Source organism: Oncorhynchus nerka, linkage group LG9a, assembly GCF_034236695.1.
Source record: "Oncorhynchus nerka isolate Pitt River linkage group LG9a, Oner_Uvic_2.0, whole genome shotgun sequence".
Lineage (NCBI taxonomy): Eukaryota > Metazoa > Chordata > Actinopteri > Salmoniformes > Salmonidae > Oncorhynchus > Oncorhynchus nerka.
In genome coordinates, this window is record NC_088404.1 from 12,052,660 (window position 1) to 12,196,838 (window position 144,179).

The 144,179-nt window shown below is 42.4% G+C and overlaps 5 protein-coding genes across 11 annotated transcripts; 2 read left to right on the forward strand and 3 right to left on the reverse strand.

The window, feature by feature from the left end:
• Positions 1 to 8,016: 8,016 nt before the first annotated feature.
• LOC115133929 (transcription initiation factor TFIID subunit 3-like) lies at positions 8,017 to 26,407 on the reverse strand. 2 transcript variants are annotated; one of them, XM_029667369.2, is made up of 7 exons: positions 26,055 to 26,403; positions 25,073 to 25,324; positions 22,992 to 24,829; positions 22,788 to 22,870; positions 12,861 to 13,128; positions 11,222 to 11,328; positions 8,017 to 10,706 (listed from the first exon to the last, which is right to left on the reverse strand). In XM_029667369.2, exons 1-7 carry the CDS (start codon positions 26,218 to 26,220, stop codon positions 10,592 to 10,594), a joined length of 2,829 nt encoding a protein of 942 aa, XP_029523229.2. In that variant the 5' UTR covers positions 26,221 to 26,403; the 3' UTR covers positions 8,017 to 10,591. The 2 variants fall into 2 exon arrangements, with proteins under 2 accessions (XP_029523229.2, XP_064878391.1); XM_065022319.1 differs by lacking the exons at positions 8,017 to 10,706; positions 11,222 to 11,328; positions 12,861 to 13,128 and adding an exon at positions 20,069 to 22,126 and having other exon boundaries at positions 26,055 to 26,407.
• A 60-nt stretch (positions 26,408 to 26,467) lies between these two features.
• Positions 26,468 to 50,838, forward strand: LOC115133930 (rab GDP dissociation inhibitor beta-like). Its single transcript, XM_029667371.2, has 11 exons — positions 26,468 to 26,616; positions 27,605 to 27,712; positions 29,272 to 29,371; positions 29,548 to 29,682; positions 30,762 to 30,960; positions 32,402 to 32,533; positions 32,808 to 32,907; positions 37,833 to 38,004; positions 38,352 to 38,496; positions 50,124 to 50,178; positions 50,278 to 50,838. Exons 1-11 carry the CDS (start codon positions 26,572 to 26,574, stop codon positions 50,431 to 50,433), a joined length of 1,347 nt encoding a protein of 448 aa, XP_029523231.1. The 5' UTR covers positions 26,468 to 26,571; the 3' UTR covers positions 50,434 to 50,838.
• A 58-nt stretch (positions 50,839 to 50,896) lies between these two features.
• Positions 50,897 to 78,886, reverse strand: LOC115133927 (uncharacterized). Of its 5 annotated transcripts, none has more exons than XM_029667367.2 (24): positions 78,833 to 78,850; positions 78,405 to 78,621; positions 77,673 to 77,821; positions 75,813 to 75,908; positions 75,515 to 75,587; positions 73,063 to 73,154; positions 72,411 to 72,548; positions 72,013 to 72,137; positions 71,865 to 71,881; positions 71,622 to 71,721; positions 71,280 to 71,374; positions 70,080 to 70,183; positions 69,893 to 69,965; positions 69,733 to 69,804; positions 66,620 to 69,592; positions 65,643 to 65,954; positions 65,150 to 65,462; positions 64,517 to 64,982; positions 59,464 to 64,395; positions 59,197 to 59,322; positions 58,897 to 59,050; positions 58,544 to 58,649; positions 52,734 to 52,915; positions 50,897 to 51,569 (listed from the first exon to the last, which is right to left on the reverse strand). In XM_029667367.2, exons 2-24 carry the CDS (start codon positions 78,433 to 78,435, stop codon positions 51,469 to 51,471), a joined length of 10,830 nt encoding a protein of 3,609 aa, XP_029523227.2. In that variant the 5' UTR covers positions 78,436 to 78,621; positions 78,833 to 78,850; the 3' UTR covers positions 50,897 to 51,468. The 5 variants fall into 5 exon arrangements, 4 of the variants coding, with proteins under 4 accessions (XP_029523227.2, XP_029523223.2, XP_029523228.2 ...); XR_010464661.1 differs by adding an exon at positions 52,288 to 52,464 and having other exon boundaries at positions 51,482 to 51,569; positions 65,150 to 65,954; positions 78,833 to 78,880; XM_029667363.2 differs by having other exon boundaries at positions 65,150 to 65,954; positions 78,833 to 78,851.
• Positions 78,887 to 105,294: 26,408 nt separating this feature from the next.
• Positions 105,295 to 112,529, forward strand: LOC115133931 (ankyrin repeat and SOCS box protein 13-like). Its single transcript, XM_029667372.2, has 6 exons — positions 105,295 to 105,475; positions 108,147 to 108,346; positions 108,902 to 109,052; positions 109,318 to 109,452; positions 109,747 to 109,938; positions 111,193 to 112,529. Exons 1-6 carry the CDS (start codon positions 105,433 to 105,435, stop codon positions 111,354 to 111,356), a joined length of 885 nt encoding a protein of 294 aa, XP_029523232.1. The 5' UTR covers positions 105,295 to 105,432; the 3' UTR covers positions 111,357 to 112,529.
• Positions 112,530 to 114,087: 1,558 nt separating this feature from the next.
• Positions 114,088 to 125,354, reverse strand: LOC115133932 (neuroepithelial cell-transforming gene 1 protein-like). 2 transcript variants are annotated; one of them, XM_029667373.2, is made up of 13 exons: positions 125,076 to 125,354; positions 123,764 to 123,830; positions 122,323 to 122,388; positions 121,964 to 122,029; positions 121,535 to 121,642; positions 121,154 to 121,321; positions 120,001 to 120,063; positions 119,820 to 119,916; positions 117,730 to 117,806; positions 116,962 to 117,219; positions 116,635 to 116,805; positions 116,263 to 116,449; positions 114,088 to 115,845 (listed from the first exon to the last, which is right to left on the reverse strand). In XM_029667373.2, exons 1-13 carry the CDS (start codon positions 125,198 to 125,200, stop codon positions 115,463 to 115,465), a joined length of 1,836 nt encoding a protein of 611 aa, XP_029523233.1. In that variant the 5' UTR covers positions 125,201 to 125,354; the 3' UTR covers positions 114,088 to 115,462. The 2 variants fall into 2 exon arrangements, with proteins under 2 accessions (XP_029523233.1, XP_029523234.1); XM_029667374.2 differs by lacking the exon at positions 122,323 to 122,388.
• Positions 125,355 to 144,179: the final 18,825 nt, after the last annotated feature.

Below are 144,179 nucleotides of genomic sequence, written 5' to 3' on the forward strand. Positions count from 1 at the left end.
CTGTCTGTCTCCCTACCTGTGACTCTGTCTGTGCTAGGGGCAATTGCACATTCATATTCTGCACATCTACCATTCCAGTGTTTAATTGCTATATTGTAATTATTTCGCCACCATGGCCTATTTATTGCCTTACCTCCATTATCCTACCTCATCTGCACACTGTATATAGACTTTTTCTACTGTATTATTGACTGTATGTTTGTTTTACTCCATGTGTAACTCTGTGTTGTTGTATGTGTCGAACTGCTTTGCTTTATCTTGGCTAGGTCGCAGTTGTAAATGAGAACTTGTTCTCAACTAGCCTACCTGGTTAAATAAAGGTGAAATAAAAAAAATACATTTTAAAAACGTATGAAGCAGAGAGCTAAAGTTCCTGGATTCTTAGCCTGCACTAAGTTAACTTTCATTAGTATTTCCTGAAATACCTCTGATCCAAATGTTACATTCTAACATTGTAGTATCTATAGTCTCATCCAAGTGTCACGTTCAACAGAAGGCTTGATTCTGAAAGTAAAACCATATCTATTACAGAAACAGTGAAATTATATAATTCAGGAAATAACATAAATTATAAAAGGTAACACTTTTTTCAGAAGGTCAATATAATCTGAAAGGAAAGTCAACCACATCCGTGAGTCAACCTCATCCGTTAGTCAACCACCACATCCGTTAGTCAACCTCATCCGTTAGTCAAGCACATCCATTAGTCAAGCACATCCGTTAGTCAACCTCATCCGTTAGTCAACCTCATCCGTTAGTCAAGCACATCCGTTAGTCAACCTCGTCCATTAGTCAAGCACATCCGTTAGTCAACCACCACATCCGTTAGTCAAGCACATCCGTTAGTCAACCTCATCCGTTAGTCAACCTCATCCGTTAGTCAAGCACATCCGTTAGTCAACTTCATCCATTAGTCAACCACCTCATCCGTTAGTCAACCACCTCATCCGTTCGTCAACCACCTCATCCGTTAGTCAACCACCACATCCGTTAGTCAACCACCACATCCGTTAGTCAACCTCATCCGTTAGTCAACCACCTCATCCGTTAGTCAACCACCACATCCGTTAGTCAACCACCACATCCATTAGTCAACCACATCCGTTAGTCATCATCCATTAGTCAACCACCTCATCCGTTAGTCAACCACCACATCCGTTAGTCAACCTCATCCATTAGTCAAGCACATCCGTTAGTCATCATCCATTAGTCAACCACCACATCTGTTAGTCAACCACATCCGTTAGTCAACCTCATCCGTTAGTCAACCTCATCCGTTAGTCAACCACCACATCCGTTAGTCAACTTCATCCGTTAGTCAACCTCATCCGTTAGTCAACCACCTCATCCGTTAGTCAACCACCTCATCCGTTAGTCAACCACCACATTCGTTAGTCAACCACCACATCCGTTAGTCAACCACATCCGTTAGTCATCATCCATTAGTCAACCACCTCATCCGTTAGTCAACCACCACATCCGTTAGTCAACCACCACATCCGTTAGTCAACCACCTCATCCGTTAGTTAACCACCTCATCCGTTAGTCAACCACCACATCCGTTAGTCATCATCCGTTAGTCAACCACCACATCCGTTAGTCAACCACCTCATCAGTTAGTCAACCACCACATCCGTTAGTCAACCACCTCATCCGTTAGTCAACCACCACATCCATTAGTCAACCTCATCCGTTAGTCAAGCACATCCGTTAGTCAACTTCATCCGTTAGTCAACCTCATCCGTTAGTCAACCACCTCATCCGTTAGTCAACCACCACATCCGTTAGTCAACCACCACATCCATTAGTCAACCATATCCGTTAGTCATCATCCATTAGTCAACCACCTCATCCGTTAGTCAACCACCACATCCGTTAGTCAACCACCACATCCTTTAGTCAACCACCACATCCGTTAGTCAACCACCACATCCATTAGTCAACCACATCCGTTAGTCATCATCCATTAGTCAACCACCTCATCCGTTAGTCAACCACCACATCCGTTAGTCAACCACCACATCCTTTAGTCAACCACCTCATCCGTTAGTCAACCACATCCGTTAGTCATCATCCATTAGTCAACCACCTCATCCGTTAGTCAACCACCACATCCGTTAGTCAACCACCACATCCTTTAGTCAACCACCTCATCCGTTAGTCAACCACCTCATCCGTTAGTCAACCACCACATCCGTTAGTCATCATCCGTTAGTCAACCACCACATCCGTTAGTCAACCACCTCATCAGTTAGTCAACCACCACATCCGTTAGTCAACCACCTCATCCGTTAGTCAACCACCACATCCGTTAGTCATCATCCGTTAGTCAACCACCACATCCGTTAGTCAACCACCTCATCCGTTAGTCAACCACCACATCCGTTAGTCAACCACCACATCCGTTAGTCAACCACCTCATCCGTTAGTCAACCACCACATCCGTTAGTCAACCACCTCATCCGTTAGTCAACCACCACATCCGTTAGTCATCATCCGTTAGTCAACCACCTCATCAGTTAGTCAACCACCACATCCGTTAGTCAACCACCACATCCGTTAGTCAACCACCTCATCCGTTAGTCAACCACCACATCCGTTAGTCAACCACCTCATCCGTTAGTCAACCCCCACATCCGTTAGTCATCATCCGTTAGTCAACCACCACATCCGTTAGTCACCACCTCATCAGTTAGTCAACCACCACATCCGTTAGTCAACCACCACATCCGTTAGTCATCATCCGTTAGTCAACCACCACATCCGTTAGTCATCATCCGTTAGTCAACCACCACATCCGTTAGTCAACCACATCCGTAGTACGACTGTGTTAAGCTACTGAAAGACATGTTTCAGTCTCTCTCTACCCTCTCTTTCTCTCTCTCTCTTTCTCGCAATTCAATTTAAGGAGCTTTATTGGCATGGGGGAAACGTGTTAACATTGCCAAAGCAAGTGAAATAGATAATAAAGAAACGAGGAAATAAGCAATAAAAAATGTACAGTAAACATTACACTCACAGAAGTTTTTTGTTAATTCTTTCCAATGTGTCAAGTAATTTTCTTTTTGTTTTCTCATTATTTGGTTGGGTCGAATTGTGTTGCTGTCCTGGGGCTCTGTGGGGTCTGTTTGTGTTTCTGAACAGAGCCCCAAGAACAGCTTGCTTAAAGGACTCTTCTCCAGGTTCATCTCGCTGTAGGTTATGGCTTTGTTATAGGTTTCCTTTTAGATGGTTGTAGAATTTAACGGCTCTTTTCTGGATTTTGATAATTAGTGGGTATCGGCCTAATTCTGCTCTACATTCATTATTTGGTGTTTTACATTGTACACAGAGGATATTTTTTGCAGAATTCTGCATGCAGAGTCCCATTTTGTGAATTCTTGGTTGGTGAGCGGACCTCAGACCTCACAACAATAAAGGGCAATGGGTTCTTTAACTGATTCAAGTGTGTTTAGCCACATCCTAATTGGTATGTCAAATTTGATATTCCTTTTGATGGCATAGGCCTTTCATGCCTTGTCTCTCAGATCGTTCACAGCTTTGTGGAAGTTACCTGTGACGCTGATGTTTAGGCCAAGGTATGTATAGTTTTTTTGTGTCCAGGGCAACGGTGTCTAGATGGAATTTGTATTTATGGTCCTGGCAACTGGACCTTTTTTGGAACACCATTATTTTGGTGTTACTGATATTTACTATCAGGGCCCAGGTCTGGCAGAATATGTGCAGAATATCTAGGTGCTGCTGTAGGCCCTCCTTGGTTGGTGACAGAAGTACCAGATCATCAGCAAACAGTAGACATTTGACTTCAGATTCTAGTAGGGGGAGGCCGGATGCTGCAGACTGTTCTAGAACCCCTTTCCCTTTCTATTAGTGGATGCACTTTCACATGGGTCTGATTGTGAAAACAGATTCTGAAACTTCTGTCAGTCTGTGTCTTGTTATCCATTATTTTGTAGAAATGAAAGCTCCATCCGTAGGTATTGGTTCAGGGTATTGGTAGTTTCTGGCCAGTGACTATGTCTATGAGAACCTCCAGTTCAGGCCCTGTGATGACCAGCTTTAATTGGGTCATATAAACACCCTCAGATAAACAATTTATGATGCAACAGATGACCCGGCAACAGATGACCCGGCAACAAGACCCGGCAACAGATGACCAGGCAACAGATGACCCGGCAACAAGACCCGGCAACAAGACCAGGCAACAAGACCAGGCAACAAGCTGTGAATGTATGAGACTTGACACCCAACAGTATGTTGAGGGGGTGGGGGGGGGACATCTTAACTACCCAACACCATAAGATGCGTTTGGCTAAGATGATCAACAGGACTAGACAGTCATGGTATTCACGAGAGGTGACAAGCATTCCTATAACCTTGTTTCTCCTGACGTCGCCATCTCCCTGTAGGTCTCACACATCTCCAATATATCTCCCTGTAGGTCTCACACATCTCCAATACATCTCCCTGTAGGTCTCACACATCTCCCTGTAGGTCTCACACATCTCCAATACATCTCCCTGTAGGTCTCACACATCTCCCTGTAGGTCTCACACATCTCCAATATATCTCCCTGTAGGTCTCACACATCTCCAATACATCTCCCTGTAGGTCTCACACATCTCCCTGTAGGTCTCACACATCTCCAATACATCTCCCTGTAGGTCTCACACATCTCCCTGTAGGTCTCACACATCTCCAATACATCTCCTAAGGTCTCACACATCTCCAATACATCTCCCTGTAGGTCTCACACATCTCCAATACATCTCCTAAGGTCTCACACATCTCCAATACATCTCCTAAGGTCTCACACATCTCCAATATATCTCCCTGTAGGTCTCACACATCTCCAATACATCTCCTAAGGTATCACACATCTCCAATACATCTCCCTGTAGGTCTCACACATCTCCAATACATCTCCCTGTAGGTCTCACACATCTCCAATACATCTCCTAAGGTCTCACACATCTCCCTGTAGGTCTCACAGATCTCCAATACATCTCCCTGTAGGTCTCACACATCTCCAATATATCTCCCTGTAGGTCTCACACATCTCCAATACATCTCCCTGTAGGTCTCACACATCTCCCTGTAGGTCTCACACATCTCCAATACATCTCCTAAGGTCTCACACATCTCCAATACATCTCCTAAGGTCTCACATGTCACATGGGAGAGGAAACGGTTTGCTTGTAAGAAAGGATATGCTCGACATTGATATGACTCTTACATTAGCAGGGAAGAGCTTGTAAAAAGTCCAGTTCAATTTCAAATGCCAAACTTGTTTACACCACTTACTCTCTGTCTCTCTCTCCCTCTGTTTACACTTTCTGTAACAGTGACTTGACTTAAACCCTGCACACACTGTATAACATTTAACATTTAAATGTTTACATTTTACATTTACATTTAAACATTTAAATGTTAAATGTATAATGCTTCCTGGCTTTTTATAAGTACATCTGAGCATACCACACTTTCTATAAAGAAAGGCATTTGAGGGAACTGTTTACACATTCAATGATCTATGTATTGTTCATTGAATGCATGGTGTTGTATAACCTGATGAAGCTGGCAGAGAGCCGCCATTAAAACACGTTTTTAGTTATCTGTACAAAGCACAGAGCTTATCTTGCAAGAGAACACTTTTCACTTCTCTTTTTCTAAGGTCCTGTTTCACTTCCTCTCAGACTTCTTCACATCAGAAGACTGTATCTTTCTCATCGAGAGCCAGCTGTGGCACACACACACACACACTTTCACTCTTTATCTCATAACACTCTCTATACGCCATTACATTTTTAGCACTCACCTACACTATCCACCCACCCACCCAGCCACCACCCATACAACACAACACAGCCCAAGCATGACAGTATAGTGCATCAGTTCTGCTTTCTGCCTGGCCAAATATTTCAATTTACTGTGAAGATTTCAACAAGATTTGGAGCCCAAATCATCTGACCCAAGCAGTCTAAAATAGACCAAAATGAAACCCCCAGCATGAGATGTACCGGGTTGTGACAGACATGCAGGCATACAGACTGACAGAGAGACAGACACGACAGGCAGTGAGGCAGGCATACAGACGGACAGAGAGACAGACAGGCAGGCATGCATACAGACTGACAGAGAGAGAGACAGACAGACAGACAGAGACAGACAGGCAGAGAAAATGACAGATAGGCAGAGAGACAGTCAGGCAGAGAGATAGACAGACAGGCAGACAAGCAGAGAGATAGACAGTCAGAGAGAGACAGACAGGCAGAGAGAGATAGACAGGCAGAGAGAGACACAGCCATACAGGCAGAGAGAGACACAGCCAGACAGGCAGAGATAGACAGAAGAAAGGAATAGTGTAGGTATCTCCTTAAAGGTGCAATCAATTAATAATATATTATAGACACATTGGAGTACAGATGACAGATTCTGGTTTTAAATGTCATCACGATGCAAGTTACAAACCAATTGCCTCCTAACTCATGGAGAGACGCGAGGTAAAAAAAAATACTGCCTGTTACTATGGTGATGATTTCGCTGCTTGCATGGTGTTGCTATTCCTATTATTGTCACAGGAACGGTTATATACTGTATATAAAAGGATGAGAGATCTGGAGAGCAAATGTAACATTAACACGTATCCTATTAACGACGGCAAAACAAAAACCCAGTCCCTATTCACTGGGTGGCCGTATATAGTTATTTGACCTCTGAAGTGAAGGGCCATAGGATTTGGCAAGATAGCACAAAAATATTTTTGAAAAGTTTTTTTTCTTTCCCTTCTTCAAAATCAAACATTGCCAACAGCACATGCCATTTTTACCTAGACAGATGGGTAGCAACAAAATAGTTCCCTGCATCATATAGGCCTCATTATGGTCCAATCAGAAAATCTATTTACTCCCCCGAGCTGACAAGGTATAAATCTGTCGTTCTGCCCCTGAACAGGCTGAACCCACTGTTCCTAGGCCGTCATTGAAAATAAGAATTTGTTCTTAACTGACTTGCCTAGTTAAATAAAGGTAAAATAAATTTGAAAAATATTGCAATCCCATGGCACCTGTGGTTTGTTGCATCATGTGGGCTTGAAGACAGACACTACAAAAGCTACTGGGACTTTAAACAGTTCAAATTGCAGAAAGTGAAAGGGGGATACCTAGTCAGTTGTACAACTGAATGCATTCAACTGAAATGTCTATTCCACATTTAACCCAACCCGTCTGAATCAGAGAGGAAGCTGCCTTAAATCGACATCCACGGCGCCCGGGGAACAGTGGGTAGAACGACAGAATTTTACCTTGTCAGCTCGGGGCCAAACTATTCCTCATAGACGTTCCACATGGTTCTAGAGTATTCTGTGCACAAAATGAATTCCACTTCTTCACACCCCAGAATCCAACATTGGATAAGAGCTCCACACTCAATGTCGGGGCATGTGAAGAAGCCTGCCAGTACCTGCATTAAGAATGACACCATGTGGTCATATGGAGAAATTCAAAATTTGAAGAATTGCTGCGTAATGGAACATATAACTGTGCTGCTGCATAGTGCCCGACAGACCTTTTAAATTGGCTAAATACTGTGTATTACCACACCAGGAAGACATTACTTCTTAAACATTCTACCTACCCTTAGATTTTTAAGTCTTATAAAGACATTATGAAGGATCATATATGTCTTCAGCAAATAATAAAGTATTTTACCTGTCAGCTTTAAGTAAAGTGTTACTGGAAAGTTTACACTAGGCTTTAGACTCTACGTAAACGCTCTGCGCTAGATTCTACTACTTGAACATTCTAGTAGGCTCCACTTGAACACTCTACATGAGGTGTTTCTTGTATATTATCCACTAGACTTCTGGGTGCCAGTCTGTTTAATCTCTTGCCAACTCCTTATGGAAGGGGACTGTGGACAAGGGAGAGGAAACTACTTATTTTGGGCTGTATGACTCCATACTCCTCAGACAAATTTAAATGCAAATGACAGTAACAAAAAAAAATGACACACTGCTTCCTTATCCAAACATTTCAGATTCATTTAACAAATTCAACTTCAGTTTTGTTAAAATATTTCCACTGAATTTTCATGAATTAAATGCATCAAAACAAACTAAGAAAAACGTATCTTAAGGCAAAAAGGGTGAGGATTGCACAGAGAACAATCAATGTAAAAAAAAATGCACAATGTTAGATAGAAGTGGGATCTCAACCTGAATCATGGAAACAAGGACAGATGCCTACAGAGAACTTGGGTACAGATGAAGATGACCAACTACTCTTTCCATTTTTTAGGATGGCAATGAGATTTATGTGTAGTTAACAGAGACTGTTAGGCTTTAATATATGAAATATCAGTAAAATTAGATACCTTCACAATGAGCACAGCTACTGTAGAACTGATTTGGAGACAATTTATATGAAAAATAAAAAATACAAAACTTTCATTAAAAATAAATATATACAGAAATTACAGAAAATTATTCAAGTTAAAAACCAATCATCTGGAAATGGATTTAACAAATTAGAATAAAAGTCCTAATAACAAAATGCATGTGGCTTCATATACTATCCTCTTCGTATTTATTTGGACAGGGAAGCTAAAACTTTTACATTTGGCCCTATAACCAGCATTTTGGATTTGAGATCAAATGTTTTATATGAGGTAACAGTAGAGAATGTCACTTTTTATTTGAGGGTATTTTCATAAATCTGTTTTCCTGTTTAGAAATATAAGCACTTTATGCATTTAGTCCCCCCCCCCCCCCTCCTATTTGAAGTTGTCATGACAAATACAGTATTTGGACAAATTAACTTATAGTGTGTTACATTTAGTCAAAAGTTTAGTATTTAGTCCCATTATTCCTAGCACACAATGACTACATCAAGTTTGTGACCGTACAAACTTGTTGGATGCATTTGCAGTTTGTTTAGTTTGTGATTATGTTTATGTTGTGTTCCAATAGAAATTAAATTAATGGTAAACAATGTTGTGTAATTTCGAGTCTCTTTTATTGTAAATAAGAATAGAATGTTTTCTTAACACAACTACATGAATGTGGATGCTACCATGGTTACAGATAGTCCTGAATGAATCCTGAATAATGATGAGCGAGAAAGTTACAGGCATAAATATCATAACACCTGTTTTTGTTAATGGTTAAGAGGTTAGCGTGTTTTGGGGGCATGATCTTTGTGAATATAACTTTCTCACTCATTATTATTCACGACTCAAGTCATGATTATCCCTAATCATGGTAGCATCCACATGAATGTAAAATATTCTATTCTTATTTCAAATAAAAGTGACTCCAAATTGACACAATACATTATTTACCATAGCTTTCTATTGGACACAACATAAATCAGAAACAGCCAAAACAAACTGCAAATGCATCCGACCCGCTTGTAGAGTCACAAGCTTTATGTAGTCATTGTGTGCTAGAAATATGGAAACAAATAGTCAACTTTTGACTAAATGTAATACACTATAAGTGAATTTGTCGAAATTCAAATGGGTGGACTAGATACGTAAAGTGCATTCATTTCTCAACGGTATAACAGATATGTATGAAAATACCCTCAAATAAAATGTCATCACCACATAAAATATTTGATCTCAAATCCAAAATGCTGGAGCATAGAGCCACATTAAAAGTTTTAGCTTCACTTTCTCAATAAATACGTAGGGGACAGACAATACATGACATATTTTAGGATACTGCAGCAGAAAACCGAGAGGGGGGATTTTAAACAGGATCTGAATCTGTCATTCAGTTTGATATTATTGACCTCCTTTTATGTGACAATACTAGCCTGGTTGCCAGATGTGTTTGTGTTGTCTTGCTGTCTCCAACTCAAGACAATAGCCATCAGAATTGGCAAGAGAGCACACACAGATCTGGGACCAGGCTATGACATTACTAAGGTAAACAACAACAAGATGAATGTAGACTTCTCTCTATACCCTGTTCTCTTTGACAACATTGAACTCAACAATTATCTGTTTGAAGCCATGATGATTGAAAAGCATGATCTCCGTGACGACATTAGAGCACCTGAACATTCCTTCCTGAACGCTGGGCTCTCACATCAACAGGAGCCTGCGTCCTGATTATCTACCCAAGTGTGCAAGTGCACACTCTAAGAGATTGTTCAATCCATGAAAGGGACTGTGCAAGTGCACACTTGGGTAGATATCCATGATGTGGAGTGCTAGTGCCCACAGACAGAAGGGTAAAAAACCAGGACGCAGACTTAAAAGCACCCCCCTCCCCAAAACACTTTACAGAAGGGAGGGGAAGGAAGCGTCGTAACCATGGAACCCACAGAACGGCGGTTGGACATGTGCTGGTTAAAGAGTCTGTATTTCTTGGTTTCCTACAGTCATACACGGGCGCTATCATATCATTGGCTTATCATGTCATTAACTAAAGTCATCAGGAGGTGTGAATGTCTCATCGGTCACGTTTTTCCTCTTTTCTTTCTTCGTTTACAGCAGTGCCTGGAGTGTTCCAAGAGGATGGCTTGAAGAAGCAGTCAGTCCAGCGAATGAACAGTCCTAAGTCCTATGTTTTGCATAGTCTCTCTCAATGCACTTTGTGTTTCCTCTTCTTGTGTTTTTTGTCCTTTTTCTTGCCGGCACACTTCACACAAAACCACTGTTGGTCCTCGGGAGGTGCAGAGACCATCCCGACACAAGGCCTGGGGGGGAGAAAGATGGAATCAGTGAGTGAGTGATTAAAAGGAGGGAAGACGGAATGATCAAAAAGAGATGCATAGTAAGAGTAGATCAGCTTCCCACAGCGTAGCATAAGTTGTATTCTTTAGGTTACAACCAGTCAATGTTCCAACTAGTCAACAGCATCAATTAGTCAATGTTCCTCACTATGGTTTTACAGTAATAACTAGTCAATGTTCCACCTAGTCAACAGCATCAATTAGTCAATGTTCCTCACTATGGTTTTACAGTAATAACTAGTCAATGTTCCACCTAGTCAACAGCATCAACTAGTCAATGTTCCTCACTATGGTTCTACAGCAACAACTAGTCAATGTTCCTCACTATGGGTCTACAGTAATAACTAGTCAATGTTCCGCACTATGGTTCTACAGTAAATGGATGAATTAATCAATGGATGGATGAACAAACAAATTAACAAATTAATACAAATAAATGAATTAATGGCTGGATAAATGAATCCAAACCTCTCTCTTACCAGTGGTACCAGTCATCACAGTCATCACAGCCAATCATGGGACTGCCGTCGTCAGGCTTGTTACAGCCAGGACAGATCCAGACCTTATTTCCCCACTCATCACGGACCTACAGGGGAAACAACATTAGCAACAAGACACTCAGGAGTACAATAGGAATCGGCATCACAGAAAATAAAAGGTGTTTATTATGTATGCCTATGTACACTGAGTGTACAAAACATTAGGAACATCTGCTCTTTCATAGGTGAATCCAGGTGAAAGTAATGATCACTTTTTGATGTCTCTTGTTAAATACACTTCAATCTGTGTAGATGAAGGGGAGGAGACAAGTTAAGAATGATTTTTAAGCCTAGAGACAATTGAGACATGGATTGTCTGTGTGTGCTATTCAGAGGGTGAATGGGCAAGACAAACGATTTAAGTGCCTTTGAACGGGGTATGGTAGTAAGAGCCAGGCAATTTGTGTCAAGAACTGCAACACTGCTCAACAATTTCCAGTGTGTATCAAGAATGGTCCATCACCCAAAGGACATCCAGCCAACTTGACACAACTGTGGGAAGCATTGGGAAGCCAGCATTGACGTGGAATGCTTTTGACACCTTGTAGAGCCCTGTACTGAGGGCTGAAGGGGGTTCAACTCGATATTAGTGAGGTGTTCCTAATGTTTGGTATACGCAGCGTATATCCATTACCTGTTACTATCCGGAGCAATGGAGAACATGCTCAAGACTATGTATACTGCAGTTGTGCTTCTTCAATAAAAAACATATTTCAAAACACATAGGAGTAGAAAGACATATGTTTCCAGCCACATGTCCCTCACTAACTTTAAGCATCAGCTGTCAGAGCAGCTTACCGATCATTGCACCTGTACATAGCCCATCTGTAAATAGCCCACCCAACTACCTCATCCTAGTATTGTTTTTTTATTTTCTTCTTTTTTTTTCTCTCCTTTGCACCCTGGTATCTCTACTTGCACATTCATCTTCTACACATCTATCACTCCAGTGTTTAATTGCTAAGTTTAAATTATTTCGCCACTATGACCTATTTATTGCCTTATCCTCCCTAATCTTATTACATTTGCACTCACTGCATGTATATTTTTCTATTGCGTTTTTGACTGTATGTTTGTTTTACTCCATGTGTAACTCTGTGTTGTTGTTTGTGTCGCACTGCTTTGCTTTATCTTGGCCAGGGCGCAGTTGTAAATGAGAACTTGTTCTCAACTAGCCTACCTGGTTAAATAAAGGTGTTCTCAACTGGCCTACCTGGTTAAATAAAGGTGTTCTCAACTGGCCTACCTGGTTAAATAAAGGTGATCTGAACTGGCCTACCTGGTTAAATAAAGGTGATCTGAACTGGCCTACCTGGTTAAATAAAGGTGATCTCAACTGGCCTACCTGGTTAAATAAAGGTGATCTCAACTGGCCTACCTGGTTAAATAAAGGTGATCTGAACTGGCCTACCTGGTTAAATAAAGGTGATCTCAACTGGCCTACCTGGTTAAATAAAGGTGAAATACATGTTTTAAAATGTTTTTAAAAATGAGCCGTATATGAGTGATTAAGGGGGTCCCACAGGAAGACAGAATAGTCAGGAGAAATACATGAGTAATATAGTGGCATGGCACTCACCACATATGTCTTGACAGTTTCAGTGACCACGCTGCGTACACATGTTTTGCCGGAGGATGCGGGGGAGAGCATGGCAGGGGGAGGGCTGTCAGGGGGAAGATGGGATGCAGGGGGTGCCAACGAGGGTATTGGAGGGAGGATTGGAGGAGGTGGCGGCAGCTGAAGGCGATTGCCGGGTCCAGATTTGGCGGCGGGGGTCTTAGGAGCTGGCATCTTAGGCGGTGGCGGCGGCGGCGGCTCGGAATTCAAGACCACCTTGCTGATAACTCTGGAGATAGGCAGAAAGAGAGAGAGAAAAAGAGGGAAGGCGAGAGAGAGAGACTTCACTTTATATACTCACTTTATATATTATCTACCTCACTTGCTTTGGCAATGTTAATACATGTTTCCCATGCCAATAAAGCCCTTGAATTGAATTGAGAGAAGAAGAGAAAGAGACATCAGAACAGAGCCAATGAGAAATGACTTCATGGGGGTCAAAATTATAGGCCCTGAACCACATAGGACCAGCAACAGCACTTGCTTTGTACATCTATGTATAATTACTCCTGTGTCAGTGTGTGCTATACATGTTTGATGCAGCTGAATGCCTCAGCCAAATTAAGTTAAAAGGTGCAATATGTAGAAATTGCTCAGCATTTCCTGGTTACTAAAAATCTAAAAGTTCGCTTAATTTTAATTTGTGACAAAAAACAAGCCATGTATAGTGTAGATGATCATTGTACCATCTGAACCGCTGTGAAATCTATTTTCAATAACCAAAAATATTGTATTTTCAAATGTTTGAAGCTGGTGTACAAAATCAAAAGTAAAAAAACACAAAAATGTAACTTAAGAACGGGAAGCATAGAAATAGTGCCACATAAAACAGATTTACCTACATACACCAGTCAATAGTTTGGACACACCTACTCATTCCAGGGTTTTTCTTTAATTTGACCCTTTTTTTTTTTTTTACATTGTAGAATAATAGTGAAGACATCAAAGCTATGAAATAACACATATGGAATCACGTAATAACCAAAAGTGTTAAATCAAAATAAATTTGAGATTTTTCAAAGTTTTCAACCTTTGCCTTGATGACAACTTTGCACACTCTTGGCATTCTCTCAAACAACTTCATTAGGTAGTCACCTGGAATACATTTCAATTACCATGCGTTCCTTCTTAAAAAGTTCATTTGTGGAATTTCTTTCCTTCTAAATTAGTTTGAGCTTATCAGTTGTGTTGTGACAAGGTGGGGGTGGTATACAGAAGACAACCCTATTTGGTAAAAGACCAAGTCCATATTATGGCAATAACAGCTCAAATAAGCAAAGAGAAACGACAGTCCCTCATTACTTTAAGACATGAAGGTCAGTCAATATGGAAAATGTCAAGAACTTTGGAAGTTTCTTCAAGTGCAGTCGCAAAAGCCATCAAGCGCTATGATGAAACTGTCTCTCATGAGGACCGCCACAGGAAAGGAAGACCCAGAGTTACCTCTACTGCAGAGGATACGTTCATTAGAGTTAACTGGCTCTCATGAGGACCGCCACAGGAAAGGAAGACCCAGAGTTACCTCTGCTGCAGAGGATACGTTCATTAGCTACCAGCCTCAGAAATTTCACACCAAATAAATGCTTCACAGAGTTCAAGTAAGAGACGCATCTCAATATTAACTGTTCAGAGGAGACTGTGTGAATCAGGCCTTTATGGTCAAATTGCTGCAAAGAAACCACTACTAAAGGACACCATTAAGAAGAGGAGACTTGCTTGGGCCAAGAAACACGAGCAATGGACATTAGACCGGTGGAAATTTGTCCTTTGTTCTGGAGTCCAAGTTAGAGATGTTTGGTTCCAACCACCGTGTCTTTGCGAGACGCCGAGTAGGTGAAGGCACGATCTCGAATGTATGGTTGCCACCGTGAAGCATGGAGGAGGCTTTGCTGGTAACACAGTCTGTGATTTATTTAGAATTCAAGGCACACATAACCAGCATGGCTACCACATAATTGCAGCATCTAAACCTGGCATCCACAATCACCTGACTTTAACTCAATTGAGATGGTTTAGGATAAGTTGGACCGCAGAGTAAAGGAAAAGCAGTCAACAAGTCCATGCGCCGAATACAACAGGTGGAGACCTTACCGCAAAAAACGTACTTACAAGCCCTTAACCAACAATCCAGTTCAAGAAACAGAGTTAAGAAAATATTTACTAAATTAACTAAAAGTATTTCTGTAACAAAACTTAAAAGTAAAAAAGTAACAAGAAAATAACATAACAATAATGAGGCTATATACTGGGGGTACCGGTATCGAGTCAATGTGCGGGTGTACAGGTTAGTCGAGGTAATTTCTAAAGTGACTATGCATAGATAATAAACAGCGAGTAGCAGCAGTGTAAAAACAAAGGGGGAGAAAAAGAGAAACTATTTACATTGATTTACAATGTAAATAGTCTGGGTGGCCATTTAATTAATTGTTCATCAGTCTTACGGCTTGGGGGTAGAAGCTGTTAAGGAGCCTTTTGGTCCTAGACTTGGCGATCCGGTACCGCTTGCCGTGCGGTAGCAGAGAGAACAGTCCACGACTTGGATGACTGGAGTCTTAGACAATTTTTGGGGTCTTTCTCTGACGCCGCCTATTATATAGGTCCTGGATGTTAGGAAGCTTGGCCCCAGTGATGTACTGGGCCGTACACACTACCCTCTGTTGCGCCTTACGGTCAGATGGTGAGCAGTTGCCATACCATTGATGCCGTCAGGATGCTCTCGATGGTGCAGCTGTAGAACCTTTTGAGGATCTGAGGACCCATGTCAAATCTTTTCAGTCTCCTGAGTGGGAAAAGGCGTTGTCGTGCCCTCTTCACAACTGTCTTGGTGTGTTTGGACCATGATAGTTTGTTGGTGATGTGGACACCAAGGAACTTGAAACTCTCGACCCGCTCCACTTCAGCCCAGTTGATATTAATGGGGGCCTGTTCGGCCCTCCTTTTCCTGTAGTCCACGAACAGCTCCTTTGTCTTGCTCACATTGAGGGAGAGGTTTTGTCTTGGCACCACACTGCCAGGTCTCTGACCACCTCCCTATAGGCTGTCTCATCGTTGTCGGTCACTGTTGTGTCGTCAGAAAACTTAATGATGTTGTTGGAGTTGTGTTTGGCCACAGTCGTGGCCACTAACGCAGTCTACACTGCCCTGCAGCTAGCCAGCTAGCTAACGTCCACCGTTAGCTAGTCCACCGTCTACCGATTAGCAGCACAACTATTACACTCAACTGAACGACTTGATTAGTGTAGTGTTAGCTAGCTACATAGGTGTCTTTGCTGTCTTCGTACCCAAGATAATTGTGTAGTTTAGAGTGTGTAGTTTTATGTCGTCCTTAACATAGGAGACTCTGCTAGCTAGCCAACAGCTAGCCAACGTCTACCGAACAGAACTTCTGCACTCAACAATCCGGTCGCATTTCGCTTCGCTCCACAGGTAGTATCACATTTTTCATTTAATTTCATTACAGTACAACGGCTTGATTTGTTTGATCGTAGCTAGCTACATAGCTAGCTACATAGCCGTCTTTGTATCAAAGATAATTGTGTAGTCTAGAGCGATTTCCTAGGTTAGCTAGCCAGCTATTGTCGTTCTTTTAACGCAACGTAACGTAATCAACACTGCTAGCTAGCCAGCTAGCCCCGAATAGCAGCACAGTAGAAACTATTACACTCAACGGAACGACTTGATTAGTGTAGTGTCAACAACGCAGCCAATGCCAACTAGCCTACTTAGTCAACAACGCAGCCTCTGCCAGCTAGCCTACTTCAGCAGTACTGTATCATTTTAATCATTTTAGTCAATAAGATTCTTGCTACGTAAGCTTAACTCTCTGAACACTCGTGACGTGTAGTCCACTTGTCATTCCAATCTCCTTTGCATTAGCGTAGCCTCTTGTGTAGCCTGTCAACTATGTGTCTGTCTATCCCTGTTCTCTCCTCTCTGCACAGACCATACAAACGCTCCACACCGCGTGGCCGCGGCCACCTAATCTGGTGGTCCCAGCGCGCACGACCCACGTGGAGTTCCAGGTCTCCGGTAGCCTCTGGAACTGCCGATCTGCGGCCAACAAGGCAGAGTTCATCTCCGCCTATGTCTCCCTCCAGTCCCTCGACTTCTTGGCACTGACGGAAACATGGATCACCACAGACAACACTGCTACTCCTACTGCTCTCTCTTCGTCTGCCCACGTGTTCTCGCACACCCCGAGAGCTTCTGGTCAGCGGGGTGGTGGCACCGGGATCCTCATCTCTCCCAAGTGGTCATTCTCTCTTTCTCCCCTTACCCATCTGTCTATCGCCTCCTTTGAATTCCATGCTGTCACAGTTACCAGCCCTTTCAAGCTTAACATCCTTATCATTTATCGCCCTCCAGGTTCCCTCGGAGAGTTCATCAATGAGCTTGATGCCTTGATAAGCTCCTTTCCTGAGGACGGCTCACCTCTCACAGTTCTGGGCGACTTTAACCTCCCCACGCCTACCTTTGACTCATTCCTCTCTGCCTCCTTCTTTCCACTCCTCTCCTCTTTTGACCTCACCCTCTCACCTTCCCCCCTACTCACAAGGCAGGAAATACGCTCGACCTCATCTTTACTAGATGCTGTTCTTCCACTAACCTCGTTGCAACTCCCCTCCAAGTCTCCGACCACTACCTTGTATCCTTTTCCCTCTCGCTCTCATCCAACACTTCCCACACTGCCCCTACTCGGATGGTATCGCGCCGTCCCAACCTTCGCTCTCTCTCCCCCCGCTACTCTCTCCTCTTCCATCCTATCATCTCTTCCCTCTGCTCAAACCTTCTCCAACCTATCTCCTGATTCTGCCTCCTCAACCCTCCTCTCCTCCCTTTCTGCATCCTTTGACTCTCTATGTCCCCTATCCTCCAGGCCGGCTCGGTCCTCCCCTCCCGCTCCGTGGCTCGACGACTCATTGCGAGCTCACAGAACAGGGCTCCGGGCAGCCGAGCGGAAATGGAGGAAAACTCGCCTCCCCTGCGGACCTGACATCCTTTCACTCCCTCCTCTCTACATTTTCCTCTTCTCTCTCTGCTGCTAAAGCCACTTTCTACCACTCTAAATTCCAAGCATCTGCCTCTAACCCTAGGAAGCTCTTTGCAACCTTCTCCTCCCTCCTGAATCCTCCTCCCCCCCCCCCTCCTCCCTCTCTGCAGATGACTTCGTCAACCATTTTGAAAAGAAGGTCGACGACATCCGATCCTCGTTTGCTAAGTCAAACGACACCGCTGGTTCTGCTCACACTGCCCTACCCTGTGCTCTGACTTCTTTCTCCCCTCTCTCTCCAGATGAAATCTCGCGTCTTGTGACGGCCGGCCGCCCTACAACCTGCCCGCTTGACCCTATCCCCTCCTCTCTTCTCCAGACCATTTCCGGAGACCTCCTCCCTTACCTCACCTCGCTCATCAACTCATCCCTGACCGCTGGCTACGTCCCTTCCGTCTTCAAGAGAGCGAGAGTTACACCCCTTCTGAAAAAACCTACACTCGATCCCTCCGATGTCAACAACTACAGACCAGTATCCCTTCTTTCTTTTCTCTCCAAAACTCTTGAACGTGCCGTCCTTGGCCAGCTCTCCCGCTATCTCTCTCAGAATGACCTTCTTGATCCAAATCAGTCAGGTTTCAAGACTAGTCATTCAACTGAGACTGCTCTTCTCTGTATCACGGAGGCGCTCCGCACTGCTAAAGCTAACTCTCTCTCCTCTGCTCTCATCCTTCTAGACCTATCGGCTGCCTTCGATACTGTGAACCATCAGATCCTCCTCTCCACCCTCTCCGAGTTGGGCATCTCCGGCGCGGCCCACGCTTGGATTGCGTCCTACCTGACAGGTCGCTCCTACCAGGTGGCGTGGCGAGAATCCGTCTCCACACCACGTGCTCTCACCACTGGTGTCCCCCAGGGCTCTGTTCTAGGCCCTCTCCTATTCTCGCTATACACCAAGTCACTTGGCTCTGTCATAACCTCACATGGTCTCTCCTATCATTGCTATGCAGACGACACACAATTAATCTTCTCCTTTCCCCCTTCTGATGACCAGGTGGCGAATCGCATCTCTGCATGTCTGGCAGACATATCCGTGTGGATGACGGATCACCACCTCAAGCTGAACCTCGGCAAGACGGAGCTGCTCTTCCTCCCGGGGAAGGACTGCCCGTTCCATGATCTCGCCATCACGGTTGACAACTCCATTGTGTCCTCCTCCCAGAGCGCTAAGAACCTTGGCGTGATCCTGGACAACACCCTGTCGTTCTCAACTAACATCAAGGCGGTGGCCCGTTCCTGTAGGTTCATGCTCTACAACATCCGCAGAGTACGACCCTGCCTCACACAGGAAGCGGCGCAGGTCCTAATCCAGGCACTTGTCATCTCCCGTCTGGATTACTGCAACTCGCTGTTGGCTGGGCTCCCTGCCTGTGCCATTAAACCCCTACAACTCATCCAGAACGCCGCAGCCCGTCTGGTGTTCAACCTTCCCAAGTTCTCTCACGTCACCCCGCTCCTCCGCTCCCTCCACTGGCTTCCAGTTGAAGCTCGCATCCGCTACAAGACCATGGTGCTTGCCTACGGAGCTGTGAGGGGAACGGCACCTCAGTACCTCCAGGCTCTGATCAGGCCCTACACCCAAACAAGGGCACTGCGTTCATCCACCTCTGGCCTGCTCGCCTCCCTACCACTGAGGAAGTACAGTTCCCGCTCAGCCCAGTCAAAACTGTTCGCTGCTCTGGCCCCCCAATGGTGGAACAAACTCCCTCACGACGCCAGGACAGCGGAGTCAATCACCACCTTCCGGAGACACCTGAAACCCCACCTCTTTAAGGAATACCTAGGATAGGATAAAGTAATCCCTCTCACCCCCCCTCCCCCTGAAAAGATTTAGATGCACTACTGTTCCACTGGAGGTCATAAGGTGAATGCACCAATTTGTAAGTCGCTCTGGATAAGAGCGTCTGCTAAATGACTTAAATGTAAATGTAAATGTGAACCGGGAGTACACGAGGGGACTATGTATTAGAGGTCGACCGACTATGATTTTTCAACGCCGATACCGATTATTGGAGAACCAAAAAAGAACCAAATGTATTTTTAATAATGACAATTACAATACTGAATGAACACTTATTTTAACTTAATATCATACATCAATAAAATAAATGTAGCCTCAAATAAATAATGAAACATATTTAAACCAAATTGAACAATGAAAAACAAAGTGTTGGACAAGAAAGTAAGAGTGCAATATGTGCTATGTAAGAAAGCTAACGTTTAAGTTCCTTGCTCAGACCATGAGAACATATGAAAGTTGGTGGTTCCTTTTAACATGAGTCTTCAATATTCCCAGGTAAGAAGTTTTAGATTGTAGTTATTATAGGAATTATAGGACTATTTCCCTCTATACCATTTGTATTTCATTAACCTTTGACTAATGGATGTTCTTATAGGCACTTTAGTATTGCCAGTGTAACAGTATAGCTTCCGTCCTCTCCTCGCTCCTCCCTGGACTCGAACCAGGAACACAACGACAACAGCCACCCTCGAAGCAGCGTTACCCACGCAGAGCAAGGGAAACAACCACCCCAAGGCTCAGAGCGAGTGACATTTGAAACGCTATTAGCGCGCGCTAACTAGCCAGTCATTTCACTTCGGTTACACGAGCCTCATCTCGGGAGTTGATAGGCTTGGAGTCAAACAGCGCAATGCTTGACGCACAACGAAGAGCTGCTGGCAAAACGCACGAAAGAGCTGTTTGAATGAATGTTAACGCACCTGCTTCTGCCTACCACCACCCAAGTCAGATACTTAGATACTTGTATACTCAGTCAGATTATACACAACGCAGGACCCGCTAGATAATATCTAGTAATATCATCAACCATGTGTAGTTAACTAGTGATTATGATTGATTGATTGTTTTTTATAAGATAAGTTTAATGCTAGCTAGCAACTTACCTTGGCTTGCTGCATTCGCGTAATAGGCAGTCTCCTTGTGGACTGCAAAGAGTGCAACGGTCGTTGTTGCGTTGGACTAGTTAACTGTAAGGTTGCAAGATTGGATCCCCCGAGATGACAAGGGGAAAATCTGTTGTTCTGCCCCTGAACGAGGCAGGTAACCCACCATTCCTAGGCCGTCATTGAAAATAAGAATGTGTTCTTAATTGACTTGCCTAGTTAAATAAAGATGTACATTTATTTTTTATTTTTTAAAGAATCTGCAAAATCGGTGTCCAAAAATTGGTTTCCGATTGTTATGAAAACTTGAAATCGGCCCTAATTAATCGGTCGACCTCTACTATGCATGCACTCCTGAGGGGCCCCAGTGTTGAGGATCAGCGTGACAGATGTGTAGTTGCCTACCCTTACCAGCTAGGGTCCTTAGCTTAGTGATGAGCTTTGTGGGCACTATGGTGTCAAATGCTAATTAATCTGTAGCCAGTGAACCTCGTAGGTGTTTCTTTTGTTTAGGTGGGAAAGGTATGTGAATTGGAGTGGTCTAGGGTTTCTGGCATGATGGTGTTGATGTGAGCCATGACCAGCCTTTCAAAGCACTTCATGGCTACCGACGTAAATGGGGCGGCAGGTAGCCTAGTGGTTAGAGCGATGGACTAGTAACCGAAAGGTTGCAAAATCGAATCCCCGAGCTGACAAGGTAAAACAAATCCATTGTACTGCCCCTGAACAGGCAGTTAACCCACTGTTCCTAGGCCATCATTGAAAATAAGAATTTGTTCTTAACTGACTTGCCTAGTTAAATGCAGGTAAAATTTAAAAAATGCTATGGGGCAGTAGTCGAAAAGAGTCTGCTACGAAAAGACTCTGCTACGGGGCAGTAATCATTTAGCAGGTTACCTTCGCCTTCTTGGGCACAGTGACTATGGTGGTCTGTTTGAAACATGTAGGTATTACAGACTCGGTCAGGGAGAGGTTGAAAATGTCAGTGTAGACACTTGCCAGTTGGTCCGCGCATGCTTTGAGTACTGTCCGTCCTGGTAATCCGCCTGGCCACGCGGTTTTGTGAATGTTGACCTGTTTAAAGGTCTTGGCTACGGAGAGAGTGATCACACAGTCGTTTGGAACAGCTGGTGCTCTCATCCATACTTCAGTGTTGTTTGTCTCGAAGCGAGCATAAAAGGCATTTAGCTCATCCGGTAGGCTCGCGTCACTGGGCAGCTCACGGCTGAGTTTCTCTTTGTAGTGCTCAGCATATGTGGGAACTCCTTCAAGACTGTTGGAAAAGCATTCCAGGTGAAGCTGGTTGAGAGAATGCCAAGACTGTGCAAAGCTGTCATCAAGGCAAAGGGTGGCTACTTTGAAGAATCTAAAATATATTTTGATTTGTTTAACACTTTTTTGGTTACATGATGATTCCATTTGTGTTATTTCATAGTTTTGATGTCTTCACTATTATTCTACAATGTAGAAAAAAGTGAAAATAAAGAAAAACCCTTGAATGACTAGGTGTGTCCAAACTTTTGACTGGTACTGTCCAATGCCGCTCTGACATATATGTATATATATTCTTAATCCATGTATTACTTATATTTAGGTGTATTTTGGAGTACATGTTGTGAAACTGTTAGATATTACTTGTTAGATATTACTGCACTGTCGGAGCTAGAAGCACAAGCATTTCGCTACACTCGCAATAACATCTGCTAAACACGTGTATGACCAATACATTTGAATTGATTTCTGTCAAAAAAATATATATATTAAAAACCTGTTTTCACTTTGTAACTATGGGGTATTGTGTGTAGACTGATGAGGATTTGTTTTTATTTAATAGAATAAGGCTGTAACGTAACAAAAAGTGAAAAAAGTCAAGGGGTCTGAATACTTTCTGAATGGACTATTAAAGTTGTATTGATTTGAATTGAGAAACTTACATTTTGTCCTGTCCAGCCCCCACCCTCAGGGTCAGCCTGGGGATGACAGGAGACGGGACAGTCACTGGAGTCTCCACCCTCACCTGGAACAGTGGGGAAAAGAAGGAGGAGCAACGTTGTTATTGTGTGTGTGTGCATAAGATGCTTCACTAATGTTTTATAAAACGCTACACTACAAACCAATCCTGGGAAAAGACAAGTTACCTTTTCTAGTCTGATCTTCTCTTTTTCCTTCTCTCGCTTCTCCTTCTCTTTCTTCTTCTCCTCTTTATCTCTCTCCTTTTCCTTCTCCTTGTCTTTATCTTTCTTCTTCTTCTTCTTCTTCTCGTCTTTCTTCTTGTCCTTCTCCTTGCTCTTCACATCCTTGTCCTGGAGGATGGGGGGAAGAGGGGGCAACATCGAGGGGATGCGGAGACACGTCGACGGGCTGAACAGGACAGGCATGTCACTCAAACTGAACGGGGTGAGGGAGGATATCTTCTGCCTGTCCTTGCCCTTCTCCCGCTTGTCTTTGTCCTTCTTGCTCTTCTCCTTGTCCTTCTTCTTGTCTTTGTGTTTGTCCTTCTCCTTCTTGCCGCTGCCATCCCCTCCACCGCGGGACTTGATCTTGATCATGGAGCCCTCCGGACTGCCAAACCCTGACATCTGACCCTGGAAGTGTTCCCTGAGGTCGTCCTTGTTTCCAAGGTCCTTCCATGGTATCTTGGCCTCTTTGGAGAAAGAATCTTTGCTCTTGTCCCTGTTCTTATCCTTGTTCTTCTCTTTCATCTTCCCCCTGTCCTTATCCCTCTCTTTATCTTTCGGTTTCTCTCCTTTCTCCTTCTTCTTCATCTTTGTCTTGAGCTCCTTCTTCAGTTTCTTCTTGATGTCAGCCGAGGAGACGAGTTTGTTCTTCTCCTGGAACATCTTGAGGAAGGGCTCCGGCGTCGGGGGTGAGGCGGACGCTGAGGCGAGGTACGATTCGTCCTGGGGCTGTCCTGCTGAGGGATCCCCCTGGTTTACCTTGCGTATGACCTCGTTGATGGAGTCGTCCATGGTCCAGCTCCCGGGGCCGCCACCTGCGTTGAGGTGTAGTGGCGTGGACAAGTCTTTAGCCATGGTGTTGGCTCCCAGTGAGAGTTTAGGCATTCCTCCTGGCTCCATGATAGTGAGCCTGCGGGGAGAGGAGAAGCCATCGTTCTCCGACTCGCAGCCCGACGAGAAGGCGAAGGGGTCGGGCTCCCGCTCGGCGCATGCCCTGGCGATCACAGTGTCGATGGAGTCGTCGATATCGGCGTTGTTGGTGCCAGGTTCGACGAGTTTACTAGAGACGAAACCTGCAAGCTCGTGGTCCTCTAGGCTCTGCACGTGGATATTCTCCTTCCCCATCCTCTCACTGAGGGCTGACAGGGGCAGCCTCTGTAGGCCAAGGACCTGAGCCTCAGACTTGCCCTGGGGGTGAGACCCAGACTTGGCTCCAGAGCCTATCTTGGGGCTCTTGGGACTTTTAGGGCTTTTGGTCCGGCAAGGTGACTTTTTCCTTTCCTTGGAAGATTTGGGCGAGCGGATGGGGCTGCCTGACATAGGCCCACCAGCGTTGACCCCCTTGGGGGACTTAGTCCGTGGCCTGCTGGGGGATGAGCCCTTGGGCCCTTTGCGGCCTTGACTGCCATGTGACTTATGATCTGAGTGTCTCCCGGGGGTCACCGGCTGGGGTCTGAACAACATTGGAGGCCCAGGTGTCTCAGGGGACATAGACATTGAACCCAGGCTGTCGTGAGAGTGGGAGGCCATCATGCCTGGAGGAACACGCTGGGGGTTGAGGGAGGTGAGGGGCTCCCTGGGCTCCATGCTCCAGTCGGGGCTGAAGCCAGAGTGCATGCGAGGCCTCTTGGAGGTGGGCATCATACCCATGGCGGCATCGGGGCTGTCCAGGTGTCTCTTCACAGGGTGGTTCTCATCGTTCACCACCTCGTCATCATCCATATCCTCGTCGGTATCCTCCAGCGGGACCTGCATGGCCTCAGCAGAGGTGCCCATGTCAGCCAGGGCTTCCTCCTCTTCTGCAGTTGAGAAAGAGAGATATAATACTGAGTTAAATCAATCACTAAATCTTCTAGGGTCTGATTGGCATTGAATTAAAGGTCAAGGATAAAAACATTATCTGTTTGACAAAACCCCATAAACACACAAATACAGAAGCATACTCTCCCCATCACTCCCTATCTCACAACATTCTCCATGCACAACTGTTCTCCATAGAGGTAAGTTGTGTAACACAAACACACACAATGCTACAGCCTTACCTTCCTGTAGTGAGACCAAGGGTGGCATATAATCTGGAATGTAGTCCTTCCTCTCCTCTGCGTCCCACCGGACCCCCACTCCAGGCTGAGGGAACTGCAGCACGTTGTTCTTGCTGAGGGGGAAGAGGGGCGTCTGCTGGGCAAACCCTATGGGCTCCAGGTTGTGGACATAGTCCTCCAGCTCAGATAGACTCACCCCCAGCAGCCTAAATGCCTGGCCTACGTCATCCAGCACTGGGTCTGTTCTCCCATCTAGGAACAGACAGGAGAATGCATGAGACATCAAAACGAAAGGCCTTCTTTTACATGCATCTTCCTAAGGGTCAAACCCAAGGGGTGAGACTGTGAATGGACAACAAGGATCATACCATACCAGGACTTGTCAGCATACAGTATTTCCTTTGTCAAACAGATCCTCCTCTTTCTTAAATCCTGGTTTGATTGAGCCAAAATGAAGATATCCTAAACCATTAGCTGTTATGTCGTCAGCATATAGTTACTTTTCTGTCATTTCATCCTGTACAATTATTGACAAACCTACTACATTTTATAGGACAGTATTTTCTTAAAAGCCATTCTAAAATGAGATACCACACTGTTTTCCTTCTCTGCCATGTTGAACACTCCCCTGTGTTGACATCTGAGCTAACCATGTCGGACACAGCATGACAGGTTTTTAGAGAAACACAAATACACATGGCCAAAACATACACAATTAAGCTAACAGCCACATACATGCAATACTTAGGAAATGTATACTCGCAAACATAACCAAGTCTGGTCATTGATTACATAATGTGGCTTACTAACATAGTTGGTTAGCAGCTTGGTTATGTTTACTGAAAATGTATATTATTAGAACTAACGTTAGGCCTCGGTTGGAGGGGGCGCTTAGTCACAGAGCCGGGAATAAACAACGTGACTCAATACCTAGCCAGATCACTTGCACTTCAAGTAGACATTTCAGAAATACAGTACTTACAGAGCTCCGAATATCGATGACAACCCCTGGCCAACTGCTGGATATATCTGTGCAGAACATCGGAAAGCAGGTCGCAGGCGGTGAGCTGCACCGCATCCCAGCCCAACGCTTGGCAGATCTGCGCCACCGACACACGCAGCAGCGAGCGGGCATAACTCTCGCACATCACGCTGACTTTAGTAACGGTCGTGGCTTCGTCAATCCCTACTATAGAACATCTTCCTGGTCTTCATGATGCATGAAATACATGCAGGTCGCGAACAAAACGCTAGATGAGGGTTAATTTTGACATCTATTCAAGTAAATATGTTGGCGGTCTTGTCAGAGCCGCCATCTTGTTTCCACCGACAAAAACCATCGATTTGACATGCGCAAAAACATGGGACAACCACAGAAGAAAGGTACGTTAGCAGGGATCATACGCTGCGTGCCGGAAAACTTTTCAACTACCAAACAGCCATTCCATTTTCACTGACATAAATAACCGTAGGAATAAAGTAAAGAAGGACACTCAGCTATGGATGAAGAATATGATGTTATCGTTCTCGGTACCGGCTTAACGGTGAGAAAATGGACAAAGCAATTAGTACGAACTTCCAAAAGTCGAAGCATGCTCATGCATGACATGTCACAGTTAGGTGTGTAGGCTAATCTGTAGGCTAATGTCATGGCTAACTAGTGCTAAATTAGCTTGCTTTCTCTTTAGTTAGATATCCATTTTAAGTTATTTTCAGAAATGTGTCTGCTTTGTTTTTCAGTAGTGTTATCTGTTTGTGGTGATACATTCCACAGTCTACAACAAGTGACAGCTCACGTACAATAACTAGTATTTCCTGTTATTTTCAACTAGAATAAAATCACAGAACAATGAGACAGATATTTCACAGGGATGTATAAATCTGAAGCATCTGCCTGGCGTTTCCACTCACTACCAAATATGGCAGTGAGAGGAAGCCCACTGGCGGGCAGTGGGAGGAGATGGATTTTGGCCGACATTCTGCAAATTCTTATCGACAAAAACATTTGTTCTCAATACAGTTTTCTGTAGCCAAAACTAAAATATGCTATGAACATAGTGGACCAAGGTTTGTAGACTTTACCCTTTGTGAACGTTTTTATTTTATTTTAATTATTGTTGTTTAGAAGGAACGCAAAGGCGAAATGAGCTATTGCACATTAGGCGTTCCCTAACGGAAATATGCAGATGATGGTAGAACGAGCCAATAGGATTTCGCTCACACGTCCCTGACTCTTCACCCCTCCTTGCCTGTTCTGCCCACTATGGCTCACGTGTTCACATTGGAAACGACATGCTGTGGTCTATCTTGGTTTAGTTATAAAAAAAATCTTTAGTAAAATGTAGCTAACGTTAGCTAGTTGGCTACACTAGCTAGCTACTAGTAGCCAGTTTAGCTAGTTGTGGTGTTAGCTGTTATACTGTTTACATTGTTCTTTAAACATCTGTCTAAAACATAAAATATCACTTTTATACATTTATTTTTTTGTTTAACGAATTTACCTATCTGACTTCTATCTATTTATTTCCTAAGGAATGCATTCTGTCTGGCATTATGTCAGTGAAGGGGAAGAAGGTGCTTCATATGGACAGGAACTCGTACTATGGTGCAGAGAGCGCTTCCATCACACCACTGGAAGACGTAAGCGAAGGCACACAAGATGACCATTTTCATGCTATCATGCCTGTCCTGGTTTCTTTTGGTCAAGCATTAACTAGGCCAGCCCAGTAATTGGCTCAACTCAGATCAGTAGTGTGGAAAGGGTATTAACCTGGGCTGTATTCATTATTCGAATTCCGTTGCAAAACGTTTCATCCTTTGCAAAACGTTTTGCAATGGATACCGTTTACCATTTACTCTAGAACCCAATCGGAACCAAACGGGGAGGGACCTACCTGAATTTGTCCAATAGAAACTTGTTTTTCCGTTGCAAAACGTTTTCTGTTTGTAGTAAACCAAATGTTTTGTAACGGAATCCAACTAATGAATACACACCAGTGGTTCTAAAACAACCCACATCATGTGGTGCTATCACACAAATATAGAGTTACATGTTCTATTATCTATGTTGTCACACAGATATAGAGTTACATGTTCTATTATCTATGTTGTCACACAGATATAGAGTTACATGTTCTATTATCTATGTTGTCACACAGATATAGAGTTACATGTTCTATTATCTATGTTGTCACACAGATATAGAGTTACATGTTCTATTATCTATGTTGTCACACAGATATAGAGTTACATGTTCTATTATCTATGTTGTCACACAGATATAGAGTTACATGTTCTATTATCTATGTTGTCACACAAATATAGAGTTACATGTTCTATTATCTATGTTGTCACACAGATATAGAGTTACATGTTCTATTATCTATGTTGTCACACAGATATAGAGTTACATGTTCTATTATCTATGTTGTCACACAGATATAGAGTTACATGTTCTATTATCTATGTTGTCACACAGATATAGAGTTACATGTTCTATTATCTATGTTGTCACACAGATATAGAGTTACATGTTCTATTATCTATGTTGTCACACAGATATAGAGTTACATGTTCTATTATCTATGTTGTCACACAGATATAGAGTTACATGTTCTATTATCTATGTTGTCACACAGATATAGAGTTACATGTTCTATTATCTATGTTGTCACACAGATATAGAGTTACATGTTCTATTATCTATGTTGTCACACAGATATAGAGTAAGTGACATGTTATGTTATCTATGCTGTCACATTTCATTATTATATTTGAGGCACAGCTGAGTTTGAGATACTCAAAAACTGACACCACTGTTTTACTGTCAAAGAAATTAAGTAATCAAATCCAAGTTTATTTGTCACGTGCGCCGAATATAACAGGTGTAGTAGACCTTACAGTGAAATGCCGAATACAACAGGTGTAGTAGACCTTACAGTGAAATGCCGAATACAACAGGTGTAGTAGACCTTACAGTGAAATGCCGAATACAACAGGTGTAGTAGACCTTACAGTGAAATGCTGAATACAACAGGTATAGTAGACCTTACAGTTAAATGCTTACTTACAGGTTCTAACCAATAGTACAAAAAAGGAATTAGGTGAACAATAAGTAGGTAAAGAAATAAAAACAACCAGTAATAACAAATAACAATGTTTAATCATTCCTGTTTTGTTTTTTTCGTGTCCCCCTCCAGTTGTACAAGCGCTTCAGCCTTCCAGGTAAACCTCCGGAGTCCATGGGAAGAGGTCGGGACTGGAGCGTGGACCTCATCCCAAAGTTCCTGATGGCCAATGGTAGGAAAGCAATATGGCATTCTAGATATAATACTGAGTGCAGGGTTGTGTTTATTAGCCACCACACGGGGGAGGGAATGGAACAGGAAGGGACTAACTGGCCTTGTCCAATAAGAAATGTTTTCCGTTGCATGCCCTAATGATCAGGTCTCTTTTCCTCTCTCGGCTGTACCCAGGTCAGCTGGTGAGGATGTTGCTGATCACTCAGGTGACCCGTTACCTGGACTTCAAGGTGATCGAGGGCAGCTTTGTCTACAAGAAGGGAGCCATCTACAAAGTGCCTGTCACTGAGACAGAGGCACTGGCCTCCAGTGAGTGTATATGCACTAAGTGTACAGAACATTAAGAACACCTGTTCTTTCCGTGACAGACTGACCAGGTGAAAGCTAAGATCCCTTCTTGATGTCACTCGTTAAATCCACTTCAATCAGTGTAGATGAAGGGGAGGAGACAGTTTTTAAAGAAGGATTTTTAAGCCTTGAGACAATTGAGACATGGATTGTCTGTGTGTGCCATTCAGAGGGTGAATGGGCAAGGCAAACTATTTAAGTGCCTTTGAACGGGGTATGGTAGTAGGTGCCAGGCACACCGGTTTGTGTCAAGAACTGTAATGCTACTGGGTTTTTCACGCTCAACAGTTCCCCATGTGTATCAAGAATGGTTCACGACCCAAAGAACATCCAGCCAACTTGACACAACTGTGATCAACATGGGCCAGCATCCCTGTGGAAATGCTTTCAACACCTTGTGGAGTCAACATGGGCCAGCATCCCTGTGGAACGCTTTCAACACCTTGTGGAGTCAACATGGGCCAGCATCCCTGTGGAACGCTTTCAACACCTTGTGGAGTCAACATGGGCCAGCATCCCTGTGGAAACGCTTTCAACACCTTGTGGAGTCCATGCCCTGACAAATTGAGGCTGTTCTGAGCGCAATAGCGGGGGGTGCAGCGCAATATTAGGAAGGTGTTCTTAATGTTTTGTACACTCAGTGTATATCAATGGCATTCTCATGCTTATTCCTATACTATTATGCCATTAAGCACAAAGATACTTACAGTACAGTGAGTGCATACATTTGTTGGTATGTATATGCTATCTTCTCGGTTGATTATTTGTGGATGACCTATGCTCCCCAAGGAGAAAAAGTTAAGTCTAGTAAGTCGTATTCTATTATATTATGCTATAGCTATACCACTTAACCAAAGCTTTTATCCCAAGAAACTTACAGTATTTCTGAGCGCATCCATTTGTTTTGTATGCGTATGCGACCCCCACAGGAATGAAATCTACAATTGAACCCACAACCACACAGGACCACATTCTTAGTCTAATTTCAGACCACAGCAGCCTTTTCTATTTCTGTCTGACTGACTTTCCTGACACCTCAGGTTTGATGGGGATTTTTGAGAAGAGGCGGTTTAGGAACTTCTTGATCTTCGTTGCCAACTACGACTTGAGCGATCCCAAAACCATGGAGGGTGTCGACCCCAACAAGTCGTCGATGCGTGCCCTGTACAAGAAGTTCAGCCTGGGCCAGGATGTGATGGACTTCACTGGTCACGCCCTCGCTCTCTACAGGACAGACGAGTAAGTGGCTTTGTCTGAAATAGGACAAATATAGGCACCCACATTATTATAATAATAATAATAATCTAATTATACATGTGGATGTTTCTTGTGTATCAGCGTTACTATACGTGTGGATGTTTCTTGTGTATCAGCGTTACTATACGTGTGGATGTTTCTTGTGTATCAGCGTTACTATACGTGTGGATGTTTCTTGTGTATCAGCGTTACTATACGTGTGGATGTTTCTTGTGTATCAGCGTTACTATACGTGTGGATGTTTCTTGTGTATCAGCGTTACTATACGTGTGGATGTTTCTTGTGTATCAGCGTTACTATACGTGTGGATGTTTCTTGTGTATCAGCGTTACTATACGTGTGGATGTTTCTTGTGTATCAGCGTTACTATACGTGTGGATGTTTCTTGTGTATCAGCGTTACTATACGTGTGGATGTTTCTTGTGTATCAGCGTTACTATACGTGTGGATGTTTCTTGTGTATCAGCGTTACTATACGTGTGGATGTTTCTTGTGTATCAGCGTTACTATACGTGTGGATGTTTCTTGTGTATCAGCGTTACTATACGTGTGGATGTTTCTTGTGTATCAGCGTTACTATACGTGTGGATGTTTCTTGTGTATCAGCGTTACTATACGTGTGGATGTTTCTTGTGTATCAGCGTTACTATACGTGTGGATGTTTCTTGTGTATCAGCGTTACTATACGTGTGGATGTTTCTTGTGTATCAGCGTTACTATACGTGTGGATGTTTCTTGTGTATCAGCGTTACTATACGTGTGGATGTTTCTTGTGTATCAGCGTTACTATACGTGTGGATGTTTCTTGTGTATCAGCGTTACTATACGTGTGGATGTTTCTTGTGTATCAGCGTTACTATACGTGTGGATGTTTCTTGTGTATCAGCGTTACTATACGTGTGGATGTTTCTTGTGTATCAGCGTTACTATACGTGTGGATGTTTCTTGTGTATCAGCGTTACTATACGTGTGGATGTTTCTTGTGTATCAGCGTTACTATACGTGTGGATGTTTCTTGTGTATCAGCGTTACTATACGTGTGGATGTTTCTTGTGTATCAGCGTTACTATACGTGTGGATGTTTCTTGTGTATCAGCGTTACTATACGTGTGGATGTTTCTTGTGTATCAGCGTTACTATACGTGTGGATGTTTCTTGTGTATCAGCGTTACTATACGTGTGGATGTTTCTTGAGGTTTATTTAGTGTTTTATTTACTATTATTTATTTTGAGAGCTCGGGGTGAGTACGATGTTTGTCCTCTACACTATTAGAAACTTGAGTGATGGGAATTAATAGGATGGGCGACTGTCCACTGTGTTCAGGCAGGTACACATATTTAAAGGGGTAGTAGACCTTACAGTGAAATGCTGAACATTTTAACAAAGTAACTGTTACAATCTAGTATTTGTGTGATCTCTCAGCTACCTGGATCAGCCCTGCATCAACACTATCAATAGGATCAAACTGTACAGTGAGTCTCTGGCCAGATATGGCAAGAGTCCTTACCTCTACCCTCTCTACGGCCTGGGGGAGCTGCCACAAGGCTTTGCCAGGTAAGATGACTTTGTCCGTATTATGTAATTGTTCCTGATTAATCAAGAATTCCTGCTTTTCTGACTCTATCGTTTTCAGTACATACTAGAGTTGAAGTTAACTTACTCCCAAACCAATATCCTACTGATTTCAGTTGTTCTGATCGTATAAATCATTCTAGTTCTGTGGTTCTGATCACATCCCTGATTTGACTGTTTTTAGCCTTTTGCTTAACTAACCCATCCCATGCTCCACCATTCACCAGTGTCTTTGACTTGACTTCTCTCCCTCTAGGTTGAGTGCTATCTATGGTGGCACCTACATGCTGAACAAGCCCATAGAGGAGATTGTTATGGAGAATGGAAAGGTGGTGGGGGTCAAGTCAGAGGGAGAGGTGAGTTTGTGTCACATTTTTGCCTCATGTTATAATTAAGCAATAAGACCTGAGGGGGGTGTGATATATTGCCAATATACCACGGCTAAGGGCTGTTCCTATGTATGACCTGGACACAGCCCTTAGCCGTGGTATATTGGCAATATATCACAAACCCCCGAGGTGCCTTATTGCTATTATAAACTGGTTACCAACTTAGTTAGAGCAGTACAAAAATCTTTGGGATTCATACCCGTGGTATCGGATCTGATATATTTTTGGTCATGTAGTATATGCGGACACCTGCTCGTCGGCATTGATATGGAGTTGGTTCCCCTTTGATGCTATTACAGCTTCCACTCTTCTGGGAAGGCTTTCCACTAGATGTTGGAACATTGCTGCGGGGACTTGCTTCCATTCAGCCACGAGCATTAGTGAGGTCGGGCACTGATTTTGGGCAATTAGGCCTGGCTCACAGTCGGCATTCCAATTCATCCCAAAGGTGTTCGATGGGGTTGAGGTCAGGGCTCTGGTGCAGGCCAGTTCTTCCACACCGATCTCGACAAACCATTTCTGTATTGACGTCGCTTTGTGCATGGGGACATTGTCATGCTGAAAAATGAAAAGGCCTTCCCCAAACTGTTGCCACAACGGTGGAAGCACAGAATCATCTAGAGTGTCATTTAGTGCTGTAGCGTTAAGATTTCCTTTCACTGGAACTAAGGGGCCTGGCCCGACCCATCAAAAACAGCCCCAGACCATTATTCCTCCTCCACCAAAATGTACAGTTGGCACTATGCTTTCGGACAGGTAGCGTTCTCCTGGCATCCGCCAAACCCAGATTTGTCCAGTCGGAGTGCCAGATGGTGAAGCGTGATTCATCACTCCAGAGAACGTGTTTCCACTGCTCCAGTGTCTAATGGCGGTGCGCTTTACACCACTCCAGCCGATGCTTGGCATTGTGCATGGTGATCTTAGGCTTGTGTGCTGCTGCTCGGCCATGGAAACACATTACATGAATCTCCCGACGAACAGTTCTTGTGCTGACATTGCTTCCAGTTGCAGTTTGGAACTCTATAGTGAGTGTTGCAACTGAGGACAGACTATTTTTAACGCGCTTCAGCACTCAGCGGTCCCGTTCTGTGAGCTTGTGTGGCCTACCGCTTTGCGGCTGAACCGTTGTTGCTTCTAGACGTTTCCACTTCACAATAACAGCACTTACAGTTGACTGGGGCAGCTCTAGCAGGACAGAAATTTGACAAACTGACTTGTTGGAAAGGTGGCATCCTATGACGGTGGCGCATTGAAAGTGACTGAGCTCTTCAGTAAGGCCATTCTACTGCCAATGTTTGTCTATGGAGGTTGCATGGCTGTGTGCTCAATTTTATTATACCTGTCGGCAACAAGTGTGGCTGAAATAGCCAAATCCATTCATTTGAAGGGGGTCCAGATACATTTGGCTGATAGCCGTGGTACAGTATATATACAATCAGCATTCAGGGCTTGAACCACCCAGTTTATAATGATTGTTTTCTATTAGTTCCTCACGGTGAATGTCTTTTGGCAGTGTTTACAACTGACAAAATTTGAATGGTTCCAGATGGCGGTTCGCCATCTCTTACATGGTGCCGACAGAGATGGTTGCTTCGCGTTCTTAGGAAACTATGCAGTATTTTTTTTTTATGTATTTTTTTTACACTGTTACTCCAGGAAATCTGAAGTCTTATTACATACAGCCGGGAAAAACTATTGGATATAAGAGCAACGTCAACTTACCAACATTACCACCAGGAATACGGCTTTCCCGAAGCGGATCCTCTGTTTGGTCCACCACCCAGGACAATAGATCTGATCCCAGTAGGCGACCCAAAACAACGGTGCCGCAGAAGGGGCAGACAGAGCGGTCTTCTGGTCAGGCTCCGTAGACGGCACATCGCTCACTGCTCCCGAGTATACTACTAGCCAATGTCCAGTCTCTTGAGAACAAGGTAGACTCAATTCGAGCAAGGGTTGCCTTCCAGAGAAGACATCAGAGATTGTAACATTCACTGTTTCACGGAAAGATGGCTCAGTCGGGATACGTTATCAGGATCCGTACAGCCACCCGGCTGCTTCACACATCGCGCCGACAGAAACAAACATCTCTCTGGTAAGAAGAAGGGTGGGGGTGTATGCCTTATGATAACGAGTCGTGGTGTGATCATAGCAACATACAGGAACTCAAGTCTTTGTTCACCTGACCTAGAATTCCTTACAATCAAATGCCGACCGCATTATATACCAAGGGAATTGTCTTCGATTTTAATCACAGCCGTGTAAACCCCCCCCCCCCCCCCCCCCTCAAGCAGACACCTCAATGACCCTGAACAAACTTGATTTGACTCTATGTAAACTGGAAACCATATATCCTGAGGCTACATTTATTGTAGCTGGGTAATTTAACAAAGCTAATCTGAAAACAAGGCTCCCTAAATTTTATCAGCATATTAAATGTGCGACCCGGGCTGGCAAAACTCTGGATCATTGTTACTCTATCTTCTGCGACGCATACAAAGCCCTCCCTCCTTTCGGCAAATCTGACCAGGACTCCATTTTGTTGCTCCCAGCCTATAGACAGAAACTAAAACAGGAAACGTCCTTGCTCAGGTCTGTTCAACGCTGGTCCGACCAATCTGATTCCACGCTTCAAGATTGCTTCGATCACATGGACTGGGATATGTTCCGGATAGCCTCAGACAACAACATTGATGTATATGCTGATTCAGTGAGCAAGTTTATTAGCAAGTGCATCGGTGATGTTGTATCCACGGTGACTATTAAAACCTTCCCCAACCAGAAACTGTGGATTGATGGCATGAACCACTGCTTTTAATCATGGCAAAGCGACCGGAAACATGACCGAATACAAACAGTGTCGCTATTCCCTCCGCAAGGCAATCAAACAAGCTAAGCGTCAGTACAGAGACAAAGTAGAGTCGCAATTCAACGGCTGACACAAGAGGTATGTGGCAGGGTCTACAGTCAATCACAGATTACAAAAGAAAAACAGCCCCGTCACGGACCAGGATGTCTTGCTCCCTCCCAGACAGACCAAACAACTGCTTTTCTCACGTTGAGGACAATACAGTGCCACTGACAGGCCCGCTACCAAAACCTGCAGGCTCTCCTCCACCGCAGCCAATGTGAGTAAAACATTTAAATGTGTTAAGCCTCGCAAGGCTGCCGGCCCAGACGGCATCCCTAGCCTCAGAACATGCACAGACCAGCTGGCTGGTGTGTATACGGACATATTCAATCAATCCCTATCCTAGTCTGCTGTTCCCACATGCATCAAGAGGGCCACCATTGTTCCTGTTCCCAAGAAAGCTAAGGTAACTGAGCTAAACAACTATCACCCCATAGCACTCACTTCCGTCATCATGAAGTGCCCTACCTGACGCCCTAGACCAACTCCAATTTGCTTACCGCACCAATAGGTCCACAGACGACACAATCGCAATCACACTGCACACTGCCCTAACCCATCTGGACAAGAAGAATGCCTATGTAAGAATGCTGTTCATTGATTACAGCTCAGCATTTAACACCATAGAACCCTCCAAACTCGTCATTAAGCTCGAGACCCTGGGTCTCGACCCCGCCCTGTGCAACTGGGTCCTGGACTTTCTGACGGGCCGCCCCCAGGTGGTGAGGGTAGGAAACAACATCTCCACCCCGCTGATCCTCAACACTGGGGCCCCACAAGGGTGCATTCTCAGCCCTCTCCTGTACTCCCTGTTCACCCATGACTGCGTGGCCATGCACGGCTCCAACTCAATCATCAAGTTTGCAGATGACACGACAGTCTTAGGCTTGATTACCAACAACGACGAGACGGCCTACAGGGAGGAGGTGAGGGCCCTCGGAGTGTGGTGTCAGGAAAATAACCTCACACTCAATGTCAACAAAACAAAGGAGATGATCGTGGACTTCAGGAAACAACAGAGAGATCACCCCCCTATCCACATCGACGAGACAGTAGTAGTGGAGAAGGTGGAATTTGTTTTTTGTTCCTCGGCGTACACATCACGGACAAACTGAAATGGTCCACCCACAACCTCAGGAGGCTGAAGAAATTTGTCTTGTCACTGAAAACACTCACAAACTTTTACAGTTGCACAATCGAGAGCATCCTGACGGGCTGTATCACCGCCTGGTACGGCAACTGCTCCGCCGACAACCGTAAGGCTCTCCAGAGGGTAGTGAGGTCTGCACAACGCATCACCAGGGGCAAACTACTTGCCCTTCAGGACACCTAAACCACCCGATGTCATTGGAAGGCCAAAAAAATCAAGGACAACAACTGCCCGAGCCACTGTCTGTTCACCCCGCTATCATCCTGAAGGCGAGGTCAGTACAGGTGCATCAAAGCTGGGACCGAGAGAATGAAAAACAGCTTCTATCTCAAGGCCATCAGACTGTTAAACAGCCATCACTAACATTGAGTGGCTGCTGCCAACATACTGACTCAAATCTCTAGCCACTTTAATAATAAAACATTGGATGTAATAAATGTATCACTAGTCACTTTAAACAATGCCACTTTATATAATGTTTACATACCCTACATTACTCATCTCATATGTATATACTGTACTCTATACCATCTACTGCATCTTGCCTATGCCGTTCGGCCATCGCTCATCCATATATTTTTATGTACATATTCTTATTCATTCCTTTACACTTGTGTGTGTATAAGGTAGTTGTTGTGAAATTGTTAGATTACTTGTTCGATATTACTGCACGGTCGGAACTAAAAGCACAAGCATTTCGCTACACTCGCGTTAACATCTGCTAACCATGTGTATGTGACCAATAAAATTAGATTAGATGAACTTAACCCTGAACCCACCCTCACCTGAATTATAAACCCTAAACGCTACCATCTCTCCTTCCCTCTCCAGATAGCTCGCTGTAAGCAGCTGATCTGTGACCCCAGCTACATCACGGACAGAGTCAGCAAGGTCGGCCAAGTGGTCCGTATCATCTGTGTCATGAGCCACCCCATCAAGAACACCGGCGACGTCAACTCCTGCCAGATCATCATCCCTCAGATCCAGGTCAACAGGAAACATGGTGAGATCCCTGGATACTAGGGTACCTAGCCTACATAAGGACTTCGTAACACATTTATAACCCATACATACCCACATTCATAAGCAGTACATGAGCATTTCATCAATTCTTGTGCGTGTGAAATTAAGTTGTCATTGTTGTGACTTTTTTTGAATGGCATCGCCTGTGTTCATTCGGCACCAAACGGAAGAAAACAGAAACAGGGATGGTCTACCTGGAAGAAACGCAGATGGCTTTTTTTTCTGTTTTCAAAACGTTTTGCTACTTTTTTTACACCCTACTGAACACAAGGCAGTGGAGCTTAGTTGAGGGTGTTTGTCACTGGTCTCTTGTGTTTTTTGTCGCAGACATCTACGTGTGTATGATCTCCTCGGCCCACAACGTGGCAGCGCAGGGCAAGTACATTGCCATCGCCAGCAGCGTAGTGGAGACTAACGACCCAGAGAAGGAACTCAAGCCAGCCCTGGATCTCCTGGAGCCCATTGAACAGAAGTAGGCTTTTGATTCTATGTTGCTATACTGTACTCTACTATAAGATACACTGTTATACTCCTGTACTGTTACACTAGTGTCTAGTTAGTAAAGGGTCTTCACTGACATTTTCAACCAATCCCTGACCCGGTCTGTAATACCAACTTGTTTTGAGTAAACCACCATAGTCCATGTGTCCAAGAACGCCAAGATAACTTACCTAAATGACTATCGCCCTGTAACACTCATATATATTATATATATATATAGTAAAAATATGTACATTTGAAGTCAGAAGTTTACATACACCTTAGCCAAATACATTTAAACTCAGTTTTTCACAATTCCTGACATTTAATCCTAGTAAAAAAATCCTTGTTTTAGGTCAGTTAGGATCACCACTTTATTTTAAGAATGTGAAATGTCAGAATAATAGTAGAGAGAATGGTTTATTTCAGCTTTTATTTCTTTCATCACATTCCCAGTGGGTCAGAAGTTTACATACACTCAATTAGTATTTGGTAGCATTGCCTTTAAATTGTTTAACTTGGGTCAAACGTTTCGGGTAGCCTTCCACAATCTTCCCACATTAAATTGGGTGAATTTTGGCCCATTCCTCCTGACAGGGCTGGTGTAACTGAGTCAGGTTTGTAGGCCTCCTTGCTCGCACACAGTTAGGTTTCTGCCCACAAATTTTATACAGGATTGAGGTCAGCACCCTGCCATCCAGGACTTTAATACCAGGCGGTGTCAGAGGAATGCCCCCAGACTCCAGTCACCCAAGCCATATACCGTAATCTCTGCTACCGCACGGCAAGTGGTAGCACCAAGTGGTAGCACCAAGTCTGGAAACAACTGCTTAATAAGACAGATAAATAGCTAATCAAATGTCTAACTGGACATTTCTTTTTTTTTTTACTAACTCTTGCACTGACTCTAAGCACACATACTGGACTCAACCCACACACTCGCACATACTTACACCAACACACACATATTGAAAGGATTCTTTCCCCTTGACTTATCCAACTCTTGTTGTTACAACCTGAATTCTTAATGGATTTTTTTTTTTTACCCATCTAGACACAATACCCCATGATGATAAAGTGAAAACATGCTTTTAGAAATGTTTGCTAATTTATTGAACATGAAATATTCGATATCTAATTTACTTAAGTATTCATACCCCTGAGTCAGTACTTTGTAGAATAACCTTTGGCAGCGATTACAGTTGTGAGGCTTTCTGGGTAAGTCTTATTAAGAGCTTTCCACACCTCGATTGTGAAAAATTTGCCATTTTATTTATTTTATTTTTCAAAATTCTTCAAGCTCTTTCAAATTAGTTGAATTTATGTATACTGAACCAGATTTTGCAAGTGCTTAGCTCCCATTCTGTTTACTTGTTATATCCTGAAACTGTAACGGCTGTCGTGGGTTGAAGAAGGTGAGGACCAAGGTGCAGCGTGCTACGTGTTCATCTTTGTTTAGGAATTGAACGCTGAATGAAAAAACAACAAAAGAGAATGACCGAAACAGTTCTGTCTGGTACAGAATACAAAAACAGAAAACAACTACCCACAAACACAGGTGGGAACAGGCTACCTAAGTATGGTTCTCAATCAGAGACAACGAATGACAGCTGCCTCTGATTGGGAACCATACCAGGCCCAACACATAGAAATACAACACACAGAACAAAACAGAATGCCCACCCCAACTCACGCCCTGACCAAACCAAAATAGAGACATAAAAAAGGAACTACGGTCAGGACTTGACAAACTCCCTAATCCTTAATGATTGCAAGCATATCCATAACATGATTCATCAACCACTATGCTTGAAAATATGGAGAGTGATACTCAGTAGTGTGTTGTCTTGGATTTGCCCCAAACACAACTTTTTGTCCTGAATACAAAGTGTTAACCGCTTTGCCACATGTTTTGCCTTGTTGCAAACAGGATGCATGTTTTGTAATAGTTTTATCCTGTACACGCTTCCTTTTCACTCTGTAATTTAGGTTACTATTGTGGAGTAACTACCCTGTTGATCCATCCTCAGTTTTCTCCTATCACAGCCATTAAACTTCAACTGTTTTAAAGTCACCATTGGCCTCATGGTGAAATCCCTGCCCCCAGCAACTGAGTTAGGAAGGATGCCTGTATTGATACACATTTTTTTTTTATCCATTTAGCAATTAGGTGCCCTTTGCGAGGCATTGGAAAATCTCCCTGGTCTTTGTGATTTAATCTGTGTTTGAAATTCACTGCTTGACTGAGGGACTTTACAATTATGTGTGGGTTACAGAGATTAGGTAGTCATTCAAAAAAATCCATGCAATTTATAATGTGACTTGTTTAAGCAAATTTTTACTACTGAATTTATTTAGGCTTGCCATAACAAAGGGTTTGAATAATTATTCACTCAATACATTTCAGCTTTTCATTTAAAAAAAAAATTTGTTCAAATTTAAAAAAACATAATTCCACTTTGACATAATGGGTAGGCAGGCTAGTGACAAAAACATATCTACATTTTAATATATTGTAAATTCGGCCTGTAAACACAACAAGATGTAGAAAAAGTCAAGGGGTGTGAATACTTTCTGAAGGCACTTTTAAATATTTGGTCTCGCCCATTAACCCTCTTAATGGCACACACAGTCAATTGTCTGCAGGCTTAAAAATCCTTATTTAACAGGTCTCATCCCCTTCATCTACACTGATTTTGAAGTGGATTTAACAAATTTACATCAATAAGTGATCAAATCTTTCATCTGGATAGTTCATGGAAAGTGCAGGTGTTCCTAATGTTTTGTACACTGTGTGTATTGATCTATCTAGGGCCCGTAAGTAAGTAAGCATTTCAGTCACCACGTTTTTATGCGAGTCAAGTCATACCGTATAAAAACCACGACAGTTGTGATGGCAACGACAGTTGTGATGGAAACAGGAAGTTTCGGTACATTTGTATATATACCGACAGGTCATTTATTCATTCGACATGTTGGAAATGTTTTGTCGTTATAATTAATTAGCGAGAAATGGCAGTTGGAAATGCCTTTATGTGCAAATGTTGCTATAATAACCATCATATCGAAGTATACTTCACGCGATAATAGAGTGTTTGGTATTCACATTACAACTCGGGAAACCATGTAGTTTATTCGGTGTACAGACGACATAAATTAAGATCTTCACAGGGGGGTGAAAGTGATCTTGATTATTCTTTCCAATAATTATCGAAGGTCTTATTCTGGTGACCTGATGGTCGATGCTTGACTTTTGACAAATAAACATATATTCTCGCTCATCCATAATAATGTCATCATGCAGTCTAGTCTACCCATACAGCCTACCTGCACTGTATCTGCGAGCTGTTGGCTAGAGCGCGCGTGCCAAGACCATAGTACTGTAGGTACATTTGCTATTTCTGATAAAACTACCAGTAGAGTTGAACATGTGATGGAAACACATTTAACTTTACATATTTTTTTTTCAGTAAATGAAAATGTAGAGCCACTGAACACGCCGTTTGGCACGTGTTTTTCTGTTGCCCATTAGAACAATTCTATTCCACAGTCATGGAGGTGTGTTTCCTGAACGATTTCCACGTTCGGTTATTGATGTTTGTCCCCCACGAGACACTAGATGTGGAAGCCAATTTAACTCTCTCAAAATCCCCAGAATGAATCTAAGATCACTCAAGAAATCAGTCATGTTGATGTTTTTGCCAAATATTTTTAGTTGTGCAATTTTTAACTCAAACTAAGGTGTCTGGTGCAGTAAGAAAATGTGCGACGTGTTGTATTATATATTTATGTATTATTTATTTATGTATTATATAAACAAAATCTGGGTAGGGTTCAGTGAGACAGACCTGCTGGGTAGGGTTCAGTGAGACAGACCTGCTGGGTAGGGTTCAGTGAGACAGACCTGCTGGGTAGGGTTCAGTGAGACAGACCTGCTGGGTAGGGTTCAGTGAGAGGCCTGCTGGGTAGGGTTCAGTGAGACAGGCCTGCTGGGTAGGGTTCAGTGAGACAGGCCTGCTGGGTAGGGTTCAGTGAGACAGACCTGCTGGGTAGGGTTCAGTGAGACAGACCTGCTGGGTAGGGTTCAGTGAGACAGGCCTGCTGGGTAGGGTTCAGTGAGACAGGCCTGCTGGGTAGGGTTCAGTGAGACAGGCCTGCTGGGTAGGGTTCAGTGAGACAGGCCTGCTGGGTAGGGTTCAGTGAGACAGGCCTGCTGGGTAGGGTTCAGTGAGACAGGCCTGCTGGGTAGGGTTCAGTGTGACAGGCCTGCTGGGTAGGGTTCAGTGAGACAGGCCTGCTGGGTAGGGTTCAGTGAGACAGGCCTGCTGGGTAGGGTTCAGTGAGACAGACCTGCTGGGTAGGGTTCAGTGAAACAGACCTGCTGGGTAGGGTTCAGTGTGAGAGGCCTGCTGGGTAGGGTTCAGTGTGAGAGACCTGCTGGGTAGGGTTCAGTGAGACAGACCTGCTGGGTAGGGTTCAGTGAGACAGGCCTGCTGGGTAGGGTTCAGTGAGACAGGCCTGCTGGGTAGGGTTCAGTGAGACAGGCCTGCTGGGTAGGGTTCAGTGAGACAGGCCTGCTGGGTAGGGTTCAGTGAAACAGACCTGCTGGGTAGGGTTCAGTGTGAGAGGCCTGCTGGGTAGGGTTCAGTGTGAGAGACCTGCTGGGTAGGGTTCAGTGAGACAGACCTGCTGGGTAGGGTTCAGTGAGACAGACCTGCTGGGTAGGGTTCAGTGAGACAGGCCTGCTGGGTAGGGTTCAGTGAGAGAGGCCTGCTGGGTAGGGTTCAGTGAGAGAGGCCTGCTGGGTAGGGTTCAGTGAGAGAGGCCTGCTGGGTAGGGTTCAGTGAGAGAGGCCTGCTGGGTAGGGTTCAGTGAGACAGACCTGCTGGGTAGGGTTCAGTGAGAGAGGCCTGCTGGGTAGGGTTCAGTGAGAGAGGCCTGCTGGGTAGGGTTCAGTGAGAGAGGCCTGCTGGGTAGGGTTCAGTGAGAGAGGCCTGCTGGGTAGGGTTCAGTGAGAGAGGCCTGCTGGGTAGGGTTCAGTGAGAGAGGCCTGCTGGGTAGGGTTCAGTGAGAGAGGCCTGCTGGGTAGGGTTCAGTGAGACAGGCCTGCTGGGTAGGGTTCAGTGAGACAGGCCTGCTGGGTAGGGTTCAGTGAGACAGACCTGCTGGGTAGGGTTCAGTGAGACAGACCTGCTGGGTAGGGTTCAGTGTGAGAGGCCTGCTGGGTAGGGTTCAGTGAGAGAGACCTGCTGGGTAGGGTTCAGTGAGACAGACCTGCTGGGTAGGGTTCAGTGAGAGAGGCCTGCTGGGTAGGGTTCAGTGAGAGAGGCCTGCTGGGTAGGGTTCAGTGAGAGAGGCCTGCTGGGTAGGGTTCAGTGAGAGAGGCCTGCTGGGTAGGGTTCAGTGAGAGAGGCCTGCTGGGTAGGGTTCAGTGAGAGAGGCCTGCTGGGTAGGGTTCAGTGAGACAGGCCTGCTGGGTAGGGTTCAGTGAGACAGGCCTGCTGGGTAGGGTTCAGTGAGACAGACCTGCTGGGTAGGGTTCAGTGAGACAGACCTGCTGGGTAGGGTTCAGTGTGAGAGGCCTGCTGGGTAGGGTTCAGTGAGAGAGACCTGCTGGGTAGGGTTCAGTGAGACAGACCTGCTGGGTAGGGTTCAGTGAGACAGGCCTGCTGGGTAGGGTTCAGTGAGACAGACCTGCTGGGTAGGGTTCAGTGAGGCAGACCTGCTGGGTAGGGTTCAGTGAGACAGACCTGCTGGGTAGGGTTCAGTGAGAGAGGCCTGCTGGGTAGGGTTCAGTGAGACAGGCCTGCTGGGTAGGGTTCAGTGAGACAGGCCTGCTGGGTAGGGTTCAGTGAGACAGACCTGCTGGGTAGGGTTCAGTGAGACAGACCTGCTGGGTAGGGTTCAGTGAGACAGACCTGCTGGGTAGGGTTCAGTGAGACAGACCTGCTGGGTAGGGTTCAGTGAGACAGACCTGCTGGGTAGGGTTCAGTGAGACAGACCTGCTGGGTAGGGTTCAGTGAGACAGACCTGCTGGTTAGGGTTCAGTGAGACAGACCTGCTGGTTAGGGTTCAGTGAGACAGACCTGCTGGGTAGGGTTCAGTGAGACAGGCCTGCTGGGTAGGGTTCAGTGTGAGAGGCCTGCTGGGTAGGGTTCAGTGTGAGGGGCCTGCTGGGTAGGGTTCAGTGTGACAGGCGTGTCTCACTGAACAAGTCCGTTTGGTGGAAACACCATGGTTGGAAAATGAAAATCTGTCACCAATTGGATAGAAACCTAGCTACTGTTAGTCTACACCTGTTGTTTACGAAGCATGTGACAAATACAATTCGATTTTTGGTTTACTACTGTAACTATTATACTGTTATGTAAGGGATAGTCAACAGGGGGCTATGCAGTGTAAGGAAAAGTGTGTTCCACGACACGCTAGTGGAGTGGAACTGACCTTCCAGAGTTGCATTGATTTCCGTAGAACTCATGTAAATGTGAAGTAGCTAGCTAGCAAGTTTACCATATAGCTACAGTAGTTACCTGAAAGGTAACTAAACTGCCTTACTAGTTTACCTAACCAAACCATCAGTCCTAGCTTGCTATTATGAAAGTAGAATTCAACAATAACAATGTTTTCAATTCCACTTTTGCTTCCAAAAGTAGCTCAAACAAAACATGTAAAAATGAACTATTGAACTGTATGTACCGTGCGTTATTTAAGTGATAATGCCCGAGGATTTATATATCCTTCAAACACTGGCATCGAGGACATGGTAAAAGTGACAAACATATTCAAATAAGGATTTTACATACAGCACCAGTCAAAAGTTTGGACACACCTACTCATTCAAGGGTTTTTCTTATTTTCAACATTGTAGAATAATAGTGAAGACATCAAAACTATGAAGTAACATATGGAATCATGTAGTAACCAAAAAAGTGTTAAACAAATCAAAATATATTTTAGATTTTTCAAAGTAGCCAACCTTCGCCTTGATGACAACTTTGCACACACTTGGCATTGTCTTCACTATTATTTTACAATGTAAAAATAAAGAAAAACCCTGGAATGAGTAGGGTGCAACTTTTAACTAATACTTTATTTTCACAAAAGACGTTATTGTGATGAATTCCACAAGATATAGTCCAGACACAAATCTAGGGTTGCTCCCAAGCCGGCTGATCGTTCGTTCTATCGGTTCGGTTGCTAGAGACGTGACCCAGTCGTTCAGTCTTTTTGTTCTGCATCTATGGACACAGCCTATGGAACACCGTTTGGGTCTTTTCAAATAAGATACACGTCAAATAACACAATTTAACGTGTCAAATAAGATTGTTGGCCAATCAGGACCTGAATATAACTATACGTCACATAATAATTTAACGCATTTATTATTTTTTTAACGTAGTTATTACACATAGTGTAATCAATCACTCGTATTTCATATGTCACAAAGATTCATCGATACGTACAGTATGCTATGATGCTAGTAAAGTTCTCGCGCACATACAGTGCTGGTCATTAAAAAAAAAGGTAGCTAGCTCATGGATTTTTATTTTTAAAATTTAATTTCACCTTTATTTAACCAGGTAGGCTATTTGCCGATAGACTATGTACAGCTGCAGCGATCGGTTAGCTACTCAGATAGCAGATGTTTGAAGTTAGTGAGGGAGATAAGTCTCCAACTTCAGCTTCAGCAAACAATGTTCTTCCCCCAAAAACATAGAAAACGACATCTGTTTCGGTAGCAATATAGTTAGCTAGCTATCATCATCTAAAATAACCCTAATTTATAAGACAGTTCTTAGTTGATTAATGGTGGGTGGATCCATTTATGTGAAGCTAGCCACAATAGTGGACTTTGTGGTTAGCCTTAAAAATAAAAGTATGTAATTGACAGTGATGCAAACAAATAGTAGAATTATGCCATAATTAAATAGATCATGCTAAATGAGGATGGAATGTTTATATAAAATTAACAAAAGACAATAATTTGTTCATTTGACAAAATTCTGTTGAAATCACAATGACTGTATTATTCTTTAGAATTGCATTGGGGGCTTATTACTTATTTCACTGCACAGCCTTACCTATGGATTGTGGATCAACGACATAGGGTATCAGTCTACTCAATGACACCCAGAGAACATTAGTGTTCTCTTATTGCGGGACTCTGAAACAACTGGGAATCTAGCCACATTTATTTTCAACCTATGTGTATTGAACACTATTCCAGAGGAAAAACAATACTGCGTGGATGTTTTGGAGTCTGATAACTGAGGAGGATGTTGGGGGGGAATATATTGGGTATTGAGTAGACTGATACCCCATTTCATTGATCCCCAATCCTTAGGTAAAACTGTACAGGGCAATATGAATGTCAATACACACAATAGACTGACTGGGGAGGTGATTTCACACAGTCACAGTCCCGCGATAAGAGCTACAACGCTAATATTTGCGTAAACTCTTCACAGTTGTGTTCTGTGGGTGTCACAGAGTAGACTCACATTCCAACCTTGTTTAACATTATCTAGTCTAAATATGGCATAATTCCACCAATTGTAACCTTCTGCATCACTTTCAAATAGGTACTTTTATTTTGAAGTTCCACTATTGTGCCTAATCCTTATTGTGGCTAGCTTCACAACACATAACCCGGTCCGGTCGAATCTCACTAGATGAAGCGAGCTGGCTGCTTATCGCTTTGGGCAACAGGGTTTAAGTAGCTGGCTAGCTAGTTACATTTCAATAGGCAAACAATTGACTACCTAGCTAATACTTATTCACAAGGATTCCTAAATCATTGCTAAGAATAATGAAAATGACTGCATTTTCTACTGGTCATTGTTTTTAGGCTGGTTGGATTGGTGCTAGCTAGGTACCACGCTAAAGCTAGCTAGCTACCCCAGAAGTTGCGGTCTAACAAATAATGCCTAATTCAATTCAAGGGGATTTATTGTCATGGGAAACATGTGTTAACATTGCCAAAGCAAGTGATGTAGATAATATACAAAAGTGAAATAATCAATAAAAATGAACAGTAAACATTACACATACAGAAGTTTCAAAACAATAAAGACATTAAAAATGTCATTATGTATGTATATATATATATATATATATATATACAGTGTTGTAACAATGTACAAATGGTTAAAGTAAACAAGGGAATTATTACCAACGCGTTATTGTAAAAACACACCGTTCGTGGCCCGGTGTTTTGCTTGTTTGCAGACTTTTTGTTGTTGTTTTTGTTGTTGTACATTCATGTCTAAACTGCTGGCAACAAAAGTGAGTAAGTGAACATGTCCAAATTTGGCCCAATTAGCCATTTTCCCTCCCCGGTGTCATGTGACTCATTAGGGTTACAAGGTCTCAGGTGTGAATGGGGAGCAGGTGTGTTAAATTTGGTGTCATCGCTCTCACACTCCCTCATAAAATTTTTTTTTAAAAGAATTGTTGCTCTAGATAAAGATGGCCTGGGCTATAAGAAGATTGCCAAGACCCTGAAACTGAGCTGCAGCACGGTGGCCAAGACCATACAGCGGTTTAACTGGACAGGTTCCACTCAGAACAGGCCTCGCCATGGTCGACCAAAGAAGTTGAGTGCACGTGCTCAGCGTCATATCCAGAGGTTGTCTTTGGGAAATAGACGTATGAGTGCTGCCAGCATTGCTGCAGAGGTTTAAGGGGTGGGGGGTCAGCCTGTCAGTGCTCAGACCATACGCCGTACACTGCATCAAATTGGTCTGCATGGCTGTCGTCCCAGAAGGAAGCCTCTTCTAAAGATGATGCACAAGAAAGCCCGCAAACAGTTTGCTGAAGACAAGCAGACTAAGGACATGGATTACCGGAACCATGTCCTTTGGTCTGATGAGACCAAGATAAACGTATTTGGTTCAGATGGTGTCAAGCGTGTGTGGCGGCAACCAGGTGAGGAGTACAAAGACAAGTGTGTCTTGCCTAAAGTCAAGCATGGTGGTGGGAGTGTCATGGTCTGGGGCTGCATGAGTGCTGCCAGCACTGGGGAGCTACAGTTCATTGATGGAACCATGAATGCCAACATGTACTGTGACATACTGAAGCAGAGCATGATCCCCTCCCTTCGGAGACTGGGCCGCAGGGCAGTATTCCAACATGATAACGACCCCAAACACACCTCCAAGACGACCACTGCCTTGCTAAAGAAGCTGAGGGTAAAGGTGATGGACTGGCCAAGCATGTCTCCAGACCTAAACCCTATTGAGCATCTGTGGGGCATCCTCAAACGGAAGGTGGAGGAGTGCAAGGTCTCTAACATCCACCAGCTCCGTGATGTCATCATGGAGGAGTGGAAGAGGACTCCAGTGGCAACCTGTGAAGCTCTGGTGAATTCCATGTCCAAGAGGGTTAAGGCAGTGTTGGAAAATGATGGTGGCCACACAATATTGACACTTTGGGCCCAATTTGGACATTTTCACTTAGGGGTGTACTCACTTTTGTGATATACTGTGTATATATATATGCATAAAAATAAGGCCAGCTGATTCATGATTTGACTGGCTGAAAAACGCTGCCTGACTGTCTCGTCTGACTCCCAACTCGTTCATTACTATGGGAAAGCTGGAGATCAAATTTGAATACTGAAACAATGTTGCAAATGTCGGAGAGACAGACAGCAGGTTTATACAAATCTCTGCTGTTGAAGACTGTTGGTCTAAAAGAAATGTGAGATAATGTCTAGATGTTTTTTATAGTGGACAACAGCTAGTCTAAGAGAAATGTGAGATAATGTCTAGATGTTTTTTATAGTGGACAACAACTAGTCTAAGAGAAATGTGAGATAATGTCTAGATGTTTTTTATAGTGGACAACAACTAGTCTAAGAGAAATGTGAGATAATGTCTAGATGTTTTTTATAGTGGACAACAACTAGTCTAAGAGAAATGTGAGATAATGTCTAGATGTTTTTTATAGTGGAGATCAAGTTTCTAATGATGAGACAGTGGATCGTGCAGTCAGATGGAACAGAGTAAATGGGCATTTTACTGTCATAGATTTAGCCGGTGGTAACTTGTGGAATAGACACCGGCTGGAATGCGGTTTAAACCAATCAGCATTCAGGATTAGACCCACTCGTTTGGTAAAGGGAATTATAAACTGGGTGGTTCGAGCCCTGAATGCTGATTGGCTGACAGCCATGGTATATCAGACCATATACCACGGGTACGGCAAAACATTTTTACTACTCTAATTACATTGGTAACCAGTTTATAATAGCAATAAGGCACCTCAGGGTTTGTGGTGTATATGGCCAATATACCACAGCTAAGGGCTGTGTCCAGGCACTCCACATTACGTCGTGACTAAGAACAGCCCTTAGCCGTGGTATATTGGCCATATACCACACCGCCTTATTGCTTAAATAACGCATGCTCTAAGAATGCCCTTCAAGCCAATGAGAAACGAGTATTCAACAATGCCATGGTACGAACTGTTTTTTTACTACTAGCACAGGGGCTCATCACTGGAACACAATGCTGTAAATACTGTTTTCACACTACTGAGATGTACTGCACTGGCCTGGAAACATATCCTCCATTCGTTGATGTTTTCTGACCCTGTTCAAACCTTCTCTCCTCACAGGTTTGTGAGCGTCAGTGATCAATATGCACCAACTGACATGGGAAAAGACAGCCAGGTGAGTGAACTGGTCCTAATCCTCATGTTGGCCTTCATTTTATTTATTACATGGTCAAAATGTCTTTTTCCCTTCTATGCTTCTGGGATGTCTATGCAGATATTTATTTCACGTACGTATGACGCAACGACCCACTTTGAGACCACCTGTGACGACATCAAGGACATCTACGAGCGTGCGATGGGCACTGAGTTTGACTTTGCAGAGATGGAGCGCACGAAGAACGACATCTTTGGAGACGCTGGTGATCAGTGATAGTATAACCAACATGTCCAGACAACTCCCAAATCTTAACAAACTGGTTTATAATCCAAATGTATTGTTGGAATCTGTATCTATGACCCTTTAAAACAATGGAAATACATTTGTAGAAAAAAGAAGAATGAAATATGTTTTACTAATAAGCGAACAATTTGTGATGGCTGCGTTTTGTAGGCTAATTTGCTTGACAGTTAGTTAAAAACATGCAATTATCACATTGCGTGACATCATGAAGGTTTCTTCACTTTCTGACAAATGTGAATGTCGACAAATAATTGTTTTTTTTTCGGGTTTATAAATAGACAATATAAATGTGATATAAATTGTATTTTTTACATAAGGCACTATTCTGTTGTTAAAGTGAAATAAAGATGTATTTTACCTGGGATAGAGAAAAGAGCCGTGGTCACTTTTCTTTTTTGTTGCATGTATGTGGTTGAAAAGAAAAGATGAGGAACACTACTTCAATTTCTTTATATCGCAAAAGTACAATAAATGTCTTTACAAACATACATATAAATACACAATTGAAGAAATATAATGCTGAAGCAGATGTTAATCTATACACAATCTACCTGTTATAAAAAAAAAAAAATATTACGAATAAATATATCTACATGAAATTAAAGGCAATTTACACAAAGGAACCAAAACGTTGATCTAAGTAAATGTTCTTAGCCTTGATATAAACAAAACATTTTTTTTGTATTATTACACTACAATGATTTAGATCTGGGTTAGATCGTCAGTATGTATTACATTTCTGAGAGAACTCCCAAGAATTCCACAAAAAGTTGATTTTGGAATAGAAATGTTTATTTGTTAAAGGGGCCTCCCCCTTCTGAGTGGTTCCTCTCGGGGTTTGAAGGTTTCCTTAGAGTATCTCTTTGCCGCTGCTCATTGGCCTCTCGGTTGGGTTCATTTAAATCACTTTGACAACTTTCTGACAACTAAAACAAGGGCTTTATAAATAGAATGTCATTGCATTTTGATGTACTGAGGACTTCTGTGGACAGCTTCCTCATCAGCTTAAGAAATAGTGCATGTGTCACTCTGAGAAATCAGCAGGAAAGAGTTTATATTCATTGTGAAGATCCCATGTTTTGCAAACGCTTTGTCTGCTGTTGTGTCTGCAAAATAAATAAAGAATTATGTCAGAAACCAGCATTCTTGCAACTAAGAATCCTCATGTACATTGAACAAAAATATAAATGCAACATGCAAAGTGTTGGGTCCATGATTCATGAGTTGAAATAAAAAATCCCAGAAATTTCCTATATGAACAAAAAGCTTATTTCTCTCAAATTTGGCTAAAAAATTATTTTTTTTATCCCTGTTAGTGAGCATTTCTCCTTTGTCAAGATAATCCATCTACCTAACAGGTGTGGTATATCAAGAATAAACAGCATGATCATTACACAGGTGCACCTTGTCCTGGGGACAATAAAAGGCCACTCTAAAATGTGCAGCTTTGTCATACAACACAATGCCACAGATGTCTCAAGTTGAGGGAGTGTGTAATTGACATGCTGACTGCAGGAATGTCCAACTGAGGTGCTGCCAGATAATTGAATGTTAATTTCTCTACCATAAGCCACCTCAACCTTGTACATTGTAAACAGAGTGCCCCAGTTATGGTATGGGCAGGCATAAGCTATGGACAAAGAACACAACTGCATTTTATCAATGGAAATTTGAATACAGAGATACCGTGACAAGATCCTGAGGCCAATTGTCGCCATCACCTCATGTTTCAGCATGATAATGCACTGCCTCATGTCGCAAGGATCTGTACACAATTCTTGGAAGCTGAAAATGTCTCAGTTCTTCCATGGCCTGCATACTCACCAGACATGTCACCCATTAATCATGTTTGGGGTGCTTTGGGGTCAACGTGTACGACAGCGTGTTTCAGATCTCGCCAATATACAGCAACTTCCCACAGCCATTGAAGAGGAGTGGGACAACATTCCACAGGCCACAATCAACAGCCTGATCAACTCTATGCGAAGGAGATGTGTCGCACTGCATGAGGCAAATGAATGGTGGTCACACCAGATACTGACTGTTTTTTTGATCCACGCCCCTACTTCTTTAAAAAAAAAAATGTTTTAAGGTATCTGTGACCAACAGATGCAAATCTGTATTCCCAGTTGTGATATCTAGCCTAATGAATGTATTTCAACTGACTCAGTAAAATCTTAGAAATTGCATTTTATATTTTTTGTTCAGTATATTTATTAGCTACACACGTAATCTTAACGAATTCTGTATAGGAAATTCTGATATCTCACCAGTTATAAATACAGGTAAACGAGCCGATACATTCTGGACCTGTAGGCGAACTAGACAGTGGAGGTAGTTGGGTCGTTCCCTTGAAATGACGTCACATTCATGGTAGGGTAAGACCTCCACCATTCCAGCCTCCTGGCAGATGTCCATGAAGATTTTTTTGCCCTGTGCTTCCGCACTAGAACTGTAGAGGGAGGTAAGAACAGTTATGGCAGTTAGGATTTTACGGGATCATTAGTTACCTTGAAATATAAAATGTACTTTGTCCAAGATTCAAATCAAATGCAGTGTCTTTGACTACCTGCCCTAGACCTGTATCAAATCAAATCTAACTGAATTTTTTAAAAGTGCATTTAAAATCGCAACACACTACAGTAAAACAATACAATTTTACAAACAGAATAATAAAAAGTGTAATGAACAATTCTGGTGGTTAGTAAGGATATTTTACGGGATGATAAGTACCTTTTAAAATATAAAAATGTACTTTGGCCGACATAAAATTAAACGCAGTGTCTTTGATGACGAGTGCACTGCAATCAACTTTTAAAGGGGATTTCTGCTTGAGCTGACATCTGTGGCATTTACAGAATTAATTATGTAAATGGGATGGTGTTCAAAATATCAAGTCATCACTAGGGCTGTGGCGGTCATTACATTTTGTCTGCCGTGATTGTCAAGCAAATAACTGCCGGTCTCAAGGTAATTGACCGTTAATTAACAAACACATTTTTAGCATCTCCTGGCTTCCACACTGATGAAGACCTTTGGAACATCTACATTTTTTTTTAAAGTCTATTAAATCAATTTAATATAGCCGACACCATCACAAGAAATCCATGATTTATTTTAGACAGGTCTAAAGAAACATGATATGAAGAAAATGAAGTATATTTCAGAAGAACAGAATAGCATACTCAATTGTCCTTATGGGAGCGCACACATGTGGCTATTCTGTGTTGAGCAGTTTAACAAAGAAACATGTCCTCCTGCATCAGTGGTTCTTAACCTGGGTTCGATCGAACCCCAGGGGTTCGGTGAGTCAGTCTCAGGGGTTCTGGTTCACTGTCCTACATGCTTCAATTAGAGTTACAGTTGAAGTGGGAAGTTTACATACACCTTAGCCAATTACATTTCATCTCAGTTTTTCACAATTCCTGACATTTAATCCTAGTAAAAATTCCCTGTCTTAGGTCAGTTAGGGTCACCACTTTATTTTAAGAATGTGAAATGTCAGAATAATAGTAGAGAGAAGGATTTATTTCAGCTTTTATTTCTTTCATCACATTCCCAGTGGGTCAGAAGTTTACATACACTCAATTAGTATTTGGTAGCATTGCCTTTAAATTGTTTAACTTGGGTCAAACGTTTTGGGTAGCCTTCCACAAGCTTCCCACAATAAGTTTTGGCCCATTCCTCCTGACAGAGCTGGTAACTTAGTCAGGTTTGTAGGCCTTGCTCGCACACGCTTTTTCAGTTCTGCCCACAAATTTTCTATAGGATTGAGGTCAGGGCTTTGTGATGGCCACTCAAAACCTTGACTTTGTTGTCCTTAAGCCATTTTGCCACAACTTTGGAAGTATGCTTGGGGTCATTGTCCATTTGGAAGACCCATTTGCGACCAAGCAAATGTCTTGAGATGATGCTTCAATATATCCACATAATGTTCCTGCTCATGAGGCCATCTATTTTGTGAAGTGCACCAGTCCCTCCTGCAGCAAAGCACCCCCACAACATGATTCTGCCACCCCAGTGCTTCACGGTTGGGATGGTGTTCTTTGGCTTGCAAGCCTCCCCTTTTCCCTCCAAACATAACAATGGTCATTATGACCAAACGGTTCTATTTTTGTTACATCAGACCAGAGGACATTTCTCCAAAAAGTACAATCTTTGTCCCCATGTGCAGTTGCAAACCGTAGTCTGGATTTTTTATGACGGTTTTGGAGCAGTGGCTTCTTCCTTGCCGAGCGGCCTTTTAGGTCATGTCGATATAGAACTCGTGTTACTGTGGATATAGATACTTTTGTAGATATAGATACTTTTTCCTCCAGCATCTTCACAAGGTCCTTTGCTGTTGTTCTGGGATTGATTTGCACTTTTCACACCAAAGTATGTTCATCTCTAGGAGACAGAACGTGTCTCCTTCCTGAGCGGTATGACGGCTGCGTGGTCCCATGGTGTTTATACTTGCATACTATTGCTTGTACAGATGAACGTGGTACCTTCAGGTGTTTGGTACCCTCAGGATGAACCAGACTTGTGGAGATCTACATTTTTTTTCTGAGGTCTTGGCTGATTTCTTTTGATTTTCCCATGCTGTCAAGCAAAGAGGCACTGAGTTTGAAGGTAGGCCTTGAAATACATCCACAGACCCACAGACTCAAATGATGTCAATTAGTCTATCAGAAGCTTCGAAAGCCATGACATAATTTTCTGGAATTTTCTAAGCTGTTTAAAGGCACAGTCAACTTAGTGTATGTAAACTTCTGACCCACTGGAATTGTGATTATAATCTGTCTGTAAACAATGGTTGGAAAAATGACTTGTATCGTGCACAAAATAGATGTCCTAACTGACTTGCCAAAACTATAGTTCGATAACAAGAAATTTGTGGAGTGGTTGAAAAAATAGTTTTAATGACTCCAACCGAAGTGTATGTAAACCTCCGACTTCAACTGTATATATGCAACTTTAGTTGTGATACGTTGTCAAACGTTGGGCTATATGTTTTGATTTTTAATACATCCTAAGGCTACATGATGCGACTTGCATGAAAGACATGAGCTCTTTGTTTTTTGAGCAGGCTGTTAACACTTCATCAGTCTCTCATTCACAATTTGACAAGCACTTGATAATGCCTCAAATTTCCCGACGGCATCCCTCTAGGTGTGGCCGTAATGCCCCCTAATAAAATGTAAATTAAAACATGCATTTTGTGGCCGTTGTGCCCTTGGGCTGAATATAGTAATTATAATTCCCTTCTCCCGGCTGCATGTTCCGACGCACCTTTCACTCACATGGTTCTCAGATATCTCAATTCTTATTAGCCAATGCCCGCAACGTGATCGGGTTCTTCTTACAGGCATCTATCTCAGCTCTGAAGTAGGCTACAAGTGAAGACAAGACACATCGAGGACGCAACTGCGCTAATCAATCTTATCAAATTCCGAGGTGCATATTGAAGATGCTAGAACTGTCCACGTTTACTTTTCGTCAGCTAACAAGATGAGTAGGCCTAACGAAGAGCGAAAGTACTAGCCTATGTCAATCTACAATTTTTTTCATTTTACCTTTTTATTTAACTAGGCAAGTCAGTTAATAACACATTTGTATTTTCAATGACAGTCTACCGGGGAACGGTGGGTTAACTGGTCTAGGAACAGTGGGTTAATTGGTCTAGGAACAGTGGGTTAACTGGTCTAGGAACAGTGGGTTAACTGGTCTAGGAACAGTGGGTTAACTGCCTTGTTCAGGGGCAGAACAACACATTTTTACCTTGTGAGCTCAGGGATTCGATCTTGCAACCTTTCGGTTACAAGTTCAACGCTCTAACCACTCGGCCATCTGCCGCCCCACTACCCCCCATAGTTATAAAGTTGACCTAATCTATTGGTCCGAGAGAGCAATATTCCAAACATCGTCTGGGACAGTTGTGGGTTGCGTTTAAATACCAAATTAATACAACTACTTGCATCAAAAAAAACTTTCAAAAGCAATGAGGCTGAAACAACAGATCAGAACATTTTGTTGATAAACTATTAGGCTATTTCTTCACCTTTATAAGCGCAGCAATACGCACACGGCAGTAGGCTATAAGCGCGAATGTTCCAAAATGCTATCAATTAGCGGGAAAACACCATTCTCTAAAATGACCACATGCAATTATACATGTAATGCTTTATTATAAAGGTGCATTTTTATGGTGAAAATGATCTTCCCCCGACTTGAAAATCACACACCGCCTATTTATGCCTCTGGTTACAAAGCTGATTAATGTGCTTAATTTTAAGTAGTTATTTGGACACTTTAGTTGTGATACTAACCTTATTAAAACATATAGGACTATGGGCTAGGCTACATGAGGTGTGATACTAACCTTATTAAAGCATATAGGCCTATGGGCTAAGCTACATGAGGTGTGATACTAACCTTATTAAAGCATATAGGACTATGGGCTAGGCTACATGAGGTGGGCTACTAACCTTATTAAAACATACAGGACTATGGGCTAGGCTACATGAGGTGTGATACTAACCTTATAGGACCATGGGCTAGGCTACATGAGGTGTGATACTAACCTTATAGGACCATGGGCTAGGCTACATGAGGTGTGATACTAACCTTATAGGACCATGGGCTAGGCTACATGAGGTGTGATACTAACCTTATTAAAACATACAGGACTATGGGCTAGGCTACATGAGGTGTGATACTAACCTTATAGGACCATGGGCTAGGCTACATGAGGTGTGATACTAACCTTATAGGACCATGGGCTAGGCTACATGAGGTGTGATACTAACCTTATAGGACCATGGGCTAGGCTACATGAGGTGTGATACTAACCTTATTAAAGCATATAGGCCTATGGGCTAGGCTACATGAGGTGTGATACTAACCTTATTAAAGCATATAGGTCTATGGGCTAGGCTACATGAGGTGTGATACTAACCTTATTAAAACATATAGGACTATGGGCTAGGCTACATGAGGTGTGATACTAACCTTATTAAAGCATATAGGTCTATGGGCTAGGCTACATGAGGTGTGATACTAACCTTATTAAAACATATAGGCCTATGGGCTAGGCTACATGAGGTGTGATACTAACCTTATTAAAACATACAGGACCATGGGCTAGGCTGCATGAGGTGTGATACTAACCTTATAGGACCATGGGCTAGGCTACATGAGGTGTGATACTAACCTTATAGGACCATGGGCTAGGCTGCATGAGGTGTGATACTAACCTTATTAAAACATATCGGCCCATGGGCTAGGCTACATGAGGTGGGCTACTATGATTTGAAAAAGTCGCCCCAAAAAAAGGCATGTGCTGTTTCTTGCCTTACTACACACAAGCTGGGCATCATTCACAAGTGATAGTATATCATTCACAAGTGATAGTATATCATTCACAAGTGATGGGCTAATATTGTCACCCATCAGACTATTTTTGATTTAATCTGGTCTTCATATAGACTAAATAATGTGAGATTTGTTTGGATTTAGACTGGACCATGAACATGAACCTGTCTCGGGGGAGGGGAAAATACATCATCTATGCAATTCAATAGCGAATGGAGGACGCTTTTCCCCTGGTCCATTTTCATGCCAGCCAGGTAGGTTATACTCCTGTTTGTAAAGAGAAGCAATGTGCTTAGTATTAGGAAAGTTGAGAAATATAGTATGCCAAGCCTACAGGAAGCTGATTCGAAAAGGTCTTCTAAACTGTTTTCTCACACAATTGCAAAGCCTATAGAAATGTTGCGCAACATGAGCTCATGGGCTCTCATGAAGTGGTAGATTAGATTTTGAAAACATTTACATTGATGTCAGAGTGATTAGAGGGACAATAGAGTGCTGAGTACCAGGCAGTTAGTACGTTTGGGAGGCTACTAATGACCATCGGCAGCATCAGAGCGGGAAGCCTAGTTACCGTGACTAAACAGTCAAGTGGAATTTGACTGTGGTCATGACTGGTGACTGCCAGTGTGGGAGTAATATGGTCACCGCCCTAACAGCCCTAGTCGTCACCACACATCTAAAGTAGCCATCGTAAAGGTTCTTACAAGCGCATGAATAAGCTCACCGTGCATTCTCTTTTAGCTTCCGGCTGTCTCTGTAGTGCAAGAGCCATTTCCACTTCCCTTTTTTACTCAATCCCTCCAGGAAACCAGACATTTTCTTCATGTTGCCTGAGAGAGAGCGAAAGTTACTCAGCGACTCGCACATTCCATGCCATGTTGGGAGGGGACATAACCTGGTCCCAGATCTGTTTCTTGCCAAACATCAGCCATAAGAGTTGGCATGATGACACAAACTGATCTGGGACCAGGCTAGGGACATCCTAGTTGCTTGTAGAGATAACCGCTGTGAAAACATAATAACATGTAGAAAATGCACTTTTTATATGTTCTCTTGCAAATAGAGAAGCGTCCATACTGAGACTGAGTGTGTGCAGAGCTGCTCCCTCAAACACCACGAAACCGCCTTTGCTGAAGAGTTCTTGGTGGGTCAAGTTCACGATGTCATCAGGACGGTCAATACCAGCAAACAACACATTCTGAGACTTCTTCAACTCAAGCAAGTGAGGGACCTGAGGGTAGAACAGAAATCTCAAAATGACGATGTAATGACAAAGTATACCGATTCAAAAGGTTGGATTTCGAACCTGGATTGGTTATTCTTTTTCGAGAGTTTGAGATACTTTTTATAAGTCTACAATGGGTATAACAGTCTTACCTCACAAATATGTTCAGCGATATCTTCGTTCCTTAAGATGATGTGTAGAGGGCACAATGGACTATCCTTTCCAAGGCAGAATTGAGACTGTTCTACCGCAATGTGGCCCTCTGCTTCTAACAGCTCCTACAAAATTAAAATGCTTGTTTGTAAACGTGGCGGAATAATTACAATTTTGGCTTTCATTAATTGTACTAATGGTTTTCATAGACTAGTCCCAGTTCTGTTTGGACTGCATAGGCTAACATTTTTTTACATTCATCTTACCTTCGTCTCTCTGAAGAATGGGTCAGATGATGTCACCAGTATGTAGAACCTGAACTTGTTCTTACATGACTGTCTCACAACAGAGTTCAGATTATCATGCAGGCTGTCATACATGTCCTCCTTCATCTGCCCACAGAAGTCTTTGTCTTTGCTTGGAGCTCGAGACTTTGGCGAACTGTTTCTCTTTGCGTCTTCTCTCTTGAGTCTCTCAGTTCTGGATGGGTATTTTTTGCCTGCACAGACCTCAGTCATCATAGCATGGTACACCCTGAAACTATCCACAACCAGATCTGAAACTTGTGTCATCTCACTGCCCTTTGTACAGGAAAGTTTCTTAAGATGCTGAGGTTCTCCATCTGTTTCTTCAGGCATAGCCATCCTTTCAGGCATCTCCACTCTGATCTTTTGTCCTGCAAGTGATGGTATCGCCTCCCAGTGCTCCTCGGAGCCGTCCTGATCCTCCTGTAGACTGGAAAAGTGCACTGTCACAGCTGGGCTACTGGTGGAAGCTCTTTCTTCTACGTTTGACCTGCGGTGTTTCGATCGGATGTACCTGCTGCTGCTACTACTCTTACGTTTTAGCATCTGGTTCATTCTCTCTGAGAAGATGAGGGTCTCCAGATCCATAGATGACTGAGTAAGATCAGATTCATCAGCGTTATGTGTATCATCCCACCTCTTGGAGAACTCCAGAAAACTGCTCAAGCCCTGTCTGTTCGAGTCAGGATCTGTCCGTGTGTGCATGCTTGCTGTAGGTTTTAAAACGGGATAGTTTTCATAGGTGATTCTGTTTCCTTTGTGATCCAAAACGGTAACTAAGCGTGGCTTTGCCACTGAGGAGTCTTCTTCCTTGGTCATATCCATCGGGCTGCCACTCCTCTTAGCCCTACAATACTTTAACCACTCCTGTTGGTTCTCTTCCATATGGGAAAGTAGTTTGTCTGATTCTTCAGACTGGATGGTGACTGACGAGGAAGTGCCTTGCTTGTTGAAGTCCAAAACCCCATCAAATTCCCTTTGCTCCCATTCCTGAGACTGGCGTAAAGAGTTGATGAAGTCAAGTCTTGTTTTATTTAACCGGAATTTACTTCTTAAATGTTTGTCATCTGATATCCAATTGGTCTCTAAACTGGATTCAATGTTGTCTTTATCTACAGAAGGTGCCTCATTTTCACCCATAACATCCTCATCAGCCATAACATCCTCATAATCTTGCAAAACTGCAATCTGTCTCATCTCTGTGGCATACTGTGTGTTATAAGGGTGAGCATTAGTGTTTGAGCGGACAGGGGTATCGGTTTGTTTGCTTTTTAGGACATCTGAAGACATAGAGTCAATATCTGTTTGTTCTTCTTCCCAGTTGTACTGTCCTCTGCTGTCCTCACTCTTGGAGACATTCACAATCATGGCAGGTTTCTGGCTGTTTGGCTGGGGCTGAGTAAAACTGTGCACTGAAAGGTTCTGAGAAGCTGCTGTAGGTCCACTGCCCACTGGAATACTCAGACGGGTGGACTGTAGGATGAGCTCACTTAAGGCAGGATGCAAGCAAGTCTCTCTTTCTAAAGCAATTTCACTAAAGTTCCCAGTTAATGTTGTTTCATTGGACAGGACTTCCGGGTGGATTGATGGCACAGAGAAGGCAGCTTTCTCTGTTAAGGAACAGTGGGTGTTGGGAAACGAGTAAGAGAAACTATGCAGCGAATGGCGATTTGAATGAGCATGCAGGCCTGGTTCAACAGCGGCAAGTCGCGTATTTGAATATGGATCGTAATCGCTTCTTTCCTTTAAAGAAGATGCGGGAGTGTTGAGAGGTGTGCTAGTGGCGATTGGGTTCTTGCGAGGATCAGCCAATACTTGAGAGAACCGATTATCAATGGCTTCCAGATGATTTGGTTTGTTATTGTTGCTGGATTTATGCAGATTGTGCAACCCAGTAGCAGCCCTAACTTTATAGAGACTAAGACTTGGTTCATGATGATCCTTTTCATTTTCAATGAGCGCAAGACCACTATCGAGGTTGGGACTGTTGGTGTCTTTCGCATTGGGCAACAAAACAGTGTTTGGTGTGTGATGGTCATAAGAAAGTCCTGGAACAAAAGGTGGCTCGTCTTCTGTAGGAGTTGGGCATCTGCTGTAACCTTCCCCAGTGCTGAGGGGTTTGCTGACCCCATCGGCATCACAGATGGCCAAGGAGGCACTGCAGACGTCAGGAATGGGGATGTAATCATACAGCACCTCATCCACAGTTGGGCATCGACTGACAGATTCTGTTCCCTTTGAAAATATTTTTGCTAGCAGTTCACCTGATAACACATTAGCACTATCACAGACTGTGATCAGTGTCTCTTTCTGACTTGGGGGAGAATCATGCACCTCTGTATGATTGATATCCTGGCTATTCTTCTCTACTCCAATAAATGGTATTTCTACTCCAATAAATGGAATTTCTACCTGACCTTGCGCCATCTCTGATGCCAAACCTATTGAATGTAGAACATCTGTGTGTGCGATGTCTTCCCTGGGAATCAGTGGTATTTCTACCTGACCTGTCAGCCTTTCTAATGTCTCGTCTTGAGAATGTTGGGACCCTGGCGGGAATGTTGTGGAACTTTGAGTTGTGACATCATCAGATTTACTCTGACCCTGCATCAATTCTTTTTCATGTTCTTTAGTTTGTACATCAGCCTCATTTATTTCATGTTTAGCCACTCCTAAAACATTATTGGGCTGAATGAGTGTGTCAAACTCGCCTACAAAAGGAATGTTCCCATCGCATACTGGAAATACTTGCGTGGGCAGTACATCTTTACATTTAATCTCACCATGCATCTCTGGCAGTACTCTGCTAGTCCCAGCAGAAACATCTCCACCCTGCCCCATTGGTAGTTCCTCATCCGTGGAACCATTTATATCATGCACTACAGTGGGTTCTACGTCTATGTACAGCTTGCCATTACATTTCACAGGTAGTGTCGTATCTCTCAGATCATTTCCACCATGCACCACTGCCAATGTTGCCTTTTGGGAATCATTTTCAGTATGTGATGTCTCTGGTAGTGTCTCAGCCACAGACGTGTTCCCATCACACACCACTGCCAGTGTTGCTTTTTGGGAATAATTTTCAGTATGTGATGTCTCTGGTAGTGTCTCAGCCACAGACGTGTTCCCGTCACACACCACTGCCAGTGTTGCTTTTTGGGAATCATTTTCAGTATGTGATGTCTCTGGTAGTGTCTCAGCCACAGACGTGTTCCCATCACACACCACTGCCAGTGTTGCTTTTTGGGAATCATTTTCAGTATGTGATGTCTCTGGTAGTGTCTCAGCCACAGACGTGTTCCCATCACACACCACTGCCAGTGTTGCTTTTTGGGAATCATTTTCAGTATGTGATGTCTCTGGTAGTGTCTCAGCCACAGACGTGTTCCCATCACACACCACAGGTGGTGTTTCATCTCCTGAATCTTCTCCACAAATCACCGCTGGTAGGGTCTCATCTCTAGTATCATTCCCATCCTGCATTGCAGTTTGCACCTGGTCTTTGGTGTTTCCATAATCTCTGAGAACATTTTCACTGTGCACTGCTTTGAGTGCCTTATCGTTATCAATGAAATCCTTCCCAACATGCACAGCAGTTTGTGCTTTAGTGATTTTCTTGTTTGTGGTATCTTTCCCAGCATGCACTGCTTCTGGTTTTGCTGCTTTAACAGAATCCTTCACGTTGTGATCTACTTTGTGCATCTCCTCTTTTGACTCACTGCCATCACAGATGACAACGTGAGCCCCATCTCTGGCTTCATTTGCATTACGCTCAACTGTGTCAGCCATATTGGCAGCATCACCATCCATCTGCACTTCTATGCATGGTATTGTTTTGACTGAATCGTTATCTTTAAGTTGTTGCTCCTTATTGACATCCTTAGAGCCCATGGTTTTAAGACACATTGCGTTTGTTTCTCCATCACCCGTCATCTCCTCCTCCTTTTGGAGGAGCTTTTTGTTGTTGCCTTCCAAAACCTGAGCAGTTTGAGTCTCCAGGAGCTTTTTGTTGTTGCCCTCCAAAACCTGAGCAGTTTGAGTCTCCAGGAGCTTTTTGTTGTTGCCTTCCAAAACCTGAGCAGTTTGAGTCTCCAGGAGCTTTTTGTTGTTGCCCTCCAAAACCTGAGCAGTTTGAGTATCCAGGAGCTTTTTGTTGTTACCCTCCAAAACCTGAGCAGTTTGAGTCTCCAGGAGCTTTTTGTTGTTGCCCTCCAAAACCTGAGCAGTTTGAGTCTCCAGGAGCTTTTTGTTGTTGCCCTCCAAAACCTGAGCAGTTTGAGTCTCCAGGAGCTTTTTGTTGTTGCCTTCCAAAACCTGAGCAGTTTGAGTCTCCAGGAGCTTTTTGTTGTTGCCTTCCAAAACCTGAGCAGTTTGAGTCTCCAGGAGCTTTTTGTTGTTGCCCTCCAAAACCTGAGCAGTTTGAGTCTCCAGGAGCTTTTTGTTGTTGCCCTCCAAAACCTGAGCAGTTTGAGTCTCCAGGAGCTTTTTGTTGTTGTCTTCCAAAACCTGAGCAGTTTGAGTCTCCAGGAGCTTTTTGTTGTTGCCTTCCAAAACCTGAGCAGTTTGAGTCTCCAGGAGCTTTTTGTTGTTGCCCTCCAAAACCTGAGCAGTTTGAGTCTCCAGGAGCTTTTTGTTGTTACCCTCCAAAACCTGAGCAGTTTGAGTCTCCAGGAGCTTTTCTTGATGAATGTGCACACTTGCTGCCTGTTCACACAAAAGTATGTACGATCGATCACTTTCCAAAGTTCTTTCGTAAGGGGACACACCATTTTGGAGACACACCATTTTGGTACCCTTGCTGTCATTCTCATGGTTGTTGGTTTCATAGTCTTCATCATCATCCAGGTCACTTGATTTTTCTGACATCATGCTGTCCACACGGTCTCTGTAAACCTGTAGAGAAAGAAGAACACCAAGATAAACAATTCATCATTGCAACAACAACAAAAAAGTGTACAAAATATTTATTGGAAAACATATGTGGTTTAAATATATAATATATTTGTTTTCCAACCTTTAACTCAACACCTGTACTTTGTTTTGGACAAGAGATGGTTTCCTTGTGCAGGCCAGTTGCTGGTAGGTATGATGGATGATTTTTCAAATCTATTCTCCGCTTAGACTCTGTGTCTAGAGAGTCTAGCACAGTTGAGGTTGTTTTCATTGAAAGGTCCAATACCTCAGCTTCCAGGCTTAATGGTTGTGCTTTTTTTTGACCCATTTTACTAAGGTCCAAAACGTCAGGTTCTGGTATCCTGGAGAGGGCTATATAAGCAGGGGAACTTGTCTTGGTCCCAGGTGGAACCTGGGCTGGTACCATTCCATGAGCCACTTCTATAGAATCCTTTTTTTCCAAACATGTTAGACTTGAGTCTGCCTGGCAGAACCTCGCAGTGGACCTGCTGTAGAAAAGACCTATCCACATGTGGATGATGAGCTGAACCTGTTCCTTTGTGTCCTTAATGTCAAAATCCCATGGGCTGTACAGAGAGGGAGTGCAGAGGGATGAAGGGAAAGGACAGAGAAAAATCTGAGTTTAATTTGCAATTCCAGTCAAACTATTAGTCGACCACTGTGAGTAATATAGCATGCATAACTAATCAAACTGAAGACATTAGTATTTAAGTTAGTGATTGTAAGTACATACCCATGTAGGGCTCTAATAACTGTTTTATCCTTAGGGTCGTTGGTAAATTTGCTGTCTGAATTAAAGTTATAGTTTTCCTTCCACAGCCTTGTCACTTGAACTGAGCCATCTTTTTCAATGAACTGCCGGAAGCGATGGAACTTCTGCCTGCTCCCGATTCCCCTGCTCAGGGATTCCCGAGCCAATCCCGGTTCCTTCCTGTTCTGGTCCTTCTGCTGACACAGGAAGGCCCGTAGTGTTTGAGTTCCGTCAGCAAAGATATCCTTGCGATGCTGCTGAAGTCCCTCCGAAATGGGCACTTGAACGATTGAACCTGACAAACCCAATAGTAGAGAGGATGGCGGCAGTGAGTATGAATGCTCTTGTGAAACTAACACAACCCGCTCCCCACTCCCCACCACCAGCCCCTTGGGTGACAGAGACTGAGGGGGGAGTTTAAGCCTAGCAGCAGAAGGGTGCTTCAGCAGAGCAGGAAGGACAAACCCTGGCTCACCATCTGGATCATGAGGAGAGATGCCATCTTTGACACTGTTGTCACTTATCACCAAACTTGGGTGGTCATCTTGTTTTTCAAGAGCCTTTGGGTCTGACTGTTGTTCCAGTACCTTGTCATTACTGGTACTGCGAGCCAAATCGGCCAATAGGGTCAGAGACTCTGCAGGTGGGCACGATACAGCGCTGGCACCTTCGCAGGGCCTACCCCTACTGACAACACGGCTGAGATCCGGGTCAAGTGTCACTAGTTGGGAGGATATAGCTACTGTCTCCCTTTCTAAAGCAGCTGGTGAGCGATAATGCAACCACCCTGTAGAAACAAAAGACACAAAGGAGCGCATGGTGATGATCAGTACCTACATGGCTGTAAAGCAGTCCCACTGCATGCAAATAGTTTAATAAAGATCTTTATTTTATTTGTTTTACTTTTTTGAAGATGATAATGTTTTTCTTGTAATAGTAAGAAATATCCTCGCCAACCCACTGAACCTAATTTTAACACGATCTGTAATAGATGCAACGTTATGTTCAACAGGGGGACCGCAGCAATAGGGGAGCTAGCCAATCAACACACAGCAAGAAGAGTCAGAGGCGCCAGCAAGAGGTCCCAGATCTGTTTGTGCTGTCTTGCCACGTGCGTTACAATGACCATAGGGGATGGCACAAACTGATCTGGGACCAGGCAAGCAAGAGGCCATTAGCACGTTACTTCAGAATGCCGCTTTGCAGTTCAGATGAAGAAGGAAATATAGAAACGGAATCGTCAGGAATTCAAGACAACCGGATTATTTCAGGGCATATTTCAACATTTCAGCGCATATATTAACTGTAATCACAAGTCAATGATGAAGAACATTGCTATCTAATTTAGCATTTGGTTTAATGAGAACAAAATAAAATCCATCTGCATGTTCTGTTATTTGCATGACATGTGAAGTTCACAACAACCACGAACTTCCCCCAAAAGAAACTTACATTTTTTCCTAATGGAGTCTGCGTGCTCGTGTTTCTTTTTGAATGGTCTCCTCTGACTCGCCAAGATGACTGTTGTTGAAGGTGAGCTAGGCAAAGCCTCAGACGTTTGGTCAGATGTGGCTTGAGGTGGGACCAGGTCCAGTCTGCTCTGAATGTCTTTCTTTAATGGAATATCACTTTTTTCTGGAGATTTGTGTGCATCATTATTCAACTCCGTAGGAGTCAAGCCTAATGCTAGTGCAAACTTTGGGTCTAGGCCAAATGTCTGTTCCTTTGAAACTTCAATCGCACCTGTGGTTCTGTCCGGGTTGGCTTTGTTGATATTAACATTTTCCATTTCATCCATGCCAGGAGTATCAGCCTTGCTTTTCTTGTTCACGGGTGATGTTTGATCTTCTGGAGCAGGATTGATGGGTTTATTTCTCTTTCCCCCTCTTGAAAGGACTGTCTTTAGTTGACTGAGGGATATTGCGACATATTGACGCTTCTTTTTGTGTTTTCCTGAGGAAGGAGAATCTGTGTCTTTGTTCAGGAGCAGTTCTGAGGGATTCAGAGAGGCCATCTTGCCTACATCAGCCATTTTGACCTCATGCAGACTGTCTTTACTGTCTAACATCCCTATGGGCAAATCTTTGTTCTCATCTGACTTGTTCAACTCTAGGTTAGGTCCATCTCCTGTTTCTATGGGTTGGGGGACTTTGATACAAGCTTCAACCATCATCTCGTCAGCACATTGTTTGTGATCTAACACTTTCCCCTTAACTTTCAAAGATTCTATATCCTTGGCGATAACTTCTGAACCGTGAGGGACAAAAATTCTACCACATTCGGAGATGATTGCCTTCAAGTCCCATCGTTCGGTCTTCTTTTTCAAAGGATGGTCGTCATGAATCAAATCCATACTTTCTTTATTTCTCAATGGGTGATAGTGGATTAAATCCTTGCTTTTCATTTTCAATGGGGGATCTTGGATCAAATTCATCAATTCTCTTGAAATTTTCAATGGATGAACTTGGGTCACATCCATCTTTTCCTTCTTTTTCAATGGGGGATCTTGGATCAAATTAATCAATTCTCTTGGCATTTTCAATGGGTGAACTTGGGTTACATCCATCTTTTCCTTCTTTTTCAATGGGGGATCTTGGATCAAATTCATCAATTCTCTTGGCATTTTCAATGGGTGAACTTGGGTTACATCTATCTTTCCCTTCTTTTTCAATGGGGGATCTTGGATCAAATTCATCAGTTCTCTTGGCATTTTCAATGGGTGAACTTGGGTTACATCCATCCTTTCCTCCTTTTGCAATGGTTTAACTTCACTTGAATCGATACTTTCCATGTCCTCTTTTTTTTTCTCTTCAAAGTCAGCCACTGTAGACCTCAAGATCCTTTTACACAATCCGCTAAATCTATGACGTTTCCTTGGCCGTTTCCTCCAATCAGATATAGAGGAATGACTGACCTCTGTGGGTTTTGAAGGCTGATTGGCCTTGCCACGTTGTCCATTGAGAGCACTCCCGCCCTTATCCTGTACTTTGGCGCAAGGCAAACTGGAGGAGTTATTTGTGGTGGACTCGTTGTGAGGTAAAACGGTTGCAGTTCTTTCAGTGGCAGTGATGACTAACACTGTTGGGAGGTTACCTGATGCAGGTGAGGTTGAAACCTCTGTCACCTCTGTAGCCTTTTTCATCACTCTCATACTGGCTATCCCAAAAGCCTTTGCCGACACTGCAAGCTGGGAAAGATCAGAGGGAACCTCCTCTTGCACCTCCTTCTGAGGCAAAGTTTTCATATTATCCTCTACGCCTGCCTCTGGTGCCTTGCTGTTGGGCTTGGTCGCCAGGGCCGGACTAGGTTTCCTCAATACCTCTGCAGAGACTGGAGGCTGTGAAACACCAGAGGGCATATCCTTTTGCACCTCCTTCAGGTACAAGTTAGTCTCTTCCTTCGCTACTCCTACCTCTGGTGCGTTGCAGTCTGCCTTGCCCAATGCTGCCAGGTCAGCTTTCCCCAAGACCTCTGCAGAGACTGCAGGATCTAAAAGATCAGAATGCACCTTTTCTTGTACATCAACTTCAACCTCCTCTGGGATCAAACTTGTCCCTTCATCCTCTGTTCTTACCCCTGGTGCATTACAGTCAGCCTTGGTCTTCCCAGGTTTTTCAGAGTCATCTGCCGACACAGAAGGCTGAGAAAGATCAGAGGTGAGCTCCTCCTGCACCTCTTTTGGAGGTAAAGTTGTCCCTGGTGCTTTACTCTGTGCCTTGTTCAAGCCAGGTTTCGCAAAATCCTCTGCAGGGATTAGAGGCTTGCTAATATCAGAGGGCAACCTTTCTTGCACTTCCTTCGAAAGCAAGTTATTCCCTTCCTTTACTGCTTTGTCTGGTGCATTACTGTCTTCCATAGTCTTACCAGGTTTCTCAAAGTCCTCCATTGACACTGCAAGTGCTTTACTAAAGTCTGCTGCTGTGTCAGCTGTGTCTCCTGGGGACTTTCCCCCTGACTGCTGCTCCTCTGGGCCACCCAGACTAGCAGGACTCATGGGGGACCCCTCTGGAGATGACAGACAGTAGTAGACATCATCATCCGGCTCATCTCCTCGCTCCTCTCGCCCTGCCACCAGAAGCTCCGTGGCTCTGGACACCGACAGCTCAAAGGAGCCCGGCTGGTGGAAATAAGATTTGAGACGTTTCCATCCCATCTCAGTCCACTTGGGGGCGGAGTATAGGTATTTGAGGGCGTCCGGAACATCAAACTGATCTGGGAAGATGCTGGCCTCCCTGGATGGACTGATGGTAAGCCCAGGGTGGATGAGGGAAGCGTAGCTCTGGATATGCTGCTCTAGTAAACCACGTAGCTCCCCGCTTGGTGAAGGGAGGCACTTTTCCACCTCTGTCTCTGCGTAGTTCAGTGCAGGCACCACCTGGAGGCACTCTGGTGAGAGGAAGGGCTTCTTCCAGCAGACCTTTGTGGCTGTGGTATAAAAATAAAATAAAAAATAAAAAATAAAAAATGGCATTACATAAAGATACATTACAAAAGATTAGATAAAAATCACTACTGTATACAAGGGCATAAGTGTTCACAAATTAAAGTTGGCCACACACACACACCTCTATGTATAGCTCTGGAGTCTGGAAACACAAACATCCCCTGCAATACCTCTGGCTTACTGGACCCAGTATCTGGAAATATACAATTATAATGTCATGTTAGAAGCTAAATATCTATCTACAATATCTAAATACAGTATGTTGTGTATACAGGTCTTACCTTCATATGTGAAGAAGTGAGATGAATGTAACAGTATAAGAAAACCATTATCATTCAGTTGTATTGTGAGGGCCTGTTAGTAAGAAAAATATAATTCATTTGAATCAAAGTCTGACACGGCAACAACATACTGCATTCCGTTCTTTCAATAGTCCGTGAGCCAAATTTAAAAACAATGAAAGCTCACCAGGTCTTTCTCCTTGAGGCCCTGTGTGAGCTGAGAGAGAGAGGTGTCTTCAGCCTCACTGGGTGAAAGCTCATACAGACTGCAACCCATTCCTTCCAGAGACACTGAAAAACAGTACAACTCAATATAATAAAGTACTCCTAGTGTGCAAAGTTAGTTATTACAAGAAAATACAAAATACAGAAAAAAAGGTAATAATTTAGACATTCAGCATTCCATGTTAAAGAACGAAAAATACATCTGTGTAAAGCTAATATAATATGCCATTTAGCAGAAGCTTTTATCCAAAGTGACTTACAGTCATGCGTGCATACATTTCATGTATGGGTGGCCCCGGGAATCAAACCCATAATCCTGACGTTGCAAGCGTCATGCTCTACCACTAAGCCATACACACTCAATAAATTCTGTTGTCAAAGCTGAATAAATAAACAGTTTCATCTTTATTCAGATAAGCAACACCTAAACATTTTCTGAGAAGGTTTTGTTTGTGGTGACACTGCTCAAACAAAATGCTATCAAAATGAAACCCCCTTTTGAGTACATTTACAAAACTTCTTCGGGATCGGTGTCCCTTCCACGGGACGGTTGAGCTAATGCGATTAGCATGAGATTGTAAGTAACAAGAAAATTTCCCAGGACATAGACATATCTGATATTGGCAGAAAGCTTACATTCTTGTTAATCTAACTGCACTGCAATTTACAGTAGCTATTACAGTGAAATAATATCATGCTATTGTTGGCGGAGAGTGCACAATTTTGAACATGCAAAGTAATTAATAAACAAATTAGGCACATTTGGGCAGTCTTGATACAAAATTTTGAACAGAAATACAATGGTTCATTGGATCAGTATGAAACTTTGCACATATACTGCTGCCATCTAGTGGCCAAAATCGAAATTGCACCTGGGCTGGAATAATACATTATGGCCTTTCTCTTGCATTTCAAAGATGATGGTACAAAAAAATACAAAAGAACGGTTGGTTCATTCTTTGTATTACAGGTCTATCGTGTTATATTCTCCTTTCACATTTCCACAAACTGCAAAGTGTTTCCTTTCAAATGTTATCATGAATATGCATATCCTTGCTTCAGGGCCTGAGCTACAGGCAGTTAGATTTGGGTATGTCATTTTAAGTAAAAATTGAAAAAAGGTGCGGATCCTTAAGAGGTTTAATTTTAAACATGACTGTACCTTCACCGGAGAAACAGGTTTCAAATATAGCCTTCGGTAATTTCTGCCTCAGGTCTGACATTTGAATTGCTCCGTCAACTGACATCATTGTTGGACTGCAATCAACCAAAAGGAAGGAAGTGTGATTCATGTGACATTCTCAAGTTATGTTACCACATGAAAACAGAATAAAATGGGGAGGTACTGAAATGTGCTTTTAGATTTTCCCGTTGCGTTTTTCAATGGTGTGCCCTACTGACCACGACCCACATCAAGTCAATTGGAGATCGATTTAGAAGATATTTTTTGAAGTCATATCATAGGGAGAGACAGTACACCTTCACAGGGTTGCATTGAACTTACAGTTTAGCTGGGATTAGGGGTCCTGTGCTGGACTTCAGACCCACATGGTAGATCTGAGAGCTGATTTGGAGCTGGCCCCTCCACGGATAGTAGTGAAAGACTGTAATCGCATTCCATTACCATTATCATAACATTATCCAAAAGCACCAGTGCAGTGTTACAATACACACAAAAAGTCAAATTCATATGGATAACACACTAGACAAAGACACATTGATAAGGAGCCATCAGTTCATTGCTCACCTGTTTTTTCTTCCTCACTAAAAAGACAGGGAGACATTTTTATTTTATTAATCATGATAACAGTTTAATTCCTTTTTTCACCTAATATTTTCTATTGAGCATAATGTCGTTTGTGACAAACCCCACGAGGGGAAAGAGGGAAGTGTACCTTTTCTCCTTCTCCTCTGATGCGGGTGTCTTGGTATCCCAATAGGAGAAAGCCACGATAGCGAATGGGCAGACATGGCTGGGAGGCTGGACTGCCCCTCCAACAGGCAGCTCATACATGTAGTACTGCAAAGACCAACACAAATCTCGTCAGCTTTGCTATTGTGTTGTATTTATCACTACTGTATCTGCAGGTGTATTTCATCAACTTTGCTAAATGCCTGTGGCAAAAAGACGAATAATACATCATTTAATTTTTTCGTTAGAGGTAGCTTACTAAATAACATTTTTGTTTTATTGCTCTGACACACCGAGTGCATATTTGACAATTGAAGGTAACATAACACACCATGTGAGAGGGACGGATGATTGGTGGAAGGAGGGAGGGAGGAGTCTCACCTGTGTTCTCTCGAAGGCCAGGAAGGAGCTGGTGTTGGCTGACACAGAACTGAGCTGCTCTGATACATGACAGTCAAACCCATTAGAGGGAGAGGTGTAGTTTACTGTGTAGTTCTCAGTCACTTCTCTGACCCTGCCCTGTAGAACCCCACAAAAAGAGAGATAATTAAATTGCAGGCCCTTTCAACTAATCAATCAAATATATTTATAAAGCAGTCGTCCCAAATATATTCATCAGCAGTCGTCCCAAATATATTCATCAGCAGTCGTCCCAAATTGCTTTACAGTAACCCGGGCCCAGACTGCAAACAGAAGCAGACGCACAGTGGCCAGGAGGCAGAAACCTCAAACGAAACCTTTGGGGGAAAGGAGGTTACCCAACTGTGAGGTTACCCAACATTATGACCCGGTGGCCGGTTCTGACTAGAAGGAGTACAGCTACGACCGGAAGTGTTTTTTTTTTTGTAGCAGGTTAGGAGAACTTACGCAGTAGGTTACGATAATTAACGTGGCAGGTTAGGAGATTTAGGTTAAGGTTGGGAAAAGGGTAACGGTTTAAAATGCTCTCTTAACCTGCTACAAAAAGGTACTTCCGGTCGTAGCTGTACTCCCTCTAGTCAGCACCCCTATTGCCCTGCTACTGTGTAAATACCTTGGTGAGCCTGATGATGGCGATGTACCCAGACTTCCCGTGGTACCAGCGGTTTAAGTCCAGGCAGTCCGAGTACTTGGACACGTACACACCTGAGTTAAACAAGAACATTCACACCATTGACAAGTTTGTTTCCACAGCAAGAACATGGGGTGGTGACTGTTCCAGTATCCCCCCTCCTCTTTCTGATGAAACCAAAACAGCAAGAACATGGGGTGGTGACTGTTCCAGTATCCCCCCTCCTCTTTCTGATGAAACCAAAACAGCAAGAACATGGGGTGGTGAGTGTTCCAGTATCCCCCCTCCTCTTTCTGATAAAACCAAAACAGCAAGAACATGGGGTGGTGAGTGTTCCAGTATCCCCCCTCCTCTTTCTGATAAAACCAAAACAGCAAGAACATGGGGTGGTGAGTGTTCCAGTATCCCCCCTCCTCTTTCTGATAAAACTAAAACAGCAAGAACATGGGGTGGTGAGTGTTCCAGTATCCCCCCTCCTCTTTCTGATAAAACCAAAACAGCAAGAACATGGGGTGGTGAGTGTTCCAGTATCCCCCCTCCTCTTTCTGATAAAACCAAAACAGCAAGAACATGGGGTGGTGAGTGTTCCAGTATCCCCCCTCCTCTTTCTGATAAAACTAAAACAGCAAGAACATGGGGTGGTGAGTGTTCCAGTATCCCCCCTCCTCTTTCTGATAAAACCAAAACAGCAAGAACATGGGGTGGTGAGTGTTCCAGTATCCCCCCTCCTCTTTCTGATAAAACCAAAACAGCAAGAACATGGGGTGGTGAGTGTTCCACTTTGAAGAATCTCAAATATAAAATATATTTTTTTATCTGTTTAACACTTTTTTTTGGTTACTACATGATTCCATTTGTGTTATTTCATAGTTTTGACATCTTCACTATTATTCAACAATGTAGAAAATAGTAAGAATAAAGAAAAACCCTTGAACGAGTAGGAGTGTCCAAACTTTTGACTGGTACTGTATATCTGAATGTAAGCATACGTTTAAGATCTATGTGAGAACAATTAAGTGAGAAATTTAGAAGAGGCTGTGAAACTTCACACTTGACTTTTTTTTTTTTTAGGTTTAGTGGTTTTACAGTTCCAACACTGCATAATGTAACTGAGGTGGTTTGGCAGAATTGGAGCCACATGCACATAATGAACTTGTTGGCTCCCTAAGCGAATGCCTAAGCTTTAGCACAGCAGGCGAACACTGTCTTGTGGCACACAGGTACATTCTATGGATATGTGATTAGATGTTCTCTTTCCTTATAATTTCATCTAACCAAAGAAACCTGTGTCACGTTGATTAACCTACACGTGACAAAACAGGAAGTTGAAGGACATAAGAGGTCACAAGTGAAGAAACAATATGTGAGTGAAAAGGGCTGACACAAAGTACTAGTATACTTACTGCTATAGAGGGGAAAAAACACTTCACGTCTTACAGGGCTCTCATAAACATCTAGAACTATAAACTTGGAACAGGATGAAACAGAACACTAGTCTACACAAGGACTTTGACCACTGTTTCCTTCCTCCATAACTATGGCAGTTATCGCAATCTGAGCCTAGTAGATAAAAAAAAACTATCAGACTTTGTCCAACTGTAGATAATCTTCCACCACCCTCCCCCTTTTCCACTAGGGCCTGCAACCGAACACAGCTTGGCTCACTATGTAACCTGAAGTAACGGAGAACTCTATTGAGGAATTCTAACTTCAAACAAAGAAAGATATTTACAAGAGTTTCATTGTATGTATGTTCAGAGCTAAACTCTCATAATATAATATTCTGTCGATAAAGTAGACTCCTCCCTCATTCCTCACTTTCATTCCAATGAGGTAAAATCTCATTTCTACATCATTCAAACATTTTTACTGCAGGCCCCTAAGTATAGACTAATGTTAAATATCTGGTCCTAGCAAACACTACTGGTCTCTCCTTCCACTTTCTCTTTACACTATCATGTACGTAAAGCAGTTTCACTTTCAAAAGCAGAAGGACAATTGACCAAACATGTACTGAAACCGAACACCTGAAACAGTACACCATTATCCTAGTAAGACAACTTATTTAAATCTCACTACTTATGTTTTGACATGTCTTTAGCCATATAGTCCACACTCAAATGGAATTAGTTTAGGTTCGTTCTAGAGACTACTCCATGTCATGTAGTGTGTGAGTTGCCTCTATATTTAACATGTAAAAGCTTATAAATGCTCCATTGTTTAGATGAGGCCTTGTTCGGTAATATGAAAAAGGTTTCAGTAGAAATAGATCAAACCAGTTTTTCTCATATTTCCTTACCCCAAGACAGGTTGTTCTTGTTTTTAATCGAGGCGTTATTGTCCTAGTGTATTTAACTCCCGTGCTGTGGAACTCAAAACCCAGGCGTCTTGTCTGATATCTCGTTATTTACACAATATGGCGCAGCTCATTTACCCTTTGAAGGATCTCCAAGTGTGGTACATGTGCTGTGTCCAGGGACAACACCAGTTTCTCCCACTCTATTTGCCTTAAAAATAGAAGAATATTGATTATTAGCGATTGGTAACTTGATTACAATGTTTTGAGGTCGTTTTCTATGACACAAAGTTAGATAAGGGTTTCTCCATAAAACATTTTTTTGGGGAGAGAATACATTGTGTGTGTGTGACTTTACGTTTTCTACAGAAATAGAGATGTATGAATGACTATAAACATTATTGTGAGATATACATTGAAATGTTTATTTTGTTACCTTATTTTCATCGTCAAACAGCAAGAAGCCATAGGACTCCTCCATTTCTTCCTCTGTGTATCCCATGTCTCTCCTCTTTGTTCGGAAAGCCTCATACTGTCAAACAACAAGTAATAGTTTAGCCTCTCAAATATAATACAAATTGTATTTGTTACATGCACCGAATAAAACAAGTGTAAACTTTAACGTGAAATGCTTACTTACGAGCCCTTTCCCAACAATGCAGATTTAAAAAATAAGAAAAATTAAAACTGATGACACAAATTAAAATAGAGGAATAAAATACACAAGAATGGAGCTATATACAGGAAGTACCAGATCAATGTGGAGCTATATACAGGAAGTACCAGATCAATGTGGAGCTATATACAGGAAGTACCAGATCAATGTGGAGCTATATACAGGAAGTACCAGATCAATGTGGAGCTATATACAGGAAGTACCAGATCAATGTGGAGCTATATACAGGAAGTACCAGATCAATGTGGAGCTATATACAGGAAGTACCAGATCAATGTGGAGCTATATACAGGAAGTACCAGATCAATGTGGAGCTATATACAGGAAGTACCAGATCAATGTGGAGCTATATACAGGAAGTACCAGATCAATGTGGAGCTATATACAGGACGTACCAGATCAATGTGGAGCTATATACAGGAAGTACCAGATCAATGTGGAGCTATATACAGGAAGTACCAGATCAATGTGGAACTATATACAGGAAGTACCAGATCAATGTGGAGCTATATACAGAAAGTACCAGATCAATGTGGAACTATATACAGGAAGTACCAGATCAATGTGGAGCTATATACAGGAAGTACCATATCAATGTGGAGCTATATACAGGAAGTACCAGATCAATGTGGATCTATATACAGGAAGTACCAGATCAATGTGGATCTATATACAGGAAGTACCAGATCAATGTGGATCTATATACAGGAAGTACCAGATCAATGTGGATCTATATACAGGAAGTACCATATCAATGTGGATCTATATACAGGAAGTACCAGATCAATGTGGATCTAAATACAGGAAGTACCAGATCAATGTGGATCTATATACAGGAAGTACCAGATCAATGTGGAGCTATATACAGGAAGTACCAGATCAATTGTGGAGCTATATACAGGAAGTACCAGATCAATTGTGGAGCTATATACAGGAAGTACCAGATCAATTGTGGAGCTATATACAGGAAGTACCAGATCAATGTGGAACTATATACAGGAAGTACCAGATCAATGTGGAGCTATATACAGGAAGTACCAGATCAATGTGGATCTATATACAGGAAGTACCAGATCAATTGTGGAGCTATATACAGGAAGTACCAGATCAATGTGGAGCTATATACAGGAAGTACCAGATCAATGTGGAGCTATATACAGGAAGTACCAGATCAATTGTGGAGCTATATACAGGGAGTAGCAGGACCAGATCAATGTGCAGGGGTACAAGGTATTGAGGTAGATATAGATAGGGGTAAAATGACTAGACACCAGGATGGATAATAATAAGAGTAAAACATTTAAATACTGATATTAAGTTAAATTACTTTATGTTGTAAATATGTACTTAATGAATTAAGGGGCAGCACAAAATGACTTAAGTAATACACATATATATACTATCAAGTATTACACAGATATGTAACAGTACATATACTAACATGTACTATCAAGTATTACACAGATATTATCATGAAATAGTACATATACTATCCTGTACTAAGTATTGCACAGATACTATAAACTGGACTCTATGGGCAGAGTCAGGGCCGGGGTACCGTACACCAAGGAGTAAGCCAGGGTTGGCCAATTTTACCATGTACTGTAGTGAAATACTGACCCGTTCCTGCAGAGTAGCATTGTTTATCAAGAAAGCAGAGTTGTATCTGAAAGACTGCTTAGACTCCTTGTACATGTACGAGTTTTGCAGTGGAGGCCGAATGCTGTTTTCGAAGTTTTTCGAACCTGGTAGCACAGGTACCAACACACCTGGAGGTTGCAACAGGAACAAGGTTAAAAAGTGTTGCAAACCCGTTCTGTTTTTACCAAAAGGTGCCATGCATTTTATCTTCTATTCTATGCATCTTGTATTTATAACTACCATACTGATATATTCTATTCTATGCATATTGCATTTATAAATAACACATTGATAATTTCAATTATTGTTTTCTATACCATTCTATTTAATTATATACTAGGTGTCTTGCATTTTCAACAACCTTATTGATTATATTCCACATATATATTTTGAGGTAGGTCTAACATTGGTGAGCATACTGTTAAAAAACAATATAAAAGGATGTATGCAACAACAAAGAAATGTCTCGTCCATGTGAACACATGATTCTCGCTGCTAATGGCAGTCAACTTCTTTCGACCAGTATGTATGCGCACTTGATAAAATACTTTAAACGGTAAATACTGTAATCCTTTAGGCTAATCTAAAACAAATGATATATGACTAAAACCAATATTGTCGAGTTGTTAAAATGTTAAATTATGAATAGTAACCATAATAGAAAAGTGATAGAACATTGTGATAGACCAAAAACACAAAACTCGACGTCACCTTCTCTCACGGCACCATTATCGCTTTCCATGGTTGGAAATGTATTAAATCAGCTTGTCTCTATTTCTCTGGGCTTTTGCAGACCACCTCTGTCTTCCATGGACATTTTGACACTTAATTTCTCTATTCCAAGGAAAATGTTGCCAATCCATATGAGCGATTTGGCGCAATCTTCGTGCCAAAATCAAATCTCAACATTGTCAGTGAGTTTGGTAGGCTGAGGAAAAATATGTTGCAACCAGGAAGTAAGAAAGAGCACAAGGAAAAACTTCGCCATTAGAACACATTTCGATATTTTGTGTTTTTTTTCTGAGTTTATGCTCAGATATGTTTTACATATATCTTATATATAATGACCAAACAATGTAATCCTAACTAAACGTGAAGTATTGCTTCCAAAAAAGAAACAGAAACTTAGCTATAACTACCTGCATCCATTTCGAGACTGCTTCGCTTTCATTTCTTCACTCGCCTACCGCTAGTAGACGCATTTATGGCCATTCCCGCCACCCCCACAAAAAAATATCTGACTACGAGTTATGAGATAGTAAGTCATAATTATAAAATAGTAACTCATAATAATAATATACTAAGTAATAATTATGAGATAGTAAGTCATTATTTTGACATCTGTATCACATTAATCCAATGTGCACTTTGCATCAGGCCCTTCTCAACTTTCAAGGGTAACCTTATGTATATCCTATTGTTGATCACACGTGTGTGTGTGTGAGAGAGAGAGTTTGTGGTGGTATTTTTCCATATTAATGTATCAGAGATTTATGTTGAAGTGAATTGGTGCCTGCTTGGTGACATCAGATTTAAAGACAATTTTCACAATTTAGGGATCTGATCAGTATTTTTGATGTAAATTGCATGCTATAGAAGGTTTCAGACACATCTTTTAATTTGTTTTTGAGAAACTTGCCCCAACAGCAATTTACTTCCTGGGCCTCATTCAGGAGATACAGGGCATCCAAAAATAATTAACAAAGGCTCCAAAAACACACAAATACATATTTTTTCAGACTGAAAAGCTCTCTGTATCATGATGCAGGTCTTTAGATGTTGTACACATGAAATTGTGTCATGCCAAATTTTATCCACAAGGGCTTTTCTTTATTTTTTACAATTTTCTACATTGTAGTATAATAGTGAAGACATCAAAACTATGAAATAACACATATGGAATCATGTAGTAACCAAAAAAGTGTTCAACAAATCAAAATATATTTTAGATTTGATGACAGTTTTGCACACACTTGGCATTCTCTCAACCAGCTTAACCTGGAATGCTTTTCCAACAGTCTTGAAGGAGTTCCCACATATGCTGAGCACTTGTTGGCTGCTTTTCCTTCACTCTGCGGAACTGACACAGACCAGAAACAGCTTTGCCGCCCTGGATCTAGAGGTTCTGGCGCCTTCGTCCGTGGTGGCTTCCCAATCAAGATCGGATCCGGAGGTACCTGCGTCTTCATCCTCGGCTTAGTCTACCTCTCCGGTGGCTTCTACCTCGGGTTCAGATCCTCGTTGCACCTAGCCTCACCAGGCCGTGAGGCTGCCTGAGAGACCGGCCCATTCAACATCACCAGCTGTCCTCATAGGCAGCTCTATGGTGAGAAACATCTCGGTCCCCAAGGCAAAAACCCTGTGCTACCCAGGAGCACGAGTACAGGACATAACAAGGCTGCTTCCGACTGTTCTACCACAGGTGCCGGGAGCTGCCACTGTCGTAGTCCATGTGGGGTCAAATGACATCAGGAGGGGTAGCTCGGAACATCTCAAAATGGATTTTAAATAACTAATTTTAGCATTAAAAGACTCCAAAAAATGGCCAATGATTTCGGTCCAGTACCATCGTTGGGCCGCGGGTGTGAAAGATTCAGTAGACTGGTGGCATTACACATCTGGCTAAAAGACTACTGTAGCTCTGCTGGAGTCACTCTAACACCTTCTGGAAACAGAAGATACTCAGGAATGACGGAGTCCATCCAAGTGATCTTGGCTCCTGGACTCTGTCCACGCATTTCAAGGCTGCATTGAAACACTGCAGTAAGTGATCCGAGACCAGCTCAGTTAATCCCTACCATTGTGACAATGAGTCGTCATAATGCTGCATCAAATGTACATGATCTTAGGGGCATTGGCAAACACAATGTAAGTCATTTAATTATGTACCCCTAATTGCACCGAATACATCTGTTTATCCTACAGCTATTGTAAGCAGTAATCATGAGCCTATAAACCAGAGTTACACTGTTAGCACTGAGGCGGTGTGCAATAGTAGGAAGACCACTTTATGCAGCTCACCCTGCACTATCAGTTCCAATTAAATAACATGAGTAAGTCTACCATTCTTTTTAATGCTTTACTGGGAAGCTTGTCAATCAAACAACCCAGAAAAGTGCTAAAAATAGCCCATATTAACATATGTAGCCTTAGGTCCATGAAGTCAATAACGTGCTTGTAACAGATGACATTCATATTCTGACTATCTCTGAAACTCACTTAGATAATAGCTTTGATTATACAGTGGTAGCAATACATGGTTATAACATCTACAGAAAAGACAGAAATGCCAACAGAGGCAGTGTTGTGGTCTATATTCAGAACCACATTCCTGTAAAGCTTAGAGACTATCTAATATTAAATACTGTTGAAGTAATATGGCTACAGGTTCATCTGCCTCACCTAAAGCCCGTTCTTGTGGGAAGCTCCTATAGACCACGAAGTGCTAACAGTCAGTATCTGGATAATATGTGTGAAATACTTGATAATGTATGTGATCAGAGAAGTATATTTTCTGGGTGATTTAAATATTGACTGGCTTTCATCAAGCTGCCCACTCAGGAAAAAAACTTCAAACTGTAACCAGTGCCTACAACCTGGATCAGGTTGTCAGTCAACCTACCAGGGTAGTTACAAACAGCACAGGAATTAAATCATCAACATGTATTGATCACATTTTTACTAACGTTGCAGATATTTGCCTCAAAGCAGTATCCAAATCTATATGATGTAGTGATCACAATATAATAGCCATATCTATGAAAACCAAAGTTCCATAGGATGGGCCTAATATAGTATATAAGAGGTAATACAAGAAGTGTTGTAGTAATTCTTATGTTGATGATGTAAAGAATATTTGCTGGTCTGTGGTGTGTAATGAGGAGCAACCAGACGCTGCACTTGACGCTTTTATGAAAACACTTATTCCAGTTACTAATAAGCTCGCACCCATTAAGAAATTACTGTAAAAACTGTTAAATCCCCTTGTATTGATGAGGAATTGAAAAATGGTATGGTTGAGAGGGATGAGGCAAAAGGTATGGCAATTATGTCTGGCAGCCCGACTGACGTACTGTAAATTAAGAAATCATGTGACTAAACTAAATAAAAATTAAAAGAAATTACACTATGAAACAAAGATAAATTATTTAAAGAATGATAGTAAAAAGCTTTAGGGCACCTTAAATGAAATTTTAGGGGGAAAAAAGCCAACTCGGCTCCTTAATTTATTGAATCAGATGGCTCATTCATCACAAAGCCCACTGATATTGCAAACTACTTGAATTACTTTTTCATTAACAAAATAATCAAACTTAGGGATAACATGCTAGCAACAAAATGTGACACTACACATCCAAGTATATCAGACCAAATTATGAAAGACCAGAATTGTACTTTTGAATTCCGAAAAGTCAGTGTGGAAGAGGCGAAAAAATGTATTATTGTTGTCTATCAACAATGACAAGTCACTAGGGTCTGACAATCTAGATGGAAAATTACTGAGGATAATAGTAGACAATATTGCCACATCTTTAATTTAAGCCTACTAGAGAGCGTGTGCCCTCAGGCCTGGAGGGAAGCTAAAGTCATTCTGCTACCCAAGAATAGTAAAGCCCCCTTTACTGGCTCAAATAGCCGACCAATCAGCCTGTTACCAACCCTTAGTAAACTTCTGGAAAAAAATTGTGTTTGACCAGATACACTCCTATTTTACAGTAAACAAATGACAAAAGAATTTCAGCAAGCTTATAGGGAAAGACACATGAACATCACTTACACAACTGACTGATGATTGGCTGAGAGAAATTGATGATAAAATGATTGTGGGGGCTGTCTTGTTAGACTTCAATGCAGCTTTTGACATTATTGATCATAGCCTGCTGCTGGAAAAACTTATGTGTTATGGCTTTACACCCCTTGCTATAATGTGGATAAAGAGTTACTTGTCTAGCAGAGGGTGTTCATTAATGGAAGCCTATCAAATATAATCCAGTTAGAATCAGGAATTCCCCAGGGTAGCTGTTTAGGCCCCTTGCTTTTAAAATTCTTTACTAACGACATGCCACTGACTTTGAGTAAAGCCAGAGTTTCTATGTATGCGGATGACTCAACACTACACGTCAGCTAATACAGTGACTGAAATGACTGCAACACTCAATAAAGAGCTGCAGTTAGTTTCAGAGTGGGTGGCAGGGAATAAATTTGCCCTAAATATTTCTAAAACTAAAATTTATTTGACTAGGCTAGTCAGTTAAGAAGAAATTCTTATTTTCAATGACGGCCTAGGAACAGTGGGTTAACTGCCTGTTCAGGGGCAGAATGACATATTTGTACCTTGTCAGGCTTAACAGCTCGGCAGTTTGAACTTGCAACCTTCTGGTTACTAGTCCAATGCTCTAACCACTAGGCTACCCTGCCGCATTGTATTTGAAACAAAACACTCACTAACCCTAAACCTCAACTAAATCTTGTAATGAATAATGTGGAAATTGAGCAAGTTGAGATGACTAAACTGCTTGGAGTAACACTAGATTGTAAACTGTTACGGTCAAAACATATTGATGCAGTAGTAGATAAGATGGGGAGAAGTCTGTCTATAATAAAGCGATGCTCTGCCTTCTTAACAACACTATCAACAAGGCAGGTCCTACAGGCCCTTGTTTAGTCCACCTTGACTACTGTTAAGTCGTGTGGTCAGGTGCCATAAAAAAGGACTTAGGAAATTGCAATTGGCTCAGAACAGGGCAGCACGGCTGGCCCTTGGATGTACTCAGAGAGCTAATATTAATAATATGAATCTCTCCTGGCTGAAAGTGGAGGAGAGATTGACTTCATCACTACTTTTATTTATGACATGGTGAATGCACCGAGCTGTCTGTCTAAACTACTGCCACACAGCTCGGACACCTATGCATACCCCACAAGACATGCCACAAGAGGTCTCTTCACAGTCCCCAAGTCCAGAACAGACTATTGGAGGCCACAGTACTACATAGAGCCATGACTACATGGAACTCTATTCCACATCAAGTAACTGACGCAAGCAGTAAAATTAGATTTTTTTAAAAACAGATTAAAAAACACCATATGGAACAGCGGCGACTGTGAAGCAACACCAACATTGGCACACACAGCCTGGAGGTGTTTTGAGTCATTGTACTGTTGACAAACAAATTATAGTCCCACTAATCGCAAACCAGATGGGATGGCGTATCGTTGCAGAATGCTGTGGTAGCCATGCTGGTTAGGTGTGCCTTGAATTCTAAAGAAATCCCCCACAGTGTCACCAGCAAAGCAACCCCACACCATCACACCTCCTCCTCCATACTTCACTGTGGGAACCACACATGCGGAGATCATCCGTTCACCTACTCTCCGTCTCACAAAGACACGGTGGTTGGAATCAAAAGTCTAAAATTTGCACTCATCAGACCAAAGGACAGATTTCCACCGGTCTAATGTACAAATCAAATCAAAGTTTATTTGTCACGTGCGCTGAATACAACAGGTGTAGACCTTACAGTGAAATGCTTACTTACAGGCTCTAACCAATAGTGCAAGAAAGGTATTAGGTGATCAATACGTAAGTAAAGAAATAAAACAACAGTAAAAAGACAGTGAAAAATAACAGTAGCGAGGCTATAAAAGTAGTGAGGCTACATACCTGTTAGTCAGGCTAATTGAGGTAGTATGTACATGTAGATATGATTAAAGTGACTATGCATATATGATGAACAGAGAGTAGCAGTAGCGTACAAAAGGGGTTGGCGGGTGGTGGGTGGGACACAATGCAGATAGCCCGGTTAGCCAATGTGCGGGAGCAGTGTTTGGTCGGCCCAATTGAGGTAGTATGTACATGAGTGTATAGTTATAATGACTATGCATATATGATGAACAGAGAGTAGCAGCAGCGTAAAAAGGGGGGTGGAGGGGGGCTCACAATGCAAATAGTCAGGTTAGCCATTCGATTACCTGTTCAGGAGTCTTTTGGCTTGGGGGCAAAAACTGTTGAGAAGCCTTTTTGTCCTAGACTTGGCACTCCGGTACCGCTTGCCATGCGATTGTAGATAGTAGAGTCTTTGACCATTTTTAGGGCCTTCCTCCGGCACTGCCTGGTGTAGAGGTCCTGGATGGCAGGCAGCTTAGCCCCAGTGATGTACTGGGCCGTACGCACTACCCTTTGTAGTGCCTTGCAGTCAGAGGCTGAGCAATTGCCGTACCAGGCAGTGATGCAACCAGGATGCTCTCAATGTTGCAGCTGTAGAACCTTTTGAGGATCTCAGGACCCATGCCAAATCTTTTTCGTTTCCTGAGGGGGAATAGGCTTTGTTGTGCCCTCTTCATGACTGTCTTGGTGTGTTTGGACCATTTTAGTTTGTTGGTGATGTGGACACCAAGGAACTTGAAGCTCTCAATCTGCTCCACTACAGCCCTGTCGATGAGAATGAGGGCGTGCTCAGTCCTCCTTTTCCTGTAGTCCACAATCATCTCCTTAGTCTTGGTTACGTTGAGTGATAGGTTGTTATTCTGGCACCACCCGACCAGGGCTCTGATCTCCTCCCTATAGGCTCTCGTCGTTGTCGGTGATCAGGCCTACCACTGTTGTGTCGTCTGCAAACTTAATAATGGTGTTGGAGTCGTGCCTGGCCATGCAGTCGTGGGTGAACAGGGAGTACAGGAGGGGACTGTGCACGTACCCCTGGGGAGCTCCAGTGTTGAGGATCAGCGTGGCAGATGTGTTGCTACCTACCCTGGTTGGGGTATATACGTGCAGTTACTGTGGGGACAACATCCTCAATGCACTTATTGATAAAGCCAGTGACTGGTGTGGTGTACTCCTCAATGCCATCGGAAGAATCCCAGAACATGTTCCATTGCTCTTGTTTCATGGCCCAAGCAAGTCTCTTCTTATTATTGGTGTCCTTTAGTAGTGGTTTCTTTGCAGCAATTAGACCATGAAGGCCTAATTCACGCAGTCTCCTCTGAACAGTTGTTGTTGAGATGTGTCTCTTACTTGAACTTTGTGAAGCATTTATTTGGGGTGAAATCTGAGGCTGGTAACTCTAATGAACTTATCCTTTGCAGCAGAGGTAACTCTGGGTCTTCCTTTCCTGTGGTGGTCCTCATGAGATCCAGTTTCATCACAGCGCTTGCTGGTTTTTGCGACTGCACTGGATGAAACTTTCAAAGGCCTTGAAATGTTCCGTATTGACTGACCTTCATGTCTTAAAGTGGACTGTCGTTTCTCTTTGCTTATTTGAGCTGCTATTGGCATAATATGGACTTGGTCTTTTACTAAATAGGGCTATCTTCTGTGTACCACCCATACCGTGTCAAAACACAACCGATTGGCTCAAACGCATTAAGAAGGAAAGAAATTCCACAAATGAACTTTTAACAAGGCACACCTGTTAATTGAAATGCATTCCAGGTGACTACCTCATGAAGGACGTTGCCGTGCCTGTCAAGGCTAGCTAACTAATAAAGTAACATCACTGATGAAGGGGGAACACTGAGTCTGTTGCTATTTAGTGCTAAAAATTTGCTACGTAGCCAGCCTTGCAAGTGTGTGTTTCAGAATAGGGTAAACAACTAGCTAAACAACTGGTGTTTTGCGGGTAATATTTAATATAGATGCCAGTTGAGGACTTGTGAGGCGTCTGTTTCTCAAACTAGACACTAAAATGTACTTGTCCTCTTGCTCATTTGTGCACCGGGGCCTCCCACTCCTCTTTCTATACTGGTTAGAGACAGTTTTCACTGTTCTGTGAAGGGAGTAGTACATAGCGTTGTACGAGAACTTCAGTGTCTTGGCAATTTCTCGCATGGAATAGCCTACCTTTCTCAGAACAAGAATAGACTGTCGAGTTTCAGAAGAAAGGTCTTTGTTTCTGGCCATTTTGAGCCTGTAATCGAACCCACAAGTGCCGATGCTCCAGATACTCAACTAGTCTAAAGAAGGCCAGTTTTATTGCTTCTTTAATCAGAACAACAGTTTTCAGCTGTGCTAACATAATTGCAAAAGGGTTTTCTAATGATCAATTAACCTTTTAAAATGATCAACTTGGATTAGTTAACACAACGTGCCATTGTACGCCCATGTAGATATTCCATAGAAAATCAGCCGTTTTAAGCTACAATAGTCATTGACAACATTAACAATGTCTACACTGTATTTCTGATAAATGTTATGTTATTTTAATGGACAAAAAATGTGCTTTTCTTTCAAAAACAAGGACATTTCTCAGTGACCCCAAACTTTTGAATGGTAGTGTATGTATAAAAGGCAGTCATTGTAAATAAGAATTTGTTCTTAACTGACTTACCTAGGTAATTAAATGTAAAAGAAAAATGTATGTCACATGAAACCTCAAGTGAATTGACCACTGCTCCAAGTCAGTCAGAATCAACCCATAAAGTTGCACCACAAGTGAATGGATTACATCAAGATCAAATCAAATCAAATTTTATTGGTCATATATACATGGTTACGAGATGTTAATGCGAGTGTAGCGAAATTTTTGTGCTTCTAGTTCCGACCATGCAGTAATATCTAACAAGTAATCGAACAATTTCACAACAACTACCTTTTACACACAAGTGTAAAGGAATGAATAAGAATATGTACAAATAAATATGTGGATGAGCGCTGGCCGAACGAGATGCAGTAGATGGTATAGAGTACAGTATATACATATGAGATGAGTAATGTAGGGTATGTAAACATTATATAAAGTGGCATTGTTTAAAGTGACTAGTGATGCATTTATTACATCCATTTTTTAAATTATTAAAGTGGCTAGAGATTTTAGTCAGTATTTTGGCAGCAGCCACTCAATGTTAGTGATGGCTGTTTAACAGTCTGATGGCCTTGAGATAGAAGCTGTTTTTTAGTCTTTTGGTCCCAGCTTTGATGCACCTGCACTGTCCTCATCTTCTGGATGATAGCGGGGTGAACAGGCATTGGCTCGGGTGGTTGTTGTCCTTGATGATCTTTTTGGCCTTCCTGTGACATCGGGTGGTGTAGGTGTCCTGGAGAGCAGGTAGTTTGCCCCTGGTGATGTGTTGTGCAGACTTCACTACCCTCTGGAGAGCCTTACGGTTGTGGGCAGAGCAGTTGCCGTACCAGGCGGTGATACAGCCCGACAGGATGCTCTCGATTGTGCATCTGTAAACGTTTGTGAGTGTTTTAGGTGACAAGCCACATTTCTTCAGCCTCCTGAGGTTGAAGAGGCGCAACAGCGTCTTCTTCACCACGCTGTCTGTGTGGGTGGACCATTTCAGTTGGTCCGTGATGTGTACACCAAGGAACAAAAATGGTAAAATGGTAATCAAAACCAGTTTAGGCCAACTTGGATGAATTGTTCTGATTTACAGAATAGTAGTAAATTACTCAAGTCAATGTGTCACCCATTTTTTTACTCCTCCCATTCCCCCCAATTGGTAGTTACAGTCTTGTCCCATTGCTGCAACTCCCGTACGGACTCAGGAGAGGCGAAGGTCGAGAGCCATGCATCCTCCGAAACACTGCCCTGCCAAGCTGCACTGCTTCTTGACACACTGCTCAACCCGGAAGCCAGCTGCACCAGTGTGTCAGAGGAAACACTGAACAACTGGCGACCGAAGTCAGTATGCATGCGCCCGGCCCGCCACAGGATTCACTAGAGTGGATGGGACAAGGATATCCCGGCTGGCCAAACCTTCCCCTAACCCGGATGATGCTGGGCCAATTGTGCGATGCCTCATGGGTCTCCCGGTCGCTGGCTGCTCCTAACCAACTGTGCTATTTCGTATTTTTTTTCGCGTTGTTTTCAACTTATTTTTGTATAATGTTGCTGCTACTGTCTCTTATGACCAAAAATTACTTCTGGACATCAGAACAGAGCTAACTTACCTCGAACTGGACGAATATTTTTTCTTTAACAAGTCCAACACGAAGGATATACTGCTTTCTCGAGAACAGGCCCAAATCCCGATCATTTGCGTGAAGAAAAGACAGAGAAAAAGTGGGCCAAATTCGGCCTGCATTCTGAGAATTTGTAGGCGAGGGAGTAAACCTCCACTACCATCCGTTCTATTGGCCAACGTGCAATCATTGGAAAACAAAATGGATGATATATGATCAACACTATCCTACCAACTGGACATTAGGTTAGGGTTAGTAATATCTTATGTTTCATCGAGTCGTGGCTGAACGACGACACAGATAATATAGAGCTGGCAGGATTTTCCGTGCATCGGCGGGACAGAGAAGCTACGTCTGGTAGGACAAAGGGTTGGGGTGTGTGTCTATTTGTCAATAACAGCTTGTGCGCGATGTCTAATATTAAAGAAGTCTTGAGGTATTGCTCGCCTGAAGTAGAGTACCTTATGATAAGCTGTAGACAACACTATCTACCGAGATAAGATCTACCTATATTATTTGTAGCCGTCTATTTACCACTACAGACCGATGCTGGCACTAAGACCACACTCAACCAGCTGTATAAGGTCATAAGCAAACAAGAAAATGCTCATCCAGAAGCGGCACTACTACGTGGACTAATGCAGGCAAATTTAAATATGTTTTTACCTCATTTCAACATGTGCAACCAGAGGAAAAAAAACTCTAGACCATCTTTACTCCACACACAGAGATGCATTCAAAGCTCTCTCTTGCCCTCTATTTGGAAAATCTGACCATATTATCTTCCTAATTCCTGTTTACAAGCAAAAACTAAAGCAGGAAGTACCAGTGACTCGCTCAATACGGAAGTGGTCAGATGAAGCGGATGCTACGCTACAGGACTGTTTTGCTAGCACAGACTGGAATATGTTCTGGGATTCATCCAATGGCATTGAGGAGTATACCACCTCAGTCATCAGCTTCATCAATAAGTGCATCGAAGACATCGTCCCCACAGTGACCGTACGTACATAATCCAACCAGAAGCAATGGATTACAGACAACATCCGCATCGAGCTAAAGGCTAGAGCTATGCCCTCAGACAAACCGTCAATACAGGATTAAGATTGAGTCTTATTACACCGGCTCTGACACTCGTTGGATGTGGCAGAGCTTGAAAACTATTAAGGATTACAAAAGGAAACCCAGCTGCGAGCTGCCCAGTGACGCGAGCCTACCGGACAAGCTAAATGCCTTTTATGCTCGCTTCAAGGCAAGCAACACTGAAGCATGCATGAGAGCACCAGCTGTTCCAGACGATTGTGTGATAACGCCCTCGGTAGCCAATGTGAGAAAGACCTTTAAACAGATCAACATCCACAAATCCGTGGGGCCAGACGGATTACCAGGACTTGTACTCAAACCATGCGCGGACCAACTGGCAAGTGTCTTCACTCACATTTTCAACCTCTCCCTGACCGAGTCTGTAATACCTACATGTTTCAAGCCGACCACCATAGTCCCTGTGCCCAAGGAAGCGAAGGTAACCTGCCTGAATGATTACCACCCCGTAGCACTCACATCGGTAGCCATGAAATGCTTTGAAAGGCTGGTCATGGCTCACATCAACAACATCATCCCGGACACCCTAGACCAACTCCAATTCGCATACCGTCGCAACAGATCCACAGATGACGTAATCTCAATCGCACTCCACACTGCCCTTTCCCACCTGGACAAAAGGAACACCTATGTGAGAATGCTGTTCATTGACTACAGCTCAGCGTTCAACACCCTAGTGCCCACAAAGCTCATCACTAAGATAAGGACCCTGGGACTAAACACCTCCCTCTGCAACTGAATCCTGGACTTCCTGACGAGCCGCCCCAGGTGGTAAGGATAGGCAACAACACGTCTCCACACTTGATCCTCAACACTGGGGCCCCTCAGGGGTGGATGCTCAGTCCCCTCCTGTACTCCCTGTTCGACCAAGACTGTGTGTGAGTGCGCGTGTTATATGTGTGTGAGCAAAAGTGATGTTCACAGGAGACTTGGTAATAAAATATTGCCTTTTGTCGAGATTGAAGCTGTCTTTTCCTTACATCTCACACACACACACACACACACACACACACACACACACACACAGCTGTTGCTACTGCGCAACTACCTATGCCACATTATACAACAGGTGGGTCTAATCCTCAATGCTGATTGGTTAAATCTGCATTCTAGCCGGTGTCTATTCCACAAGTACCACCGGCTAAATCTGAGACGTTTAAATGTCTGTTTACTCTGTTCCATCTGACTGCACAATCCACTGTCTCATCAGCCCAGACACGCAATTTATAAACTTGATCTCCACTATAAAAAGCATCTAGAAATTATCTCACATTTCTTTTATACTAATATTTAGTTGTCAATTGAAAAACGTTCAAACTAAACAAAGTGCAGCTAGTTTGCAGTCTTTCCAGCTTCAGTTTGAATTGATTGTGTTAGCTGTGTTGTTGGCTATCTCCTCTGAACAACAGTGTCCTGACGAGTGAGAAAATGTTCTATGCCAGGCGAAATTGCACCTCGTTATTTCATTACTATGGATGAATCCAAATAAATGTCACTAAAAAACAGCTTAAACAAATGCAAATGCGACTACTTTGCTGTTATTCTGGCTGCACTTTTTGAAGTGACTGTAAGTTAACCGTAGTTGGCTTGCTAGCAAGCAAGGGATAAGAACGTTGCCTAGCCAGTATGGAAATGGAACATTTAGAACGAACAACTGTCCATAGATATAGAACAAAAAGACTGAACGACTGGGTTGCATCTCTAGCAACCGAACCGATAGAATGAATGACCAGTCGGCTTGGGTCCCGACACAACACTTGATTTGTGTCGGGACTGTATCTTGTGGAAGGATGAAATTGTATAAATAAATGCATCAACATAAAGTTTTAAAAAATTAAAATATGTCAATCATTATTTTAGTATGTTGGTAACCCGTTGTATAAAAGTGATAATGCCCTCGCAACCGGTGTTTGGAGGTTACGCTGTATTGGCACGGTTTGCTGGCCATCGGCTTCGTCTCGGGCCTAACAACACCCATGCCAATATATCCTCCAAAAACCGTCTTCGAGGGCATTATCACTTAAACAACTACCTCTTACTTGACTCAACTGCAATGTACCCACCCAACCTACTGTAAGCATTATTACTATATATTTTACTATTCAAATCCAGTCATTTTATCCTACCAACCACCATCTAGCTAACTGATGCTACTGTATTGCACTGATATTGTAGAGAATCCCCTCTGAACCCTCTCTCTTTGACCCAGGGAGTAAAGGAGAGTTTGTGATTATCTCTGAAACTCTCCCAGAAGGCTCCCTAGTAACCTCCCTAACAACGGCATTGTGAATGGCCCTCTATTGCAAAACAATTGTCAGGCTCTGATTGGGGGATGGTAAGCTGCTTGATGAAGCCTTTTAATGATAAAACTCCCAGGGTCAGAGAGAGGGTTCAGAGGGGATTTTCTACAGATACTGTCAATATATTATTATTTATTTCATCTGTGAAATAAAACTGTTATACAGTTACAAGTTTACAATGTATTATTTTCCCTCAAAAAACAATTCGAAGTGATTATACTGTTTTTGGTCTTCTTATACATCCATAGCACAGGTGTCAATTGGGATGTTTCAAGGCTATGTGTTGCATGTATAGTAAGGAGTATTTGATCTTGTACACATTGGCAGTAGAATTGCAGTATACCAACAAATCATTTATGAATGAGAAAATGAGATAGAAACTAAGGGAAGGGAAAGGCAATGGGCCATCAGTGGAAGGTTGTTCAAAGGATTCTGAAGGTGTGATCTGCCTCCTTGACTTCAGTGTAGACACCGGTGGATGAGGGGTAGTTGTTGCGGATGGTTCTGACAACATAACTGGGTAACACTTTTCTCTGACTGCTGCCATGCTGTACGCTTTCCAATCCTCATTCCAAGACCACTCTGTGAGCCACAAGTCTATACTGCCGAGAAAACTATTGAAGGAAAGAAAACTATTGAAAAAAACAAGTCAGCTGTGTGAAAGCAGAATATCAATATGTAGCGGGTGCAGCGAAATGGAATTCAGAAATGTTGAAGAAATATTTATCAGGGTGCAGCGAAATGGAATTCAGAATGTTGAAGAAATATTTATCAGGGTGCAGCGAAATGGAATTCAGAAATGTTGAAGAAATATTTATCAGGGTGCAGCGAAATGGAATTCAGAAATGTTGAAGAAATATTTATCAGGGTGCAGCGAAATGGAATTCAGAATGTTGAAGAAATATTTATCAGGGTGCAGCGAAATGGAATTCAGAATGTTGAAGAAATATTTATCAGGGTGCAGCGAAATGGAATTCAGAATGTTGAAGAAATATTTATCAGGGTGCAGCGAAATGGAATTCAGAATGTTGAAGAAATATTTATCAGGGTGCAGCGAAATGGAATTCAGAATGTTGAAGAAATATTTATCAGGGTGCAGCGAAATGGAATTCAGAATGTTGAAGAAATATTTATCAGGGTGCAGCGAAATGGAATTCAGAATGTTGAAGAAATGCATACTGAGGGCAAATAGAGAATCACATTACAAATGACCACTAACCCAAATAGGTATATAACAGATCACATACTAAATGTGTTATACCTTCCCCAGGTTTGCCTAACTAGTAAGAGCAACTTTCAAACAATATCCTACACTCTTCCCTACCACTGACTTCAAATCAAATCACATTTTATTGGTCGCGTACACAGACTGTTAAACAGCCATCACTAACACTGAGTGGCTGCTGCCAACATACTGACTCAAATCTCTAGACACTTTAATAATGAAGAAAATGGATGTAATAAATGCATCACTAGTCACTTTAAACAATGCCACTTTATATAATGTTTACATACCCTACATTACTCATCTCATATGTATATACTGCACTCTATACCATCTACTGCATCTCGTTCGGCCAGCGCTCATCCACATATTTATTTGTACATTTTCTTATTCATTCCTTTACACTTGTGTGTGTAAAAGGTAGTTGTTGTTAAATTGTTAGATTACTTGTTAGATATTACTGCACGGTCGGAACTAAAAGCACAAGCATTTCACTACACTCGCATTAACATCTGCTAACCATGTGTATGTGACCAATACAATGATACAATGATACATCATGATACACATGATGCTAACCATGTGTATGTGACCAATACAATGATTTGATTTGATTTGAGGAGCTGTGACATTGGGTGCTGTAGGTCTCCTGTAGGTCTCCTGGAGGGCAGGCAGTGTGCTCCAGTGATGAGTTGGGCTGACCGCACTGCCCTCTGGAGAGCCTTTGCGGTTGCGGACAATGCAGTTGCCGTATCACCAGGTGGTGATACAGCCTGACATGATGCTTTCAGTGGTGCATCTGTCAAAGTTTGTGAGGGTCTTAGGGGTAGAGCCAAATTTGTTCAGCCTCCTGAGGTTGAAGAGATGCTGTTGTGCCTTCGTCACCACACTGTCTGTGTGGGTGGACCATTTCAGATTGTCAGTGATGTGTACGCCAATGAACATGGAGCTTTTCACCTCCACTGCGGCCCCATTGATGTGGATGGGGGCGTGCTCCCTCTGCTGTCCACGATCAGCTCCTTTGTTTTGTTGACGTTGAGAGAGAGAGGTTATTTTCCTGGCACCACGCCGCCATGGCCCTCACCTCCTCCCTGTAGACTATCAGACCTACCACTGTTGATGATTGAGTTGGAGGCGTACGTGGCCACGAAGTCATGGGTCAACAGGAAGTACAGGAGTGGGCTGAGTATGCACGCTTGTGGGGACCCTGTGTTAAGGATCAGTGTAGTGGAGGTGTTGTTGCCTACCTTCACCCCCTGGGAGCGGCCCGTCAGGAATTCCAGGACCCAGTTGTACAGGCTGGGTTAAGACCCAGGGCCCCGAGCTTTATGATGAGCTTGGAGGGTACTATGGTGTTGAAGGCTGAGCTACAGTCAATGAACAGTTAATGAACAGAATTCTAACATAGGTTTTCCTCTTGTCCAGATGAGACAGGGCAGTGCAATGGCGATTGCATAATCTGTGGATCTATTTGGGCGGTATGCAAATTTCAGTGGGTCTAGGGTGACAGGTCAGGTAGAGGTGATAGGATCCTTGACTAGTCTCTCAAAGCACTTCATGATGACAGAAGTGAGTGCTACAGGGCGATAGTCATTTAGTTTGGTTACCTACACTTTCTCAGGTACAGGAGCAATGGTGGACATCTTGAAGCAAGTGGGGACAGCAGACTGGGATAGGGAGAGATTGAATATGTCCAATAACACTCCAGCCAGCTGGTCTGCACATGCTCTGAGGACGCGGCTAGGGATGCCGTCTGGGCATGCAGCCTTGTGAGGGTTAACACGCTTAAATGTCTTACTCACAACGACCACGGAGAACGAGCACTCACAGTCCTCGGGAGCGGCCTGTGTCGGTGGCACTGTGTTATCCTCAAAGCAGGTGAAGAAGGTGTTTAGCTTATCCGGGAGCAAGACGTCGAGGGCTGCGACGCGGATGGTTTCCCCTTTATAATCTGTGATTGTCTGGAGTCTCTGCCACATAAGTCTTGTGTCTGAGACGTTGAATTGCGACTCCGCTTTGTCTCTGTACTGACATTCTGCCTGTTTGATTTCCTTATGGAGGACATAACTGGACTGTTTGTATTCAATCATATTCCCAGTCAATTTGCCGAGGTTAAATGCGGTGCTTCGGCTTCAGTTTTGCGCGAATGCTGCCATCTATCCACGTTTTTTGGTTTGGATAGGTTTTAATCGTCACAACATCCCCTATACACTTCCTGATGAACTCAGTCATACGTCAATATTATTTTCAGAATCAACCTGCTACATGTCCCAATCCACGTGATCAAAACATTCTTGAAGCAAGGATTCCAGTTAGCCTGACCAGCGTTGATAAGACCTTAGCATGGACACTTCCTGTTTGAGTTTCTGCCTATAGGAAGGGAAGAGAAGAATGGAGTAGTGATCTGATTTGCTGAAGGGAGGTCGGGAGATGGCCTTGTAGCCATCCCGGAAGGGAGAGTAACAATGGTTGAGAGTTTTTGAAGCGCGAGTACTGCAGGTGATGTGTTGATATAACTTGGTAGTGTTTTCCTCAGATTTGCTTTATTAAAGTCCCCAGCTATAATAAATGCAGCTTCGGGATATGCAGTTTGCACCAGGTCCAGTGTAGTTCCTTGAGAGCTGTCGTGGTATCAGCTAGAGGGGGAATATACACAGCTGTGACAATAACCAAATACATTTCTCCAGGGAGGTAATGCGGTGGTGGGCATTTGATTGTGACGCATCGCACACAAAACAGGCCAATCAACTCAAGCTGTGCACATAAACTGAACGTTGATGGTAGGAAAAAGGCTAATAAAATAACTTACTTAGAGAGACGTGTTGTGAAAGAGAGGAACATTTATTTTTGATTAAAGTGGTGTTTGTGAAAAACAATGGAGATGGAAGAGACTGAGGAGAGTCAACCCAGTGTCTGAAGGCAAGGAGGAGAATCCTTGAAGAAGTTGAGGAGGAGAATCCCTGGCTGCATTTCAGTGACCAGTTCTCCTTCAAGCACAGGAGAGGAGACGGTGTAATCATGCAATGCAAGCTGCTTAACCACAATGGTAAAAAAAAAAACTCTGCCTTGAACTTGAGGAAATGTGTAGAGCTAAGATAACTAGATATGAATGCTTACTTTTTTTCTATGGATGGCTTTCGCAGCTAGTAGCCTAGTTATATAGCATGTTAGCATGCTAACTTTAGCTAGCTATCCTTGCAGTTAAGTTAGCTTGCCATAGTGCCCACACAGCTCATCACTAAGCAAAGGACCCTGGGACTAAACACCTCCCTCTGCAACTGGATCCTGGACTTCCTGAAGTTCCTCGGTGTCCACATTTCTAATTTTATTACATTTTTATTTAACCTTTAACTAGGCAATTCAGTTAAGAACAAATTTTTATTTACTATGACGGCCTACCAAAAGGCAAAGGCCTCCTGCGGGGATGGGGGCTGGGAATAAAAATAATGAATAAAATAAAAATATAGGACAAAACACACATCGCGACAAGAGAGACACAAGAGAGACACAACAACACTACACAAAAAGAGACCTAAGACAACAACGTAGCATAGCAGCAACACATGAAAACACAGCATGTTAGCAACACAACATGACAACAACATGGTAGCAACACAACATGCCAGCAGCACAACATGGTAACAAAGTACAAAACATGGTACAAACATTATTGCGCACAGACAACAGCACAAGGGCAAGAAGGTAGAGAAAACAATACATCATACGAAGAGGCCACAACTGTCACTAAGTTTCTATCATGATCCAAATACACCAACACAGTCATGTAGAGGGCACGACAACGCCTCTTCCCCCTCAGCAGGCTAAAACGTTTCTGCATGGACCCTCAGATCCTCGAAGAGTTATACATCTGCACCATCGAGAGCATCTTCACTGGCTGCATAACCGCTCGGTATGGCAACTGCTTAGCAACCGACCGCAAGGCGCTACAGAGGGTAGTGTGTACTCTACAGAGGGTAGTGTGTACACTACAGAGGGTAGTGTGTACACTACAGAGGGTAGTGTGTACGCTACAGAGGGTAGTGTGTACACTACAGAGGGTAGTGCGTACACTACAGAGGGTAGTGTGTACGCTACAGAGGGTAGTGCGTACACTACAGAGGGTAGTGTGTACACTACAGAGGGTAGTGCGTACACTACAGAGGGTAGTGTGTACGCTACAGAGGGTAGTGTGTACACTACAGAGGGTAGTGTGTACACTACAGAGGGTAGTGCGTACACTACAGAGGATAGTGCGTATGGCCCAGTACATTACTCGGGCCGATCTCCCTGCCATCCAGGACCTCTATACCAGGCGGTGTCAGAGGAGACCCCAAAAATTGTCAAAGACTCCAGCCACCCAAACCCCAGACTGTTCTCTCTGCTATCGTACGGCAAGCAGTACCAATGCACCAAGTCTGGAACCAACATTACCCTGAACAGCTTCCACCCCCAAGCCATCAGACTTCTAAACAATACTGCTAAATAGCCAATGAAATGGCTACCCAGACAACCTGCATTTACTTTTTTTTTGCACAACTCTCTTGCACTGACACTATGCACACACTGGACCCTTTATACACACGCACGCACACACACACACACACACACACACATGACATGACATGACATGCACACACATGCATTCTGACCACACACACCACACACACACTTTCACGCTCCCCACATACGCTGCTGCTACTGTCTGTTATCTATCCTGTTGCCTATTCACCTTACCGATATAGTGCCTTCAGAAAGTATTCACACCCCTTGACTTTACATTTTTTTGTTGCCTGAATTTAAAATGGATTAAATTGAGATTTTTTTGTCACTGGCCTACACACAATACTCCATAATGTCAAAGTGGAATAATGTTGTTCAATGTTTTTTTATAACAAATTAATTAAAAATGTAAAGCTGCAATGTCTTGAGTTAATAAGTATTCTACTCCTTTGTTATAAAAAGCCTAAATAAGTTTAGGAGTCATTATTTGCTTAATAAAGTCACATTGACAAGAGTAGTAGATTAAGGCCTATCTCTCTGTGTGACATTTTAAAAACACAACTTGCATACGCCCACGCACAAACAGTCATGAAGAAGTTTCACTTTCACACGCACACGCACACACACACACACACACACACACACACACACACACACATACACGGAGCACAAAGAAGAATGAACTCTGAGAGGGAATTGGTATTTATTAAAGAAAATAAGAAAAATATCAAAAAGGAATTAATCGGGAGTGGCATTTATTAAAATAATGATTAAAGGCTAAGTATATTAAATGTTAAAGGTTGGAAACAGGGGGTAATATACTATGGAAGATATTCAAGGGTCATTAGAGGAATGCAGTAAATTGCAGTAAATTGTTAACAGTTTTATAATGTTGTTTAGCTTAGAGGAACAAGACCTTAGGGGCCCATTGGAGGGTATTAATGAAATGTTATAATGTTGTTTGCTTTAAGGTACGATGCGTATAGACTATATTTGTTAAGCTTAGGCCATCATTGTAAATAAGAACGTGTTCTTAACTGACTTGCCCAGTTAAATAAAGGTGCAAAGAAGAGAGGAAAATATGAACAAGGCCTCAGGAGGTTCATATTGAAATGTTATAATGATGAAAGGTTGTAATGATGACATGTTATAATGATGAAAGGTTGTAATGGTGAAATATTGTAATGATGAAATGTTGTAATGATGAAATGTTATAATGATGAAAGGTTGTAATGATGAAATGTTGTAATGATGAAATGTTATAATGATGAAAGGTTGTAATGATGAAATGTTGTAATGATGAAATGTTGTAATGATGAAAGGTTGTAATGATGAAATGTTATAATGATGAAAGGTTGTAATGATGAAAGGTTGTAATGATGAAAGGTTGTAATGATGAAATGTTATAATGATGAAAGGTTATAATGATGAAAGGTTGTAATGATGAAATGTTATAATGATGAAAGGTTATAATGATGAAAGGTTGTAATGATGAAATGTTGTAATGATGAAATGTTGTAATGATGAAAGGTTGTAATGATGAAATGTTGTAATGATGAAAGGTTGTAATGATGAAATGTTGTAATGATGAAATGTTATAATGATGAGATGTTGTAATGATGAAAGGTTGTAATGATGAAAGGTTGTAATGATGAAATGTTTAAATTGGTGGATGTTTAATGATGAAATGTAATGGGGATGGGATTTGTAATGATGATAATGATGAAAGGTTATAATGATGAAATGTTGTAATGATGAAATGTTGTAATGATAATGAGCATTTGGAGTAAGATTAGAGTAAGGAAGATTCATGATAATAAATTACTGTTTTAAAAGTTAAAGGTAATTAAGTATGATAAGGGAGTCAGTTGGATTTGGAAATCCCTAGGTTTAGAGCGGTTAAGAGGTTGAAGCGGACATCCTGCTTTGGTGAGAAAAAGGTGGGAGTTAAGGGGGGCTGAAAAAGCACCTTTTTGAACGATGGCCTCCTTAGGTGTTTGTTCACCACTGAATGCGTCATTGGGATAGGTGTTAGCCACAATGAGTTAGCCACAATGAGTTCGCAGAAAGAAAAATGGAGGGTATAAAGGAGGCATGATTTTGGACGAGGACTCTTTTTTTTTTAGCTTGTTAACTGCTGGAAGAAGATTTTTAGCTTAAAATGCATTTAGATTTTTATTATACTTGGTTTTTATTCTTAAAGTAAAATAAGTGTTAGGGCAAAAACCAAAATGTTCCCCTTGGTATGGGGACAGGGACAGCGGCCAGTAACCGAAAGGTTGCTAGAGCGAATCTCCGAGCTGACAAGGTAAAATCTGTTGTTCTGCCCCTGAACATGCAACAGCCCCAAAACATCACTGCTCTAGAGGAGATCTGCATGGAGGAATGGGCCAAAATACCAGCAACAGTGTGTGAAAACCTTGTGAAGACTTACAGAAAACGTTTGACCTCTGTCATTGCCAACAAAGGGTATACAACAAAGTATTGAGATAAACTTTTGTTATTGACCAAATACTTATATTCCACCATAATTTGCAAATAAATTCATTAAAAATCCTACAATGTGATTTTCTGGATTTTTTCTCCTAATTTTGTCTGTCATAGTGGAAGTGTACCTATGATGAAAATTACAGGCCTCTCTCATCTTTTTAAGTGGGAGAACTTGCATAATTGGTGGCTGACTAAATACTTTTTTGCCCCACTGTAGCTGAAATAACAGTTTGATAAATGGAACTCGAAAACACTGAATTGAGAGTAATTTGAGTAAATAGGGGGAAAGCCGGTATTATTTATTTTTGGGTGATTTAAATTATTTTTTTGTCTGCTGATAGTTGCTTCAGGGTTATTGAGTCTAAGAAGGCTGTAGTACCAATCCAACTGTTATTTAATTCTTATTTATGTACATTTTCATAGAAAACATATCTTTTTTATTAATAGCTTTGTTGTTTCTAATTAAAGCATTTGTATCCTTATCTTTTAAAATTATAACTGGTTTGGCGTGTTTTCTTTTTGTGATGGCTGCGAGGTGATAACCAGGTTTATTTGCCATGAAATAGTATGCTTTATTTGAGTTGCACCTGTAGTTGTTAGCTCACTTCAAAGGTAGAAGATCATATTCCTGGTTAATTTCACAAATTGCATTTTCTTCTATACCTTGTAAAGATTTGTTATGGGCTAAGATTGTGATATATTTATATTTTTCTATCATTTCAATTTCCAACTCAGATGTAAGTTTAGCAGAGTATGAGATTATCATTGCCATAATGTATGCATTAAAAACATCCCAAATTATGTTGGGGGTCGGCTTTTCTCTGTCCTTTATTTGTATTGTATCTACATTTGTATTGGTAAAGGTTTTAATTATACATTTCGGGTCTTGAAGATGCATTCTCCATTTTCTATTGTTAGGTGTATTTTCTGTTTGTGTATTTAAGCATGATACAGGAGAATGATCCAATATCACTTTATCATGGATTTTTGAACCCAGTATATTGTTGAGTGCATTTTTGGAAATAAAAATGTAGTCAATTCTTGAATAGCTTTTCTTACTTTGAGAGAAAAATTAGTAGTACTTTGTAGTTGGGTATCTCCAGGGGTCCTGTAAAATATTTGTAGAGATGACATATTTCTGCCTCTTAGGAGGCTCCTTGAATTACCCGTTTTTATTGCTATGTCTGTCTAACTTGCCGAATGTCTGATTTATGTCCCCTGCTAAAATAAGAATTAATTTTTGATTTTTGATTTAATATAGCTTGAATTTTGTCTGAAAACACCACATACAATGAAATCAATGTGTATTTTTCACCATGTAAGGTACAGTTGTGGCCAAAGGTTTTGAGAATGACACAAATATAAATTTTCACAGTCTGCTGCCTCAGTTTGTATGATGGCAATTTGTATATACTCCAGTATGTTATGAAGAGTGATCAGATGAATTGCAATTAATTGCAGTCCCTCTTTGCCATGAAAATGAACTGAATCCCCCCAAAAACATTTCCACTGCATTTCAGCTCTGCCACAAAAGGACCAGCTGACATCATGTTAGTGATTCTCAGGTGTGAGTGTTGACAAGGACAAGGCTGGAGATCTCTCTGTCATGCTGATTGAGTTTGAATAACAGACTGGAAGCTTCAAAAGGAGGGTGGTGCATGGAATCATTGTTCTTCCTCTGTCAGCCATGGTTACCTGCAAGGAAACATGTGCCGTCATCAATGCTTTGCACAAAAAGGGCTTCACAGGCAAGGATATTGCTGCCAGTAACATTGCACCTAAATCAACCATTTATTGGATCATCAAGAACTTGAAGGAGAGCGGTTCAATTGTTGTGAAGAAGGCTTCAGGGCGCCCAAGAAAGTCCAGCAAGCGCCAGGACCGTCTCCTAAAGTTGATTCAGCTGCGGGATTGGGGCACCACCGGTACAGAGCTTGGTCAGGAATGGCAGCAGGCAGGTGTGAGTGCATCTGCACGCACAGTGAGGAGAAGACTTCTGGAGGATGGCCTGGTGTCAAGAAAGGTAGAAAAGAAGCCACTTCTCTCCAGGAAAAACATCAGGGACAGACTGATATTTTGCAAAAGGTACAGGGATTGGATTGCTGAGGACTGGGGTAAATTCTCAGCTTAGCAGACAGGTCCTGGAATAATCGAATGGTCTGGCCTTGGATTTTGATCTCATTCCCCCCTCGCGCTTTCAGAATGTTGACTTTGGTCTGATAGTTCCAAAGTGTGAACATGATCATTCGTGGGTATTTAGAATTTTTCTGTTTCACGCAGATTTTATGGCATCAATCCAAATCCTCTGGTGATATACCCACTTCAAGTTCCTCTATCAGTTTGACCACGTAACTGGAAAGTACTGGTAAGGACAATAATGTCATGTTGTTATGTCTCATTCTGTTTTCTTGCTGATCCAATTCCTCTTCTAAAGTTTGTTTCCAAAAGACACATTTTTGTTGTCTTATTCGTTCCAGCGTACGTTTTGTTTGTGCGTGCATCTCTCAAAGACTGCAGTGTATAAAGTCAGAAAATCTGCTGTCTCACCCACTGTCACCAAGGGAGAAACCCAAGGCTCGATCCTAGGCCTCACGCTCTTCTCAATTTACATCAACAACATAGCTCAGGTAGTAGGAATCTCTCTCATCCATTTATATGCAGATGATACTCAGCTGGCCCCTCCCCGGATTGAGTGTTAAATCTACAACAAAGCTTTCTTAGTGTCCAACAGGCTTTCTCTACCCTTAACCTTGTTCTGAACACCTCCAAAACAAAGGTCATGTGGTTTGGTAAGAAGTATGCCACTCTCCCCACAGGTGTGATTACTACCTCTGAGGGTTTAGAGCTTGAGGTAGTCCCCTCATCCAAGTACTTGGGAGTACGGCTAGACTGTACACTGTCCTTCTCTCAGCACATAGCCTGCAACTTTGACATAATCGCCCCTCTTTCACCCCAGCTGCTAAACTAACCCTGATTCAGATGACCATCCTACCCATGCTAGATTATGGAGACATAATTTATAGATCGGCAGGTAAGGGTCCCCTCCAGCGGCTAGATGTTCCTTACCTTTCGGTCATCAGATTTTCCACCAATGCTCCTTATAGGATACAACACTGCACTCTATACTCCTCTATAAACTGGTCATCTCTGTATACCCATCGCAAGACCCACTGGTTGATGCTTATTGATAAAACCCTCTAGGGGCCTCACTCCCCCCTATCTGAGATGTCTACTGAAGCCCTCATCTTCCACATACAACACCCATTCTGCCAGTCACATTCTCTTAAAGGTCCCCAAAGCACACGCATCCCTGAGTCGCTCGTCTTTTCAGTTCGCTGCAGCTAGCGACTGGAACGCTGCAGCTAGCGACTGGAACGCTGCAGCTAGCGACTGGAACGCTGCAGCGAACGGCTTTAATGAAGTGGCAGCTGTAAGCGTGTCAATGATGTTGCCATATTCTAGGACTGGTAGAAATATTGACTGAATGATCTGCTTTCTACTATTAAGTGAGAAGCATTACCCTTTTCTATAGAAGAAGCTATAGAAAGATAGAAGATTTTCATTCACATCTTCTTACTTAAATTCATCTATGTTTTTTTTAAAGGACAACTTATCATCTATCTAAATGCCAAGATATTTGTAAGTAGGGATACGATCAATATGGGCACCATCTAAGGTACAGATGCTTAAATATTTGAAGTAATTTTTATGCTCTCTAGAAAACAACACATTCTTGCTTTTTCTCACATTCAATACTAATTTAAGATCAATAATGGTATTTTGTAAAACAATGAAAGCAGACTGTAGGTCAGATAGAGCCTGGTCGACAGTAGGGGAAATAGAATACAGCATTGTCCACACACAGGTGCAGTTTAAAAAAATCACAGACAAACAAATATTGTTCATGTATTTGGTATTTTATTAGGATCCCCAGTAGCTGTTGCAAAAGCAGCAGCTATTCTTCCTGGGGTTCCAGACAAAACACGAAACATGACATAATACAGAACATCAATAGACAACAACAGCTCAAGGACAGGCACATGTAGCCTACATATCAATGCATTCACACAAACTATCTAGGTCAAATAGGGGAGAGGCGTTGTGCCATGAGGTGTTGCTTTATCTGTTTTTTTAAACCAGGTTTGCTGTTTATTTGAGCAATATACGATGGAAGGAAGTTACATGCAGTAAGGGCTCTATATAATACTGTATGCTAATTTGTTCTGGATATGAGGACTGTGAAAAGACCCCTGGTGGCATGTCTGGTGGGTTAAGTGTGAGTGGAACTGGTCTTCCAGTTACTGCAGAGGCATGGATGTTCAACTTTCTTTCAAGTTGGTCCATGTTGGAACCAGAACCAAATATTAAGAAAAATATATATTTCTGTCTGGAACCATCATTCATTGCAACCTGGTCTCAGAGCATCTCATATTATTTTGTATGCAAATCTGGACACTCCTTTTAGAATATGTTACATTTCATATGGTTACATTAGACAGACGGTTACTTAAGACAGAAATCGAAAGCAGGGGTGTATAATGCAAACGTCTAGCAACCCAAAGGTTGCGAGTTTGAATCTCATCACGGACAACTTTGGCTTTTTAGCTAATTAGCAACTTTTCAACAACATACTACTTTTTAGCTACTTTGCAACTACTTCCCCTTCCCCTAACCATAACCTTAAACCTTTTAGCTAACACTTCCCCTAACGGTGACCTTAACACTTTAACCTAACTCCTAACCTTAACCCCTAACCCCTAGCTAATGTTAGCCAGCTAGCTAACGTTAACCACTTAGCTAGAATTTGTAACAGTTTGTAACAACATACGTTTAGAGAATTTGTAACAACATACGTTTAGAGAATTCCTAACATATTGTACATTTAGCAAATTCGTAAAATATAATATGAATTGTAATTCATAACATATCATATGAAATGGGTAATGGACAACCAGAAATGAATTACATACCATAAGAAACGTAACATCAAATTAAGTGTCTCATACAGGATAATATGAAATACTCTGAGACCAGGTTACAACAAACTACATATCCCACAAGCCATTGATGTTCTTTTTAGTTCTGTGTGCTTCTAATTTAAGCCATCATCCACCACTATCAACAACGTTACTGCAGTAATGCTTCACTGGTCTTCTCTGCGTTTTAAAATGCATCAATTTATTCTGCAAGACTAGAGGATATAATATCTATAGCTAAATGGAGATTACTCGTGCCAGACCATCGCTGTTTGGAGATATAGGTGAGTTGTTTTATTTGTGTCTCGCCTGTCTGAAAGTTCAAAGAGGCTAATGCTCATGACGTAAACAGCATGAATGCTTAACCCACAATCAAAATTATAGTAAAATATTTGTCATGTCTCTCCCTTGTTGAGTATTTTATTTAGCTGGCTTATTCAGGCCTAATATTAGAAAACGTTCTGCTCTTCCTTGTTTTACTGACCTAATTTGAGACCATCCAGCTAAGCTTGTTATAACAAGCTAGAGACCAGTGTATTAGAGCATGTACTATTTTGTGGGCTACGTAGGTAACCTGGGTGATTCTTATATAACATTCATTCGCTGTATCTAGCTTTTTTGCCGACCAGATCATTAATCTAGCCAATGTTGTCTAGATGTAATACATTTAGGTTAGGGCTATGCATGTCACCAACCATCACATAGACAGACAGCGGACGTCAGCAACGGGTAAGCCTCGTAGGGAGGGAGGTGCGGGTTTATGACAGGATTCACGTGTCGTGAGAGCGGTGTCTTGGACCAATGATTTATTGCTCTGGAGCCTACAAAGGGTTTCAGAGAGAACTCAACATCTAGCACCGTGTTTTTTCACTGCTTGACATGGACTGAAATAGTTGCCGTTACTCATTTTCGGTGCCTCTAGTATTTATATTTAGGTGCAGGAGCTCCACAATACGTTCGAGCTCATATTTATAGTAGGAACAAGAGCTGAAGCGTTAGAAAGTGTGAGGTACCGGTGTTGTGCCGAACTTCACCCCCCTGCCAGAACCCCACCCCCCTTGCACACACTCAATGCTTCATTGTTGCGACTTGCTTGGTAGTTGAGATTTCTGTTCTTCACTCCGTTGTTAGTTTAGCCTACATTTCACTGATCTTAGTAGCAGAAATCATTTTGTATTTGTTTCCTTCAAGGCAGTTGTCAATGATCACGTTAGGCTTTGTTTCATTTTTGTATGGCGGTTTGATCGCGGGGGAAGCACTAGTAATGTTTACAGTTTTCGGTTTGGCTATTTGTTTCAAGTGTATTAGTCTATAAATCAATCTCTTTCCCAAAATTCGTAATCTCTCCCATGTATTATTCGACTGGTAGTTGTTCTGAAATATCCATTGCTTGCCTACATTTCACTCCCTCTGTGTTTAATATAACACACACACATTCATTATCCATTTCGGGTTGCCTATCCCGACGTGAAGTTTGTTCTATAGAAATGATTTGACTCTGATAAGTACCACAGAAATTATTTGACTCTAGCCGCAAAATTAAGGAAATTAGAAGGGGGAGGGGGGTTCGGCAAGGCCATTATCTTGCCTGCCGAACCCCCCTCCTTAATTTTGTGGCTACAGTCAAATCATTTCTGTGGCACACACTACTGGTCAACATGAGCTACCAAAATAATTATGATGTGTACCAGTCCTTGCAGTCCCAAGATAGAAGGGGGGGGGGGGGGGGGGGGGGAATTAATAATGACTGTATGTGTGTTATATTAAACATAGAGGGAGAATTCTGGCAGGGGGGAGATTGTCGGCACAACACTGGTACTCCGCTCCAGTGACAGTGAGCTCCTGCCCAAATCAACAATGGACATTATTTAATAATACACACAGACATAAATTAAAGGCCTACTTTGTGTAATGAGCTCAAATAATTTGACTGTAAAATATATAATTGCCCTCTTTGTATCATGAAAATTAGATCAACAGTTATTGGGCAGAATAAATAGATATAGGCATCAATACAACATGTGCATGTACTGTCTGTATCATACAGTGAGCTTCAAAAGTATTGGGACAGTGGCCAATTGTGTTGTTGTTTTGGTTCTGTACTCCAGCACTTTGATTTGAAATGATACAGTGACAATGAAGTTACAGGGCAGAATGTCAGCTATAATTTGAGGCTATTTTCATCCATATCGGGTGAAACGTTTAGAAATTACAGCTCTTTTTGTTCAAAGTCCCCCCATTTTACAGGACCAAAAGTATTGGGACAAATTCACTTATATGTGTGTTAAAGTAGTAAAAAGTTTACTATTTGGTCCCATATTCCCAGCACGCAATGACCACATCAAGCTTGTGACTCTACAAACTTGTTGGATGCTTTTGCTGTTTGTTTTGGTTGTGTTTCAGATTAATTAGTGCCCAATAGAAATTCATGGTAAATAATGTATTGTGTCATTTCGAGTCACGTTTTTATTGTAAATAAGAATAGAATATGTTTCTAAACACTTCTACATTAATGTGGATTCTACCATGATTACAGTTAGTCATGAAGGAATCGTGAATAATGATGAGTGAGAAAGTTACAGGCACACAAATATCATACCCCCAAGACATGCTAACCTCTCACCATTACAATAACATGGGGGAGGGGGGGGTATAACATGGGAGGGGGGGTATGATATTTGTGCGTCTAACTTTCGAATTCATTATTATACATGATTCATTCAGGATTATCCGTAATCATGGTAGCATCCACATTAATGCAGAAGTGTTTTAAAAACATATTCTATTCTTATTTACAATAAAAGTGACTCCAAAATTATTTCCCATTCATTTCTATTGGACGAAGTGCCAAAGTGGTGGAGTCATAACAACAAAACATGTGTCACTGTCCCAATACTTTCGGAGCTCAGCGTATATCGGAATTTATTGCTTTTCTCCCTCGCTCCCGGCCTGCAGCTCATGGCCTGGGGTTCTGGACAGACCGTTCGGCGGTACACGAGGCAGCAGCCCAGGGAAAGGCTCTTCAGCTACAGAAGCTGATCCAGGGAGGGGCAGCAGTTAACATAGTGGCTGTGGACTCCATAACCCCCCTCCACGAGGCCTGCATACAGGGACAAACACAGTGTGTCCGGTTGCTGCTGGACGCTGGTGCTCACGTGAGTCAGAGGGCTATTTTTCTCTTGTGATAGGTCTGTCGGTAATGGTACTACTGCTGAATCTGGATTGGGGGGAATCCTTAGGGTGGTGACTTCTCTGCAGTAACCCCTACATGCAAACAACTGTGACTGTTTCTGTGAGGGCCGGGAGACATTTGAACAGAAGCCAAATTCAGAATTTGAGGGGGAGCTAGTCCCTGGGAGCCTAAGGGTTTTTAGATTTGAAATTTCACATTGATTTGTTATACGACTGTTATAAAATGGATCATCAATAGTTTTTTTTATTTTATTTTATTTTACCTTTATTTTACTAGGCAAGTCAGTTAAGAACAAATTCTTATTTTCAATGACGGCCTAGGAACAGTGGGTTAACTGCCTGTTCAGGGGCAGAACGACAGATTTGTACCTTGTCAGCTCGGGGATTCGAACCTGCAACCTTTCGGTTACTAGTTCAGATTCTCTATTTAAGGATTCTTGAGAGGTATCAGTGAACATTTTAAAAATTGAGGTGCTGTAATGTTGATTTGTGTGTGCCTGCCTGTATGTCTCACTCAGGTGGATGCGCGGAACATTGACGGCAGTACCCCTCTGTGCGATGCCTGCGCTGCGGGCAGCCTGGAGTGTGTGAAACTACTCATACAACATGGGGCTACGGTCAACCCTCCACTGTTCACGTTCTCACCCCTCCACGAGGCCTGCATGGGGGGTACATGTTCATGTTGTGAGAGGGGGCGAGGGCGCGGCAGTCACACAGTATAAAGAACACACACATACCCTGGGATAATGGGATACATCTGCATTGCTTGCTGTTTGGGGGTTTTAGGCTGGGTTTCTGTATAGCACTTTGTGACATCGGCTGATGTAAAAAAAGAAAGAAGCTTTCTAAAAACATTTGATTGATTGATATTGTGTAGTTAGTCCCCCTCAATACCCAAGTGTCGAACTATGACTGACGTGGGTGTGTGTTACAGGTAACTCTGACTGCGTTCAGCTCATGGTAGACGTGGGAGCTCTGATGGAGGCCCATGACTGCCACTTCGGGACACCGTTACATGTAGCGTGTGCCAGACAACACTTTGACTGCGCCAAGGTCCTCCTCAATGCAGGTGGGTGGACCACATTGTGGTAACATTATTTCAAAATGTTGTTTTGCTCCTGATCATTCAAAGACTATTAATGGGACTGTGCTCTCTCAAGTAAATAAGTACCTAACCTAACCTTAAAAAAAAGGTGATATTTGAGATTTGACATTTGAAGCATTACATCAATTCAAACCATAACTTGATCTTGACATTTTACAGTTAAAACAATGTCCTGTACTTTTTTGATTCAAGTTGTAGTTTTCAGAACGTGTCTCGACCACTTCTCTTTCAAATGAAACCTTTTCATCTTCTCCAAAGGGGCGAACGTGAACGCTGCCAAGCTCCACGAGACGGCGCTCCATCACGCAGCCAAAGTAAAGAACGTGGATCTGATCGAGCTGCTGATTGAGTTCGGTGGGAACATATATGCCAGGGACAACATGGGCAAAAAGCCCATCAACTACACAAGTCAAGGTTCTCCCACCAATATCTGCCTAGAGTTCTATGAAAGTAAGTATTTTATTCATGGTAGGTAGAAAAGACTGGAAAAGTGTAGAGATTATCTTATGTATGAAAATATGACCTTCAAAGAGAGATTTTCACACTACTGAGCAGAGCTGAGCTGCATTTGTTATGCATCCACCGTAGTTGTTATGCATCCACCGTAGTTGTTATGCATCCACCGTAGTTGTTATGCATCCACCATAGTTGTTATGCATCCACCGTGGTTGTTATGCATCCACCGTGGTTGTTATGCATCCACCGTGGTTGTTATGCATCCACCGTAGTTGTTATGCATCCACCGTAGTTGTTATGCATCCACCGTGGTTGTTATGCATCCACCGTGGTTGTTATGCATCCACCGTGGTTGTTATGCATCCGCCGTGGTTGTTATGCATCCGCCGTAGTTGTTATGCATCCGCCGTAGTTGTTATGCATCCACCGTGGTTGTTATGCATCCACCGTGGTTGTTATGCATCCACCGTAGTTGTTATGCATCCACCGTAGTTGTTATGCATCCACCGTAGTTGTTATGCATCCACCGTGGTTGTTATGCATCCACCGTGGTTGTTATGCATCCACCGTGGTTGTTATGCATCCACCGTGGTTGTTATGCATCCACCGTAGTTGTTATGCATCCACCGTAGTTGTTATGCATCCACCGTGGTTGTTATGCATCCACCGTGGTTGTTATGCATCCACCGTGGTTGTTATGCATCCACCGTGGTTGTTATGCATCCACCGTGGTTGTTATGCATCCACCGTGGTTGTTATGCATCCACCGTGGTTGTTATGCATCCGCCGTGGTTGTTATGCATCCCCGTAGTTGTTATGCATCCGCCGTAGTTGTTATGCATCCACCGTGGTTGTTATGCATCCGCCGTAGTTGTTATGCATCCGCCGTAGTTGTTATGCATCCACCGTAGTTGTTATGCATCCACCGTAGTTGTTATGCATCCACCGTGGTTGTTATGCATCCACCGTGGTTGTTATGCATCCACCGTGGTTGTTATGCATCCGCCGTAGTTGTTATGCATCCACCGTGGTTGTTATGCATCCACCGTAGTTGTTATGCATCCACCGTAGTTGTTATGCATCCACCGTGGTTGTTATGCATCCACCGTAGTTGCTGGAACCATGCTGGAGAGGACAATATGAAAATAAAATATTTAAGAAAATATTAGAACCTCACAATGCACAACCGTGTGAAAAGGGTTAATATAATATAATTATCTCAACTGACATGTTTTCGTTCTTTCCCAGATACTCCCCTCAGTCTACAACAGATCAGCAGGATAGCTCTGAGAACAGCACTGGGCAGAAGAGCCCTGGACGACGTGTCCAAACTGGGCTTGCCCAATCGCATCACCTGCTACCTCTCATATCAGCCACCACCAGATCTGGACTTGGACTTTGACTACTTCTAACAAGCCCCATCCTACATCTAACAAGCCCCATCCTACTTCTAACAAGCCCCATCCTACTTCTAACAAGCCCCATCCTACTTCGAACAAGCCCCATCCTTTTTACGAGTCTGTTTTGTCTTGTGCCGAACGATTTCACCACATAGGAATAAGCCTGGTCCCAGGTCTGTTTGTGTTCTTGTCAATGCCAACTCATTGTAATGCTGACATTTTTCAACCAATTAGCATAACAATGGCTGATTGCACAAACAGACTGGCACTCAGACGAGATGGGAATGAAGATGCAGGGTAGCCTGGTTCCAGATCTGTTTGCGCGTTCTCGCCAACTCTAATTGTCATTGTCAGGCTAAAAACACATTGACAACGACTATAGGAGTTGTTTATACAATTACAAACAGTTCTGGGACCAGGCTAGAAGCAAGAGAGCCCAAACTCATTTGTCTGAGTTAAGGTTTCAGTTAAACTACAATGAAAAGTAGGGATATGAATGTAAGCTTACTGATGTGACAGGTGTCAGCTAGCTATGCTCGAAAGACGGAGGGCGATACTCAAATCTGTATCGCCGAAGGGTTATATTTCTATCCATCTGTAAAGGTCATTTCTGATTGAGCCGAGATATGCAGTGTTCACCTTAAATGCAGTCTCTACGATACGGATTGAATCTAGGCCTAAGCGTTCCCACTAAGCATAGTCTTATGCTTGTACCCAGATCTATTTGTCCTGCTTCATGTTTGGGATGTTGTGCCTTGCCAACTGCAAGACGGCACAAACAGATCTGGGACCAGGCTAGTCTGTCCAACCTTTCTGAATTCTTAAATCCTTTAGCTAAGCTTTTAGGATTGTGTAATTATGTGTAAATATCAAACATGTATGTTTATTTTGAATAATGTGTATATAAACTATGTAAATAATACAAATGATTTGATTTATGTAAATTCCATGAATTCTGTATATGTCTATTTTGAGTTCATAAGTGTTGCATTTTGTCATCTTCTGTATGGTTGGAATGTTAGAAATGAGGGTGTTGTCACAGGGGTCAAGTGCACACCCCTTGACATGAAATTGTTATCATATTAATTGATTGTATTGTTCTTAATTGTTTTTACTCTTCCATTGTTGCTTTACTGAAAATAAATGATGCACAGTACCAGTCAAAAGTTTGGACACACCTACTCATTCAAGAGTTTTTCTTTGTTTTTACTATTTTCTACATTGTAGAATTATAGTGTGAATACATCAAAACTATGAAATAACACATATAGAATCATGTAGTAACCAAAAAAGTGTTTAACAAGTCTAAATATATTTTCTAATCTTCAAAGTAGCCACCCTTTGCCTTGATGACAGCTTTGCACACTCTTTGCATTCTCTCAACCAGCTTCTGTCACCTGGAATGCATTTCAATTAACAGGAGTGCTTTGTTAAATGTTAATTTGTGGAATTTCTTTCCTTCTTAATGCGTTTGAGCCAATAAGTTGCGTTGTGACCAGGTAGGTGTGGTATACAGAACATAGCCCTATTTGGCAAGAACAGCTCAAATAAGCTAAGAAATTACTTTAAGACATGAAGGTCAGTCAATCCGGAAAATGTCAAGAACTTTGAAAGTTTCTTCAAGTGCAGTTGCAAAAACCATCAAGCGCTATGATGAAACTGACTCTCATGAGGACCGCCACAGGAAAGGAAGACCCAGAGTTACCTCTACTGCAGAGGATACGTTCATTAGAGTTAACTGGCTGTCATGAGGACCGCCACAGGAAAGGAAGACCTAGAGTTACCTCTGCTGCAGAGGATACGTTCATTAGTTACCAGCCTCAGAAATTGCAGTCCAAATATATACCACATTATTCTGCAGTGATACATACGCCTTCCCATCTGGTTTGCGCTTTGTGGGACTATAATTTGTTTTTCAACAGGACAATGACTCAACACACCTCCAGGCTGTATAAGGGATATTTGACCAAGAAGGAGAGTGATGGAGTGCTGCATCAGATGACTTGGCCTCCACAATCACCCGACCTCAACCCAATTGAGATGGTTTGGGATGAGTTGGCCCGCAGAGTGAAGGAAAAGCAGCCAACAAGTGATCAGCATATGTGGGAACTCCTTCAAGACGGTTGGAAAATCATTCCAGGTGAAGCTGGTTGAGAGAATATCAAGAGTGTGCAACGCTGTCATCAAGGCAAAGAGCCTCTACTTTTGAAGGATCTCAAATATAAAATATATTTTGATTTAACACTTTCTCAGTTACTACATGATTCTATGTGTTATTTCATAGCTTTGATGTCTTCGCTATGATTCTATGTAGGAAACATGTAAAAAATAAAAACCCTTGAATGAGTAGGTGTGCCCAAACTTTAAACTGGTACTGTATATTGTGTTATATGTTGGAACATGTTAACCGAGCACCAAGCAGTGCCATATTCACAATACTTTTTGAGGAGAAATACAGAACTACTGTGTGGTTAACATGAGCTTTTATCTGAAATGACAAACTGTCACAGTTAACAGTCTGTTGGAGAATGGGGAAGGAGCATCTTGTTTGGTGGATGTAGCCATGGAAGTAGGGGCTTTCCAGGGTTAAAACGATTGCGCAAGTAAGCATGGTTTAGCGGTCACTGTCTGCTTCCGAGCATGTTGACACACACACACACTAGAGGACTTCCTCTTTCTTCACATCAGAGGTCTTGTTCTCTTCACTAGTGACAGCTGACAAACAGACATCTCACAGCATCGATTCAAACATCAAAGCTCTTTATTTTTAACTGAAAAGGAACACGGGTAGCTTCTCACAGATTTCCCCCTCACATAATCTTTAATTGGTCTTTCCCTTTTCACTATCCATACAAAGCATTCCAGTGATACTTTTTTCCCCTCTTTGCACACAGCATAACTTGTGGTTGATTGTCGTGTCAGTTTCGTGCTTCTCTCACCTCCAGTTCTCAAGAGAACCCATTCCGAAACCTTTACTTTCCCACCATTAATACAACTCAGTTGCAGTCCAATTCTCTACCCTTCTCTCCAGGCGTGCCCTCATACCCTACACTTGCGCACTCTCCTTCACGGATTTAAAAGGAACGGGCTGGTTTAAGGGAATATGTTAGAAAGTCCCTTCTGCCGTACTTACACTAATCCAAGACTTTTAAAATGTGAGAGAGAGTGAACACTTCCTTGTGAAGGAGGGTAGAGAATCGGCACACGTTACCGAGCCTTCTCATAACAACATACTCATTTCATCCTTTGTCACCTTTGTCTCCACAACAACACATCAGACAGTTGACTAATATTTGCATGTGGTCTGCACTGTGTACACTACTGAAGATCAACCTCAACACATGGTGCTGCATGGAAAGAGAGGCTCCAGTCTCAAAATGGCACCCCATAACCCGATATAGTGTAACTACTTTTGACCAGGCCACATAGGGCTCTGAACCCCCCCCCCCCAAAAAAAAATGTGGAATAGGCTGTGATTTGGGACACAGAGAAACGTCTCAACAAAGCCAGCACAGGCCTTTTTAATAGTAACGAAGGACACACTGACCAACCCTGTAGAAATAATGACTTTCAAAATCAAGTGGTTAATAAATTCCAGTTCCAAGCAACATATATTCTTATTCTAAGAGCTAAAACAGTGCTATTTTGTATAAAAACAGAGTTAGTCATTTTAACATAAAATAAAATGTTTTTAAAAAAAGTGTAAAATCCTAATTCTCATAATCGCTGTAAACCATTTTTTAGTCAATTTGGTTGACAAATATCATTCCCCTGTAAAGTAAACCAATACCTTTTTTTCTCCTGAAATTTACAGAACTCTTCAATTTCATTGGTTTGCAGTGCACAGACTGGACGGATGTGATTGGACGGTTTTGACATAGCTTACTACATGGTCGTCATGGTACATCACTGCTATTGTCAGACATACTCTTTTATGCAAAATCACTACTTGACAGACAGGTGTCATGGAAATTCACAAACAAGTAGCCTACACATTAATATCACAAGTAAGAAGTCCAACATAACACCATAGAAGAAGAAGACACAGTAAAAATACAAATGAATGAAGGTGTACAGGTGTAGACATCCCACGAGGCTCCGTGGACTCTTCCGTTCTCCTAAACCCCGGTCTCTTTCCTCCTGCGCTGCGTACCACGGCGCCACTCTCTTTTGATTTTACTTGAAGAACCAGACGCGGGGAGTGTCTCTGTGCCTTTACACCCAAGGATTGGCTCACTGACCTGGTGCCAGACGTTCTCATCTGCCCCTTCCCCCACCATATCAGACATGGACACCACAGAAGAACGACGCTTGGCCCTGGTCATGGTTGTAGCCTCACTGTGCTGATCTCTGAGTGGCACCCTCTGCTGTTGAGGTTGGGCGTCGATGGCGCTGCGGAGACAGTTGAGCCACTGCTGCTTGTGGAAGACGTCGTTGACCTGCAGAGTGTGAGACTGGCCGTGGGTCGGGTCCAGGGAGGTCACGCGGAACACGTTCTTAGCTGGAGGACAGCGAGAGAAGAAGAAAAAAAATGATGATATAAACTGTCGTTCATGGTAAAACACATCCACATATAATACCTCCTAAAGCACAACTGGAAGAAACTGCACATCTCCTAGGTCTCAGTATTTGTCCCAATAGGATCATAAACCCTTAAAATATAGGTGGTGTTAACGACACACAGGATATTGTGTCAGCAACTCACAAACTGGGCATTTAATCCTGAGTGGAGAGATCTACTTGTCCAACGCATTTGGAAAAAGAACACAAGGAATTGAAGAAAGTCTAATTGAAACAATTGAGCCCCAGACCATAACTCCTCACCTTTCTCCCCCTGGCTGAAGGCCCTCCCATAAGGAACAGTAACTCACCTTTCTCCCCCTGGCTGAAGGCCCTCCAATAAGGAACAGTAACTCACCTTTCTCCCCCTGGCTGAAGGCCCCTCTGAATGACCCTCCCATGCGTACGTCTCCATCCTGCAGGTCCTCCAGAGCCAGGTCTCTGATGGGGAGGGGCTGACGGTACACCTGGTAGCAGCTCCGCTCGTGACGTGTCACCGGCCTCGTCAGCACCAGCAGCTCAGAGAACAGGAATACGTGCAGTTTCTACACAACACACAGAGTTATCACAACACGCCCGGTACTGTAAAGCACTGTGACAACTACTAATGTAAAACATGCTTTATAAATACATTTGAAAACAGAAAGCCTGGATACATGTTAGTTGGAGGGGGCATAAAGCCATACAGAACAGGTTATATTGCTATACAGCGTGTCTGAACAAGGCTCACCGAGCCACTCTTGTTGCGTAGCTCTCCGTGACACAACAAGGTCTTGCAGTTGTCGATGAGCGGGTCTCTCTGCCTGTCGTCCAGATACTCCAGCTTATTAATGTAGTACTGACTCTCTGACTCTCCCTTCCTCATGTTGATGTCAGACAGCACACCCTGGATGATGGCTATCTGGAATCACAGTGTTACACTTCAGTCAATTCTACTCTTAATACATGTATAATTCTATTAGCATGTATGGCTGTGCCATTTGTAACTCTTATGATGTGTCTGATAACTGTGTGACGATGTGAGCGGCGTAGGGTAGTGTGGGTGCTCTCTACAAACCGCCTTCTCCAGACAGGGAACGTCAGGGTGATCTGGTGGTGTATGTCTCAGTATCTCTCTCAGCAGTAGGGGATATTTCACCAGCCGGCTCCTGGGTATATCCAGGAAGCTCCACAGGTCCAGCTTCCTACTGAAGGGAGACTCCAGGCAGCGCTGCAGGAAGTCCTGCACCTTCCGGTCCTGCTTCTTCTGGTCCAACAGGGCCTTGGCAGCCAGCTGGTTACTGCAATAGTCTCTGTACGCATTCAAACCTGGCAACTAGAGGACGACAGGGGGGTCATGAAGATGAAGACACATTCTCTTTTTCACCCCCCACAAAATTAAGAAATGAAAGAAAAGGAGTTTCATCCCTGTACACATTCAGACAAGGAAAACTTGGAAGAGAAGAAGACAAGTGTCATTTTCAGATCATGGAAACATGTCTGCTTTTTAAGTCAAAGAGAAGAAGATGATCCAAGATGGCAGCTGACTCCTCTCTCTCTAAAGACGGGGAGAAGGTCAAAGATGGCATCTGTGGATGAAGGCAACATGGGGGGGGCGAGAGCATGAAGCAGGGACTACATTTCATAAATAAACAAAACACATTCATTCTAAATATTGGCGATGCGAGAAAGATTTTACATTTCAAGTTTATTTGCAAAGTGTAATTAATACATTGGAAATCTTACTCACCCGAGCTCTGGTGATAAAAGAAAAATAGCCATAAAGAATTATACAAATACACAGATAAATACCATAAACCCAATACACAAGAGAGGAGGCACCTACCCAGTCCACGACGATCTGTCCAATCTGACCAACTGTTCCATTAGGACCGGTGCCCTTTGCAAGCTTATCCAACAAGTCTGTAGCAAGGAGAAACACACGAATGAAACCATCAGCCCTCTATTTGAAGAGGATATTTATTTTCAAATCGTTTTGTCGTAGCCACCAGAGGGCGTATCGGGGGGTTACTAAACCAGTAGCCACCAGAGGGCGTATCGGGGGGTTACTAAACCAGTAGCCACCAGAGGGCGTATCGGGGGGTTACTAAACCAGTAGCCACCAGAGGGCGTATCGGGGGTTACTAAACCAGTAGCCACCAGAGGGCGTATCGGGGGTTACTAAACCAGTAGCCACCAGAGGGCGTATCGGGGGTTACTAAACCAGTAGCCACCAGAGGGCGTATCGGGGGTTACTAAACCAGTAGCCACCAGAGGGCGTATCGGGGTTACTAAACCAGTAGCCACCAGAGGGCGTATCGGGGGTTACTAAACCAGTAGCCACCAGAGGGCGTATCGGGGGTTACTAAATCAGTAGCCACCAGAGGGCGTATCGGGGTTACTAAACCAGTAGCCACCAGAGGGCGTATCGGGGTTACTAAACCAGTAGCCACCAGAGGGCGTATCGGGGGTTACTAAACCAGTAGCCACCAGAGGGCGTATCGGGGGTTACTAAACCAGTAGCCACCAGAGGGCGTATCGGAGGTTACTAAACCAGTAGCCACCAGAGGGCGTATCGGGGGTTACTAAACCAGTAGCCACCAGAGGGCGTATCGGGGGTTACTAAACCAGTAGCCACCAGAGGGGGTATCGGGGGTTACTAAACCAGTAGCCACCAGAGGGCGTATGGCACGTTACCAAACCAGAAGCCACCAACTCTGAAATAAAGAGTTGGCAGCACTTTTGACACTAATGCTTAGAGCTGGGGTCAATTCCATTTCAATTTAGGAAGTAAATGGAAAATCCAACTCCAATTCTTGAAACTAAAATGTAATTAAAATGAACTGGAATTGACCCCCAACCCTGTTGAGGCTAGTAGTGAATATGATGAAGACCTAGTAACTTCATGAAGTGGAATGTACGAATATGATGAAGACTAGTACCTTCATGAAGTAGAATGTATGATGAAGACTAGTACCTTCATGAAGTGGAATGTATGATGAAGACCTAGTACCTTCATGAAGTGGAATGTAAGAATATGATGAAGACTAGTACCTTCATGAAGTAGAATGTACGAATATGATGAAGACTAGTACCTTCATGAAGTAGAATGTAAGAATATGATGAAGACCTAGTACCTTCATGAAGTGGAATGTAAGAATATGATGAAGACTAGTACCTTCATGAAGTAGAATGTACGAATATGATGAAGACTAGTACCTTCATGAAGTAGAATGTAAGAATATGATGAAGACTAGTACCTTCATGAAGTAGAATGTACGAATATGATGAAGACCTAGTACCTTCATGAAGTAGAATGTACGAATATGATGAAGACCTAGTACCTTCATGAAGTAGAATGTATGATGAAGACCTAGTACCTTCATGAAGTGGAATGTAAGAATATGATGAAGACCTAGTACCTTCATGAAGTGGAATGTATGATGAAGACCTAGTACCTTCATGAAGTGGAATGTATGATGAAGACCTAGTTCCTTCATGAAGTGGAATGTATGATGAAGACCTAGTTCCTTCATGAAGTGGAATGTATGATGAAGACCTAGTACCTTCATGAAGTGGAATGTATGATGAAGACCTAGTACCTTCATGAAGTAGAATGTATGATGAAGACCTAGTACCTTCATGAAGTGGAATGTATGATGAAGACCTAGTACCTTCATGAAGTAGAATGTATGATGAAGACTAGTACCTTCATGAAGTGGAATGTATGATGAAGACCTAGTACCTTCATGAAGTGGAATGTATGATGAAGACCTAGTACCTTCATGAAGTAGAATGTATGATGAAGACTAGTACCTTCATGAAGTGGAATGTATGATGAAGACCTAGTACCTTCATGAAGTGGAATGTAAGAATATGATGAAGACCTAGTACCTTCATGAAGTGGAATGTAAGAATATGATGAAGACCTAGTACCTTCATGAAGTGGAATGTAAGAATCCAGATCTCCAAATATATGAGTTAGCTCCTCCTCTGTCATGATGGAAAGCTTCAGCATGGGATCATGATAGGCCTGTTGAACAAGAAATGAAAGCTAAGGTCAATCAGCTTCATGAGGGGAAGAGACAAACTTGTTAATTGAAATCATTTATTGTACCTTTCGTGCCATTTGGAGGTCTTCAATAAGGTCTTGTTCTCCTCTGGATAGCTCATGAATGGCCTAGAGAGAACATTATGTTGTCAATAAGACTTGCCACTTCTGAATTCATCATTTATTCCATACCAGACAAAGAGTACATATCGAACTCAGACACAAACAGCTAACTATGACATCAATCCCCTTACTACATACTAGGGCTGGGCGACAAGGCCTAAAAATCATATCGTTTTTTTGTTGTTGCTGTTAGCTGTACGTGGTCTTATTTTCCTAAATCAATGTTCATTGATACGCACGTTTCAGCAGTGTCTGCTCTGGATCTGTGGCAGGGGCTTGGTGTGGGTGGCGGGGGCTTGGTGTGGGCGGCGGGGGCTTGGTGTGGGCGGCGGGGCTTGGTGTGCGCGGGGGGGCTTGGTGTGGGCGGGGGGGCTTGGTGTGGGCGGCGGGGGCTTGGTGTGGGCGGCGGGGGCTTGGTGTGCGCGGCGGGGGCTTGGTGTGAGCGGCGGGGGCTTGGTGTGAGCGGCGGGGGCTTAGTGTGGGTGGCGGGGGCTTGGTGTGAGTGGCAGGGGGCTTGGTGTGCTTGTAAATGGGAAGGTGCACACAGCACAGGAGCGAGAACGACAAGGCAACATGAGAACAAGCAGACAAACACTAAAAAACATTTATGTTTAAAAACGCGATTCTTGTAATACAGGCATTTGGAATATTGCGCTAAATGCTCAATTAGAATAAATTAAATTAACTATATCACCCAGCCCTACTACATATAGATAATTAAGCAATAATGCCAGAGGAGGTGTGGTATATGACCAATATACCACGGTTAAGGGCTGTTCTTATGCGTAATGCTGAGTGCCTGGATACAGCCCTTAGACGTGGTATATTGGCAATATATCACAAACCCCCCGAGGTGCCTTATTGCTATTATAAACTGGTTATCAACGTAATTAGAGCAGTAAAAATAAATGTTTTGTCATATCCGTGGTATAAGGTCTGATATACCATGGCTTCAACCAATCAGAATTCGGGGCTCAAACCACCCAGTTTATAATAAAGCAATAAGGCATGATATAATGTGATTATATTATGCTTGGCACAACACATTATCTATAGAAGTCATTGAACTATAACGTATGCTACAGTTGTATGTTACCTCCTGTCTCTTAATCTCTTTGGTGGAGAAGGTGCTCTTCTGGTGAACGTCCAGTGTTTCAGACCACAGAGTGCTGTTTCTACGTTTGGGAGGTGTTGGGCCCGCTGCCTTACTGCACGACTTCAGGGACGCCCCCGGCGACTTGCTGTCACCCCGCAGTGACATGTTCTGAGGACACGAGTAATAATTTAGACACGCCAGAGTCTGGTCTCGGGCTTCTCCGTCCGTGCCACTCTGTCCGTGCCACTACTGTCAATCTCCTTCTCTATAACTTCCTGCTGTTCATTAAACAAAATCCACACAACAACAAAAATGATCTGCTATCAGGTCAAGTGCCATTGGCTTCTGTCTGGAGTTATGACAGCATGATATATAACACACCTGGATGGTTTGACCAAAGCGTCGGACGGCTCCATTCTTGGAAGGGGAGATCAGGTTAGCCAGAGATGACACCCGGCTCAGTGGCCGCACACGCTTGTTACTGGGCTCCTGCAATACAGAGGAGTGAAATCATTGTTACGGACAGCAATCTGAATACATACCCAGGGGATATAACTAACGACCCCATCGCTTTGCTTTACTCCACTTCTCACATATATATTGGTCACATACACATGGTGAGCAGATGTTATTGGTCACATACACATGGTGAGCAGATGTTATTGGTCACATACACATGGTGAGCAGATGTTATTGCTAGTGTAGCAAAATGCTTGTACCAAATGTAAGAAATAATACATTATTATTATTATTATTTTGTTTAAATACAGCAAAGGACTAGAAGTGAGGCATTCCTCTCTGTCGACTTACTTTGAGGTCAAAACTAGACAGACTGACGGTGTCGTCATCCTCCTTTTTCTCTTTGCGTTTTCTCTTCTGTAAAGATGGTACCAGAGAAGGCTTAGACTACAGTCAGTGACGCTCACAAGGCCGTTATCCCATGGGGGGGGGGGGGGGGGGCAGGATATAGCCTACTGCCCTGCTGTATATACATATATCACGTGGGGGCAGGATATAGCCTACTGGTCTGCTGTATATACATATATCACATGGGGGGGGGGGGGGCATGATATAGCCTACTGGCATTATATCACATGGGGGGGGGGACGTGTGATGCAAGTGTATTAATCCTCAGAAATCTTGTAACATTTGGTGGAGCCTTGGCTTACTACTTTGAGGTCAAAGCTGGACAGACTGACAGTGTCATCATCCTTGGGCTCTTTATGTTTCCTCTTCTGTGGGAAAGATAAACACGTGTACAGAATGAGTGTGTTGCTAACCTTCACAAGATTTAAACATGTGAATATACACTACCTTGCAAAAGTACTCAAAACCCCCTTGAATTTCTTCACATTTTATTGTGTCACAAAGTGGGATTTACAATGGATTGAATCCTATTTGTTGTTGTCGACGATCTACACAAAATACTCAAATGTCAAAATGGAAGAAAAATAATAAAAGATTAATACAATATATATAAATATTGCATAATTATTCAGCTCCCTGAGTCAATACATGTTAGAAACACCTTTAGCATTGATTAAAGTTGCGAGTCTTCTGGGTAAGTCTAAGAGCTCTGCACACCTGGATTGTGCAATATTTATCCATCATTCTTTTCAAAATTCTTCAAGCTCTGTTGGGATCATGGCTATTCAGCAATTTTCTAAACTCGCTAATGATTTTCAAGCAGATTTAAGTCACAAAGCTGTAATTTGGCCACTCAAAAACAATGTCTTCTTTGTAAGCAACTCCAGTGTACATTTGGCCTTGTGTTGTAGTTCATTGTCCTGCTGAAAGGTGAGTTCCTCTCCCAGTGTCTGGTGGAATGCAGACTGTAGCAGGTTTCTTCTAGGATTTAGTCTTTGCTTAGTGCCACCTAGTTTCTCTTTATACCAAAAAAGTGTATTCCTTTGCTGTTTTTTTCCTCCCCGCATATTTTAGAATATTTTTTATTCTGTATATTTGTATTCTTCTTTTCACTCTGTCATTCAGGTAATTATTGTGAACTCTGTAGCCGGTTTAAAATCACCAATGGCCTCATGGTAACTAAATCTCTCAGCAGTTTCATTCTTGTCCTGAAGCTCAGTTCAGGACGACTGTATCTTTGATGTGTCTGGGTGGTTTAATACATAATCCACAGCATAATTATTAACTTGACTACGCATAAAGAGATATTCGATGTCTGATGTGTTATTGTTACCTAGCAATCACTGCCCTTATTTATGAGGCTTTCAAAAAGCTCCCTGGTCTTTGAAGTTGAATCTGTACTTGAAATACTTTACTGAGGAACCTTACAGTTGTTGTATGTATGGGGGGAACAGAGGAAGGGTTAGTCATTCAAAAATCATGTCAATCCCTATTATTTCACACAGAGTGAATCCATGTAACTTATGTGATTTGTTAAGCCACATTTTACTCCTTACTCTTAGGCTTGTCTAAACAAAGAGGCATAATACTTTTACAAGGCACTGTACATTTCACATTGAAATAAATTAAGTAATTATTTTTGTACTGTGTTAAAAGTTTATTGACTGACTTCGTAGTAATTGAGAAAGACAGAGATAGATGCTGGATTGATTGTTGGCGTTACATTAGTTTAGTACTACTCACCAGACTGAAGTCCCATGGTGTTCCTGGAGTCAGAAAGGTGAAGGAACTCCCTCGGCACAGTGGAGGTCTACAATGAGAGAAAGGAAATAAGGCAGAAATAAAACACTATTTGAGATAGTAATACTGTATCCCAACCCAAATGCCCCTACCTAGGGCGTATGGAATCGGACTCTTTGACAAATCAGACACACACACAAATCATACTTTTGGTGTTAAGTGTAGACTTACATGTTGATTTCGTCCACCCACACCAGACAGGAGGACAAGCATGTTGAAATATCAAAACAATCTCTTAACAAACTATATTAAATTGGAGGACAGGTCGAAAAGCAGTTAAAAATGTATTGCAATGTAGCTTTGCCAACCGCCATATAAAAAGTACAAAGAAAATGAAGCCTGGAGGAGGAAAGATGACTAAAAACCTACTTGGTTTACCCTTTTATCTGTGGATTAATTATCGGATTATTTTTTATATTACATGAGAAATTAGCTAGCAACAGCAAGCGAGCTAAACTACCATAAAAGTGTAATGCTTTTTGACCAGTCCCAAAATTAATAATTTGTTTTGATATTTCAACCTGTGTGTCCTGATCGCGTCTGGTGTGGGCGGACAAAAATCAACATGCGATGGTGGTCTCGTCAGTATGTTTGAGGCAAAGCATATAACTTTCCTGAAAAGTTGTTCTAGATAAACCTACAACACCGATATAGAAGAACAATGTTATCTTTTGATGGACTCTTTCCTCAGGAGATTGATCGTAAGTTCAGCATCAGATGCCTCTAAAAGGCTGTGGGGTGGTCCACTGATGTACTGCTATGGACGTAGTTAGCTAGCTAACTATTTTAGGCAAATTTGAGACTACTCAAACTTCACATTTTGTTTTGTCTAAATAAAAAAATCTAACGAAACTAGTTAGCTACATAAACGTTACTAGTTAGTTTAGCCAATACATGTTAACTTAGCTAACTAACTACTCTAACGTTAACTTACTAGAGTGCAAATCCAGAAATATAGTTAACGATGCAGTGTTTGTTTGAGGCTAATTTACTAGAAAATGTAAACAGAGCACATGACCCATACGTTAAAACCAGGGGACCCTAGCTTGATACGTTTGGCTAACTAGCCACAGTAACATGAAGGCCAACCTAAATCCATATTTTATTGACTGAACCATTATTAAATGGATTTACCATGTGATGTGACAAACTTTAGGTTCCAAATCTGGCTAGCATATCGAGCTAATCTTGAATATATTTTTTTTTAGTCTAGAAACACACATTTAATGTATCAATATTACCCATAGCGTCTTACTTTTTGGAGTTGTTGACAGTGGCGGGGGAGGTTTCTGAGTTGACCGTGGACGTTCTCTTCGAGGAAATCCTTCGTCCCTTCGGCTCGTCTTCCACAGATAATTCGCCCACCTCTGACTCCTCCATTTTAGAGGTTGGGTGTAGTAGGAAGCTACCTAATATCGCTGATTCAAAACAATGGAAATTGCAACGATGGATGGATGAAAGAAAGAAAGAAATCCGCAGTAAATCGATCAATCCAACCAAAAGTGACGGCGGAAGTTTGAATATGGCGGAATATCACAAATCGGCCAATGAGGGAAAAGCTTGAGGATTTCGAGTGGGAGGAGTTAATTTACTGAAAAGAATATTGAGGAAACGCACGTTGGCGGTCTCTCAGTAAATTCACTTCAGTGAGAAGCATGGCCGGATTAAGCATGGCCCGATTAAGTGATCAATGCGGCTGTTAGCTAAAAAATTGGGTGTTGTTGAGAATTTATTTTATTCTATTGGTTCTCTCTATTCAGCAAAAGGCATTTGCTTTCCAAAATGTACGTTTTTCCCGCGATTGTATTTTGAAATTGACAACACCAACCAACCATAGAAATATAATCCATAGATGGCAGTTCCCATTCAAATCAGGACGGGCATCCATTTGCTTGAGTACCCATTAGTTTAGCAGTCAAACTGCCAGGGTAAGAGGTTACAAATCCTTTCTATGGAGTATATGTCTGTGGCCACAATGCAACAAACTATATTTAGCTTGCATGCTGCACCAAACGCTTTTCCCGACTGTAGGTATCCTGGTAACTGCCCAAATAAAGGAAACACTTGAGTAAATGAGGGATACAGTGTTATGGTGTGGGGTGCATTTTTATGGAATGGTTTAGGTCCACAAGTACAATCTATGCCAAGCAGTGGTGACCCATTATTCAAGGCAGGTGGGGCAGGGCTTGCCTGTTTTACATGTGATGTTGGCATTAATATGTGTCACATATGAGTTTGCGTTAATAAAGCTGCATACAAACATTCTCTTTTTTGTTTTCTAGAGTAAGGCAGCTCCAAAATGCAGGTGTTTCAGCCTAGCTCAGTGCTTTCTGTGGTGGTGGTGGTGGTGGTGGTGGTGGGGCAAGCCAGCAGAAAATATGGTGCTCTGTGATTGGCTCAGTGTTCTGTCACTCATGGGGACACAACGTCACCGCCAAGTCTAAGACAAGAGTTACGAAATTCTAGTCCCTTGGGTGCTGCCATAGAGTTACATTAGAAGTGTCTTTCCAAGAAGGCTCAAGGTCATTGGCCACAGATAAAATGACGTCAAATCACGTTATATGTACAGTAGCTTTGATTGGACTGACCATGTCAACATACTTTCAAAATCTTGGCTAGCAGTCATTATGAATCAAGTCAACAATCTACTGGCAAACCCTTTTTAATCCTTAACATATTTTATTTTATTTATTTTCATTTCACCTTTATTTAACCAGGTAGGCAAGTTGAGAACAAGTTCTCATTTACAATTGCGACCTGGCCAAGATAAAGCAAAGCAGTTTGACAGATACAACGACACAGAGTTACACATGGAGTAAAACAAACATACAGTCAATAATACAGTATAAACAAGTCTATATACAATGTGAGCAAATGAGGTGAGAAGGGAGGTAAAGGCAAAAAAGGCCATGGTGGCAAAGTAAATACAATATAGCAAGTAAAACACTGGAATGGTAGTTTTGCAATGGAAGAATGTGCAAAGTAGAAATAAAAATAATGGGGTGCAAATGAGCTAAATAAATAAATAAATTAAATACAGTTGGGAAAGAGGTAGTTGTTTGGGCTAAATTATAGGTGGGCTATGTACAGGTGCAGTAATATGTGAGCTGCTCTGACAGTTGGTGCTTAAAGCTAGTGAGGGAGATAAGTGTTTCCAGTTTCAGAGATTTTTGTAGTTCGTTCCAGTCATTGGCAGCAGAGAACTGGAAGGAGAGGCGGCCAAAGAAAGAATTGGTTTTGGGGGTGACTAGAGAGATATACCTGCTGGAGCGTGTGCTACAGGTGGGAGATGCTATGGTGACCAGCGAGCTGAGATAAGGGGGGTCTTTACCTAGCAGGGTCTTGTAGATGACATGGAGCCAGTGGGTTTGGCGATTAGTATGAAGCGAGGGCCAGCCAACGAGAGCGTACAGGTCGCAATGGTGGGTAGTATATGGGGCTTTGGTGACAAAACGGATTGCACTGTGATAGACTGCATCCAATTTGTTGAGTAGGGTATTGGAGGCTATTTTGTAAATGACATCGCCAAAGTCGAGGATTGGTAGGATGGTCAGTTTTACAAGGGTATGTTTGGCAGCATGAGTGAAGGATGCTTTGTTGCGAAATAGGAAGCCAATTCTAGATTTAACTTTGAATTGGAGATGTTTGATATGGGTCTGGAAGGAGAGTTTACAGTCTAACCAGACACCTAAGTATTTGTAGTTGTCCACGTATTCTAAGTCAGAGCCGTCCAGAGTAGTGATGTTGGACAGGCGGGTAGGTGCAGGTAGCGATCGGTTGAAGAGCATGCATTTAGTTTTACTTGTATTTAAGAGCAATTGGAGGCCACGGAAGGAGAGTTGTATGGCATTGAAGCTTGCCTGGAGGGTTGTTAACACAGTGTCCAAAGAAGGGCCAGAAGTATACAGAATGGTGTCGTCTGCGTAGAGGTGGATCAGAGACTCACCAGCAGCAAGAGCGACCTCATTGATGTATACAGAGAAGAGAGTCGGTCCAAGAATTGAACCCCGTGGCACCCCCATAGAGACTGCCAGAGGTCCGGACAGCAGACCCTCCGATTTGACACACTGAACTCTATCAGAGAAGTAGTTGGTGAACCAGGCAAGGCAATCATTTGAGAAACCAAGGCTGTCGAGTCTGCCGATGAGGATGTGGTGATTGACAGAGTCGAAAGCCTTGGCCAGATCAATGAATACGGCTGCACAGTAATGTTTCTTATCGATGGCGGTTAAGATATCGTTTAGGACCTTGAGCGTGGCTGAGGTGCACCCATGACCAGCTCTGAAACCAGATTGCATAGCAGAGAAGGTATGGTGAGATTCGAAATGGTCGGTAATCTGTTTGTTGACTTGGCTTTCAAAGACCTTAGAAAGGCATGGTAGGATAGATATAGGTCTGTAGCAGTTTGGGTCAAGAGTGTCCCCCCCTTTGAAGAGGGGGATGACCGCAGCTGCTTTCCAATCTTTGGGAATCTCAGACGACACGAAAGAGAGGTTAAACAGGCTCGTAATAGGGGTGGCAACAATTTCGGCAGATAATTTTAGAAAGAAAGGGTCCAGATTGTCTAGCCCGGCAGATTTGTAGGGGTCCAGCTTTTGCAGCTCTTTCAAAACATCAGCTGAACGGATTTGGGAGAAGGAGAAATGGGGAAGGCTTGGGCGAGTTGCTGTTGGGGGTGCAGTGCTGTTGACCGGGGTAGGAGTAGCCAGGTGGAAAGCATGGCCAGCCGTAGAAAAATGCTTATTGAAATTCTCAATTATGGTGGATTTATCAGTGGTGACAGTGTTTCCTATCTTTAGCGCAGTGGGCAGCTGGGAGGAGGTGTTCTTATTCTCCATGGACTTTACAGTGTCCCAGAACTTTTTTGAGTTAGTGTTGCATGAAGCAAATTTCTGCTTGAAAAAGAAGAGAAATAATGAAGAGAAATGATAGATCAAATGTATCGATGCTCATAGGCCATTAGACATAAACAACAAGTTGGAAATCGCAAATTCGACAATGAGTGTTTTGGAAGGAATCAGTGACAGTGGCTAACTGTCCAGTTTGAGTGTTTGTTGCAGCTCGAATTCTGTCACTGTACATTTCAAAAGTGCTGAACAAATAGTTATATGACTATAAACAATGCTACCTTATATAATGTTACTTACCCTACATTATTAATCTCATATGCATACGTATATACTGTACTCTACATCATCGACTGCATCCTTATGTAATACATGTATCACTAGCCACTTTAACTATGCCACTTTGTTTACTTTGTCTACATTCTCATCTCATATGTATATACTGTACTCGATACCATCTACTGTATGCTGCTCTGTACCATCACTCATTCATATATCCTTATGTACATATTCTTTATCCCCTTACACTGTGTATAAGACAGTAGTTTTGGAATTGTTAGTTAGATTACTTGTTGGTTATCACTGCATTGTCGGAACTAGAAGCACAAGCATTTCGCTACACTCGCATTAACATCTGCTAACCATGTGCATGTGACAAATAAAATTTGATTTGATTGATTTGATTTGATTTGATTGTGTCTGTCCTAGCTCGCTCATTAATGTCTCTTATCCGCTTGTCGTCCCCTTTATGCCTTAGTCCGTACATCTCAAATGACAGTAGAAACCACATTTGTTTAAGCAAGTCAGCAATATCAGCTATGTTTTTAAAGGCAGTAAAAGAGGCTGAATAAATTGTTTCACTGCCAGACAAGGCTCCGCTGATAGCCAGGTGTAGCGGTGGTAAGGTGTTGGGACTCTGCTGTTGGGACTCTGCTGTTGGGACTCTGCTGTTGGGACTCTGCTGTTGGGACAGCTTTATGTCGGCCCTAACAGTTTGTGGGCACCGTTTGTCACCGTATAGTGCAATTAATGTATTGTTTAGTGTTGTGTTTTGTTGTGTAGTGGCTTTGCTGGCATGCATCCCAACTAGGGTTGCACATTTTGGGAAATATTTAGAGGTGGAAACTTTCCGTGGGAATTAACGGGAATATTCAAGAAATAACGGGAATTAACGGAAATATATGCAAATTAATATTAATACCATTTAAATGTAGATGTCTTTTGCATTGGATATATTTACCATCTCATATGGAGACAGAAACATAAACCTTTTACCTCATCATAAGTAGACATAATTACATATGATTAAATCCTTCCAATAGATATATAAAAAAAAAAACATTTTAGTTACGAATTTAACTTTAATTAAATGAGTTTACTCTTCACATGGGATGGTTTCACTGAATAACAAAAGAAAGGGAATATTGAATGACCCTCAATGATCCATCGCATCTCCCAAAAACGTTTTCAACATAAAATGATAGTCTAAAATGATAGTCTAGAAACTAAAGCTTTGGTTGTCTTCCTCTCAGGTTTCCATGTCTTCTCCCTGGACCTCCTCAATGATCACCTCTTGAACATCAGACTCTGAGGCCTCATCTTCATTGTCACTTTCCAACCTTGTTGAGAATGGCTTGTTGTGTGATTCCAGGTTGGCCACCAATTTTTCAACCCTTGTATTGGTCAGCCTGTTGCATGCTTTGGTGTGTGTGTTCCCAAACAAGGACCAGTTGCGCTCTGAGGTGGCTGATGTTGGTGGGATTTGGAGGATGATGGAGGCAACAGGGGAAAGAGCCTCAGATCCACAAAGTCCCTTCCACCAGGTGGCTGATGAGATATGTTTGGCATGACTGCCATATTGCATCTCCAACCCAAAGCCCTTGCTTGGAAGTGTACTTCGCCAGACTGCCAAGAACCTTGCCCTCATCCAGGCCAAGGTGGCGAGACACGGTAGTGATGACAACATAGGCCTTGTTGATCTCTGCCCCAGGTTCCCTGTTATAAGGTAACTTTTTGATGAATTTAAGCAACATTCCCCAAATTTACCAGGCTTCACTTCCCATGGAAAATGTCCGACCCTTTGCAACCCTAATCCCCACATAGTTCATTTTTTTTGCCCCACCAAGATTTACATGATAAAATCGCCACTGCTGATAGTAGACCTATGTATTGATACACATGTCATATAGAACACAAATAATGCTGATCCTAGATCTGTTGTGAGGTGCAACCTCTAAAAGAGCATGGGAAAATACCTAACTGTAGAGTTATGAAAAGTATGCTATAGAATATTTATTTCCTTTGAAACCAGTCTCAGGATCCAATTAATGGTAATTATCTGGCCCTGGACAATGAGCAAGAAGTGTTGAATGAGGGTGGTTGTGGTGGTGGGGTACATGTAGGTCATTGGATGGTAACAAATGGGACATTCCTTTGTGCATTGTAATGTTTCATTGGTTCCCAGCTAACATGGGAAACTGTTACAGTAACAGTGAATACTGGGAGAGGAATTCCAATATATGTGACACAGTGAACACTGCAAAGATAATTAATGTCCCTCTGAACAGCACTAAAACATCTCCTGACTGGAAGACACAGTCAGGCCTGCCTCACTCTTTCTGATGATGGCCTATACCAATGTCATCAAATTCAAACCCATTTGCTATTCAAACCAAATTTAGAGTTTATATTAAAATGTGAGCCTACTATATCTTTGTAATACATGCATTTTATACATATTCAAGGTTAATTGAATTTCTCAATGATTGGACCACAGACAGCCAACGTTATACTGCATAATAGTGCTGCATTTAATATGTTGGAGTTGTTGCCAACAGTTTAAAATAAAATCCCAAACCCCTCATCATTACTCCCATTTGGTCATAATATGGTTGTTTATGAAAAAGCAGGGTCCATTCTATTGGATGTATGAGGCAAAGTCAAGGAAATTATGTTAATAAAATCACATAATATGAATACAGGGGCATCATCACATAGACATAGAAATGTATTTAGTATCAACCGTTTGCATGACATCACTTTAAGTCTAGCAGAAGACCTTCAGAGAAAGAAGTCTTCTTACAAAATGAAATCATTCATACCCCAAGGCCGTTTATGAAACAAAAGGACACACGTCAGATTTATGACTTACAGAGAGAACACACAGTACATGTTAATACTGTGTGTAATTCAAGGACATTAGAATAGATTAGGGTTGAGGAGCGAAGAACTCATCTTTTCCAAGAACAAAGACACGTGTAGATTTGATATAATCTGTTTTCAGTTTTCTTACGAATATTACAGAATGCCAGCATGTGACAAAGAGTGGTTGTGTCCGAAATGACACGCTATTACCTACATAGTACACTACTTTTGACCAGACCCTATGACTATAGTGAACAGGGTGCCATTTCAGACAGTGTTTCACCTGATATTATTCAGCATTGCATTGTCTACAATAATAATCCTATTATGTATTCTACGAACTCTCAGAGACAGTGTGGTAGGCCTACAGTAACCAGAGGCTCATCAGTATTAGACAAAGGATAACAGCGGATGCTGAAATGTGAAGAATTTTGATGATGTAATCCTGGAGAACAGCTCTTGCATTCATTTCTGCCTAAATAATTGGCCCAGACAAGCAATCATTGCTAGGCCCATCTAGATTAGACAATGGAGATTAGGAAAGGACATGTTGGCCCTCTGGTAAACATTTTCATATCGCTTGTCGTATTGTAGTCGTACCACAACATGGGAAAACGGCACAAGAAGTGTTTTGATAAACTGCATGACGTGGGAAGTTAACGATTTCCTGACCTGTGGGGCCCAGAGGTCTGGGCCTTCATTCATGAAGAAACTCAGAGAAGGAGTGCAGATCTAAGATCAGCATGATCCAAAAGGTTAAACTGATCCTAGATAAGCACCTCTACTCTGATCCAAAAGGTTAAACTGATCCTAGATCAGCACCTATAGTCTGATCAAAAAGGTTAAAATGATCCTACCCCATGGAAAGTCACTACAAGTCCGTACACCATGGCAACCCTGCCTCCCTACAAACTATGGGTATTGATCATATTCCGGCCTCTATTAGAAAAGTCTTAATTAAACAGTTAAACCAAAGGGAATGTTTTTGAATTTACAAACTACAGGCCACTAAGTACCCTGGTTTAAATAAAGATATGGATTTACAAACTACAGGCCACTAAATACCCTGGTTTAAATAAAGATATGGATTTACAAACTACAGGCCACTAAATACCCTGGTTTAAATAAAGATATGGATTTACAAACTACAGGCCACTAAATACCCTGGTTTAAATGAAGATATGGATTTACAAACTACAGGCCACTAAATACCCTGGTTTAAATAAAGATATGGATTTACAAACTACAGGCCACTAAATACCCTGGTTTAAATAAAGATATGGATTTACAAACTACAGGCCACTAAATACCCTGGTTTAAATGAAGATATGGATTTACAAACTACAGGCCACTAAATACCCTGGTTTAAATGAAGATATGGATTTACAGAACTACAGGCCACTAAGTACCCTGGTTTAAATGAAGATATGGATTTACAGACTACAGGCCACTAAATACCCTGGTTTAAATGAAGATATGGAGTTACAAACTACAGGCCACTAAGTACCCTGGTTTAAATGAAGATATGGATTTACAAACTACAGGCCACTAAGTACCCTGGTTTAAATGAAGATATGGATTTACAAACTACAGCCCACTAAATACCCTGGTTTAAATGAAGATATGGATTTACAAACTACAGACCACTAAGTACCCTGGTTTAAATGAAGATATGGATTTACAAACTACAGACCACTAAGTACCCTGGTTTAAATGAAGATATGGATTTACAGAACTACAGCCCACTAAATACCCTGGTTTAAATGAAGATATGGATTTCTCACACTTCCTGTAGGGTCGTGATTGGTCCATTTGCTGTCATCTAGTGGACATTTTGCTCAATTGCCCTCAGCTATGTTTAGACTGTTGTTTTTCATGTTTTGCTGTGTTGTAGTGTACTATGGAATATATGGCTTTCGTATTCTTGACACTTCTCCCAGTCATATTTAAGGTTAGAACTACCTTTCTAAGTGTCCTGATACTTCTAGCTTGGAGTTGTATTTTTATGTTAACGTAGCTACAGTATTTCACCTTTTAATGTGTATAGTATTGCTTACTAGGTGTGTCCAATCAATTTTGTAACCACTCACTCTTCAAATTAGGGCTAATTGGAAAAGCTGTTCAAAAGAGGACATTGTATTATTTCTTCGTCCTCCCTGAGGAAGGCCATGCAGCCGAAACGCGGCAGACTTTTAAAACTTTGTTTCTATTGAACATGCCATACAAATAAAGGCATTTTAATTCACTATATGAAGAGTGCCTTGGTCCTCCTTTCTTTTTGATGATCCTAGATAAGCACCTCTACTCTGATCCAAAAAGGTTAAACTGATCCTAGATAAGCACCTCTACTCTGATCAAAAAGGTTAAACTGATCCTAGATCAGCACCTCTACTCTGATCAAAAAGGTTAAACTGATCCTAGATCAGCACCTCTACTCTGATCCAAAAGGTTAAACTGATCCTAGATCACTGATCCAAAAGGTTAAACTGATCCTAGATAAGCACCTCTACTCTGATCCAAAAAGGTTAAACTGATCCTAGATAAGCCTCTACCTGATCAAAAAGGTTAAACTGATCCTAGATCAGCACCTCTACTCTGATCCAAAAGGTTAAACTGATCCTAGATCAGCACCTCTACTCTGATCCAAAAGGTTAAACTGATCCTAGATCAGCACCTCTACTCTGATCCAAAAGGTTAAACTGATCCTAGATAAGCACCTCTACTCTGATCCAAAAAGGTTAAACTGATCCTAGATAAGCACCTCTACTCTGATCCAAAAGGTTAAACTGATCCTAGATCAGCACCTCTACTCTGATCCAAAAGGTTAAACTGATCCTAGATCAGCACCTCTACTCAGAGGTTTTACGAATACTTGCCCACTTCCCAGGTTTCCCTGTTATCACTCAGTCAAACAAACTCCTTGGATTCTGCTGGCCCTGTCCTTTGTGTACATCATCATCATCATCTCCTTCATGAATACTTCATCATCTCCTTCATGTGTACATCATCATCTCCTTTGTGTGTAGATCATCATCTCCTTTGTGTGTAGATCATCATCTCCTTTGTGTGTAGATCATCATCTCCTTTGTGTGTAGATCATCATCTCCTTTGTGTGTACATCATCATCTCCTTTGTGTGTAGATCATCATCTCCTTTGTGTGTAGATCATCATCTCCTTTGTGTGTAGATCATCATCTCCTTTGTGTGTAGATCATCATCTCCTTTGTGTGTAGATCATCATCTCCTTTGTGTGTAGATCATCATCTCCTTTGTGTGTAGATCATCATCTCCTTCATGTGTACATCATCATCTCCTTTGTGTGTAGATCATCATCTCCTTCATGTGTACATCATCATCTCCTTTGTGTGTAGATCATCATCTCCTTTGTGTGTAGATCATCATCTCCTTTGTGTGTAGATCATCATCTCCTTTGTGTGTAGATCATCATCTCCTTTGTGTGTAGATCATCATCTCCTTCATGTGTACATCATCATCTCCTTTGTGTGTAGATCATCATCTCCTTTGTGTGTAGATCATCATCTCCTTTGTGTGTAGATCATCATCTCCTTTGTGTGTAGATCATCATCTCCTTTGTGTGTAGATCATCATCTCCTTTGTGTGTAGATCATCATCTCCTTTGTGTGTAGATCATCATCTCCTTCATGTGTACATCATCATCTCCTTTGTGTGTAGATCATCATCTCCTTCATGTGTACATCATCATCTCCTTTGTGTGTAGATCATCATCTCCTTTGTGTGTAGATCATCATCTCCTTTGTGTGTAGATCATCATCTCCTTTGTGTGTAGATCATCATCTCCTTTGTGTGTACATCATCATCTCCTTTGTGTGTAGATCATCATCTCCTTCATGTGTACATCATCATCTCCTTTGTGTGTAGATCATCATCTCCTTTGTGTGTACATCATCATCTCCTTTGTGTGTAGATCATCATCTCCTTTGTGTGTACATCATCATCTCCTTTGTGTGTACATCATCATCTCCTTTGTGTGTAGATCATCATCTCCTTTGTGTGTAGATCAGCTCAGTGAGGCCGTCCATCCATGTCTTTTAAAAAATATTTTTATTTAACTAGACAGTTAAGAACAAATTCTTATTTACAATAACGGCCTACCAAAAGGCCTCCTGCGGGGACGGGGGCTGGAGATAAAAAATTCAAATATAGGACAAAACATACATCATGACAAGAGAGACACCGCAACACTACATAAAGAGAGACCTAAAGAGGACAACACAGCATGGTACCAACACAGCATGGTACCAACACATTATGACAACAATATAGTAGCAACACAAAACATGGTACAAACATTATTGGAAACAGACAACAGCACAAAGGCAAGAAGGTAGAGACAACAATACATCACACAAAGCAGCCACAACTGTCAGTTAGTGAGTGTTCATGATTGAGTCTTTGAATGAAGAGATGGAGATAAAACTGTCCAGTTCGAGTCTTTTTTGCAGCCCGTTCCAGTCGCTAGCTGCAGCAAACTGAAAAGTGGAGCGACGGATGTGTGTGCTTTGGGGATCTTTAACAGAAGATCACTGGCAGAACATGTTTTGTATGTGGAGGATGAGGGCTGCAGTAGGTATATTAAATAGGGGGGAATGAGGCCTAAGAGGGTTTTATAAATAAGCATCAACCAGTGGGTCTTGCGCCGGGTGTACAGAGATGACCAGTTTACAGAGGAGTGTAGAGTGCAGTGATGTGTCCTATAAGGAGCATTGGTGGCAAATCTGATTGCCGAATGGTAAAGAACAAGAGCACCCTTAGCTGCCGATCTATAAATGACATCTCCGTAATCTAGCATGGGTAGGATGGTCATCTGAATCAGGGTTAGTTTAGCAGCTGGTGTGAAAGAGGAGCAATTACACTAGGGGAAACCAAGTCTAGATTTAAATTTAGCCTGCAGCTTTGATATGTGCTGAGAGAAGGACAATGTACCGTCTAGACATACTCCCAAGTACTTGTATGAGGTGACTACCTCAAGCTCTAAACCCTCAGAGGTAGTAATCACACCTGTGGGAAGAGGGGAATTCGTCTTACCAAACCTTCTTACATTTCTTTTGGAGGTGTTCACAACAAGGTTAATTGTAAAGAAAGCTTGTTGACACTAAGAAAGATTTGTTGTAGAGCAGTTAACACAAAATCCGGGATTGGGGCCAGCTAAGAATGAGACTATCATCTGTGTATAAATGGATGAGAGAGCTTCCTACTGCCTGAGCTATGTTGTTGATGTAAATTGAGAAGAGAGTGGGGTTTAGGATTGAGCCTTGGAGTACTCCCTTGGTGACAGGCAGTGGCTGAGACAGCAGATGTTCTGACTTTATACACAACACTCTTTGAGAGAGGTAGTTAGCAAACCAGGCCAAAGACCCCTCAGAGACACCAATACTCCTTAGCCGGCCCACAAGAATATAATGGTCTACCGTATCAAAAGCTTTGGCCAAGTCAATAAAAATAGCAGCACAATATCGCTTAGAATCAAAGGCAATCGTGACATAATTTATGACTTTTAAGGTTGCAGTGACACATCCATAACCTTAGCACAAACCAGATTGCACACCAGAGAGAATACTATAGACATCAAGAAAGCCAGTCAGTTGATTATTGACAAGTTTTTCCAACACTTTTGATAAACATGGTAAAATAGAAATAGGCCTATAACAGTTAGGATCAGCTTGATCTCCCCCTTTAAATAAAGGAAGAACCATGGCTGCCTTCCAAGCAATGGGAACCTCCCCCGAGAGGAGACACAAATTAAAACGGTCAGAGATAGGCTTGGTGATGATAGGGGCTGCAACCTTAAAGAACAAAGGATGCAAACCATCTGACCCAGATGTTTTTTTTGTTGGGTCAAGTTTAAGGAGCTCCTTTAGTACCTCGGACTCAGTGACCACCTGCAGGGAGAAACTTTGTAGTGGGGCAGGGGGGAAAGAGGGAAGAGCATGAGGCATTGCGGGGGTGGCAGGGTAGCCTAGTGGTTGGGCTAGTAACCGGAAGGTTGCAAGTTCAAATCCCCGAGCTGACAAGGTCTGGTTTGCTAACTACCTCTCTCAAAGAGTGTGGTGTATAAAGTCAGAACATCTGCTGTCGTTCTTCCCCTGAACAGGCAGTTAACCCACTGTTCCTAGGCTGAAAATAAGAATTTGTTCTTAACTGACTTGCTTAAATAAAGGAAAAAAAATAATTAAAAAATTGCTGAGTCAAATAGGATTTAATCAAGTGGAGATTAAAGAGCTCAGCCACGTGCTCCTTGTCAGTAACAACCACGTTAAGGGACATGGGCAGCTGTGAGGTTTCATTTCTCTAGGTCTGTAACCGTTTTCCAGAACTTCTTGGGGTTAGACCCACAGAGAGAGAACTGCTCCTTAAAGTAACTAATTTTGGCCTTCCGGATAGCCTGAGTACACTTATTTCTCATTTGCCTGAACGAGAGCCAGTCACCCTGAGTATGCGTGCTGAGCCTTTCCCCAAATGGAATTCTTGAGGTGGAGTAACTGCCAGATCACGGTCGAACCAGGGGCTGTTTTTAATGCTAATTTTCTTTATGTGGGTGTGTTTGTTTTAACATTACCACTGAAAATATCAAAAAACAAGGTCCAAGCGTCCTCGAACGGAGGGGATCAAGCTGATTCTATACCAATTTAAAGAAGCCAGTTCATGAAGGAAGGCTTGCTCATTAAAGTTTTTTAGCAAGCATCTATCACAAATCAGGACAGGTCATTTCACTGAGCAGCCATTACGAACACAGGCTGTAAAACAGTGATCACTAAGGTCATTACAGAAAACACCTGACTGATACCTATCAGGATTATTTGTGAGGATGACATCGAGGAGAGTTGCCTTTTCTGGGTGTTTGGAGTCATACCTTGTGGAATTGGTGATAATCTGAGAAAGAGTTAGGGAGTCCCATTGCTTTAGGACTTGGTCAGGTGGTTTAAGCATGTCCCAGTTTAGATCACCTAGCAGGACAAATTCAGACTTAGTGTAAGGGGCCATGAGAGAGCTTAGGGCAGGTAGGGTACAGGCCGGTGCTGATAGAGGACGATAGCACCCAGCAACAGTCAACAAAGAGCTATTTGAAAATGTAATGCTTAATTATACCCAGCAAATCAAATTGTTTGGGGACATACTTGGTGGAGACAGCTGAGCACTGAAGGTGGTCCTTGGTAAAGATTGCCACTCCCCCACCTTTGGAAGATCTGTCTTGCCAAAAAAGGATATAACCAGAAAGGTTAACATCATTGTTCAAAACTCTTTCAGTAACGATCAACACATCTGGATTGGAGCTGTGAACCCACACTTTCAATTGATCCATTTTAGGTAATAAGCTTCTATTGTTAACGTGCAGAAAACCCAGGCTTTTACGAGAGCAGAAATTAGTGAAGCAGATATCAGAGAACAAGTCAGAATTGGGGCTAGAAACAGTGTTGATTTTTTATGACATTTGAATGTGCACCAGATGGCAACAAGATGATATTGTACAGCCATTTCATCAGGTAACATGAATACAAAGCCGGCGAGAGCTGGTTAGAATAGGATGGGAGGCCAAAAGTCTGTGTAACCAATAGAGTCAGAGTCCCGAGTGTGGGAACAAAGTCTGTCCCACGGTTGGGTAAACAAGCAAGTTCATAGTTAACAAAGCACACATGAGTGTGAGGCAAATAGCACAAAGCACAGGAAAAAAAGTATAACGACTTGGGGCTAGCCATTGTAAGTTCAGAGACTCACTCACATGATCACTTGAGAGAGGAACTCTCTCGGAGCCCAGTAGGCTGTACAAGTACAAGAATCGCCTCCCTGTCTGTCAGGTGAAATACAGTCCGCCATCGAAGAGCGAGGGGTGTGTGTCTTTAATGTCAAATGGGACAGTGTGTGTGTGTGTGTGTGTGTAATATGTGTGTGCGTGTGCAAGTGTGTGCAGGACCGTAACCAGGATCTGAGTTTTAGTGAATGCTAAAATGCTATTTGGAGAACAGCAAAAACGAGCCGAAATGACTCCTGCCATTATCACAATGCTTGCTGTTGCTTCATTAACCTCCGTCTATCTACAAACACATAGCTTATTAGCTATATACTAGCCACTACACATTAACTCAGCACCAGAATTAAAAACTAATCATTTAACAAGTACAGAGGGATATGTAGGCAGAAAAAGTATTTTATTAAAAAATCCAATGCGCACGTTTTTATCTCAATATCAAATAATTTCTCTGTAATAATTAAGTACCTTACTGTGGTTGTTTTCAATTAAAATGTAAAAAATAAACAAAAAAGCTGAGCAAAAAGCAATTTCTCAAGTAAGAATTTTGCTTGGACTGTCTGGGACCTGGGTCTAAAATCTAGCTGTTATTGACAGAAAGGTTTGGAACTGTCTTATTGGTCTAAGAACTAATTTGCCAAAACTCCATCCCACCAACAGCTCGTACACTAAAAGGGAATGATCATAATTTTCACAGTAATTCCAGCCTCATAGTGTGGAGATATATAAAACACAAGACAAAATCTAACTGTCAACAGTAAGATGAGACCCCAACCAAGTTCCAACATTTTTGTTTTTTCAAATTCGAAAAGAATACAGAGGTCCGGACTTCGGTGTCCTCATATGTAGTTACGGCCCTGAGTGTGTGTGCGGGCATGTGTGTGTGTGCGCGAGCATGTGTGTGTGCGCGAGCATGTGTGTGTGCGCGAGCTTGCATGTGTGTGTGTGCGAGCTTGCATGTGTGTGTGCGCGAGCTTTCATGTGTGCGAGCTGGCATGTGTGTGTGTGCAGTCACCACAAAAGATTACATGTATCGACATGCTTATGGTTCATCTGATTGTAACTAGCACCATTAAAGAAGAGCCATAAAATGTGTTGAGGCAACAGTTCATGGTCAACAACACACAGAGACTACAGGAATAATAAATATAATTCAATAACAGAATAAAGACCAGAGAGAGAGTACAGGAATAAACAACAACAGAGAGAGAGAGAGTACAGGAATAAACAACAACAGAGAGAGAGAGAGAGAACAGGAATAAACAACAACAGAGAGAGAGAGAGAGAGAGAGAGAGAACAGGAATAAACAACAACAGAGAGAGAGAGAGAGAGAGAGAGAGTACAGGAATAAACAACAACAGAGAGAGAGAGAGTACAGGAATAAACAACAACAGAGAGAGAGAGAGAGTACAGGAATAAACAACAACAGAGAGAGAGAGAGAGAGTACAGGAATAAACAACAACAGAGAGAGAGAGAGAGAGAGAGAGAGAGAACAGGAATAAACAACAACAGAGAGAGAGAGAGTACAGGAATAAACAACAACAGAGAGAGAGAGAGAGAGAGTACAGGAATAAACAACAACAGAGAGAGAGAGAGAGAGTACAGGAATAAACAACAACAGAGAGAGAGAGAGAGAGAGTACAGGAATAAACAACAACAGAGAGAGAGAGAGAGAGTACAGGAATAAACAACAGAGAGAGAGAGAGAGTACAGGAATAAACAACAGAGAGAGAGAGAGAGTACAGGAATAAACAACAGAGAGAGAGAGAGAGTACAGGAATAAACAACAGAGAGAGAGAGAGAGAGTACAGGAATAAACAACAGAGAGAGAGAGAGTACAGGAATAAACAACAGAGAGAGAGAGAGAGAGAGAGAGAGAGAGAACAGGAATAAACAACAACAGAGAGAGAGAGAGAACAGGAATAAACAACAACAGAGAGAGAGAGAGAGAGTACAGGAATAAACAACAACAGAGAGAGAGAGAGAGAGAGAGAGAACAGGAATAAACAACAACAGAGAGAGAGAGAGAGAGAGAGAACAGGAATAAACAACAACAGAGAGAGAGAGAGAGAGAGAGAGAACAGGAATAAACAACAACAGAGAGAGAGAGAGAGAGAGTACAGGAATAAACAACAACAGAGAGAGAGAGAGAGAGAGAGAGTACAGGAATAAACAACAACAGAGAGAGAGAGAGAGAGAGTACAGGAATAAACAACAACAGAGAGAGAGAGAGAGAGAGTACAGGAATAAACAACAGAGAGAGAGAGAGAGAGTACAGGAATAAACAACAGAGAGAGAGAGAGAGTACAGGAATAAACAACAGAGAGAGAGAGAGAGTACAGGAATAAACAACAGAGAGAGAGAGAGAGTACAGGAATAAACAACAGAGAGAGAGAGAGAGAGTACAGGAATAAACAACAGAGAGAGAGAGAGAGAGTACAGGAATAAACAACAGAGAGAGAGAGAGAGTACAGGAATAAACAACAGAGAGTACAGGAATAAACAACCAGAGAGAGAGAGAGAGTACAGGAATAAACAACCAGAGAGAGAGAGAGAGTACAGGAATAAACAACCAGAGAGAGAGAGAGAGTACAGGAATAAACAACCAGAGAGAGAGAGAGAGTACAGGAATAAACAACCAGAGAGAGAGAGAGAGTACAGGAATAAACAACCAGAGAGAGAGAGAGTACAGGAATAAACAACCAGAGAGAGAGAGAGAGTACAGGAATAAACAACCAGAGAGAGAGAGAGAGTACAGGAATAAACAACCAGAGAGAGAGAGAGAGTACAGGAATAAACAACCAGAGAGAGAGAGAGAGAGTACAGGAATAAACAACCAGAGAGAGAGAGAGTACAGGAATAAACAACCAGAGAGAGAGAGAGTACAGGAATAAACAACAGAGAGTACAGGAATAAACAACAGAGAGTACAGGAATAAACAACAACCAGAGAGAGAGAGAGTACAGGAATAAACAACAACCAGAGAGAGAGAGTACAGGAATAAACAACAGAGAGAGAGTACAGGAATAAACACCAGAGAGAGAGTACAGGAATAAACAACAACAGAGACTACAACCATAAATAAAGGAGTCATACACACTGATGGTATCATTTGTTCCATTTAATAACTTTAGAGGTTATACAGAAAGTAGCCAAACTAATAACATAGTTATCAAGGCAGAAATAACTTTATTACAAAATTGCAATGAAACACTTCATGCGGTTGTACTTACCATATACACCATACATCACTATATATCATATACGTGTAAACTACAATTTGGTATGTTTCCATGAGCTGCTAATCTGCCTCCCAGAACACTGATTTCATATGGTGCTAGACCAGGGAACACACATCTAAACCACCATAGGAAACCAGCTTCTGGAGGGAGTTACTCAGTGCACCTTCAGTGCTCTGTATTTTCACTGTGAACTTTTCTTCATTCTGCCAGAAGAGGTCACTGTCTGCAGACAGTGGGTGTGGTAGGTTATTTGTGGATTAAAGAGCAATGCGATGGCCTGGCTGAGACCGGCTAGTTATTAAAGGAAGTAGAGAGATCACATGTTACCTTGGTCACGGGTTGGAGAGAGAGAGAGAGAGAAACTGTCCTAATTCTCTCATTTCATTGTCTGCATGTCATGTCCCATTCTACAAATGAAAGGATAGAGAACAAGGAGTGTGGCCTGGTCACATGACCTATTCAGAAACCAAAACGGTTGTGATGAAAACCTGAACAGGGAAACAAAGAGGGTGCGTCATGGAGATATTCTGCCAGCTTGCATTCTAGCAATACAATGGGCCGTATTTCCTGGATACACACGAGGGTAGGTTACCATTTACTTCAGGAGGAGTGAGGAGCAGTACATGGATATTCTGAAAGCTTGCACATTTACCATTACAGTTGGCAGTACTTCCTACATTCGGACGAGAGTACAGTTTCCCTGAAGAGGACAGAGGTCGAGTACAGTACCGTTGTGCAGCATCAGCAAAGCACAGCAGGACGCTCCCGGGTGGTTGGGAGGTCTCCTCCTGAGAGTAAGAGGGAGAAGAAAATAGACTTAGCTTGTAATATAGAGAGGAGTTGTGTGTTATAGTGAGAGTCTACGAATCTCAATGCAACCATGTAAATAACGGTTGTGTTGAGAGCGTGGGCTGTTCTCAGATGGTCCACACACCACCCCCTCCGGGTGTCACCCGGTGTCATTTGGCATGACGAGTTCATCACGTTGCACGGACACACACACACACACACCTTATGTCCCCTATGGGCTCTACAGTTGAAGTCGGAAGTTTACATCCACTTATGTTGGAGTCATTAAAACTCATTTTTCAACCACTCCACAAATTTCTTGTTGACAAACTATAGTTTTGGCAAGTCGGTTAGGACATCTACTTTGTGCACGACACAAAGCATTTTTCCAGCAATTGTTTACAGACAGATTACTTCACTTATAATTCACTGTATCACAATTCCAGTGGGTCAGAAGTTTACGTACACTAAGTTGACTGTGCCTTTAAACAGCTTGGAACATTTCCGAAAATGATGTCATATCTTTAGAAGCTTCTGATAGGCTAATGG

What these genes read in the sequence shown, in the direction of transcription:
- LOC115133929 (XM_029667369.2), bottom strand. Translation starts at nt 26,220, where the DNA reads ATGTGCGAGAGTTATGCCCGCTCGCTGCTGCGTGTGTCGGTGGCGCAG. An exon ending in AAACTGTCAAGACATATGTG is followed by an intron (nt 11,329 to 12,860) that starts GTGAGTGCCATG and finishes TTTCCCCTGTAG; the next exon opens with GTCCGTGATGAGTGGGGAAA. An exon ending in TGTGATGACTGGTACCACTG is followed by an intron (nt 10,707 to 11,221) that starts GTAAGAGAGAGG and finishes TCTCCCCCCCAG; the next exon opens with GCCTTGTGTCGGGATGGTCT.
- LOC115133930 (XM_029667371.2), top strand. Translation starts at nt 26,572, where the DNA reads ATGGATGAAGAATATGATGTTATCGTTCTCGGTACCGGCTTAACG. An exon ending in CCATCACACCACTGGAAGAC is followed by an intron (nt 27,713 to 29,271) that starts GTAAGCGAAGGC and finishes GTCCCCCTCCAG; the next exon opens with TTGTACAAGCGCTTCAGCCT. An exon ending in CCAGGTCAACAGGAAACATG is followed by an intron (nt 38,005 to 38,351) that starts GTGAGATCCCTG and finishes TTTTTGTCGCAG; the next exon opens with ACATCTACGTGTGTATGATC.
- LOC115133927 (XM_029667363.2), bottom strand. Translation starts at nt 78,435, where the DNA reads ATGGAAAGCGATAATGGTGCCGTGAGAGAAG. An exon ending in TAATGGTGCCGTGAGAGAAG is followed by an intron (nt 77,822 to 78,404) that starts GTGACGTCGAGT and finishes TGCAACCTCCAG; the next exon opens with GTGTGTTGGTACCTGTGCTA. An exon ending in CCCCTAATCCCAGCTAAACT is followed by an intron (nt 71,375 to 71,621) that starts GTAAGTTCAATG and finishes GGTTGATTGCAG; the next exon opens with TCCAACAATGATGTCAGTTG.
- LOC115133931 (XM_029667372.2), top strand. Translation starts at nt 105,433, where the DNA reads ATGGAGATTACTCGTGCCAGACCATCGCTGTTTGGAGATATAG. An exon ending in CCACGAGGCCTGCATGGGGG is followed by an intron (nt 109,053 to 109,317) that starts GTACATGTTCAT and finishes TGTGTGTTACAG; the next exon opens with GTAACTCTGACTGCGTTCAG. An exon ending in CTGCCTAGAGTTCTATGAAA is followed by an intron (nt 109,939 to 111,192) that starts GTAAGTATTTTA and finishes GTTCTTTCCCAG; the next exon opens with ATACTCCCCTCAGTCTACAA.
- LOC115133932 (XM_029667373.2), bottom strand. Translation starts at nt 125,200, where the DNA reads ATGGAGGAGTCAGAGGTGGGCGAATTATCTGTGGAAGACGAGCCGAAG. An exon ending in CACCATGGGACTTCAGTCTG is followed by an intron (nt 122,389 to 123,763) that starts GTGAGTAGTACT and finishes TCTTTCCCACAG; the next exon opens with AAGAGGAAACATAAAGAGCC. An exon ending in AAGAGATTAAGAGACAGGAG is followed by an intron (nt 120,064 to 121,153) that starts GTAACATACAAC and finishes TGTTCTCTCTAG; the next exon opens with GCCATTCATGAGCTATCCAG.